General features: G+C 44.1%; 7 protein-coding genes across 13 annotated transcripts in view; 3 read left to right on the top strand and 4 right to left on the bottom strand.

The window, feature by feature from the left end:
- The window catches only part of ddr2a (discoidin domain receptor tyrosine kinase 2a), a 27216-nt gene extending 25213 nt beyond the window's left edge, over window positions 1–2003 (bottom strand). For 2 of the 3 annotated variants that reach the window (XM_056278050.1, XM_056278051.1), the window contains exon 1: window positions 1884–1997. In XM_056278050.1, coding sequence (XP_056134025.1) covers window positions 1884–1965 — 82 coding nt within the window. In that variant the 5' untranslated portion in view covers window positions 1966–1997. Of the gene's footprint in view, window positions 1–1883 lie in introns of all 3 variants that reach the window. The other variant, XM_056278052.1, reaches the window with a different exon arrangement.
- A 28501-nt stretch (window positions 2004–30504) lies between these two features.
- uap1 (UDP-N-acetylglucosamine pyrophosphorylase 1) lies at window positions 30505–47985 on the bottom strand. Of its 2 annotated transcripts, none has more exons than XM_056275973.1 (11): window positions 47901–47985; window positions 46923–47248; window positions 45125–45329; window positions 43924–44099; window positions 43623–43795; window positions 36264–36457; window positions 35614–35754; window positions 34120–34308; window positions 33725–33766; window positions 32107–32173; window positions 30505–31241 (listed from the first exon to the last, which is right to left on the bottom strand). In XM_056275973.1, exons 2-11 carry the CDS (start codon window positions 47200–47202, stop codon window positions 31149–31151), a joined length of 1560 nt encoding a protein of 519 aa, XP_056131948.1. In that variant the 5' UTR covers window positions 47203–47248; window positions 47901–47985; the 3' UTR covers window positions 30505–31148. The 2 variants fall into 2 exon arrangements, with proteins under 2 accessions (XP_056131948.1, XP_056131949.1); XM_056275974.1 differs by lacking the exon at window positions 47901–47985 and adding an exon at window positions 47550–47570.
- A 2542-nt stretch (window positions 47986–50527) lies between these two features.
- Window positions 50528–63167, top strand: ubxn6 (UBX domain protein 6). Its single transcript, XM_056277088.1, has 11 exons — window positions 50528–50683; window positions 51664–51815; window positions 52256–52320; window positions 53932–54060; window positions 54201–54298; window positions 57403–57478; window positions 59042–59126; window positions 59305–59524; window positions 59823–59953; window positions 60115–60263; window positions 60733–63167. The coding sequence occupies exons 1-11, from the start codon at window positions 50601–50603 to the stop codon at window positions 60856–60858; spliced, it is 1314 nt and encodes a 437-aa protein (XP_056133063.1). The 5' UTR covers window positions 50528–50600; the 3' UTR covers window positions 60859–63167.
- A 1167-nt stretch (window positions 63168–64334) lies between these two features.
- Window positions 64335–92911, bottom strand: chaf1a (chromatin assembly factor 1, subunit A (p150)). Its single transcript, XM_056277705.1, has 16 exons — window positions 92684–92911; window positions 90800–90847; window positions 89788–90434; window positions 89438–89497; window positions 87168–87418; window positions 86936–87017; window positions 86290–86358; window positions 82566–82783; window positions 82132–82303; window positions 73674–73754; window positions 73321–73422; window positions 72917–73166; window positions 67994–68156; window positions 67232–67556; window positions 66235–66322; window positions 64335–64682 (listed from the first exon to the last, which is right to left on the bottom strand). Exons 1-16 carry the CDS (start codon window positions 92745–92747, stop codon window positions 64552–64554), a joined length of 2751 nt encoding a protein of 916 aa, XP_056133680.1. The 5' UTR covers window positions 92748–92911; the 3' UTR covers window positions 64335–64551.
- A 1019-nt stretch (window positions 92912–93930) lies between these two features.
- Window positions 93931–103756, top strand: scamp4 (secretory carrier membrane protein 4). Of its 4 annotated transcripts, none has more exons than XM_056276335.1 (7): window positions 93931–93989; window positions 95006–95032; window positions 96909–97037; window positions 97261–97417; window positions 98499–98600; window positions 103325–103412; window positions 103568–103756. In XM_056276335.1, exons 2-7 carry the CDS (start codon window positions 95026–95028, stop codon window positions 103754–103756), a joined length of 672 nt encoding a protein of 223 aa, XP_056132310.1. In that variant the 5' UTR covers window positions 93931–93989; window positions 95006–95025. The 4 variants fall into 4 exon arrangements, with proteins under 4 accessions (XP_056132310.1, XP_056132309.1, XP_056132311.1 ...); XM_056276334.1 differs by having other exon boundaries at window positions 103295–103412; XM_056276337.1 differs by having other exon boundaries at window positions 93946–93989; window positions 96940–97037; window positions 103295–103412.
- Window positions 103757–107921: 4165 nt separating this feature from the next.
- Window positions 107922–123985, bottom strand: si:ch211-129c21.1 (uncharacterized protein LOC563087 homolog). The gene is made up of 14 exons (XM_056276333.1): window positions 123872–123985; window positions 117427–118018; window positions 117030–117172; window positions 116129–116191; window positions 115622–115720; window positions 115202–115301; window positions 114755–114865; window positions 114382–114533; window positions 113271–113443; window positions 112735–112891; window positions 112312–112534; window positions 110210–110325; window positions 108942–109161; window positions 107922–108829 (listed from the first exon to the last, which is right to left on the bottom strand). The coding sequence occupies exons 2-14, from the start codon at window positions 117533–117535 to the stop codon at window positions 108066–108068; spliced, it is 2430 nt and encodes an 809-aa protein (XP_056132308.1). The 5' UTR covers window positions 117536–118018; window positions 123872–123985; the 3' UTR covers window positions 107922–108065.
- A 10275-nt stretch (window positions 123986–134260) lies between these two features.
- fsd1 (fibronectin type III and SPRY domain containing 1) lies at window positions 134261–143965 on the top strand. The gene is made up of 13 exons (XM_056277209.1): window positions 134261–134385; window positions 135359–135454; window positions 135659–135790; window positions 137454–137555; window positions 137902–137924; window positions 139047–139168; window positions 140055–140264; window positions 140357–140455; window positions 140679–140826; window positions 140984–141066; window positions 141744–141995; window positions 142439–142527; window positions 143164–143965. The coding sequence occupies exons 1-13, from the start codon at window positions 134371–134373 to the stop codon at window positions 143272–143274; spliced, it is 1482 nt and encodes a 493-aa protein (XP_056133184.1). The 5' UTR covers window positions 134261–134370; the 3' UTR covers window positions 143275–143965.
- Window positions 143966–144179: the final 214 nt, after the last annotated feature.

Here is a 144179-nt window from a genome sequence, read left to right as displayed (position 1 = left end):
GAAGGCTTTGTCACGTGTGTGTGTGTGTGTGCATGTGTGTGTGTGCATGTGTGTGCAGTGTTGCACGAGTGTTGTGCATATGTAGTTGAAGATGCAAACACAAGTGTGCGACTCCCTCTCTTGTGAATATGGTGGAGATGTTCGGGTTTGAATTTGCGGGCAGGACCTCTGAAAACAAGCACCGTTTCCCACGTTAAGCCACCGAGAGAGGAGTTGAATCAAATCTAATGTGCTATTTGTTTGATTTTAAAAAGTGTCGGATGGGTCTGTGAAGAGGGTATAGCAATGTTCATAATCAACCCCCTATATCTGTCTCAGAGAGGAAGACTGATGGCTACAAAAAGGCCAATCACAAAAAGTCTTATGCCTATTGACATGGCTTGCATGCTTCCTCATTCAATTACAGGGTTTATGATAATGAAATTAACTTTGTACATACGTGACAGAAATAATGGAGCTGAATTCGGTTTAACTGTGCATTGCATGACAACTAGTAATAATACATGATGAAGATGCTGGTCTGGTGTGGTGTGTGTCAAAAACAAACAAGTCGCCTAGCGCAATATAAAGCTTCCCCCAGACAAGTCAACCCCACCTTCTCGAGGTTCAGACTGTTTTCACTAGCGGGGCTCTGACTATGGGCGAATCACCAGCGCCCTATAAAGTAACCGGTATTCCGCTATCTTGCAGGATAAGGCTTTTTAGCCAAAGGCTAAGGGTGGGGCAACCCCGAAAAGAAACCCCCGGAGGAGTAACCCCCCATAGACTCATTATCATGGCCCACTGGCATGTGGACACGCCCTGATAATGAGTCAAGGTTACCCCAGTTATGGGTTAAATAACAAAGCTACAGGGATGCAGCATAGTGGTTGTGATATTTCAGCAGAAGAGCCAATCAATGATCAATGGGGAAACTCACAAGACGCTGAGCGGAAGAACCTTTTTGTGGTCAATGGTCAGCGTCACCAACTCAGTCGAATCTGATACTGCTCACGTCCATAGTTGTGGCGAAACATGGACGTGTTTTAGTAAGACTCGTCTTACTAAACAAGCTATTGAAAGATGAGTATGACTCTTCATCCGAGGATACTTGACCTGATGATGATGAAGATGATGAAGATGCAGAGATTTTTAGTGTTTGCTTTGCAGCTGTGGCTAGCTGTCCAGGAACTAGTAAAGTGGGCCACTTTACTAGTTCCTGGATAGCCTTGCAGAATGTAGTATCTGTATTTACTGTCCAGGAACTAGTAAAGTGGGCCACTTTACTAGTTCCTGGATAGCTACTGTGTGTTAGAGCCTAGCAGAATGCAATAATTATACTTAACTCGAATCAGCTATGTTAAACTTGCATCATCAACAGCAGTCATACGAGCGTTTTGACAGGAAAATATCCAACGTGTCTCCCTGTGTCTGTCCACCAAATGTTGCTACTCTGTTTTCCTTGTAAAACATAATCGGGCCTTTCTCGTTGACATCACACTTTCCTTACAAAAAAGCCCCCACCCATACAGTTGAGGCAGAGCAGGAGAAAGCCTGGCATGCTGCTGCCATGCCGGGATCAAAGAGGCCAAACCAGAACGAGAGAGAGAGGGGGGGGGCAGAGTTCCCACAAACTAGCACTGATCCAAAATCTGAATCTGAACATGGCTGAACCTGCCTGAGAGTACCAAACCATACAACACAAAGTGGTTCCATGAATGCAATTAAATCCTGAATGTGGACTCAAATCCTCTCATAAAGTAAGTAGACTGAGGTAGGTTTGAATTAAAGCAGATAGGCAAGTCCACCGACCCGCAACATACCGATATCCTAGCATGGAAAGTGGGAACATGTTTAGATTGTCTCTTTCTCACGGCTCATCTTCTTGTGGAGGAGGTACAGACCTGGGTTGACCTGCGAGGTGACGTCTCCCGAAAGGTAGAGGAGGATCAGCAGGGGGAAGTGCATCTCCCACAGGCGCTTCATGCCGAACACACACACACACGCACACACAAACGCACTCACACACACACACTCACACACGCACACACACACATACACAGACACAGGCTTCCAACCTGCAAAACAAGGTGAATACAGCAGGTGAGATGAGTGACGATAGTTTTAGATGTGTGAAAGTCTCAAAAAAGTCTTGAAATATGTCATTATGTCATATATATATATATATATATATATATATATACACTACCGTTCAAAAGTTTGGGATCACCCAAACAATTTTGTGTTTTCCATGAAAAGTCACACTTATTCACCACCATATGTTGTGAAATGAATAGAAAATAGAGTCAAGACATTGACAAGGTTAGAAATAATGATTTGTATTTGAAATAAGATTTTTTTTACATCAAACTTTGCTTTCGTCAAAGAATCCTCCATTTGCAGCAATTACAGCATTGCAGACCTTTGGCATTCTAGCTGTTAATTTGTTGAGGTAATCTGGAGAAATTGCACCCCACGCTTCCAGAAGCAGCTCCCACAAGTTGGATTGGTTGGATGGGCACTTCTTTGAGCAGATTGAGTTTCTGGAGCATCACATTTGTGGGGTCAATTAAACGCTCAAAATGGCCAGAAAAAGAGAACTTTCATCTGAAACTCGACAGTCTATTCTTGTTCTTAGAAATGAAGGCTATTCCATGCGAGAAATTGCTAAGAAATTGAAGATTTCCTACACCGGTGTGTACTACTCCCTTCAGAGGACAGCACAAACAGGCTCTAACCAGAGTAGAAAAAGAAGTGGGAGGCCGCGTTGCACAACTGAGCAAGAAGATAAGTACATTAGAGTCTCTAGTTTGAGAAACAGACGCCTCACAGGTCCCCAACTGGCATCTTCATTAAATAGTACCTGTTAGAGCCTGTTTGTGCTGTCCTCTGAAGGGAGTAGTACACACCGGTGTAGGAAATCTTCAATTTCTTAGCAATTTCTCGCATGGAATAGCCTTCATTTCTAAGAACAAGAATAGACTGTCGAGTTTCAGATGAAAGTTCTCTTTTTCTGGCCATTTTGAGCGTTTAATTGACCCCACAAATGTGATGCTCCAGAAACTCAATCTGCTCAAAGAAGTGCCCATCCAACCAATCCAACTTGTGGGAGCTGCTTCTGGAAGCGTGGGGTGCAATTTCTCCAGATTACCTCAACAAATTAACAGCTAGAATGCCAAAGGTCTGCAATGCTGTAGTTGCTGCAAATGGAGGATTCTTTGACGAAAGCAAAGTTTGATGTAAAAAAAATCTTATTTCAAATACAAATCATTATTTCTAACCTTGTCAATGTCTTGACTCTATTTTCTATTCATTTCACAACATATGGTGGTGAATAAGTGTGACTTTTCATGGAAAACACGAAATTGTTTGGGTGATCCCAAACTTTTGAACGGTAGTGTATATACACACACACACACACACACACACACACATATATATATATATATATATATATATAAATGATGAAGAAGACTTTAGATTCAATCAACAAAGTTTATTTACTATTTGGTACTCATGGGAACATATGAGGGGGGAAAAGTGGCTTTTAATGGAAGCATATTTTTGATTCACTCCATAAAAGACATAATAACTGCCACCTAATTGTGGAATTTCCATTAATTTAGTACTTTATCACTTTGTGAAGGGACAGGGCAGGGCTATTAAACGGGAATTGTAGAGATAGTTGAAGATTGGCTCCACCGCTGAGGCTTTGAATTACACGTGCAGAGAAAATTCCAATCACGTTTTCATGTAATGTTGTTTTTAATGGGATTTTTTTCCCCCTACTGAAATGTCAACACAGCCTTAACAGACGTAAACGAAGAACAAATGAGGGAAGGAGAGAGAGAAAGAGTGAGAGGGGGAGCAAGAGAGAGAGCAAGAGAGAGAGAGGGGGTGAGAGGAAGTGAGAAAGAGGGGCAAGAGAGAGGGAGTGAGAGAAAGAGACAGGAGTGAGAGGATGTGTGAGAGCAAGGGAGCAAGAAAGAGAGAGAGAGAGAGCAAGAGAGAGGCAGTGAGAGGAAGTGAGAGAGAGCGAGGGGGTGAGAGAGAGAAAGAGGGAGGGAGTGAGAGGAGATGAGAGAGCGCAAGGGAGCAAGAGAGAGCGAGAGAGAGGGGGGGTGAAAGGAAGTGAGAGCGAGAGACCAAGAGACAGAGAGAGAAAGAGAGGGAGTGAGAGGATGAATGAGAGCAAGGGAGCAAGAAAGAGAGAGAGAGAGAGAGAGAGAGAGAGGAACTGGAACATGTGATTCCAGAGTAGCAGGAAATGGACGACGCAGGTAAGCTGCGGGTGGTCCTGGGAGGGGGGCCAGCGGCAAGCATTGCAGCAAGATTTATATTATCTTGCCACAACCTGAGAGACAGTGGGTGATGGCACCTATTGCTACTGTTGTTGTTTAATATCATAATCATTGTTGTTGTTGCTGTTATTATTATAATCATTGTTGTATTGTGTTGTTGTTGTTTTACATGCTTTGGCAATATGTACACAAATGTATGTCATGCCAATAAAGCACATATTGAATTGAGAGAGAGAGAGAGAGAGAGAGAGAGAGAGAGAGAGAGAGAGAGAGAGAGAGAGAGAGAGAGAGAGAGAGAGAGTCTTTTCTGTCACTGGGTAATGTTAAATCAAAAGACAGCAGTGCAGTATTAAGCACTGTGAATGTGTGGTACCTTGTGAAATATGCCAGATCAACTTTGTTTAATAAGCACACTAATCAAAACAGTCATATGTTAAAGTCAGCTTGGCACACTGTGGGATTCATGACTCCTCATGATGTATTATGGTTTTTGTCTTCCACAGGGCAGAGGGAGGGAGCCACATTTAGTTTAAAACAAGATATAAAGATTTGGAAACAAAAACCCTGCTTGTCAACAGCCAGTGCGCCTAATGTATGGGGAATTCAACAACCATCCTGATCAAGGAAGTGAAATAATATTCGATACCTATAGTTACAGTTAATCTTTTCTTCTCCCTTGTTGGAAACAAGATGAAGTGAAGTGAAATGGATACCAAAACTAGAGTTCCTCATAGCAAAGTGTACCGTCTTTTTACAGAAACCAGCCTGTTTGAGGAAGATTCTCCTCCAGCAGACCACATGGACGTCAGGAAGACAGTTCGTGGGTTTCAGTAATGAAATGCCAAAAACCTATACAGGATACAGACCAAAGTCTGGCTGTAACATCAGGCATATAAGGACAAAAGCCTATTTGGTTTTAAAAGCATAAAATTGCGATGCTCAGATGGGAAAAACAACTGAATCATCTACTTGCATGAGGTCTTTTGCAGAATAATACAAATGTGTCTTTTATTTCAAGCATTATGTAATATTTATTGTAGTCTGTCCCCTCAGGAATACATTTTATATTTGGTAACATTTCAAGGAAATATTCATTCAAGAGGCAAAGGTATGTTTCAATAAGCCCTGAGTAATAACTCTGCTCTTTGGTCTCAAAGAGCAACTATGTCATGTTTTATGTTCTGAGAGAGCCAAGGGGATTGATTGTGTTTGAATATGTGAGTTTGCATGTGTAGAGGAGGGTGCTGGCTGTAAGTAACTACTGAATACCTGTCAGTAAATACTTATAAATACTACCAGTTTGAGTCAATGTTTAAGTTTGCCGACCTGTCGGTCTGTACGCAATACAGGAAAAGCAGCATGTCTGAAGAGATTGCAAATGAAAATGAAGAGATTGCAAATGAAAAGCCTGAGGATTGCTTGATATTGTATGAAATGAGCTTTTGAAGGCAAAGTTATGGAATCTCACTAGTCTCTAATATTTGTAAATAGCCAAACTTTCAGGACTTCCATGTGCAGTATGTTAATGCCCACTTTAGTCATTAGAAAAAGTAGATGGTACTGCAAGAGATCACTCCCACCAAATAATTTAGTCTGGATGTGATTCTGTTTTCCTTAAATGAAGAAAATCTGCAGATGGGGTCAGAGAAATATGTAGTTTTGTTTCTTTCTAAACCGATCTCATCTGAATATTCTTGAAACAAGTGAAATATTCTGGACATAAAGCAGAGCCATCCACTCACGCAATAAACAATATCACTTGATTTGGGAAAATTCATTAAATGTTCCAATTGTTTTGGAAACAAGTAAGTTTGATCTCACCACAGTTTCCAGTTCAGTCGCTTAATTGGAAGGAAAACATTTCAGATTTCAAGAATCATTTTGAGACTAGATGATACCTAGATGGACATTTAGATAGGTGAGATGGGAGCCAAACAATTTCAGTTTAAATCATACAAATAAACTGTATGAGCACATCCATTTCTGATGAAATGCCTTGGCAGGCCCAAGAAGGACTATTTATAAAACAGATCTAGTTGGCATTTCTATCAGTTTCTATTTGAATGGTTTGGTTCCCCATTAACCAGAGAAGCATTCTTAACAGGTTACCACAGAAGGACATGTCAGTTCCTCTCAGACTGCAATGCGACTTTAAAAGCTTTTAATCATCCCATTGATCAAGACCTTCATACATCCCAAAGCTTTACTTCAGGATAGTGGTGCCCCACCAGGAACCACATTGGGCCATGTGAATGCAAGCTTTTATTAACAAAAAAAAGAAGAAGAAAAGAATCCACCAGCTAAATCTGAGTTGCGATCAGAAAAATAGGGAATCTGACTACCGAGATGAGAAGATGGAGGATTTGGTTAAAATGAAAAACATGATTACACATGTCTTTATGCATGCTCAATAATTCAGGTAAGACAATCACAGAAAGTTGAATCGGTTCATCTAGACACAACATTTATAGAGAGAAACATTTCATCACTCATCTAAGTGACCTCTTCAGTCTAAACTGACTGCAAACTCCAGTTAATGCTCATGGCAATTTGCATATGAAACCGACCATTGGTTTCAGTCATTACACCGCTGTATTATTTATAAGGGCGGGGATGTCTGCGGTCACTTGAGAGTGTAGAGGTCACTCAGATGAATAATGAAACGTTTCTCTCTCAATAAACGTTGTGTCCGGGGGCATCCAGGTAGCGTAGCGGTCTATTCCGTTGCCTACCAACACTGGGATCTCCGGTTCAGATCCCCGTGTTACCTCCGGCTTGGTCGGGCATCCCTACAGACACAATTGGCCGTGTCTGCGGGTGGGAAGCCGGAAGTGGATATGTGTCCTGGTTGCTGCACTAGCACCTCCTCTGGTTGGTCAGGGCACCTGTTTGGGGGGGCTGGGGGGAATAGCGTGATCCTCCCACGTGCTACATCCCCCTGGTGAAACTCCTCACTGTCAGGTGAAAAGAAGCGGCTGGCGAGGCGACTCCACATGTATCAGAGGAGGCATGTGGTAGTCTGCAGCCCTACACGGATCGGCAGAGGGGGTGGCGCAGGGACCGGGGTGGCTCGGAAGAGTGGGGTAATTGGCCGGGTATAATTGGGGAGAAAAACAGGCAAAGAAATCCGAAAAAATAAAATAGAAAAAATAAACGTTGTGTGTCCAGATGAACCGATTCACCTCTCTGTGATGATTACACATGGTTTCCCACACCCTGGGGTTGGAGACCACTACTTTAGGAGATGTGCTTCTTTACTTATCCCGATGGGCAAACTATTGTTCCTATTTCGTGATACAGCCTCCAGTGCAAGGTTTTGGGATTGTGATTTTTCTAGGATCCTCCGCACACTGCCGCCCACACCAAACACACAGGGCTGGTTCGTAAGTTTTTCATCGTCTTCTGCAGGGCTTATCAGCTAAACTGATCCTGTACGACTCTATGGCACATCTGGATGTGTGATTATGGGTAATGCCTGTGCATGAAAAACCTTCTTATTGTAAAAGCTTATCCTATACACAAGGGAACAACTGAAAAAGAAGAAAAAAAGCTAAAGCGTGCATCGATTTAGAGAAAAAAGAAGCCAAGAGTCTTAAGATGGTGCTGGAACAATGGATGATACAATTGTGTAGGTAGGAGGATCTATGAGGGGACCCTGTAAGAACGAAACAATGTACCGAGAACAACATACCAATATCAGCCAGCTTATTGTGGTTGAAGGCACTAACGTGAAATACTCGGGGAGTTCACAGACGAGCATGTGCTGTTTCAAAAGGAACTGAAAGGAAGTGTAGTTTTGTTTTTTTTTTCTGAGCAGAAAAGAAGAAATATCCGAAGCCAAAAGGGATAGAGCTGTTGAGTGACTTGTCACATCCAGGAGTTTGAATTTATTTTGAAGAGGAAGTGACATGACCTCAGCTGGACAGAGGACGGGCCGGCAAGCCGCCTCCCACTGACCACTTGAACCAGCAGAGAAACAATAAAAATTAACAAGCCACGTTGCGATTCCTGCCCACGTTTTATTCATGGTGTCTGTTAACTACGCTCCTGTGTCGTGGGCCGGGACAAATAAGGTGAAGCGAGCCCAGCGCCTCACATGAGCGTCTTCCTGCTCCATACACAAGACGGACACTGAGAAAGTGATGACACAGACAACAACACCATCGAACAAAACATTCACCAAACACAAACATAAGCAAATAAACGAACAAACAAACAGAGGCAAATGATGGTCTCATCATAGTGCAAGTACAAGCCCCGTTGTTTTGTTTTGTTTTGTTTTGTTTTTCTGCTGTATTTTTATTTGGTCTGTCAAAGAGGTCTTAAAATCCGTTCCCATGAAATATTCCCTGGGAAACTGGTAAGTTAAAAATGAGTGGGAAGAAGGAGGAAGGAAAATGTGCTGACACAAATAGCATCACGTGTTACAACTTAGGTGACAGGTTTAACGAGAGCCCCTAGAAGGCTCTCATACACATCCTCACACACCAGTGGAGAAGCAGCGATGCACGGCTTCTGCCCATCACTGGCATAGATGTGAGTTTTACATTCAAGCTTTGTTTTTTTTCCAAGATTATTTTTGGCATTTTCTGCCTTTATTTGATAGCGACAGCAGAGAGGGAGACAGGAAAGGCAGGGGGGAGAGAGAGGGGATGACATGCAGCAAAAGGCCCGGGCCAGATTCAAACCCAGGCCGCTGCAGTGAGGACCCAGCCTTATGTGGTCTACCAGGTGAACCACCGGGGTGCCCCAAGCGTTTCTTTTTTTCCTTAATCCATCATATTGTCTTGAAACTGAGAGAAAAGATTATTTTATGACACATGACGTAGAATAAGCATGTCCTGCCGCCGGTGTCCTAATAAGATTCACGGTCCACCTCCGGTAACAAACAGCAGCTCCAGCAAACGAGACAAAGCAACTTAGGTGTGAAGCCTCCATCTTAGTTTGGACACAAAATGGATTACAGTGTGTTGAAAACATGCATTTACGAAGCAAAGGTGAGAGGCAGTCGGGGACTGGAGACAACACACGTCAATCCACTGTGACTGAACTGAGAACTTCTCAGAGAGTGGAACAAAACAAAAAATTTTTTTTAAGTTGTGGGTTTTTATTGTTGTTTTTCTGCATGCTAGAGGAGGTGTCGCTCGCTCTTATGTTAAGCACGTTACAGCAAAAAAAAACAACAACACACATTTGTGTTGTGTATTCAACATCTAAAGACTAACCAGAATACTCTTTGTCATTTTGTACATACATACAAATGTAATGTACTCTCTGCATTTAACCCATCCTAGCTGTGTAGCTGGGACCAGTGGGCAGCTGCAGCACCCGGGGACCAACTCCAGTTCTTCTTTCCATTGCCTTGCTCAGGGGCACAGGCAGGAGTATTAACCCTAACATGCATGTTTTGTTGATGGTGGGAGGAAACCGGAGCACCCGGAGAAAACCCCAGCAGACATGGGGAGAACATGCAAACTCCAGACAGAAAGGACCTGGGATGGCCTGGGGTTCGAACCCAGGACCTTCTTGCTGTGAGGCAACAGTGCTAACCACTGGGCCACTGTGCCGCCCAACTATAACTATATAACTAAATATTTACAGTATTTCACAGAGACATGTTCAGTTTTAGGCAGATTTTATGTTTTCATCCGAGTGGAAGTAAAGCCCTTGCAATGCACTCCAGCCCTCAAACAGCAAGAAAACACAGAAGAAGCCTCCACCTCTGGTCAGTACACACATGGCTTTGCCTCAGTTTAGTGGCTGTGCAATCTCATGCATGCACATCATGATGGTCTGAAAAAGTCCTCAGATGGAGAAAGAGCAAACACTTTACTGATCCTCTACATCATTGTTATGTAACCGGGGGGGGGGAGAGTTTTGTTTTTATTGTCCACGGTGTTAATCACGCATTATGTAAGAAAATGATGTTATGTACGTCATTTTATTCAAGTTTCCGGAGCCGTGGTTTTTAACTCTGTTTTCGGTCTTTTTTCCAGTCTTTTTTCCTTTAATAAATGTTTTGGCACCTTTAAGATTTGTAAAATAGCATTGAACACAAGACGCCAATGACTGTGCAAGAGCACTTCACCCAAACAGATATATACTTAAACAAATATACACACACTAAAAGCATACAAGCAGCATTCAACACTATACTGTAGGGCGTTTCACGACAATCTCTGCATTTGAATGTGTGTGTGAGATGGCAATTATTTAATTCCACTCAGACATTAAATGAGGAGTGAGACATAAATCTCTTCCAGTATTGTCACACTTTAACATATGTTCATGAACATGACACACAAGCCTAGATGCCTGGATGCGTGCCATTATCTGTTCTCCTTCTCTCATGTCTTCCAGCTCTCATCCCACTAAGACCATTTCTCCAATTAATGTGTACAGACTTGCTACACTCACTGAGTTTCTCACACATTCCTCTGCTATCAGCCAACCATTAACAACAGGCCTTTATTTGTGCACCTGGAGAAGACGCATGATAACACTACCTTTGTTCTGTTACACATGCGCATTAAGCAGCCGTCTAAGCAATGGAAAATAAAGTTAAATATGGTATAGCTCATACATGGTCAAAGATGACAAGTAAACAAACATCTAATATGAATTGCCCTCACAGTGTGTGTCTTTGTATTTGTGTGTGAGAGAGAAACAGAGAGAGGGAGCGACAGAGAGAGAGAGTGAGAGAGAGGGGGAGTGAGAGAGAGAGTGAGAGTGAGAGAGAACGCGACAGAGAGCGAGAGAGGGGGGAGTGAGAGAGAAACAGAGAGAGGGAGCGACAGAGAGAGAGTGACAGAGAGAGGGGGGGGAGTGAGAGAGCGAGTGAGAGTGAGAGAGCGTGACAGAGAGCGAGAGAGGGGGGAGTGAGAGAGAGAGTGAGAGTGAGAGAGCGTGACAGAGAGCGAGAGAGGGGGGAGTGAGAGAGAGCGAGAGGGGGGGGGAGTGAGAGAGAGCGAGAGGGGGGGAGTGAGAGAGAGAGTGAGAGAGAAGATGCACATGCACTGTATGGCAGAAGACACTATTTGCGGCCCAACTACAATGTTTTCTGAATATATTCTCACGGTGTTATCGCCACGGCTACCAGCGCTGATACCTGTCATGTGACAACTCTGTGCAGCTAAGAACCACAATAATCCTGTCAATGCATCTACGGTATGGTACTGAAATCAACTATCTTGTACCTCCAACACTACTTATATGTCTGTTTCTCTTCGGGAATCTCCCCAGAAAGAGACTCTGATTGAGGTTTCTTCATCCGATTTCCATTTTCTACCTCCTTCCAAGCTTCCCAGCATATAGTATGAAGTGTGGGTTCATATGTGCTGTTCCTCTGGCTATGGGAAACAAATCCAGATCTGTTGATCTTGAGCTGGTGCCCAAAGTGACTTTCTTTCTGCACAGCAGGCTGGGGTTTTTATGATACCTGATATCAAAGAGTGATTTCCCCTACGCTCAGCATTGCCTGGCCACCAGGAATGGACATTTCTCCACTTTTAGAAATATGTAAAAGTCCATGTAAACAACAACCTTGACAGTTGCGACAGCGTGACGGCCACAGCTGCTTTTTCCATATCCAAGTTGCACGTGGATCGATTCTCGCTCTCGGACTGACTCACCAGACCTTCAAGAAAGGTCCCAGAGCAATAACAACACGAACCGATCCTAGTGTGACCAGCCTTAATGGTCCTTGCATAGAAATCCTTGTCACTAATCACCAAACTGACACGCCTCATTCAACGTGCGTCCAACGCGTAATCTCTCTGCTTTTCCTGGCTTCGTTTCCTATGGTGTTGGGTTACAGCCACTTCCCACTGAGACACCAGCTCTTTTACTAAAACCTCACTCCTCCTGGCTTTGCAAAGTTAATGAAACGCAAACATCTGATGGCGTGTGTATTCCAAAGTCACACATGTGTTCGCCTTGTGCTGGGAAACGTTTATGTGAAGGCCAACTGTTCTGTGCATTGCTCCATGTTTCTATGTATGGAAGCCCGCCGTAAAAGTGGATCTGGTAAAAGCAGACTGGCTGTCTCAATACTGAGAGACCAGCAGCAGTTTACAAACTCATTACTTTAATTTTTTTATCTTTTCATTTTCAGTTTTAATGTGGTGGTGTGTGTGTGTGTGGGGGGGGGTGACCCTTTAACAATTGACTATTTGCATAATGATAATCTAATGAATGACACGAGAATCCAACAATCCACCAATTAATATTGAGCAATTGGGGCATCCGGGTAGCATAGCGGTCTATTCCATTGTCTACCAACACAGGGATCGCCGGTTCGAATCCCCGTGTTACCTCTGGCTTGGTCCGGCATCCCTACAGACACAATTGGTCGTGTCTGTGGGTGGGAAGCCGGATGTGGGTATGTGTCCTGGTCACTGCACTAGCGCCCAGGGGCATAACTACCATATATGCAGTGTATGCAGCTGCATAGGGGCCCGCGATGATTTGGGGGCCCACCCTGCACGGCCGAATGTGGCCAAAGCAGGCAGTGCGGTTGCACTGGGCCCCGCCCACAGAGGTGAATGGGCCCGTGGAGCGAGCCATATATACCCGCAAAAAGGCATTCTCCGTTATGGTTTTTACATAAAGTAGTCTTCAGCAATCTATATGAATTGAGAATGCTCGTGCCCACCAGCTGGATCTTAATGGCAAGCAGAACTTATTTATTATTTATTTGACTGGTAAATGTGCGGTGCTTATAGACGTGTTGGTACACTGTCACCGTTATGTTTTCATCTGTGTTTAGAGGCGCGCGTTATGGCGATCCGACCTATTACTATAGGGCCCACTTTGACCATCTTGCATTAGGGCCCGGTGCTGATTCGTTATGCCCCTGCTAGCGCCTCCTCTGGTCGGTCGGGGCACCTGTTCGGGGGGGAGGGGGAACTGGGGGGAATAGCGTGATCCTTCCATGCACTACGCCCCCCTGGTGAAACTCCTCAATGTCAGGTGAAAAGAAGCGGCTGGTGACTCCACATGTATCGGAGGAGGCATGTGGTAGTCTGCAGCCCTCCCCAAATCGGCAGAGGGGGTGGAGCAGTGACTGGGACGGCTCGGAAGAGTGGCGTAATTGGACAGGTACAATTGGGGAGAAAAAAGGGGGGTTAATATACACTCACTGGCCACTTTATTAGGTACACCTTGCTAGTACCGGGTTGGACCCCCTTTTGCCTTCAGAACTGCCTTAATCCTTCGTGGCATAGATTCAACAAGGTACTGGAAACATTCCTCAGAGAGTTTGGTCCATATTGACATGATAGCATCACGCAGTTGCTGCAGATTTGTCGGCTGCACATCCATGATGCGACTCTCCCGGTCCACCACATCCCAAAGGTGCTCTATTGGATTGAGATCTGGTGACTGTGGAGGCCATTTGAGTACAGTGAACTCATTGTCATGTTCAAGAAACCAGTCTGAGATGATTCGAGCTTTATGACATGGCGCGTTATCCTGCTGGAAGTAGCCATCAGAAGATGGGAACACTGTGGTCATAAAGGGATGGACATGGTCAGCAACAATACTCAGGTAGGCTGTGGCGTTGACACGATGCTCAATTGGTACTAAGGGGCCCAAAGTGTGCCAAGAAAATATCCCCCACACCATTACACCACCACCACCAGCCTGAACCGTTGATACAAGGCAGGATGGATCCATGCTTTCATGTTGTTGACGCCAAATTCTGACCCTACCATCCGAATGTCGCAGCAGAAATCGAGACTCATCAGACCAGGCAACGTTTTTCCAATCTTCTATTGTCCAATTTTGGTGAGCCTGTGCGAATTGTAGCCTCAGTTTCCTGTTCTTAGCTGACAGGAGTGGCACCCGGTGTGGTCTTCTGCTGCTGTAGCCCATCTGCCTCAAGGTTCGACGTGTTGTGCGTTCAGAGATGCTCTTCTGCATACCTCGGTTGTTATGAGTGGTTATTTGAGTTACTGTTGCCTTTCTATCAGCTCGAACCAGTCTGGCCATTTTCCTCTGACCTCTGGCATCAACAAGGCATTTTCGCCCACAGAACTGCCGCTCACTGGATATTTTCTCTTTATCGGACCATTCTCTGTAAACCCTAGAGATGGTTGTGCGTGAAAATCCCAGTAGATCAGCAGTTTCTGAAATACTCAGACCAGCCCGTCTGGCACCAACAACCATGCCACGTTCAAAGTCACTTAAATCACCTTTCTTCCCCATTCTGATGCTCGGTTTGAACTGCAGCAGATCATCTTGACCATGTCTACATGCCTAAATGCATTGAGTTGCTGCCATGTGATTGGCTGATTAGAAATTTGCGTTAACGAGCAGTTGGACAGGTGTGCCTAATAAAGTGGCCGGTGAGTGTGTATATATATATATATATATATATATATATATATATTTATATTGAGTGAGCAATTGTCTCTACTTCTTCCGACACCCCACTAAGGAGCCCCACAGAGACTGGCCTGGATGCAGGGTTCCATAGCTAGATCAGTAAAAAGACACTGCAAATAGAAAGGGAAATGGTGAAAAGGTGTTGCTGGGGAAACATGTTAAACAGACTCTGGATGCAACAGCAACTGGACGGAAATGTTTTTTTTTTTATTATCATTCTTTTCCCCAAACCCCAATATGATCTTCTTAACTGCTTTCTGTGGCTTAAACTCTCTGGAAGACCACATTGTCCAGTTAATGCAAAAACCATCAACAGGGACAAAAGTTAGGTGCAGTCGGCTCGGTCTATTTATGGTGTTGGTATGACGTCGGGGTCATAACAGTGGAGCTTATCTTGAAAGTGCATCAGACGTTGAAACGGCAACTGCAGAAGACGGGATTTGAAGAAAGCTTGCAAACTCTCACTTGGTGCAAAGGTTCAAGATTAACCTCGGCCTTGGTTTCAAATTTGTAATTCTAATACCAAAGTTACTATTAAGGACATTCTCTAACTTGAGCTATTCCAATTTTGTTTATTTATTCATTTTTCTATTCCCCCCTTTTCTCCCCAACTGTATCCGGCCAATTACCCCACCCCACTCTTCCGAGCCGTCCCGGTCGCTGCGCCACCTCCTCTGCTGATCCAGGGAAGGCTGCAGACTATCACATGCCTGCTCCGATACATGTGGAGTCGCCAGCCGCTTCTTTTCACCTGACAGTGAGGTGTTTCACCAGGGGGACGTAGCACGTGGGAAGATCACGCTATTCCCCCCCAGTTCCCCCTCCCCCTTGAACAGGCGCCCCGACCGACCAAAGGAGGTGCTAGTGCAGCAACCAGGACACATACCCACATCCAACTTCCCACCCGCAGACAGTTGTGTCTGTAGGAACGCCCGACTAAGCCGTCGGTACTTGATCTACTCTCCCTGCTTGGGGTCCTGCGACTACAGATGACATCACTTCATGCATTATGATTGGGTAGGGGCTAGTTCAGTTTAGGAACAGCGGGAAACAGTAGATTGACGTTAGACGCAGCTCGGGCCTTTGGCCCTTGCACGTGTTCACTCGTCCAGGACCACCTTCGCAGGGGTCCTGAGCCTGCGGCCTCGCTCCTTAGACGCAGCTCGGGCCTTCAGTCCTCACACCTTTACTAACCAACTCTATGTTAACGTGGATTGTAAAAAACACACAGCTAAATAACTATAAAGCAACGCTAGCTAGCAACATAATCCGTGACGTCATATTAGTTGAAGGACCCCGAGTCGATATTGCACCCAAGCAGAAATGGAACCCACACCGGAGGTAACACAGGGATTGGAACCGCCGATCCCCATGTTGGTAGGTAATGGAATAGACCGCCACGCTACCCGGACACCTGAGCTATTCCAAATTATTTTTTTTTTAAAAAGACACCCTTCAGCAACTGCAAAATATTTCAACGGGTTGCTGGTGTATCAGCTATGTTACTATATCCTGTTCATATGACAGCTGTTTTCCTCATACCTGTATAGGCAGGCAGCTGGTCATAAAAGGTCTTTTAATCTATTCTGGTGTCCATACTAGCTCTGAAAAGACATCATGGAGACCCAGTACTATGTAAAGATGAACGGTATCTGGACACACTACGCATCTGTGTTTCACTCTGCTGCTGCTGTTCACTGAAATATCCACACAGGAACAAATGTGGTATTTTTTTGTATTGCATCACATCACATCAATCAGTTGGAGGCTCAGGTTTGCAGCTCGGGAGAAACTTCAGCCAAATTCATTTTGCAGAAACACAGCATAAAAAAAAACAGCATCCACGTTTTTTGTTTTTTTGTGTGTATCCACATTTGATACGGGAAGAAATTAAACATTTTTTTCCTTTCAACTTTAACGTCAAGTCCCATATGCAACCTTTTCAGAAATACCACATTACTGCAGCATTGTATGAGCATCTGAAAACTGCAAAGTTTTCTTTCAAAAAAAGAAAAAAAAATGTTCAAAAAATTTTGCAAACTTTTGCAAAGTTTTCACCCGTTATCCACTATGCATTTGGTCATCTTACCATCCCTAGCTGTCTTAACAAGGCGACATGAGAGTTACAACAACCACACAGACACAGACACACACACAAAGGCAAAAAAGATGAGATGTAAATATCTCCTCAAATGAATGTCAGATATTTTACAGCTGATTAAACAAAACTCTACAGAAGCAAGCACAGGTCAAATGTCAGCGTTTAGTTTGGACATTATTGGTCTTGAGGTGAAGCCTGCTCTCTCCTGCTCCTACAACCATGACGCTCAGGTAAACTGGCTCTATGTACTTTTCTCAGGAGAGTCAATACCAACGGTTTGTCACAAGCCCCCAGCCAGCGAACCACAGCAGGCCAGCCAACATAAACAGGGTACGAGGAGGGTCGAGAGGGAAAACGGGTGGGGGGGAGGGGGGGAGAGATGGCGGAGGGGGTGTGTGTGAGGGATGGATAAAATGGGACTGCGGATGAGTGGGAGTTTGCGGCGCAGAGGAGGGCCTCGTCCAGGCTCCATGTGGGGGACCTTTTGGGCTGTGGTGGTGGTGGGGGGGGGGGGGTCAGGTTGGATAGAGACAAGGCCTGTGTCCCAGACTGTACCACATTTATGCTCACACAGCCCACGCGTTGGGGCCAAGGGCCCACTGTAAGGCTGTCTTTTGCTCAGCGGGGAATTTTGGTAGATTTCATGATTTCATGTAGACTCATCTAACCCAGTTCTCAAAGTGAGGTCCCGCGACACCGAGAGATCTTTGACAGCATGTATGATGTGTATGCATAATATGCATACACATATGCATTGCATATGTATATAGCGTATGTGCATACATATGCACTACATATGCAATACATATGCACACACATACAGGGTGGCAAAACCCTCAACACTGAGTGTACGTATAAAAAACACTGCAGAGTACTGGAATTTTGCATGTCTGGCCAACAGAAAGCCTCTAATGGATGTCAGCTTGAATTAGTGTCACATTTACAAAAACAAACCAAAGTCAGGTCCACTGATATTTCTCAGAGCTTAGTCTTAGCCAGCATGGCGTGTTAGAAATGTGTAAAGAAATCAAACAAAGCCCACAGAAGAAGAAACATACTTGACACTTTGAGGCCCTAAGGATCAAGTGCGAAAAATCACAGAGCACAGAGCTGAAGACAAAACAACAATTCCCCGGGGAGCATTTCTATCTTCTTTTTTTTCAATCGTATACATAAACCCACATCCCAAGTGTCACTGGTTTCTCTATAAGAGCTGATTCAATTTCATGCACTGCAATGTACCGACTATAGGATTAGGAATTAAAAAAAAAAACATCGCTGCAGCGCAGAAATGAAGAGAGGCCTGAGATTTGATTCAGGGCTTTTTGAGTTACCAGCAAGTCCCATCTGCACTGGTGCTGCTGCAGCCGTCCTGCACTTCCAGACTTATAAGTTCTCTGACTGTCTGGAGGAAGACTCATAAAAGAGAGTTAGCCGCATATAATTTCTCCCTAAGAAACACTGTCCTGTCCCCAGATGAAATACACAGCTATTTCCATCAATGGCTCTTTGTTAACAACGACACAGCTGGTTAATTAAAGGAGGGCAAAACATGTGGGAGGCTCGGTATGCGTGTGTGTGTGTGCGTGCGTGTGTGTGTGTGTGTCCTCACATCTCCCTGTGATTGACACAGATCTGACAGATAAGCTGGCTTAATGAATGGGCCGCTGTGAAGAAAAGGAGTCGTTTTCAGGTGTCGCTGATCAGTGATTTACTGCCTGGCCTATAAGTAAAACTCACAGAAGTAGGAACCCCCCCCCCCCTTTTTTTTTCCTCCACTAAACCAACTTATCTACATAGCCCGCAGCATTACTTAGCTCTCCTGACTGTGGGACATTTTCCCCTCTATCTGGAGATGTTTTCATACTGTGTAGTACGTATGCATTTTGACAGCCGTTTTCCACAAAATGCTATTTTCTCACAGAAAGAAAATGAAATGAAAATGAAAACATACCGACTATGGTGGAAAAATACCTCATACCTCCTATAATCGGAGGAATTTCTCCATGATAATGCTTATTCACCTAGGCCTATCTCTGACTCCATGTGTACATATGAATACATTAGGTCAGAGAGGTGTATCAAAGCCTTTATATCAGCTCTCACTGGTCCTTTGTTACATTTTATATCAGCTCTCACTGGTCCTTTGTTACATTTCCAACCGTTCTGCATAAACACTAAACGCATGTTGATAGACAGCAAGTACAGTTTATTGTATCAGCCGAGAGCCGACCGTTCCTGAAAGGACGACTATTGACTTGGATTTCTGCTGCTGGGAAAAAGTCGGCTCCCCATAAATATTAGTTCCCTCTTGGCTAGTTCAGGAAGTGGTGAAGGACAGATACTCCCTTCAGAAAACCACCGGGCCATAACCCCCTTGACCCAGCTTCAGATTACACCAAAACAGGCCTATCGCACCGTAGACCGTCGAACCGGTCCAGGGTCATGACAATCAGAATCAAGGTTTTTTTTGGCAGAGTAGGTTTTCACATACCAGAAATATGACTTGATTCATTGCTCAGTATGATACTAAAATATGACACCAGATAATTCAAATCACAGGTCAGATCAATGCCGAAGATGCAAACTTTGGGTGTCTTCCAATGTTTTCGATGCTATCCTCTTTCATTGGTATAAAGACTTAAAGACACTAGTAAACACACACTTCTATTGCCGTTACAGTTTTACAAGCCAAGGAGAGCAATAGTCGGAAGACAACAGCAAATAAAACACCCACTTTCATTCATGCGTGGCCCCTTGCCATGTTATTCCTCCAAAGCTCTCATATTGCAAAGGAAAACAGTATTGCGACCTTATTTTGTTTTTCCAGGCTTGCTTGTTTGCAGAAACAATCATTTTTTTCTTGGAAGGACTTCCTCCCCTCCAGGTCCAGAGTACAGAGAAACGATGGTGTACCGCGAGGCCATGCACCCTGGGAGACCCCATAAAGTCAACACACACACACACACACACACACACACACACACACACACACACACACACACACACACACACACACACACACACACACACACACACACACACACACACACACACACACACACACACACACACACACACGCGGGTTTACCAGACTCGGTTCTCTGTCTCGGTTTCTCTCATAAACATACACAAACACATGCAGCGGTCACCCTTGGAGTTTTACCTGGACTTCCTGAAAATACTGGTCAACTAGTGGAGGTTTGGAGTGCACTCCAAACCTCCACTAGTTGGGGTAGTGAAGTGTTGGACTGTTCTCTTCATGAAGAGAACAGTCCAACACTTCACTACACGGTTACCCAAACCTGAGCTGGATCTACAGTCAAAAGGCCTCACATGCAAATGTGAGAGGAGATGGAGGCATGTAGGTCTGACAACGAAGACCCTCTCTTGAATCATGACCACACCATTCAAACACTGCTGTCACTCGGGATGGCCCCCTAAATACTGTTACTGCAAGATTTTAGTTAAAAGTTTAAAATGTTAAAAGTTAAATGTGAAGATCAATGTAATTCGACTTTGTACTTCTGTTTAATCAAGAAACAGCAAAAAACTGTAGTGGACTGGTGGCCTGTCCAGGGTGTTTCCCTGCCTTCCGCCATATGACTGCTGGGATTTGCTCCAGCATCCCTGCGACCCTGATTAGGATAAGCAACTTGGAAAATGGAAGGATGGATGGAAGAAATAGCAAAAAATAAATTTGAACCCTCAGTGTGTCGTCTAACTGTCACATTCTTAATTTGTTCTTGTTAATTCATTTACATGAGTCTTGTTTTAATTTTGATCATTATCGGGACAATATAACAAGTACAAAAAATGCCTGATTGCTGTCACATCTGTGGTCTGACAGCAATAAATTTGTGTTTTAGTAAAATCAATCCAAGTCTGACCTGGCAACACCCAGCTCAAAATCATAATCATTTCAAATCCAAACCACATGCACATGTAGTGGCTGCAGTGCAGGATATTTAAATGCACAGCAGTGGCGGCTGGTGCTAAAAATTTGGGGGGGGGGGCACAATTTACCTTGGTGCAGCACACCTGACAGCTGCTTTAATGTCCACACAGTCACAGAGTTATTAAGAAGGACAATGTAGCCTATAGATTTTATCAGGGTTCCTAGATGGTGGGTGATTGACAGTCGAGACGAGGCGGCGTGGTGGGTGTGAACATGATTGACAGCCACGAGAATTATCCAATCACATTAGATCAAAAAACATTAAAACAATACCAATTCGCTGCCATTAAAGTGGGAGTGTCTGGGGCACACAGAACTGCGCCCCATGGAAAATCTGAAGACACCAGCTTTGGGTCACCTGCTCGCCAAACGTTTGAGGGCTTACATAAGGTATCGTTTGACCGGTGCCCTTCACCCAGGAAGTATATGTATTCAGGCAGAAATCAACCAAATACCATTTGGAACCAAAATTTAATGTCTGCTGACAGGCACTCACAGACTGAAAAACACTTTTATTTCATAATTATTTGCATTATACAACTACATTATATTTAACATGTTTAAGTAGACTTTCACCTCTTGATATTTGAAGGGGGCAGCGCCCCGGCGCCCTGTACTTGCCAGCCGCCATGGTGTACAGTACTGAAAATGTAAACCTCCAAAACCAACCAAAGAAAAAAATAAAAAATTTAAAGTCTTATTCCATGATTTCAAAATGTTCACTAGTTGACCATCGTCAACGTGGCTTCTACAAAAGGTAGAAAAGTGTGCCACATGGTTGCTAGCATCTCTGCGCTACATGAACAATGCAGCCTTGGTATATGGGCTGTTAAAAACAGGGCAGGTCCAATTAGTAGAGAGTCAAACAATGCCGAGAGCATTTAATGGCCTGCATCTACTACTTAAGCACAGTGCACATACCTCAGGCTGAGGAGTCATAAACTAGATAAGTGTGTGCATGTGTGTGTGAGAGAGAAAGTGTGTGGGTGTGGGTGTGTGTGCCGTATGCGCCGCCATACGCCTGCATGCATGCGGGCTTCTGGGAGCTGGTCCTGATTGCAATATAGTGCATCCATGTGCTTTACACCACAACTAGCCACACTTGCTTTCCATAAAAACCTCTCGTTTCTCCCCTCAAGGCTGTAACATAGCATCAGAGATATTTTATTTTTTACGGGAATGCATGAAATCCGAATCAAATTTCCAAACCAGAACCAGGTGCAAGTGTGTACATGGAAAGCAGTAAAGTCTCAGCATGTGACACACTCACCTTACGTGTACACCTACGATACTTTCTAGTACACATATGCAAGCAAACGTGTGGGATTTAATCAACTCAGCTGGAAGAAAAATCCCCAACGACAACAATTCCCCATTGTTGGAGTAAAATACTGCACATATGTAGTATGGACTGTTCACTCATGAGATTTTGCTGTAACTTATATTATGATTGTACATATTATACATTGTTTCGCCATAGCCTGTGTAATCTTTAAATGCCTCATTGAGTGGTTATTGTAAATTTGAAACACCGGGCTTGACTTGACTTGGCTTGGCTTGACTTGGTGTGTAAACTGACAGGTGACCTGCTTGATATAGGTTTGAAGTGTATACAGTGTAGAATATACGAGTACTTTTACTAATACTAATGCTTATAGTAAAATTAGTTGATCCTAATAGGAAATTTCTCTTCCCCCTTCCAAATAAGTTAGGCTCAATGTCGGTTGCAGAGGGCTGGATCCAAGGTTTTCTATCTTCGACGGATTCGGGGTTTGTCTCATGGACACAAACAAAGCACAGGCTTGCTAATGTAGCGCGAATTCAGGGGGCAGGCGGGAATCGAACTTGGGTTCCCCGCACCACAGGTGACTACACTAACCAGTCAACTCTAAAGGGTCCAACCCGTTAGTCAAGGGCTAGCGAACTAAAGGGTCCAACCCGTTAGCCAAGGGCTAGCGAGTCGACACATCCATGGTCGTTACACTACTACCCTCCTTCAGGAAGCGTGTCCCTGCACTTCTGCATACCAGCTCCCCCTCACGCCTCTGAGCGCATATGCATCCCTCTGCTGCCACCAAATGTGACGTGAATTCAGGGAGCAGGCGGGAATCGAACCTGGGTTCCCCGCACCATAGGCGACTGCGCTAACCAGCCAACTAAAGGGTCTGACCCGTTAGCCAAGGGCTAGCAAGTCTACACATCCGTGGTCATACACTGTTACACTAACACAGGGGTCTAAACCCGCTTCCTGGTGTTTAGGGGCCAAACTCTCTGATGGCTCAGTCTCAGCATCGTGTCAGATACCTCGTAATGATGCAGAGCGAATGGTCTGGGCTGTGTGTTGGACAATGGGCCTGCTCATATACAGTGGGAGAGCCCCGAGGTGGCGCACAGCTGCTACAGCACTTCCACCAGTACAGCCTAACAACGTCTGCCAGCTGATCTTAACTGGCCATGGACAAGAGAGATGAAGGGAGAGAACACACGAGAGGCAGCAAACCTGCTGAAAGTCCATCTGTAGACTCATATTGCTGGACTAAAGGCTGGTATTCAGCAACCCATTTCACCCACTTGCAGAAATGTACCACATATTTCAAGGAAGTTTCCTAACTGTTGAATATAGGTGCAGGGTAAAGGATTTTGACTAAATTCATCACTTTCTTATGTAAGGCGTGTAGCCTGCAATCTTTTGACTGGAAATCCATCTTGATTGAATATCCAGGGCAGAAACTTTACAGCTACACTGTTTGAGTTAAATCAAGCACCACAGCTTTACCCACTGGAAACACAGCAGCCCAGGCCAATATTTTTTTTTTCCTATTTCCCCCATTAAAGCAGCAGTCCATCCCCAGCATGCTGCTTAAATCAAGAGCATGCACCTCTCAGACACAGTCAATGGAGACCAAGCTCACTTCCTTAAATTTCAACTCAGTGCAACTCAAGGGCATGTCTAAGACGGAAAAACCAGTCATATCAATGTTTCCACAAATACCAGTAAGGAATTATTCAATCTTATCGTATTACTATCGATGTGTCAATATCGATGTGTATTACTATCGATGTGTCGATATCGATGTGTATTACTACCGATGTATCGATATATCGGTGTATTACTATCGATGTATCGATATATCGATGTGTATTACTATCTATGTGTCGTTATCGATGTGTATTACTATCAATGTATTGATATCGATGTGTATTACTATCGATGTGTCGATATCAATGTGTATTACTATCAATGTATCAATATCGATGTATCGATGTGTATTACTATGGATGTGTCGATATCGGTGTATTACTATCAATATCGTGCATGCTACTATCAATACTTCTTCAAATACAACTGCTTTTACTCACACTTGTGCATGCTATCAATACACCATTATCAGAGGGCACTTAGAAGTATTGGAGGGATGTGAGAAAACCATTTTTGCTATTGTTGTTGAAAAATAAGCTGTTCATTACATGCGTAACGGAAGAGAAACAGTTAAGGAGATTGTGTTGAGCTGTCCAAGTGAAAGACCCCAAGCTCCTCAGATATTCAACATTAACCTAAATAACGGAGGACGACCAACAGACTATGGATACGCAACACAGATGTTGGTACAAGAAAACAATGGGCCGATGCTTTGCTGAGGACGGTGTGTCATCAATGGCGAGATGATGAGGTCTTCTGATATTCTGGTGGGCAGTATACACATGGACAGACAGAAAAATCGAGGAGGAGGGAATAAATAGCATAAAAGTGCCCAGTAAAAAGAGTTCCACAGCTAAACAGGATGGAAAGATGAAAGATGTGATAAAACAAGGATGAAAGTCCCCTAGTGGTGATTATAACTGATAGCCAAGGCTCAGCATTTTCGTTTTTACCGATTTTCACCGAAAAATACCCAGATTTTTTAAAAGGAGCAGATCGCTTTAAACTTATTTTCACCCGGATTTTATGTTTCCACAGATCCAAAAGTTGTTCCTGTTCATGTGAGGTTATGTAACAGTGTCCTCTTGTGCCGAAATTCGGCATGCTGGATGGCTTTGAAAAATAAAAACCGAAAACGCTGAGCCTTGCAGGTGGCTGATAACTGACTCTGTGTGTGCGTGTGTGTGTGTGTGTGTGTGTGTGTGTGTGTGAATACTTTGGTCTGTCCCTATTCGGATCAGGACTGCTGATCATATGCTGGCTCCAGTCTATGTCAAAGCATCACCACATCATTATTGCCATTTATCATTTCAGATTAATAAAAAAAAAAAATCACAGGAGATTCGGGTGTTTTTTTATATTCAGACTAGACCTCTGTGATGGTTTTGCTCCTCTCTGGCTGGAAACATCGACTTCGGGACTAAATGGTTGGAACGAGGCACCCAGTTCAAGTTTAGGATAAAATGAGATAAATGCATACTCTCGTTTAGGCACCATGTAACCTTGTCTCCCTCAAAGTGGAGGTGAAGGGAGGGGTTCTGGTTAGGGCAGGGTTGAAGTTCGAATACGTGTGGGATGCAAAACCAACAGGGCAGTATTTTAGGGATGAGGGTCTCCGAAATGATGCTATTTATACTAGATTACAGCATGCACCTAAGGCTGCAAGTGGGCTCCTCTGGTTTTCCCTTGCCAGAAGCATTGATTTGAAAACACGTCCAATCAAAAACAAAAACACCAACATAGAGTTACTGTAAACCTATGTAAGCACCGGGTGCCTCCGCTGCAGTGTTTTGAATATGGGGTTGGAATTACAGCCCTTGCTGTGGTGTGTGATTAGGGCCTTTACGTTAGCATGTTAGTCGGGAACCAAGCTCTGGATGGCATGGCTGCTAATTGAAATGACATGTCTGCAAGAAGCAGTGTTAACACAGTCCTGAAGTGGTTTTCCACCAGCCACTGATGACACTTTCTCTCTCTCTCTCTCTCTCTCTCTCTCTCTCTGTCTCTCCTTCTGTCTCTCTCGCCCTCTCATTATCACTTTCTCTTCATCTGTTGGTCAGTCTTCATCTATTCTCTCCCTTTCCTATGTGTTATTTTCACCATATATATGGGCAGCATGGCTCAGGAGGTAGAGCGGGTGGTCTAGTAATCAGAAGGTTGCTGGTTCGATCCTAACCGCTCCTGATGAGCAGGTTGGCACCTTGCCTCTACCATCAGTGTGTGAATGGGTGAATGTGAGGTGTACAATGTAAAGCACTTTGAGTAGTCGATAGACTAGAAAAGCGCTGCATAAGTGCAGTCCATTTATTTACATATCAAATATCCAAAGTTCCTCGCAGTATTTTATGCATATTTTTTTTAAATTTTCATATAATTAGTGATACTTACTTCAATCAGATATGGCAATGAGAGCTTATTTATGGTCCTACATCAGCACTGGAATGACTTCAGTGTCAGCGGTACAAGACCGACCCATCCATAGGTGCAGGTGGTCTATCTGTGCCGGAGTCCCTTCTCTGTTTTAACACAGATAGCAAAACTGCTGTTGGTGAACAACAATCTGACACAGTCACAACTGAGGTTCAGGAAGTGTTAGTTAAAAGTACCTGCCATAATGTCCCCTGATAGCATCAAGTGCACGTCGCAGTGTCATGAATGCCAGGGTTGATAAATTAAGGCAATTACATTTTGACAGTAAGAGTGCAAAGTTTGGACAAAGGAAAGTATAGATCCGACATCACATCTGCAGGCCTGTGTGAGCTATTTTGCATGCATGCTCACGTGCATTCACATGTGCACGTGCAAACATATGCACACACACACACACACACACAAACACTTCCCAGAATGACATTTACGTCACATAGCTGATTGATGGCCTCGCCCTGTCTCGTAACTACTATTCTATTGCCCGAGCACCGTTTTCCATGAGAGCACTGTCTAGTCGAGTGCTGCTGCAGAAGTCAGTACTGTAAGTCCACATATACTCCTAAACTGCACTGATGCATGCACTTTGGTTCAAGTTGTCAGCTGAGTGACCACATTGTCAGTGTCCCCACTTCAGCGGTTGAGAGAAAAGTTAAAAGAGTCCTCTGTGTGGATATGTATCACCCAAATACCACGGGGGGGGGGGGGGGGATACTTGCATACCACCTACATACCACCTACATGACACCTACATAACAGTGGAGCACCTATATACCACCTCCATGGCACTAGAGCACATGTATTGCAGGGACTGGAATATGCTCATCGAAAGTTTTTAAAGCCAAACAGCAAGTTGCCATCCTCCATCGGAAACCAGTCCGGGTTTACTTTTCAGCAGTTGTGCAGCTTTTCCACAACAGACTAGCGACCGACTACCCCACGACAACAGACCAAGCAAAACCCGTCTCTCTCTCCACTTGAAGCAAGTCCCTTCAGACGGACTCAACGTTTTGCACATCAGCTACACTTCATTTGCAGACGATAAAAAGAAAGACCACCGGGCACGACACTCTTATAACAAAGACCACGTTCAGAGGTGGGTCGTATCAGCCATTTCCCCCCCATAACTCCGCTAAGATTATCATTTGAATTTGGTAAAGACGACATTATATTCCTGCAAAAAGGAAAAGTAAACAGCCGTGGTGATTGGGGGTGGAAGATGGTGAGTTCTGACGTAATTCTAAAATAACTGCATTTTCATGTCGAATAAGAAAGTTGTTTTTTTTTAACATCTGAAGTCATGGTCATCGGTGTAAAGTTATCTTAAGACGACCTCAACAAAGGAAACAGCACATACGGGACACAGAGGACCACTGCGGAGTCTGGATGTGGAAAGTCACCGCGCCGCTCTGTAATCTGCAACCCTGCCTGCCATGCAGGCACGCGCGCGCGCACACACACACACACTGCAGCCTGCCATGCATGCACGCGCACGCGCGCGCACACAGACACACACACTGCAGCACCCTTTACAACAAACCATAGGCACAATACAAACGTATAAATATCCGCAACGCGGTGGAAACCTGACAGAAAACACAGGACACGGACACGAGTTTTATGAGAGTCTGAGCATTTGGTCCGGAAGATGTCGAAACTTTACGCTCCAAAAACACTTTGAGACAAACTTGACAGGAGAGGCTAAAAGGTGTCATTGTTCATGAAGTCAGAAAACATCCACTTACCAGCGAGACGCTTCCTCACACCATTTGTTTGGAGGCGGCTACAGAATATTCCAGTGAGAGTCCTTCTTTTCTTTTGTTGTTGTCACAAAGGTGGACGACCGAATCCAAACCTTTCTCTTTCTCTCTCACTCTTGTACTGTCCGTCAGTTGCCTTCACCAGCTCTCACTGGGCTGATGTAAGACACCCTTGCAAATAGGAAAAAAGAGAGGGAGAGGAGTGAGAGAGAGAGCAAGAGAGAGAGAGAGAGAGAGAGAGAGCAACAGAGAGCGAGTGAGAGAGCGAGCAACAGAGAGGAAGAGAGAGAGCGAGAGCAAGTGAGAGAGAGAGAGAGAGAGCAAGTGAGAGAGAGAAAGAGAGAGAGAGCAAGAGAGCGAGAGACAGAGTAAAAGAGAGCGAGAGAGAGAAAACTTCACATTCTGGGGATTCTTGGGCGCATGCCAAAGTCCCAGAATTCCACACATAAGGTTTCAATTAAGGCAGAATCCAGCGCCCAATCAGAAAGCTTTTTTCTCCCCCTTGAAAGAAACCTTTCTTTTGACAGCTGAAGGCTGAAGCGAACACTATTCAAGATAAAGTTTCCATTGTTTCGTTATGGATGTGTAGGTGGCTGTTTTGCCTACATTTCTCGGACTCAAATAACCAGAAAAAGAAAAACCGTGCATGATAAACAATGTGAACCAGTACCGGAACGTGATTAAAAAAAAAAATCACTCATCCAAAGGTTGTGGTTGCACGTTTAAAAAGTTGACCTGTGTGTTAAAAGTCGTCCACACTAACTCGTGTGTGTGTGTGTGTGTGTGTGTGACAACAGCCTTGATGGCCAAAGCAGATGCATGTACAGTATGAGTCAAGTGTAAGAGAGGTCATCTTCTCATGACATCACCATCCAACCAGCGTTGTACTGCTGATGTGGACCAAATCATTTTACCAGACAAAGGGAATCAAGGAAGGATCGTGAAAGTCTGGTTCATCGTGTGACATTATGATCGGACTTTCAATTGCTTTTCGAATCCCCCCCCCCAACTTGGAAAAATGTAGCATTGCCAAATGAGGAAAACATACCGTCCTGAACGTCCCGTGTGATGTCCTCATGCTTTACACAGGAGATTGCCCCAAAGGAATGTATTGCATATGAATGGAATACAACTTCATTGTCCACCTGCCTGGAAACGTTGCCTTAAGCTGCCTGATGTCAATATCGGGTTCAAAATATTTCCAACTTCGAATCTGTAGCATCAGTCTGTTGTGGTTATTATTCGAAAATGGAAATTGGACAGTGGACATTCATTGTGCATCACAATATGAAGTATCTAGAACATCCATCCATCCATTATCCAAGCTGCTTGTCCTGCTCTCAGGGTCCCGGGGGGATGCTGGAGCCTATCCCAGCAGTCACTGGGTGGCAGGCTGGGAGATACCATGGACAGGCCGCCAGTCCATCACAGGACTGAATTGTTTTAAATTTTTCTATTGTAGGGGCACCCGGGTGGCATGGCAGTCTATTCCATTGCTTACCAACACGGGGCTCGCCGGTTTGAATCCCCATGTTGTGTCGGGTGTCCCTACAGACACAATTGGCTGTGTCTGCGGGTGGGAAGCCGGATGTGGGTATGTGTCCTGGCCAGTGCACTAGCACCTCCTCTAGTCGGTCGGGGCGCCTGTTCGGGGACGGGGAGGGAACAGCGTGATCCTCCTACGCGCTACGTCCCCCTGGTGAAACTCCTCATTGTCAGGTGAAAAGAAGCGGCTGGCGACTCCACATGTATCAGAGGAGGCATGTGGTAGTCTGCAGCCCTCCCCGGATCGGAGGAGGGGGTGGAGCAGTGACCAGGATGGCTCGGAAGAGTGGGGTAATTGGCCAAGTACAATTGGAAGAAAAAAAGGGGGGGGTTCTATTGTAGTGAAATTGCTACGTTGTTGCTTTTTTTGATTGTGTCACACAAGTTCATGTTTATTTTACTAATGTTTACGGTTTATTGAAAAGGTAACATTAAACTAATAAGAGAGAAAAGTTGCTGCTTAGCCATGGCTCTGGGTGACGGTGGGAATGGGGGGGGGGATGCGGCATGAAATCAAAAAATAAGAACTGGACATTCAATGAATCCATTAGCCTTTGACTCAGACAGTAGATACAGGCTTTGAAAAACTGAGCTCAGCTAATTTGACTAATTAACTGTATCTAGAACAATGAAAAAATAATAATGTCCGGGCTATAAAAGTCCCGTTTGTTAGGTGAATACACACATTTTGTTTTCCCGCACCAAGTTGACTACTCTGCAGTCTCTCGCACCATAATGCAATTATGGAGGAGGAGAGAGAGACATAGCAGCGAGTCACATGAAGACTCTGCGGAGCCACAAGGCAGATTTCCTGAATAGTTGCAGCAGTGCAGCATGCTCTGGCTGGCCCATCTTAAACATAAACCATGTGCCGGAAACTCTGATTCAAGCCACCGGGAGCTCGAAAGCAAAAAAAAAAACAAAAACCACCACGTAGGCACGCGCCAGTTAAACTCATATACATACACACCAAAATGTAATCGGTCAGAAAAACACCGTTACTCTTCCCCAGAGACAAGTGTTTGTACACACATGACCCAACTAATAACACAAATATCTATTTGGCATGCATGTACAAATGTACACTTGTGTGCAGAGACAGATGACTCGGACAGCAGCCATTCCAAATCGGAAATTTCTTTAATAAAAGACAATAGAAAAGAAATCATAGTTTGTCTTAAAGCTGAACAGTAGCTTGTTGTAAATGATTACAAGCAGAAAGAAGCATATACCATAAATATCCCCTGCCCAAAGTATATCATGTATCTCCATTACATTAGAAAAAAAAAACCACTTTCCTGATAATTTGATGAGAGTTTGCATGTTGTTCCTACATTATATCTACAAATCACTTGGCAAAATGAATCTCTGCCTAAACTGCATCCATCGGTCCATTTAAAAAATAAGTCTTGTGAGCAAAATGAGTAGCTGCATATGAAGACTTCTTCATCCAATCAATTTAACAGGGATTTCGTCCTTCATCTCATGCTGTGTTCATGTGCTCTTCAAAACAAATTTGAAGTATTGAATACAAGCAAGCGAGCCAAAATGTAAACAGTAAACTTCAGCTCATTCATCGATTGATTGACTGATTCATTCATTCAGGCTGGACATAAGAGCCTCCGCTCCATCGAACATAGAGAACAAGTGGACACGACATTATTGCACAGCGATGATATCACAGTTTGGAGAGAGAGAGACAAAAAGGAGGATGAACTTTGGACTGTTTCTGTCTCTCTCTCCGTCTTCCTCTTTTTACCTTCCTTCCTTTCTACACTCCGTTCTTCACTAACTCGTGAACTCCGTTCTGGTCAATCATCAGAGTGGGCCGAAACTCTCGTCCCTTCACCATCTCGTCAAGACCCTTAAAGAAAAAAAAAAGGGAAACAAAGGAATATAAACTTTGCACAGCTTTTATTTGTGCATTATCATTTTTTGAGGGGGTAGGGGTCACATTGTTTTTTGCATTATATATATCCGAACCGCTTATCCTGCGCTCTCTCTCTCTCTCTCTCTCTCTCTCTCTCTCTCTCTCTCTCTCTCTCTCTCTCTCTCTCTCTCTCTCTCTCTCTCTCTCTCTCTCTCTCTCTCTCTCTCTCTCTCTCTCTCTCTCTCTCTCTCTCTCTCTCTCTCTCTCTCTCTCTCTCTCTCTCTCTCTCTCTCTCTCTCTCTCTCTCTCTCTCTCTCTCTCTCTATATATATATATAAAAAATTTTTAACCCCCTTCTTTCTCCCAATTGTACCCGTCCAATTACACCACTCTTTCGAGCCATCCCGGTCGCTGCTCCACCCCCTCTGCCAATCCGGGGAGGGCTGCAGACTACCTAACATGTCTCCTCCGATACATGTGCATTTGCCAGCCGCTTTTCACCTGACAGTGAGGAGTTTCACCAGGGGAACATGGCACATGGGAGGATCATGCTATTCCCCCTCCCCACTGAACCGGCGCCCCAACCAACCAGAGGCGGCGCTAGTGCAGCGACCAGGACACATACCCACATCCAGCTTCCCACCCACAGACACAACCAATTGCATCTGTAGGGATGCCTGACCAAGCCGGAGGTAACACGGGAATTCGAACCGGCGATCCTCATTATTATATATCTTTAATGCACATCCAGCTACTTATTTCCACCTGACGAGGCTCTATTGAGCCAAATATAGACATGCGGGGTGAGAAAAAAAACATCTGGAACTTCCATTCCAGAGGTGAAGCACCATCTGCATACCTCTCCTCCGTAGGACACCAGTGGGGAGATCTCACATTTGATTGGCAGGTCAGTTCCATCCTTCAAGCTGTGGGGGGAAGAGACACAAGCTCAGGGAAGGAATAGGGAAAGAGACGCCAGGATGAGTAATTCTCTCTGACGGAAAGACGTTGGGGGAGAACAGTTGAGAGAAGCAGCTGTAAATCCTTGAACCAGCTGTTCTTCCACTGTCGCTAGTGATTAGAAGTCAACAGCGAAGCATTAGGGCATCATCATTCCCAGACATGACATGTGATTAGCCTCCCCATTATCTGACCCACAGAGACTTTAAAGAAGACAACAGGTGAATGAGAGGTAATTTGGCCATGGCTTCCCCTAGTTCTTTGACAAAACTAGGAGCCTTTTTACACCATATTGTCATCGCTCGCCAAGTAAATTGTTTCTACATACTGATTTCAGACAACGTTAAAAATCCATCAACTGACTGCCAGATGTACGGCTGAACAAATGAGCCAGCACACAACTCTTTTATATTAATAGTTGAGAGTGAAAGAAATCTTTTTTTTTTTTGGATTTTTTTCCCCCCTTTTTCTCCCCAATAGTACTTGGCCAATTACCCCACTCTTCTGAGCCATCCCAATCAGTGCTCCACCTCCTCTGCCGATCCAGAGAGGGCTGCAGACTACCACATGCCTCTTCCGATACATGTGGAGTCGCCAACTGCTTCTTTTCACCCGACAGTGAGCAGTTTCACCAGGGGGACGTAGCGTGTGGGAGGATCATGCTATTCCCCCCCAGTCCCCCCCCCCGAACAGGCGCCCCGACCAACCAGAGGAGGCGCTAGTGCAGTGACCAGGACACATACCCACATCCGGCTTCCCACCCGCAGACACAGCCAATTGTGTCTGTAGGGATGCCCGACCAAGCCGGAGGTAACACAGGGATTTGAACCAGCGATCCCCGTGTTGGTAGGCAACGGAATAGACCGCTACGCTACTCGGATGCGCGAAAGAAATCTTGAGGAACTGAGGCAGAGAATGATGAGATTTAGTAGATGTTATTGTGCCTTTTAAAGGGTATTGACAACAGGCTCATTTTAAGTCTCTTAGACAAGTCTTGATACATAGGTGAATTTAAATTAGAATCAAAAGTGAACAGGCAAGAAATAGATCTGTAAAGATGAGTTGTCGTCCTCGTCGTCACTATTGCGCAGACAAAATCAACAACAACGCATCATCATCCTTTTGCAAAGCTGTCATTGATCGCAAAAAAAGCATGTCTTGTGCCCATTACCTAGCATGCAATACATTCCGTGGATTAGTAGAAACCGTCTGGGGAGGAGGTGGTTGGCCAACAGGTCAGCACTGTAGGACCTCTGACCTGGACTCGGAACAGTTATCAGGACTATATCTCCCAATAGTCTAAAACCGCGATCCTCGATGGCATTTCCCTTATTTGCACCGACTGAAAACTAGAAAAGGCCTGGCGTTTGCCATTTGGCCATTGGGACTCCTCAGTCCAGCGCCAATAAAGAGGAAGGGGAAGAGAGGAAAGGAGGCAGCAGTAGACTATTGGTGCAAGTGAGCAACAGCGAGAGAAAGCCAAATCCCCATCACCATGCACTCAGAGGGATAGTTACTTTATGTTGACATCATCTGTGACACTGCCTGCTGCTCCGTCTCTGGAAACATTACAGAGGGACACACAGGGGCAAAACCAAAGTGTGAGAGAGGGGAAAGTGAGAGTGTGTGATGCTAAAAAAGTACATTATCCATTATATATTTACATATATCTAAAGTAAAGCCACAAAAGGTGTGCAGACAAAGTGTGAAGTGTTGGAAGGCCATGATAGTGTGGAACCAGTATGAACAAAAACACCCCCCACCCAAAAAAGGTACACCATTTTGCACGTCTTAGGTGTGCGTGCGTGCGTGTGTGTGTGTTTGTTCATGCTACAGCAATGTGTGCCTGTTGCATCGCATTGTATTACAAACAAAATAATGCCTTTTAGTCTACTGGCTGTGGACAGCTCACCTGGGTATGGCAGGCACATGTGTCCCATTCTCGTCGACGAAGTGGCCCCCTGCGTTGAGGACCCAGCGGTGGTGCAGTGACATGAGGGCATGTTTGGCTGTGGTGGGCGTGTCCTTGCCATCTTGGCTGTCTGCATTCTTGAGCGGGGAGAACTCGTCTTCCCTCAGCACCTCATACACAACAAATGTCCTGTTGGACACACACACACACACACACACACACACACACACACACACACACACACACACACACACACACACACACACACACACAGCCCGATGAGTGTGTGCAACCCACAAATAGACAAAAACACTTTTTGGGGGGGGGGGATCCCCCTCCCCCTTTTTCTGCCCAATTGTATTCCGCCAATTAATTACCCCACTCTTCCGAGCTGTCCCGGTTGCTGCTCCACCCCCTCTGCCGATCCGGGGAGGGCTGCAGACAACCGCATGCTTCCTCCGATACATGTGGAGTCACCAGCCGCTTCTTTTCACCTGACAGTGAGGAGTTTTGCCAGCGGAACGTAGCACGTGGGAGGATCACACTATTCCCCCCAGTTCTCCCTCCCCCCGATCAGGTGCCCTGACCAACCAGAGGAGGCGCTAGTGCGGCGACCAGGACACATACCCACATCCAGCTCCCCACTTGCAGACACAGCCAATTGTGTCCGCAGGGACACCCCATCAAGCTGGAGGTAACACAGGGATTCGAACCGACGATCCCCGTGTTGGTAGGCAACGGAATAGACCGCCAGGCCACCCGGACGCCCCCACACCCCAAAAAAACACTTTTTGTACTAGCAAAACACTGATGTTGGTAGAGGGGTTGGTATGACGACATTGTTTTCACTGTAATCTGCTTTTTTAGGAATAGCAGTGTGCATACATCATCCTCCGCCAGTTTAAAATGCACTGAATAAACCCTGACAGGAGCTGGCCATGTCTGCTGTGTTTCTAACATCGTTCAGAACAGGAATCCTTTCATTCGATGTCAAGTTCAAATAGCGGCAGCCTGACAGAGCTGATGTCACAGTCACAGCTGATGTCACAGTCCACCTCTGAACGAGGTGGACTGAAGGAACAGCTCATAAACCTCCGTCCACCTGCAGAGAACTTGGCGTGACCCATGGATCCATGGTAGGGCTGGCTCTGGTAGAAATAAGGCTAAGACAAAGACTTGGGTATAGCTGTGAAAATATGTCAGATCCCCACAAGAGAGCCCTGTCAGTAGGAATCTACACGAACCAATTGCCTTTCAAAAAGGGGAAACAAATATAAATTCATCCTCCACAATTGTGCAAGCACCTCTAAGGGAATTGGAGGAAGGATTTTTTTTCCCACCCATTTCTATAGCCTTTGTTGTTTTATTGTTGAGATCCCACACTGAAGAAAATTTTCTATCTATGTGAGACATAATTTTTTTTTCTGATCTAGAGGCTGTCTGCTTAATGCAGTTAAGCGGGAGGCCCTGCATGGAAAAATCACTGCAGCTCACTTGGCAAACTGGAAGATGTCAAAGACAAATTTTTCCATTTTAATTCCGTTGGGTTTGTCTGGTTTGATCAGCTGTCCCTGTGAGTCCACATGAGGGATCTTCTTCCGGGCCACATGGTGCTGCAGCTCAGGCTCATGTTTCCTGAGAGAGAGACAGAGACAGAGAGACAGACACAGAGAGTGAGAGAGAGAGACAGACAGACAGACAGAGGGCGAGAGACAGACAGATGGATACCGTGAGATACAGAGAGACACTGACAAAGACAGAGTGAGAGAGAGACAGACAGTGACACAGAGAGACTGACAGAGAGTGAGAGAGACAGAGAGAGAGTGAGAGATAGAGGGCAAGAGAGAGAGACAGAGCGTGAGAGAGAGAGACAGACAGAGCAAGAGCGAGAGAGAGAGAGACAGACAGACAGAGAGCAAGAAAGAAACACAGGCAGAGAGAGAGAGAGACAGAGAGAGAGAGAGAGAGAGAGAGAGAGAGAGAGAGATGTACATTTCGGGTACATTTATAATCACTCATCCCTTTACAGTTAACTGGAAACATAAAGCAACATAAAAAGCTTTCAGAAGGATTTCGAGGGGAAAAGAAGCAAAGAGTGTGTTGAAGGCTAAAGAGTTTGTAGATGAGTTGTGTGCTGGACGTACTGCACTATGTCTTTGAGGAAGGGCAGGGTGAAGAAGTGATTGGCCACATTTCCTGCATTGAACATCAGTCGTCCATCAGCGCTGCGTTTTTCGGCAGTCGGCAGAGTGATCTCACTGTACTCAACCACCTGGTAACGCCCGTCCACCTTGCAAACAACACCCACTGCCTCCGTCGGGTTGGTTTTCTCCACCACCTGAAACAGATGTAATACATAAGAAGAGTTTTGGTACAATGAAACTACAACACCTGTTGAACCAGGCCCCTAGCTACCATGAAAAAGGTGCTCAAATGTTTGAAAAAATAAAAAATAATTGAAAGTTACAATACCAAAGATGTACATGCAAACAATTCCTTTTGATGCTTTTCCATCCATCCATTACCTGAACCGCTTTTCCTGCTCTCAGGGTCGCGGGGATGCTGGAGCCTATCCCAGCAGTCATTGGGCGACAGGCGGGGAGACACCCTGGACAGGCCGCCAGGCCATCACACAGGGCCCACACACACACACATTCATACCTAGGGGCAATTTGGTATGGCCGATTCACCTGACCAAACGTCTTTGGACTGTGGAAGGAAACTGGAGCACCTGGAGGAAACCCACGCAGACACGGGGAGAACATGCAAATTCCACACAGAGGACGACCCGGAACGACCCCCAAGGTTGGACTACCCTGGGGCTCGAACCCGGGACCTTCTTGCTGTGAGGTAACCACTGTGCCACTATGCCGCCACACTTTTCCATTGCTGGCCTATTTAAGACAATAGGCACCCCATGAAGATCCAAACCATGAATGCATTTGTAACCATGTTTTGTTATTAGGTGTTAGGCAAGTTGCTGGCATAATGGCGCTGGTGAGGTTTAATTTCAACTGGATCCAAAAACGCAACTGCAATAACAAATTACCACCATAGATGTCAGTATTTCAACAAAACACCAAGATTGTAACTTTAAACAATTTTGATACAATATCTGTGTACCATGCATCAATATGATACACAGAAGAGATTCCTAACATCTGAGTTTCACATCGCTTTCTGGCTCACAGAGGCACTACATCGAGCACCACTTGTATGTGACATACACTCACCGGCCACTTTATTAGGCACACCTGACCAAATGCTCGTTAACGCAAATTTCTAATCAGCCAATCACATGGCAGCAACTCAATGCATTTAGGCATGTAGACATGGTCAAGACGATCTGCTGCAGTTCAAACCGAGCATCAGAATGGGGAAGAAAGGTGATTCAAGTGACTTTGAACGTGGCATGGTTGTTGGTGCCAGACGGGCTGGTCTGAGTATTTCAGAAACTGCTGATCTACTGGGATTTTCACGCACAACCATCTCTAGGGTTTACAGAGAATGGTCCGAAAAAGAGAAAATATCCAGTGAGCGGCAGTTCTGTGGGCGAAAATGCCTTGTTGATGCCAGAGGTCAGAGGAGAATGGCCAGACTGGTTCGAGCTGATAGAAAGGCAACAGTAACTCAAATAACCACTCATTACAACTGAGGTATGCAGAAGAGCATCTCTGAACGCACAACACGTTGAACCTTGAGGCAGATGGGCTACAGCAGCAGAAGACCACACCGGGTGCCACTCCTGTCAGCTAAGAACAGGAAACTGAGGCTACAATTCGCACAGGCTCACCAAAATTGGACAATAGAAGATTGGAAAAACGTTGCCTGGTCTGATGAGTCTCGATTTCTGCTGCGACATTCGGATGGTAGGGTCAGAATTTGGCGTCAACAACATGAAAGCATGGATCCATCCTGCCTTGTATCAACGGTTCAGGCTGCTGGTGGTGGTGTAATGGTGTGGGGGATATTTTCTTGGCACACTTTGGGCCCCTTAGTACCAATTGAGCATCATGTCAACGCCACAGCCTACCTGAGTATTGTTGCTGACCATGTCCATCCCTTTATGACCACAGTGTTCCCATCTTGTGATGGCTACTTCCAGCAGGATAACGCGCCATGTCATAAGGCTCGAATCATCTCAGACTGGTTTCTTGAACATGACAATGAGTTCACTGTACTCAAATGGCCTCCACAGTCACCAGATCTCAATCCAATAGAGCACCTTTGGGATGTGGTGGACCGGGAGATTCGCATCATGGATGTGCAGCCGACAAATCTGCAGCAACTGCGTGATGCTATCATGTCAATATGGACCAAACTCTCTGAGGAATGTTTCCAGTACCTTGTTGAATCTATGCCACGAAGGATTAAGGCAGTTCTGAAGGCAAAAGGGGGTCCAACCCGGTACTAGCAAGGTGTACCTAATAAAGTGGCCGGTGAGTGTACATTAGTAAAGGACTTTTTTTGAAGAAAAAATTTTTTCCTTAAACTTGTGTTTATACCTTTAGACAGTTATTTCTGTGACAATGTGTATGACAAATATCTTTTTATGATTCAGGGAAGCATGACGACAATGATTTTGCAAAAACTGTGAAATAGCACCAGTATCCTGTGACTGTCCAACATGGAGAGACACAAAGAAAGTAATGGACCTTTCCAAGTAAACACTGCTGACACATAAGAAAAGCTGAAATTCATTCTTTTTTTTTGGGGGGGGGGGATTTTTTCCCCCTTTTTCTCCCCAGTTGTATCCATCCAATCACCCCATCTTTCCGAGCCATCCCGGTCGCTGCTCCAACCCCTCTGCCGATCCGGGGAGGGCTGCAGACTACCACGTGCCTCCTCCGATACATGTGGAGTCGCCATAATTTTTTCTACATACTAATTTCAAACGTTAAAAAAATCCATCAACAGACAATGTCAGATGTACAGCTGAACAAATGAGCCAGCACGCAACTCTTTTCTATTAACAGTTGAGAGTGAAAGAAACCCCTCCCCCCCCCCTTTTTCTCCCCGATTGTACTTGGCCCATTACCCCTCTCTTCCAAGCCGTCCCGGTTGCTGCTCCACCCCCTCTGCCGAGCCGGGGAGGGCTGCAGTCTACCACATGCCTCCTCAGATACATGTGGAGTCGCCAGCCGCTTCTTTTCATCTGACAATGAGGAGTTTCGCCAGGGGGACGTAGCACGTGGGAGGATCACGCTATTCCCCCAAGCCCCCCACCCCCAAAAAGGCACCCCGACCAACCAGAGGAGGCGCTAGTGCAGCAACCAGGACACATACCTACATCTGGCTTCCCACCCGCAGACACAGCCGATTGGGTCTGTATGGACGCCAGACCAAGCCGGAGGTAACACGGGGATTTGAACTGGTGATCCCCGTGTTGGTAGGCAACGGAATAGACCACCACGCCATCCAGACGCCCTTGATTCATTCTTTAAAAAAGGCTTCTGGCAATGGCCCCCAATTCTTAATAAAGAAAATCGACCGTGAAATGTTCTGAATGTTTGAATGAGGGGGCACCGAGTCAGAACGATAACCACGTGGTCCACCTGTTATTCATTACCACAATACATGAATGTAGGTGCATTTAAAAGGGCTTTACAACCGAACAAACATATTTCTAATCAGATCATACTCGTTATGTGGAAGCATAAAAATTAGCTAATAAAAGATGTTCTTGCGTTTACTGCACTTTAAATATCCAGCAAGTAAAGTCTGCAACAAATGAAGAAAAAAAACCCTCTCCCCATCTGTTGGTTGCTAATGATAGAGTAGTCGTGATGAAGGGGTTGGTGGGGGGGGGGGAATGGGAAAGTGGCTTGGGGGAAGAAGCCACATGAACTGCAGAGAGGCTCAGTAATTTATGATGGGAGGGCGGGTCTCGGCTCTCCTCTGATCCTACCATGCCATCTCTGCTCCACCAGACCACTCGTGATGTCGAGTGGGTTGTAGAATGTTTTTCAGTTCCATGCAGTTAAATACTTAATTTCACTTTAACTCTGTAGCAGCTGGAAAATATAACATATACGGTGTGCTAATATTTGCTTCAGTGCGGTAGGGGCAAAGAACTGGGCACGCCTTTTCAAGGTTATTCTGGAGATGCTTTGTCACTTCAGGTTCATGTCCATATTGCACAAGCTTCAAATTGTGTGCGGGCGTCCGGGTTAGCGTGGTGGTCTATTCCGTTGCCTACCAACACGGGGATCGCTAGTTCGAATCCCCTTGTTACCTCCAGCTTGGTCGGATGTCCCTAAAGGCACAATTGGCCATGTCTGTAGGTGGGAAGCCAGATGTAGGTATGTGTCCTGGTCGCTGCACTTGCGCCTCCTCTGGTCAGTCGGGGAATAGTGTGATCCTCCCACGTGCTACGTCCTCCTGGTGAAACTCCTCACTGTCAGGTGAAAAGAAGTGGCTGGCGACTCCACATGTATCGGAGGAGGCATGTGGTAGTCTGCAGCCCTCCCCGGATCAGCAGAGGGGGTGGAGCAGCGACCGGGATGGCTCGGATGAGTGGGGTAATTGGCCGGATTCAATTGGGGAGAAAAAGGGGCAAAAATCACCTCATGTTGATGGACCATCTGTGTCATGCAGAGTCACTGGAACTGTATGTGTTGTCATTAACTTTATTCTATCAACTAATATTGTTATTCACATTATTTTTTTTAATCTCATTCCTTAACATTGTCTTTCATCATCATAACTGTGCTTTAACAACACGTCAAATGTCATGCCAATAAAGCCTACTGAAATCGAAAAATGAAATTGTGTGTGTGTGTGTGCGCGTGTGTGTGTGTGTGCTTGTGTAGAGACCCAAAACAGTCTCCATGCTATTCTGAAGCGTATTTAAAAAAAAAAATCCGCCCTCAAATTGGAGGCTTTAATTAAAATGGAAAACTAGCTTAATTGTTAAATATCTGCCTTGCCACAGGAGTTTAAGATGTGTCAGAAATGCAATTTATTTGCTGCGAGGAACCAGTTCAGTTTCCTGTTTAACCACACTATAATGTACATACACTGTATAATACTCTGTTTATATTTTTACCTCATTTGTATTTACTCATTCCCACTCCCATAGCTTTGTCTTATATACATTTATTATAAGCATTTATTATATACATTTATTTATTATATACGTTTATTTATCTATTATATATGCTTGTTTGTTTGTTATATACATTGTCATTCTATACATTTATTTATTATATACATTTGCATTATGGTATGGATTTACATACTTATATATCCATCCATCCATTTGCTGAACCGCTTATCCTGTTCTCAGGGTCGCATTATTCATTACATACTTCATTTATCGACGTTCCATATGACCTCTGTACACTCGTATACATTACACCTTGCACTTTACTGTACGATTCTGCACTTTCTGGTTAGATGCCAAACTGCATTTCATTGTCTTAGCGCTTGTACTCTGTGCAGTGACAATAAAATTGAATCTAATCTAATCTTCTTTTGTCCCTGAATTAATAGTTCACTCTGTCCAAAGCAACTGTCTGAAACCAGAGGGAAACTATACATCAGGCACATGCTATGTGATACCGCAGGGGAAAGTGCGCCTACATTCTCTGGTCGATGTGTGGTTGTCCACACATCGACCAGGCCACAACAGGCCGAAGAAAAAGATTCCTTGCAGGGATTTTAAGTGGCAAACAAAACACACACATCCTGTGTCTCATACAGCCAAGTCTCTGCTTCTCACAGTATGTCAAAAAGTATGTCAAGTATGTCAAAATAAAGTATAAAAATATGTCGGGATAAAATCGTTTAAAGGGTGAATACTTAAAATCATGCCACTCTTGAAGGGAAACCATCTTTAAACGCTACATGCAGTAAGGAACTGAGCACAGCGCCGGGAAACTTCAGAAAAACAGCCTACATCCCCATCCAGTGGTGTATTGTAGAAAGCATAGTTGTCTGAAATGTGAGAGCCAACTGACCCCACCTTTTAAACACCCAGTTATCAAAAACAAGATCCGTCATTCTTAAGGACCTCGTGGAACTTTAAAAAAGTACACAGAACAGACCAGATCAGACTCAGTAGGCATGGCTAGACTGACTGTGTTTCAGTCACTTGTACATACTGCATATATATATATAATCCAGTGATTCAAGAGACATGTCTCATAAAAAAATTACTTGAAACACTGGATTATTTTGCTCCTTATTTGTTGAGCACTGGGATCATACTCTTTTTTTGCACTTTCATAATTTAAAATGATGGGGAACGGAAAGCCCCTTATCCAGTCCCCCCCCCCCCCAATTGTACTTGGCCAATTACCCCACTTTTCCAAGCCATCCCGGTCGCTGCTATGGAACCCTGCATCCAGACCAGTCTCTGTGGGGCTCTTTAGTGGGTGTCGGAAGAAGTGGAGACAATTGCTCACTCAATATATATATATATATATATATTAACCCCCCTTTTTTTCTCCCCAATTGTACCCGTCCAATTACACCACTCTTCTGAGCCGTCCCGGTCGCTGCTCCACCCCCTCTGCCGATCCGGGGAGGGCTGCAGACTACCACATGCCTCCTCCAATACATGTGGAGCCGCCAGCCACTTCTTTTCACCTGACAGTGGGGAGTTTCATCAGGGGATGTAGCACATGGGAGGATCACGCTATTCCCCCCAGTCCCCCCTCCCCCCTGAACAGGTGCCCCGACTGACCAGAGGAGGCGCTACTGCAGCGACCAGGAAACACACCCGCATCCGGCTACCCACCCGGGGACGCCTAACCAAGCCGGAGGTAACACGGGGATTTGAACTGGTGAGCCCCGTGTTGGTAGGCAATGGAATAGACCGCTACGCCAACTGGACGCCCAACCCCTTACTCTGTTTAATAAATGTCAATCTTTTTGCACGTTCACATTCTTGCAAAAAAACCCAAAACATCATTACTTCCTGGTCTGGTGAAATACAGCTCTGGGTGTCGACATTACATGTGAACAAGATTAAGATATCATCGCCAAATCAATTTATGACCCAACCGCTAGGCCAGGCCCTTTTACTGCAGCTGAAACCACTGATTAATTTCAGGTTAATAAAATGTGGCATGCAGTGGGGAAGAAGGTGGGGGGTTTCTGCACATTCATGGAAGTGATTCTTAAACTTCAAGACACCAAAGAAATTTAACAATAATTAAGTCTCAAAAAGTAAAATATGAATTGTCCTACAAGTATATTGGTCTTTTAGGCTCGTATGGTTGATTACTCACCACTAGGGCAGCACAATAAAAGAAAACAAAATCTATTTTGAAAACAGTTTAAAAATTGAAGCCTAAAGTTGGCTGCCTGGCACATAAAAGTCTTCAAAGTAAGGCAATTAGACCTGTGGCAACCTTAATTTGCTTAAAATTATTAACTTTTCCTGGCATGATCTTAGAACATTTTCCAAGGGTGCTGGAAGTCCCCTTAAGCAGAGAAGAAAGAGAGAAGAGGGGCAAAATAAGAAGCAAAGGAGAAGAGTTGCGAGACTGGCTAACCTTAGCTCCACAATCCGCTCCCTTCTGCACACAGAAACCAATAAAGGCTGGGTCAGCTACTTTCACCAGGACATTGTCAACACAGTAGACATGGATGAACTTGATCCCCCTCTTCTCCATGTCATCCACAATCCCCTCGTTCCCCAGCGCCCTGTACAGGCCCCCATTACCGTCTGTTAAACACGCACACAGACAGACACACGAACACACAAGCAATTGTGCACACAGACAAACAAAATGAATCCATGAATTCAACAATGCAAGAAAGGTGGAAAAACTCAAATGTCCTGAGCAAACTTACCAGGCGCCATGGAGAGTTTGCCTTTGCCCTCCAGAATGATTTTGCCGCTGAAGTCCATGGCAGGTAGCATGCCTTGCTGAAAGAAGATGACGTTGTTCTTGTCCAAGCCAAAATAGTTATGACGTGAGAAGAACTCCTTAGTCATGCCCATTGTCCTACCACTGGTCATGATATACCTACAGGGAATTCAGGAGGACTTTGTTAACAATTCATCCATTTCCGTTGTCTACCAACACAGGGACCGACGGTTCGAATCCCTGTGTTACCTCCGACTTGGTCGGGTGTCCCTTCAGACACAATTGGCCGTGTCTGCGGGTGGGAAGGCGGATGTGGGTGTGTCGTGGTTGCTGCACTAGCACCTCCTCTGGCCAGTCAGGGCGCCTGTTCAGGTGGAGGGGGGACCGAGGGGAATAGCGTGATCCTCCCAAACGCTACGTCCCCCTGGCGAAACTCCTCACTGTCTGGTGAAAAGAAGCAGCAGTGACTCCACATGTATCGGAGGAGACATGTGGTAGTCTGCTGTGGTCTGAATAATACATGCCAGCATGCAGTAATGACATCACCAAACCCACTGAGATATGAAAAACAATCAGACATAAAATAAACAACTATTTCCTTATGTAATCTGGCATCTAATATTCTAGTTATTATTACATACATTTGTTTTGTTTGTTTGTTGTGTTTTGATATTTTTGTGAGTGATATATGCAAGTACTAGAAGCTGCTGTAAACTGGAGTCAAATTCCTTGTACGCATAAGCACACTTGGACAATAAAGTTGATTCTGATCATCAGTTTGACTTTTGCAACAATTATATCTCCAGAAAATGTCAGCACCACTCCTCTGCCTTCCTGGCACCTGTTATCACGTATGTCTTTAAATGGTTTTAACAGGCCCTTAGATCTTCTCCATGGAGAACTTTAATCCCCTTCAAGGTGAACAACTTCCTTGATGGATAATTTTCTGATAGTGAAAACAATTTGAACCGGCTAATAATCACAAAGACAAAACTGGGACACAGCAATTATATGGCTCATTAAAAATCAGTGAAGGTTCGATGGATTTGATCCCTTTACTCCACCCCCATCCCCACCCCCCAATAAAGTATGCCAACAGATTCTGCTGACGAGTATTTCTACTTAAAATATTTTAGCGAAGGCTACCTGAGCTACCCTCCCCAAAGTAACGTGGAAAACCTCACCAGGGAATGAGGCACTTGGTTGTGTGCGTCTGCTCAGCCAGCTGTTCCAGCTTCAGAATTCGCTCAGCCTGGATCTGAAAGAGGGTTTTATGTGACGGTAGTCCCACGTCGTACATGCCTTTGGGGTAAGAGACCCCCAATCTAGTTCCCTGTCCCCCTGCCAACAGCAGGACCGCCACTTTACTCTGACCAATGCAGTGCAGACCTAAGGGGGCACACAGCAAGAGACTGGATTACAACAAGCATTAACGTCATGATTTGACTGTTTTAAAATGCATGTTGTGACATACTACTTTTTATGAATATAGAAATGAGATAGAGATCTACATATGATTAAGTTAAATTCTTCTGCTGACACTAACGTCATCAGAAGAAACCATCATGTAAACCTAATAGCACATTATCTAACCCTAACCACAATATATTCTAATTGTTCTCACAAAGATAATCAAAAACGAACCTCAGCAACATATTTATAAAATAGCATCACCACAGTATCCATGACTTTTCCTACACGAGTTTGACAATACAGCATGATAAATTATCATGAGTAATGATGACTTTGTGTAATGAAATCTAATAGTCCAGCTGTTTAACTACCTGATTATAGTGTATCGTGGTTTATCTTACATTAACTGCTGCTACGTGACTCAAAGCACAACATTTTCTCTGTGTGAAAAAGCCTTCAGACATGTCAGTGGCCATGGGTGTGTCTGCCAGACTTTGACTGGCCCCCAATCCCAGTCACTCAAATGCACTCACACAGGGCTGAGTGACCTCATGAATGAGGGTCATGCAAAGCCCCCATTTACATCAGGCCCAAACCAGAACCAGATGCTCTCTTGCCTCACTCTACACGGCCATCTTCCCTCGGGGTAGAACTTCTCGAGTGGACTCACTAAATAGACAGAGGTCCCACTGCAGGGGGGATTGTGCAAAGCATAATGAGTACCAATAGTTGAGTTACTCATACTGCAAAACTGGTGTAGGAGGAGAAGTCTGAATCGCTTGTGTGTTTGTGCAACACATAGCAGGCAAAATTGGAAACTCTCAGTAGTCTATAACTACGATACATATATCATTAACATGCTCAATAACCCATTGCATAAGGTTTTGTTGGATACGTGCTTTTGCCTTGGTTACTTCTTGAAATCAAATTCTTTAAGAAAAAAAAATACTAAACAGATTGCCAGTAGTATTGTAGCCCCCTTGACTGGGGCGTCAATCATATCTTATGTTTCATGTCTGTAGACACAGAGACAAAACCTGGGGTTAGTTTTCAAAAGGCTAGAGGAAATTGTCTTGGACAGTGTTGCTTATCAACTGGTTAACAGTGTATAACATAAAATTATAATTAATACGATTAGAAAGAAGAAAGCCACTTTATTTTTGTCATTGTACAGGTTACAGCGAAATGTGTTCTCTGCATTCAACCCATCCTATTGTATAGGAGCAGGGGGCAGCTGCACCGCCCGGGGACCAACTCCAGTTCTTCTTTCCATTGCCTTGCTCAGAGGCACAGACAATTAACTCTAACATGCATGTCTTTTTGATGGTGGGAGGAAACCGGAGCACCCAGAGGAAACCCACATAGACACGGGGAGAACATGCAAACTCCACACAGAAAGGACCTGGGACGGCCTGGGGTTCGAACCCAGGACCTTCTTGCTGTGAGGCAACAGTGTTGACCCAATGGCGGTTTACACCCAAGAGTGCAAAAAAAACCAAACACCTGGCCTTTCTGTGTAACTTCTTTTTGGCATCTAGTACACTGGTCAAACAAGTTTTTAGAACTCACCCTTGACCTCCCAGTCTTTGAGGTTGTCCCTGTCTCTCGTCACGCTGCCCAAAACTTCTCTGGGTACCGGCTCCATACGGGCGTCCATCTTCTCCTTACTGTTGCTGGACATCTCCATGGCATTCTTGAAAAATCCATTGATCTCCTTGAAGTCCATTGCTTCCAGGTCAAGGGTCAAACTTGCCTGCTCCTCAGGGCTCAGCGCTGTCCAGAACTGCAGGAGGTGAGATTGGCCGGCTTCGGCTAACCTCTGGGCAAGTTTGCTGGTTTTGGGATCCATGATTACACTTCCGGGTGTTATGGTATCGCAAAGAAAACCAAATACACTTTATAAAAGCACAAATAAAAAAAATCCGATTAGTGTTAGCTCATCTGGTGAGTCAATAATAGCTTTGCAACATGACAGCATTCGCAGTATCAATGGGAATTTCTAGCAGACACATTGAGAGCCTGAGATGTGTGTAAGGCTTACACAGCCACCGAAATACAAACCAGTAACTAAAGGGCAAATTAACCTACGACCATCGGTTTGCTCACGGAGTTGCACAGACTGATGTGCTGTCAAACGTCACTGGGACATCTGATAATAGCCCATTGTTTAAATCAATCAGAATGTTTAGGACTTGCCTTTACTGGCTGACTTTTGAGACTAGCCAACAAAATATCCGCTGCGGTCCATTACCAGGAAACGCGACCGGATTCGGATGACACGGGACGCAGGTTTACTATCACGGGATGCCATTACTATTAAGCCCCTGTCGATTCTCAAAAAATAAAATCGTACAATCTATTATAAAACGTGTATGTTTGGCGATGCCGCTAACTACTATCTTCTTGCAAAAGCAGGGCATGGGTTGCACTCGGTACTAACGACCAAGGCCGATATACCCACTTTATGTCCCTAGCTAACGCCGGAAGGAATAGGTTTAAACTCCGTGGCTTTCTCAACGCATATAAACGCAGCGGATCGGGGCTCACCTGGGGAACAGACGGCTCCTTTGACCATTTAACACTGGCGTTACGTGGAAGTAACTTGCGGGGCGTTACGACTCCACCGCCCATCCGCTCAGCTGACCGCACGTCACGTTGACGTGCGTGGCTTGGGGGACGGCCCACCACTAGGAGACTTCTGTCCACAACCCCCCCTTTGCCAAATCACTCCGGAACTCTAAATGTGATATTGGTTGGAAGTCAGTCTGGAATTTCAGTAAGAAATATTATGTCATCAACAAAGTCAGAGAAGTTTCATTTAAGGTTATACATCGGATTTATCCTGTAAACTAGATGTTTTCAAGATTCAGAGACGACATTGATAGAAGGTGTGTTCTTTGCAAGAACGACATTGAGACTATTTGTCATTTATTTTATGAATGCATGTGTATGAAGTTATTTTGGTTAGACAGAGTACTTCTTTAAGAGATTGCCTGGTTCAACTACTCGATTGGAAAAACGAGATATGTTCATCTCGAATCTCATTTTGTTGTATGGAAACTATTATATTCACAAGTGCAAGTGGTCCAAAAGAAATCCACACATAGAACAATTTAAAATAGAATTTAGATATTATATGGACGCATTACATGGTTTGAAGAATAGTAAAGCAATAAAAACTGTAGACGTTTGTAAAGCCTTAAATGTATGTTTAGTGCCTTGTTGATTGTTGTATGATACCCCGTGTTGTTGTCTTGTTATTTTTTTCATGTTCTGTTTCTTTTTGTGAAATTGATCTGTACATGAATGAAAAATGCAATAAAAAGGCCCCCCACTGCGACATTCTCTCTGTAACCACGTGACTTGCCGGGACTTCCGTCACGTGGTTTCTGAGAAAACGTCTAAGGCGACTGGCGTCCGTGAGACTGAACGTTGACTTTTTTTCCCGCTTCCGTGTCAGTAACTTACGGAGCCCCTAAGGGGACATGGGCGAATTTTCCTTTTGTTAACTATCTCGTGATGAGATAGTTAACAAAAGGAAAATCCGCCCATGTCCCCCTAGGGGCTCTGTATATACCAAAGCAATGGGGAAATAAAACATTTCACAAACCCATCGAACTCTACATACTCAAAGAGGACAAGAATCAAAAATGACAACACAGGTAGACAAAACAGAAAATAATGAGGTAACCTGTAGGCCTTGGCATGGCTTCCAGCCTCTGGCCCCCCACCAAATCAAAGAAATCAAACAATAAAATACAGATATACCACACACAGTACACTGTTTAACCAGAATCCAACATTACCCTCCCTCCTTCCCCAATTACAACAAAAGTGCTCCCCTCTACAAATCCACCAACAACCTCTTTGTCTCTAACATAATCATACAACATATTAACATCTCTTTCCATTGCACTCCTAAAAATATTCCACACCTCAGCGTTCCTCTTTTCATAATGGGCTATATTCCTCCTTAGCTTGACAGCAAGCCTTGCATGGCTTAAACATAGAATGCTTTCTTTAAAGAGTATTTTCTATAACCAACACATCAAGTCGAGAATAAAATAAAGCTTTGGCCGATTCATACACTCAAACCATCCTTCAAATTGTTTGTGGTTGACATAGCCTACACTTTTTTGTTCACATACACTTTTGGAGAATCTAAGAAAACCATAGTGACAATTACAGAAGATGGTTTTGTTGGTCATTTGTGATGTGAGTTAATTGTTTTTCGTCGGTGGATTTGCTTTCTGAATTCTCTGTGCACTTGTTGGCATTGGAGGAGCTGCTTTTGTTTTAAATTTTAGCTCACGTACATGATGAAATGGTTATGGGTAAAAAATTATGATGGAGAAGATGGAGGTGGGAGAGTGGGAGGACGGCGGAATGGTGAGGATGCAAGGAGTAGCAGTGGCAAAGATGGATGAGTTTAAATACTCGGGGTCAACTGTCCAAAGTAACAGGGAGTGCGGAAGAGAGGTGAAGAAAAGAATGCGGGCAGGGTGGAGTGGGTGGAGAAGAGTGTCAGGAATGATTTGTGACAGAAGGGTACCAGCAAGAGTTAAAGAGAAGGTTTACAAGATGTTAGTGAGACCAGCTATGTTGTATGATTTGGAGATGGTGGCACTGATGAAAAGACAGGAGGGGGAGCTGGAGGTGGCAGAGTTGAAGATGCTGAGATTTTCGTTGGAAGTGATGAAGAAGGACAGGATTAGGAACGAGTATATTAAAGGGACAGTTCAGGTTGGACGGTTGGAGACAAAGCAAGAAAGGTGAGATTGAGATGGTTTGGGGATGTATGTCAGAGAGATACTGGGTATATGTTAGGGTTAATACTCCTGCCTGTGCCCCTGATCAAGGCAATGGAAAGAAGAACTGGAGTTGGCCCGCGGGCTCTGCAGCTGCCCGCTGCTCCAGAAGACAAATTTAATGGTACGTTGTCCAATGACGACACGAAGTGGTTTTCTTTTTCTTTTGCTGCTTCTTCTAGTAGTAGTAGTAGTAGTAGTAGTAGTAGTAGTAGTAGTAGTAGTAGTAGTAGTAGTAGTAGTAGTAGTAGTTCTGATAGTGTCCACTAGCTGGCAGTGTAATAATTTAACAAGGCGGAAGTAGATTGCCGTGGCTCACGCTGCACAGTCAACTGGAGTATTTATGTTTTGGCCCTTCTAGCTGGCGTTAGCTAGTCGCGTTTGTCCCCCCTTCCCATTCGTGATTTTGCAGGATACATTCCTGTAAAAGTTCACAGCCATGAAGAAGTTTTTTGACGACATTAAGAAAGACATGAAATTCAAATCCGCGGGACCTGGGAAGAAACTTACGGACGAAACCAGGCAAATAAACTTTTCTTCAACGCTACAGACATACACTGCTTTGCAGCGTTTGCTACCTTAGCGTAAGGTTAACTGGTGTGCAATGTTAATTGACTGCCTGTCGGCATGGAAAGTAGTTAATCAGGACAGTACAGATAGTGCCATGTTTTACAAGGTAGCGGTTTGCTAACGTTAACAGCTAGGTTATGTAATACCACGTACCGGGATGCGGGAAGAGCTCTTGTAATGTAATCCCTAAAGAAGCTAACGCTTCAAAGCAAAGCGATTCTACCGTTAATCGGTAATCGCCGGAAAAATAGCGCTGTCATCCTATTTGACGTTAGCCAGACAGTTGGTCTTGTTTTAGGCAACTTTATCCTTCTTTTTGCACTGTTTTGCTACCGTGCCGTACCAAAACAGTTACCGCCAACATCGTTGCGTGGCAGTAAGTATCTATCCATCTGTTTGGAAGAGGAAACCCCACCATGGGAAAAATTTTACAGTAGAAAATGCGAGAAAGGGGTTTTATGACAATTAAAGTCATTAGTTATGGAATACATTTCCATTGCTATGCTGATGATGCTCAGCTGTATGTGCCTATAAGGGCTGATGATCATACTGAAATTACTAATTTAGAGGCCTGCTTGGCTACTGTGAAAGATTGGATGTTACTTCACTTTCTGCTTTTAAATTCGCATAACACCGAGATGACGCTACAGTCACTCCGCCCTGTGATGGCCTGGCGGCCTGTCCAGGGTGTCTCCCTGCCTGCCGCCCATTGACTGCTGGGATAGGCTCCAGCATCCCCGCGAACCTGACAGCAGGATAAGCGGTTTCGATAGTGGATGGAATGGATGGATATCCTTACATACGGAGTCGGCACCCTCTCCCGCTAACTACGGGAGGAGAAGCTTTGACGCGTTTGTGTTTTTGTACCTTGGAGTTAGTCTGAGAACTACTCTTAACATCTCGATCGCCTGTTCAACTGCAACGCGTTATAGCTCCACGCCTCAAGTTGGTCCGGCCGTCAGTGACAAGCCTCGCCATGCACCCACAGAAGGCGTCCAGAGGGCAGGAGCTGCAGCACTCGCCAGGATTGAACAGAAGCAACGCCCGAAGGTCCAAACTTCACAGGACGCCATCAGGAACAAGGGTAACATGTCCAGTAATGCTGCTGTTGATCACATGCTTCGTGGGCATATTTATTCTAAAGTGAAATCCCCCTCACTTGGCAGGTCAAAGGGGGCATTGTTTATTGGCTAAACACGCATGCTTCATTTGCTGAATTGCCAAACGTAGCGCTAAGGATGTTTTGTGGTCAAGGAGGAACAGCCATGTCATGATAGAGAGGTTCAAAATGCTTAACGGCAAATTGCACATCTGGACGTCAGATACTTTTGTGCACCATTCTGCTACAAAAGCTGAGATTTTATGCTTTTCTTGTTTTCAATGAGCCATGTCGGTGTTGTTTGCATTTTTGTTCTTTTAATGTTTCTCTGCTCACTTAAGACTAGATAGTCCAGGTTACCTTGAAAATAAAATAAATTGATTTTCTGAATGTCTTTTTTTTTCCCTCTCATATTGCCTTTGTAGTGAAAAGAGAGCTTGAAGCAGAGGCTGCTGCATTGGCTGAAAAGGAAAAGGCCACTGTGGCAGAGGTAAGTTGCAACAGGTTATCCAAGCAGGTAAAGGCACTGCAGACAACCCACTTATACCCTTTTTTCCCCCCCATTATCAGTCTGAGGCCTTAATGATGTCTCTGTGTGCACTGCCATGTCAGTGACGAATCAGTCAGGACTACGAAGCCCCACAGAATAAACACAACCACTTTGACTACAAAAAATGATGCTGTGCATTATTTACATGCATATTTCACATGCCGTGCAACATTTCGACTCATCTCCTCCACTGACCACAACACTTATTCTGACATTTTCATTTTGTTTTCTGATCGAAAAAGACCAATGCATGCTCCCTGCGATTTCACATGTGCTGTAGGATCAGTGCAGAATTTAATGATGACGCCATAGGCTGTCAGCACAAATCAGATGTAGCATCATTGGATGTGACGTGAATGTGACTGAAACAAATCATTGAATACCGACTTGATTAAGCCCTCCCATTGGCACAATTTGGCCATGTTGAATACAGTTATCAAAGGGTGCCAGGTCCGCGGTGGTGTAGCGGTCTAAGCATCGGCTTTGCATCGATGCAGTTGCCCACTGGGGACCGGGGTTCGCGCCCCAGTCTCGTCAGATCCGACTATGGCCGGACTCGATGAAGCAGCAATAATTGGCACCGCTGTCTTCGGGAGGGGGGCAGAGTCAGCTTGTGTTCATCTCATGAATGCGTCTCTGTGTGTGTCGGAAAAAGCAGTGGTTCGGCCTGGAGTCGCCTTGTCACGAAAGTGGCGAGGCGTCTCCTTTGAGACTGCTGGCCGGAGAGATGCAGTTGGCGAACGCACACAGTACGAGGGTGGTGTTTGAACTAAAATAGGGATCGATTGGTCACTAAATTGGGAGGAAAAAAGGGAAAAATCAGAAATAAATGTAAAAAAAAAAGGGTGCCAAAAATTCAGAAATGAGCATGGTTTGGAACCATTCCATGCTAATCCGTAAGATAATAGAAATGCCATTGGAATGGTTTTCTTCTATGTCAGAACCGTTCCGCCTTGCTATGAAAAATTCCATTTGCATTTAGCAGACAATCCATGTGAACATTGAGTTGTTAACGATAATCTGGACAAAAAGTGCCATTTTCAAATTTTAGATATGCAGGGTTCATATTCAGCTGGCCCTCAACTTGACCCAAACCTTACGGTGGGTTTGAATTCACCCACCCAATATGCACACATGCATTTGCACTCTGAAGGTATTTATTGCCAGATGCTTTCCTCCACATTCTCCTTAAGGTTGCTTTTGTGTAAAGTGCATTACATTTTTATATCTGAAATTGGCTAGGAAAGTACTTGTTTGCTTGAGTTATAGTATAGAATACTAGGTTGCTGTTTACAGTTATAGCAGTTGGGTGGTGGGTTAGAGGGGTTTTAGGGATAAAACACCCATTGTTTCAAAAATTATGTGCTTACTAGTAAATGACATCATAGAAAGGTTAAACTGCTTTATCATTGTGGTTGCTCTGGAAATAGACCATTGAGTGTCCCAGCTCCTGACTGATATATTACACTACATAGACTGTGCAGCAAAGAAAGTGTTCAGACTAACAATATTGGTCAACCTTTTTTTCTTCTTTTTTTTTCCTTTCCCTAGGGATTCCAAGTACCAGTGAAGGACCCAACCTGTCTCTCAGTGTCAGGTGTTTATTTCACCTGTCCACTAACTGGAGCTACATTAACAAAGAGTGAGAGGGAAGCACACATCAAAGAGGCAATTTTCATGGTAGGAAAGATGGCAAAGATATTGTTGCATTATCTAATTTTAGCTGAAATTAGATTTTGTCTGCAAGTTATAACCATTCAGTAATGTGCCATGCCATTTTAATCATGATATGAAATAAAATGTGTTGATGTTCCTGTCAGCGGTTTGAGGAGGATGCAGTGGAGGCCTCTGTTATGATGATGCACACCTTCAATAAGGACCGAGAGAAGGTCAAAGCTGCTGTGGACATCATAAGCAAGTAAGACTGAAGGGGAAGGAGGAAGAGTATGATGATGATCCTTGAAAGTTTACCTAATCCTAAACCTGCCATTGAAATTAACTGTTTGCAAAATTTCTGTAAATCCCATCTTCTTTAATTACTGTTATGTCCAACAAACTATTAAAATGAACTCTGCTCACTACCGACCCCTGCCAATTACCATAAGAAGCAGTTGATCACTTAGGGTAGCTAGTTTTGTAAATACTTTTGTGTATTTTCCCAGCAACTCCTTTTTACAATTTTCTTCAGCTTTAGCTATCTCTAAGAACTAATCTAGTCTAGAATTATAGTATGTTAGCTAAAAGCTACTCTTTTGCTCATTTTAGGTTGTTAGAGCCCAATGTCAGTATGTCAGCCCAAGTGTTGATGTTGCTAAGAAGTGATAATTGTGTCAGTCATCATTCTGCAAATGGTGAATAGGGATTATAACCCAGACACACGTAGTGGTGTCTTTAACATTAGAAAAGTCAGACAAGTGAAACTTGCACAGCCAAGCAACACTGTGTTGCCATATCTCATATCACCAGCCACAACAATATCTGACTGCACATGCCACACGTATGAAGCCTAATGAGTATCTAAATGATAAATGGTAATAAAGTTTAATCTCCAAAACATAAGCGCTAAAATACAAGTTTTTTTTCGTCAGTCATTACGAATGTAGTGTGAAATTCTTGGAATCCACTTTAATACACATATCTCTCCTCATGCATTGACACAGCACACGTGACTTTTTTTGAGCCAAGTCTGGCTTTGCAGTTGTCCTTAGTCCTATTCCTATTGCCACCTGACATTGTGTTTTCTTCCCAGGCGTGATGGGTGTGTGATGAAAAGATTAGTGCTGCTGCAGTTTTCTATTTTATCCCGTATTATCTTTATCATCATGTGATGTAAAGCGAAGAGCGAGGTGGTGAAGGCAAAGGAAAAAGTGTATGGTGAGTTGTACAAGAGGTTAGACACTAAGGAAGGAGAAAAGAACTTGTACCGATTGGCTAGACAGAGGAACCAAGCTGGGAAGGATCTGCAGCAGGTTAGGGTGATGAAGGATAGAGATGGAAATGTGCTGACAAGTGAGGAGAGTGTGTTGAGAAGGTGGAAAGAGTACTTTGAGGGGCTGATGAATGAAGAAAATCAGAGAGAGGGGAAGGTTGGATGATGTGGGGATAGTGAATCAGGAAGTGCGGTGGAATAGCAAGGAGGAAGTGGGGGCAGCTATGAAGAGGATGAAGAGTGGAAAGGCGTTTGGTCCAGATGACATACCTGTGGAGGTATGGAGGTGTTTAGGAGAGATGGCAGTGGGGTTTTTAACTAGGTTGTTCAACACAATCTTGGAAAGTGAGAGGATGCTTGAAGAGTGGAGAGAGGAAGCATACTGGTACCGATTTTCAAGAATAAGGGTGATATGCAGAGCTGTAGTAACTACAGAGGTATAAAGTTGATCAGCCACAGCATGAAGATATGAGAAAGAGTAATAGAAGCTAGATTAATAGGAGAGGTGATGATTAGCGAGCAGCAGTATGGTTTCATGCCACGAAAGAGCACTACAGATGCGGTGTTTGCTTTGAGAATGTTGATTGAGAAGTATAGAGAAGGCCAGAAAGAGTTACATTGTGTCTTTGTGGATTTAGAGAAAGCATATGGCAGGGTGCGGAGAGAGGTGTGGTATTGTATGATGAAGTCGGGAGTTGCAGAGAAGTATGTAGGAGTGGTGCAGGATATGTATGAGGGCAGTGTGATAGTAGTGAGGTGTGCAGTTGGAATGATGGATGGGTTCAAGGTGGAGGTGGGATTACATCAAGGATCAACTCTGAGCCCTTTCTTGTTTGCAATGGTGATGGACAGGTTGACGGACAAGATCAGGCAGGAGTCTCCGTGGACGATGATGTTCGCTGAAGACGCTGTGAGCTGTCGTGAGAATAGGGTGCAGGTTGAGGAGAGCCTGGAGGTATGCACTGGAGAAAAGAGGAATGAAAGTGAGTAGGAGCAAGACAGAATGCATATGTGTGAACGAGAGGGAGGACAGTGGAATGGTGAGGATGCAAGAAGTAGAGGTGATGAAGGTAGATGAGTTTAAATACTAGGGGTCAACTGTTCAGCGTAACGGGGAGTGTGGAAGAGAGGTGAAGAAGAGAGTGCATGCAGGGTGGAGTGGGTGGAGAAGAGTGTCAGGAGTTATTTGTGACAGAAGGGTACCAGCAAGAGTTAAAGGGAAGGTTTACAAGATGGTAGTGAGACCAGCTATGTTATATGGTTTGGAGACAGTGGCACTGATGAAAAGACAGGAGGCAGAGCTGGAGGTGGCAGAGTGGAAGATGCTAAGATTTTCATTGGGAGTGACGAAGGACAGGATTAGGAACAAATATTTTAAAGGGACCGCTCAGGTTGGACGGTTGGAGACAAAGCAAGAGAGGCAAGATTGAGATGATTTGGACATGTGCGGAGGAGATGCTGGGTATGTTGAGGGAAGAATGCTGACGATGGAGCTGCCAGGGAAGAGGAAGACCAAAGAGGAGGTTTATGGATGTGGTGAGGGAGGAGATGCAGGTGGCTGGTGTGACAAGAGGAAGATGCAGAGGACAGGAAGCGATGGAAACGAATGATCCGCTGTGGCGACCCCTAACGGGCGCAGCCAAAAGTAGTTGTAATATTTATCTTTATCATGCTGTTGTATGATGGTGTGCAACTTATACAGTTGCAACACCCATAATTATTCATCAGCTGATGAAAGTAGTCATCATCCTCATCACACTATTATTCTAATGGTATCTGAGTAATCGTAAGTATGTGTGAAATGAGTTTCAATGGCGCATACCCAGTTGTTGGCTTGTGGTAGTCATTCATGCTTTGAATAGTGCACTAGAGGACAGGGACCACTGCTAAAGAGCAGATTATCAAGCAAAAAATTGTTTGTATTTGTATTTGCTTTAAAATAACTTAAAAATTAAATCAGGCTTTTAAAGCTCAAATATGAAGCAAAACTCATGGAAAGATGGAGTGGAATTTACAGTGTTAAAGTTCAAAACCAACACCTTTTTATTATTTTTAGATTTTAAAAGCGACACTTCCCCATTATATTTCCACAGGTATGTCGAAAATATATGCAAGAATCCCACAGAGGAGAAATACAGGAAGATTAAACTGAGTAACAAGGTGTTCCAGGTGTGGCTGTTTTAAGCTTACATTTCTAATCTTTAGTGCCTGATTAATGTCAGTGCATATTTATTCCAGGATTTTGATAAGGATTGCATCTTCTTCATTAATTTTCTAGCATGCAGTTGTATTTAGGAAAATCTTCTGTCTATTATAATAGAGAAAATTGTTGTATGTCATTGTGCCATTTTTAGAGATATTATGAAATCCTGATGAGGAAATGAAATATGGAAAGACCTTTTTACATGACTGGTTCAGTTAGCCCACTGAGCTATCCGTTAGCTGTCATGTAGCTCAGAATATTCTGGTTCAATGTAGCCCACTTTTAGACTAAACTGTTGAATTAACTATTATATAATTATTATTCAGTGCAAGTCCATATAATGTACAAGAACACTTGTAATTGCTTTTGTTTTAGTAGTGGCTATTTAAGTTGAGCTGTAACTGACTCGAAGATACATCCTAGGATGCACTGGGACACATCATCAGTGATGTTTCTTGAGGTCCTCAGATGTTGCGGGTCTTTCACATTCATACACTCTCTCTCAGGCGACCCGGCCAGGATTGATCAGGCCCTGGCTTCTGTCCCAGCAGCATTGGCCCACAGATCACTCCTTCTGATCCAAAGCCATCTGGAGGCCTTCTCTGTAGCCTCCATGGAAGACTTGATGGCTTTCCTTTTAGCAGCCCCAGTGATGCCAAGTAGAGTGTAGACCTTGCACAATGAGCGGCCAGCAAAACCTCTACTTAAATGGGCTCACAACACGCCTTCCAGCCTCTCCTCCAGCACTGATCCACCAGCTCCTGGTACTTGGACCGCTTCTGCTCATTTGCCTCCTCCATCCGGTCCTCCCAGGGAACCGTCAGCTCTATAAGGAGCACCTGTTTTGAAAAGGCTGATGATAGCACTACGTCTGGCCTCAATGAAGTTGTCATAATGTGGTCCGGGAACCTGAGCTGTCCCCCCCAATGTCTACTAAACTTTGACTTTTCAACATCACATCTAGTAGGCTTACACTGTTGGAACTTTCAACAGCAGCTTGAAAAGTGAAAGTTTTGTAGAGGTGTGTGACTCAACCTCAATAGCCACTACTAAAACAAAAGCAATTAAAAGTGTTCTTGCACAATATATGGACTTGCGTTGTGCATCTTAGACAGTTGAAGTTGTTTGGGTGACATAATTATCCATCCATCCATTATCCAAGCCGTTTATCCTACTTAGGGTCACGGGATGTTGGAGCCTATCCCAGCAGTCATTGGGCGGCAGGCGGAAAGACACCCTGGACAGACTGCCAGTCCATCACAGGGCCAACACATTCACACCCAGGGACAATTTAGTATGGCTGATTCACCTGACCTACATGTCTTTGGACTGTGGGAGGAAACTGGTGCACCCAGAGGAAACCCACGCAGACATATAATTATGTAATAGTTAATTAAACAGTTTGGTCTAAAGTTGACTGCATTCAACCATATATAGACTGGGGTAGGTGAACGCTAACATGTAGCTGCCACATTGAAATGGGGTCTATTGCTCAGTGGGGTGATTCCCTTTTCTTCCTCCTCCCTCAGGAGAAAATGCGATGTGTGGAGGGGAGCAGAGAGTTCTTGCAGGCCTTGGGATTTGTGAGCATCGTGTTTCCTGTTGAGGGACAAGGTAAATTCACCAAGATGTGTGTGACAACAGTCATGCTTGCTCGGGTTGATTTCTCTGTCCACATTAGAAGTAGACTGATTTATGTAGAAATCTAATTTAAGATTTTACGTAGGAACCTTGTTGTATCTTGGGTACATGATAACTCCTGCTCACTCCATGTGTCTTTGCTGGGAATCAGAGACGGAAGAGGAGTTCCTGTTGTTGCCCGAGCAGAATGAAGACGCCTTGGAGCTGATGAAGGAGCGGAGGGATCGTCTCCAGAGAGGAGAGCCTGTCAGAGCTCAGCTGGACAGACAGCCCCAGGCCTTCAGACCCTCTCCCAACGCCATACGCTTTGAGCTTCCGCCTGAGTTCTACAACCTGACTGCAGAGGAACTCAAGAAGCAGCAGCAGCAAAGGTTGCAGACTTGTCATAAATTGATGTTTTAACTTGAATTGTAGTGACCACCATAAAGCAGACACATTTGAAGAGGAAAAAAACTGTAATATAGCTTGCACCACGTAAACGCGATGCCAGTTGAAATTGGCATTGTGAGACAGCCCATCATTTAGGTCTCTGAATTGTGTGGAACAGCTTTGAGAGTGAGGTCTAATCTTGGCAAAGCCTGTTAGTGTTTTTTCTGCTTTTACAGGAAATAAAGTTTTAGAAAACCTGGCACCAGAGTAATTGGCATGTCTTGTGTGTGAATTTGGTAGGAGTGAGATAGTGGAGAAAAACGCCATGCTGCGTACTAAGGCCATGAGGGAGAAGGAAGAGCAGAGAGAGAGGAGGAAATACAACTACACTTTACTAAGAATCCGGCTGCCTGATGAAAACCTGCTGCAAGGTCAGAGTTGACTTGTTTTTTAACCCAGTCAGACCATAAACAAAGTAAAATCTCTCTTGGTGTCTGATTCATCTAATCCATTGCATGGGACAACATGGCTTTTGATGAAAACCTGGGTGGAAATGGAACTCAATGAATGAACTCTTGTCTGTGACCCCCAGGAACTTTTTATGCATGGGACCGGCTACCTGTGCTGTTCCAGTTTGTACGGGAATCCCTGGAGGATGGGTGGCAGCCCTTTGAGCTCATTGCTCCTGGCGGACAAAAACTTCAAGACTCAGAAGAAGTAGCGCTTGCAGAATGTAACTTGGTGAGTTGAAGCCAGTCCACTAATGAAATTGGATTAATACAGGGATCGCCCCCCCCACAACAAAATATGACACAACGTGCAATTTTTCAAATTAATTCTTTAGAACCTTTTATTTTGGCAGACATTTGTTATTGAGGTTGGTATTTGCTCATTCCTGATTTATTTGCTAATTCTATTCCTTTGTACCTTTTGCTTTAGACTATTTTTTGTTTGTATTTGTAATTTGTAACTGAAAAGTCAATACAAGTGTAATTTCTTTATTTATCTTAATAGTATTCAGGTTTTTGGAATTGGCTTCTGTGGGATGTGTGAATATCCACAGCATATAGTTGGCTGTTGTAATTTGGTGATTAATGCCCCTAATAGTTGTAAACAAAGTAGTAAGGCAATGCCAGACAGCTTATCTTACAACAGTAAATGGGATTCAGATACTCAAGTATGGAGTTCTAAGTTCTGTTTCTCTCTTTAGGTCCCTGCAGCTCTGCTCACATTTTCCTGGGATGCGGCAGTGCAGGCAGACATTGCAGCCGCTGGTGGCAAAAGCCCTACCCTCCTTAAGCCAGAGCTGCTGGAGACCATTCGGACCCTTAGCTGAGTAGAACCACTTTCCCCAGGTGTCCCTCTGCTACCCTCCTGCTAGCACCGTCGGGGTCGAGGTGCCCTTTGCCACGGGTGAGGGATCTCATCCCCCCCCCCCCCCAAAAAAGACGTTTCTTGGAGTCGTTAGCTGTGATATTTCAAAACAGACAGGGGCAAGTTCACCAGCACAGCCCCTACTCCTTTCCAAGTCAGGTTAAGTCGATTTTATTTGTATATCACAAATTACAAATTTGCCTCAGTGGTAATCTCATTTTAACTTATCCTCTGTCTCCACAGTGGAAATGCACACTAGTCAAAGGAAGCACTTTTTGCAAAGGTTGATTAATTAAACACTACGTTTTTGTTTTTATAACTGCATCCAAAATGTACTTGCTGTATAATAAACTGACTGGATAGAGGCACTCCAATCTTCCCTAGCCTGCAGGTGATCAGTCAGTCATTTGTAGTGAAGATTTTTTTTTTTTAACTGTCATTGCTTTTGCCATTTTTGCAGCTAAATAATACATCTTGCTCACACAACTGTCGGGTTAAAAAAGTGTCATGCACTTATTGATTTACAGTTAGTGAGAAGTAGGATTATTGAGTGTTGGAGGCAAATAAGGTAAGCAGATTGACTTGTCGTGTCATCTTGGCAGAGCAAACTTTGTTGGGACTTTTAAGTTCAATTTAGGCACCTAGTCTCGTATTTTGAAGATCGTGCCTATAGTTTGAATATACTGAGGGGTTTGAGGTTTGAATGGGCATTCCCTGGGGGAAAAGCCAGCATCTCATCATGTCTGTTCTGATTTGGCGTGATGAAAGTCTTGACTGTAAACAAGAGCTCCTATCTGCCAGGAAATCCTCTGCTTGGCAGTGGACTTGTACCCTCTGGGATTGTGCAAAACCTCTGCAGTTTCTGAGTTTGCATGATTACAATCTGCATGTCAGTCGTTGATATGAACAAAAACAAAAGAATAATAACTACCCATCAGTCTGTCAAACAATTGTTGCCTGCTGTTTGGCATTAAGGTGGGACCATTTCAACACAACTTAATTAAAAGAATTATTGAGAATTGGGAATATTCAATTGCAAATTAATGACTAGAGCAATTGTGCTGGGTGTAAGTTTTTCCATTGTATATATTTTAGGCAAGTCCAGACAAGGTAACAATGAAGCTATTTTATTTAAAAATGAAATGTTTTTATTGTATTTTTCCAGTTTTAAGAAGTATTTTCGAGGAGCGAACATCTAAAATATATTCAACACGAGAGGTTTGGAGCCCTCGAATGGAATGGGAAATAGAAGCAGTAGCAGAAAGTTTGACGATCTACAGTATTACATTGACCATACTATTAAAAAAAAACATTATTTAACTATGGAGGCTTTCTGCAGAAGCTTTATGTAACCTCTTTAGCTTTTGTGTGCAAGCAGACATGCAAATAACTCATTTCTTAATGTTTTTTGGCAGAACCGGCAGCATGGTAACTTTTTTTTGAGTCTTAGTTATGCTTCATGTCTCGTAGTTGTAAGTACCAAACACGCTACTTTGTGAAATCAAAAGTTTATATTTCACTATGAGGGTGAATTAATGAACCAGACAAGCTTATTGGATCCAATTAAATCAGTGGAATAAACCGGTCAAAATTGGGACACAATTTTAAGCGTTTTGTCAGCATCCTTAAACCTTTTCCTCTGAAGAGTAGTGGTTCGCAAAGTTGCATTTCTTTTCAAACTACATAGGGTAGGTGTGTCACCGTGTCATTCAGAAATCAAACGTTAGTGAATACATGCCAGGTGTATTAGCACTTCTCAGTGGAGAGGGCAAAGCATTAATCAAATGTTAGAGGTGGGACTAAGAGCTAAGATTCTGTTCATCTCGTTTGTTGGCGGCAAGTGTGACAACAACCTACCTCAGTGCAATTAACATGCATCCCAAGTGTTTGATGCACTAAACCCAATGGCCCTAATGTCCCCGGAGTCAAGCAAAATCGCACCCATTATGTTTGGAAAGTAACAATGGAAGTTAAATGTCTGTCATACAGTCTATGGTACAACTTGAGGGGATACTAAGCCTGGCCAAGCCGGCTGCAACCATCAGCAACGTGACTCCTCAGCCATGACACCAACTACTCTGCATTCATCGATGTTCTTTAGCTTGCCTAGCGGTTGCCTGTAGGATTACTGTAAGATGGTTTATTGGCAACATGTTCTTCAGAATGAGTAGTGAAGAACTGTGGATCGCCATATGTTGAAGTCTCAATTGTGTTGTAATGCTTTTTGACCTGCCTGTAATTAAAGATTCTATTGCATATTAAAAAAATTAAAAAAAGGTTTGTCAGTTTTATGCCTCATATGAACTGTAAAGGAACATGCTGATTTTTGTTTTTTTGCCTTCACATTTACAAAGCCCGGCTGGGATAGGCTCCAGCATCCCCGTGACCCTGAGAGCAGGATAAGCGGTTTGGATAATGGATGGATGGATGGAGTAAAGCCACTGCAACATAATTCATAGAAAGTTCCATATACTAAAAAACCTTTTAATGCTAGTACACTTTTTTTTTAAAATAATGCTTTATTCAAAGACAAACTGAGACCTTGATAACACCTGCAAATCATGACAGTTTATGGGTGTGGAGCATTCATGTCTTTGCCATGTAAAAATTAAACTCACGTAATAATTAAACTAACAGCAATACTTTGATCCTGGACGGCAGTCTGACAACTCCACCTCTAACCAAGACCAAAGAACACACAAAATGGAGATGTGGAGGAGTTGAATAAGTACTTTAGAGCACTACAGCACCGGCCTTGTTCTCTAACAATCCCTCTACCAAAACTGATTCTTGATAATATTAGTGAATGACAAAGGCAACCAAATAGAAAAGGGAAAAATGAAAATATGAAAGTGCAGTACATTTACTCATTTTAATGATTTAACCTGTTCAAGTATTCTTGAAAAACATTACATATTTATATAAACAAAGGGCTTTACTGTACAAGTACAGATCTTAACATACAGCAAACACTCTGGTGGCTTCTCAGCATTAAGTTTTGAAAAGTAAATGCCCACTGAAGTCAGTGAAAAATGAATACATGGACTCAGCCTTCAGTTTCTCTGCTTCAACTGCTGGTCAGTTGTAAACATCCCTCACCTTTGTAAGATGTCAATAACTTTTACAAACAATTGTTGGCAATTCTTTAAGCTTATTCAAAAAGCGAATGCTGGTCCATACATTCATTGGACATATGCTGTTTTTACAGTCTGGTTAACCCAATCTGCTGTTTCCAAAGACAGTGGCAGAGACACTAATCTCCACCCTGGTTAATGATACCCACAGTGAAAAATCCTGACTGAAAATGCCAATATAAAATCAACCAAGGACAGTTAAATACATTTGGTCGAAGACTGTAAAATCAAACACTCTGACTTCACTCTCAATGACATTTTGTTGGCAAGATATCGCCTGTCACTTTAGGAGTGGGTTGGGAGATGTAAGGCATAATACGGTATTGATGCCATGTGGCCAGCGGTGGGCCATCTCAACCAGAGTGCACTGCTTCATCTAAAAACCGGATCCTGTCTTGGACACACTTGAACTCAGGGCCAGGAGGGGAAAGTATGGGGAAGAGAGGAGCCCTTTGGCAGTGGCAAGTGATGGTGCAGGGTTCCAGTGAGGGATAAGGAGGGGAAGAAGGCTTGTCCTTTCCTTAGACAGTGGCAAGTGTAGCAGGGCAAGGCACGTGGAGAGCAGCCATGTCTGAGGGAGTGACTTCCATCTGGTCTGAATCCTGTTCCTCTATGGTGGTGGGGTTGATACAAATGATTTCTGTGGATGGGGCTATGGTGGTAAAAATTTAGTTTTTAATTTACATTTTATTCAACAGTAAAAAACCCGCTTCCATTCATAGACAATGGATTTCCCTGTCCCTCTGTAAGAAACAAATTTGCACTCTTAGGTTGACTTTTTTTGGCTTCATGTCATTTCTGCCAACTTGGCACTTTATGACCTATATACTTTTACTTCAAACCGCAGTACATCCCAACTAACTGTAAACTTCTGTCCTTGAGGGCGGGACATATGGCATCCTGGCTGTCCTGTAGCGTTACCTATAACCATGTACTGCAGCTGTGATAAGTCTGCAATTACTTTTTCCAGTGGAACATATTAACTTATGTCTGACTGAGATTTCTACTACTACTTTCGGCTGTTCCCATTAGGGGTCGCCACAGCGGATCATCCGTTTCCATCTCTTCCTGTCCTCTGCATCTTCCTGTCACACCAGCCATCTGCATGTCCTTCGTCACCACATCCATAAACCTCCTCTTTGGCCTTCCTCTTTTCCTCTTCCTTGGCAGCTCCATAGTCAGCATCCTTCTCCCAAATATACCCAGCATCTCTCCTCCACACATGTCCAAACTATCTCAATCTTGTCTCCCTTGCTTTGTCTCCAAACCCTCCAACCTGAGCTGTCCCTCTAATATACTCGTTCCTAATCCTGTCCTGCTTCGTCACTCCCAATGAAAATCTTAGCATCTTCCAACTCTGCCACCTCCAGCTCCTGTCTTTTTGTCAGTGCCACTGTCTCCAAACCATGTAGCATAGCTGGTCTTACAACCATCTTGTAAACCTTCCATTTAACTCTTGCTAGTAACCTTCAGTCGCAAATCACTCCTGACGTTCTTCTCCGACTCCACCCTGTCTGCATTCTCTTCTTCACCTCTCTTCTGCACTTCCCGTTACTTTGTACAGTTGACCCCAAGTATTTAAACTCATACGCCTTCGTCACCTCTACTCCTTGCACCCTCACCACTCCATTGTCCTCCCTCTCATTCACACATAGGTATTCCATCTTGCTCCTACTGACTTTCATTCCTCTTCTCTCCAGTGCATACCTCCACCTCTCCAGGCTCTCCTCCACCTGCAACCTACTCTCGCTACAGATCACAATGTCATCTGCAAACATCATAGTCCACGGAGACTCCTGCCTGATCTTGTCAATCAACCTGTCCCATCACCACCACAAACAAGAAAGGGCTCAGAGCCGATCCTTGATGTAATCCCACCTCCACCTTCAACCCATCTGTCTTTCCAATATTCCAATCTGACTGTAAGATTTCTGAGTGTGACAAATAGATATATCATGTTTATTAAGGGTTTAAACGATTGTCCCATTGGACTGTGTTGACCCCTCCCCCCACAAGTGAGAAGATTAAACAAAGTGATAAGTATTTAAACATTGAAGTGAACAGTGAATTTTGTACAATTCTAAATTATACTTGACAATTATAGTCAGTTCAAAAAGTGAATATATCCTTTAATAGTAGTCCAATTCCAAACATTCAGCAACTGGACAGGAATAACCTTTGTTTTTCTTATGCTCCTAACTCACCACTCTGTGTAGACATAATGACACAGTCATCGTCCTCCTCATCATCCTCCTCAGTGTCAGCCTGAAACCCATCCATCTCCATTGGCTCCTGGGAAAGAAAGGGAAACATGATCATCTGACACACAGCCACATAAACAATTTGACAGGACTATTAAACAAGCATGTCAAGACACTACAGTCCAGTATAGATAATCCTGACAAAACAAGTGAACATACAATTTGCTAAAAAGGTACCAAAACAATGGAATAAAGAAAAAAAAAATCATTATGCTGGTTGAAGCAACCCCCCCCCCCATGTGTGAATAGCTGGCAAACTGAGCCAAGTAGACAAATAAATGTCTTATAGTTACATCTATTAATAAAAAATAAAAAAAATCTGCCATTTTAGTTGGTAGTTTGGTGGGTACAAGTAGATGTTCTTATGGAGAGCATCTGCCCTCCTTAGGTGTGCCTGAGCATGTACACTCTGTCAGTTACAGAAGCATTGCTCTCTAGTTGACCCTATGGTCTGACCTCCCTATGATGAGGGAGCAAGCCAAAAACAAAGGACCCAACAGGGATAAAAAATTTGTTTTTAAAAAACTATTGCAGCGCAGTTGCATTTGTCCCGATTTAGCCAAACTGGCTAGATAGGTTTGAATACACCTGCACTAAGACACGCACAAGTGCGCGCTATTGAAGGGGCGCAAGACCATGGGAACACAGACCTGCAACGCTCTCTCTCCCCAAAAAACTTTTAACTATGGTGTTTTTATATTAGCTTTTTTAATTTGAATAAATGAGCTGTTGTGTCCTCATCTACCATCTGCGTTCATGTTTATCTCTGTGCTGGAGAGCCCTGGATGTGGCTGAGACTTGCCACAACTATTAATATCATCATCACTATTACCATTACTGTTATTATTTTAACACTCCCCATCTTAATTGTTTTGTTATCTCAAACTAGTAAAGCAATGATCAAAATGTCTTCAAAAGTAGATATGGTTTATCTTCCTACCTGCTCTGGATCAGCACATTTCTTCATGAACCTGGTGATTGACATACTGCCTGTGCTCTTTCTTTTGTTGGATGACGAAAGGTTGGTGGTGGAGGAAGTCTGTGGCGTGGTGGGGGAGTTTCCCTGGGAGCCTGTGGCTGCTTGGGGATCTTCCTTGGGCTCTTCTCTGGCTCCTGTGGTGAGGTAGGCCCACTGGCAGGGTACTGGGAGGGCTTCCTGGCTAAAACGTGACAGGACGTCTGTGTGTACATACCAGCAGCAGCGCCTGTAGGCCTGGCGCTTCTCATAGACAGCATTGCTCTTGATGAGACGCTTCAAACATATTCTGATGAGGAGAGTGGGGTTAGGAGGACATTTTACTTAAGGTCATTTTGCTAAACTGCCCAACAGTATCTGTAACACTTAAAACAAAAAATTTGTGCAAAGTGTAGCTTTGAGCAGTCTGCAAACAGTCAAACCCCCAACAAAAACAAATGGTAAATAGACTACATTTTATATAGCGCTTTTCCAGCTGCAACAGTCAGCCAGAACGCTTTAAAAATCAATGCCATACACTGATGGCAATGTCAACCATCCAAGATAACAAGCAGCTCACCGGGAGCAGTTACGGATTAGGTGTCTTGCTCAGGTAAACCTCAACATTTTTTGCCAGGAGAAGCCGAGGATCAAACCATCAACCCTCCAGTTACCAGATGACCTAATCTTCCGCTACTGCTGCCCTAACATACATACAAACAATAGGAACAAATGCTGTAGTTTCACCTGGTAGGAATATTATCTGCTGAGTTGACAGGGCTGGTTAAACTGGGAGAGGACACTGATGAGGGACAGGGGGTTTGCTGGCGACAGAACTCCAGGAACTCTGTGATGATCACCTTACTGCTGTTGACATTACCATGCAGCAGAGGCAACAGCTTACTGAGCACTAAGGGAGACAAGATAAGAAACACTGTAGTTTGGTGTCTTTATGCATGCTCAATAAGCCAGGTAAGAAAATCAAAGAAAGTTGAATCAGTTCATCTGGATACAACATTTATTGACAGATACGTTTTATCACTCATCTAAGTGACCTCTTCAGTCTAAACTGACTGCAGGTATCCCCACCGTTAAAAACAATAGAGTTGCATAACGACCGAAACCAACGATTAGTTTCATATGCAAATATGGGCGTGATCATTAACTAGAGTTTCAATGGCCATTTGTACTAGTCACAGAGGATTTGGGAATCACAGCATTGCAAGATGTATGGTTGTGCATCTCTGCTCTGAGGCCGATACGTATCTCGACACATAGGCAACGATCCAATACATTAAATATGCAGCAACTACCGATGCGATACAATTCACCCCCAACTCCAATGCAGTGCAATTCAAGTCAAGACAATTTGAATTAACACAATGCGATATGATGTGATTCGACTCGATGCAAAGGAATGATGCTATGCAATTCAATGAGTTTGATTATTTATTAACCAAATAATATTAAGACCTTTCACAAACAGGCCTTTTAACAAGTCCTGTATGAGTGTTCTCTGTCTGTCTCAAGTTTACAAGACAGTTACAGTACACTTTCATAACACCTGGCTCACATAATAGGCTGCTCAAGATTAACAACAATGAAGCATAGTGCAATATGAAATAACTACTGCCAGGCAGCAGACAGATGTGCTTAACATTCTTTCGGCAACAGGTAGGCTAACTCAGCAGTGTGCAGCAGAAAACAGTTTCTATATTATGAACAATAAAAAATAAAATTACCTTTCACAGAGGTCTTTCATAACTGCTGCTTAAAATGTAAAAAATGTAAACTATTATTGGCAGTCACATGCTGCTGTAAACAAACACCAGTCTTGCTGTCATAATCAAAACAGATTTAGTGTGTGTATCATGCATCACAAATGCGGGTCCATCTCTGCACTAGCTCCAGCCAGCATCATATTTTTTGTGCTATCTGTGACAAATGCTGGGTTTTTGTCTTCGATGTTCCACTCATGGCAAACATCCTGCAGTAAAACTGCTAGATTATTTCCCATATGAGCCCCGTTGAACACTGTGATCTGTAGAACATGGTTTTGCAAAACCCACTTGCCATCGATGAAGTGTACTGTGACCATAACATAAAAGAGTCAGTGGTGCAAGATGTCCAGCTGTCAACTGTTATTGCAACCCTTTGTGCATTGCTCAATGACTCAGCTATCTCGTCTCACTTTGTCATACAGAGCAGGTATTTGTCTCTCTGTGAATAGTTTCCTATTTGGCATTTTGTACCTAGCTCCAAGACATGGAGGAGGTATATGAAGCCCTCGTTCTCTGTAACACTGTAAGATTGGATATCTTTACAAGCAGAGAAGGCTACGGCATCAGTTATTGTCTTTGAATGAGTGGAGTTGTTAGCCAGCGAGACCATAAAGAAAGTTGCAATACTTTGCTCACCACTCTTGGGGCTAGTAGCCTGTGATGAATCCGAGCCCGAGGCTGGGGCAAGGGCAGGCATCTCATTCACACCATGCCTCCGCTTCAAGTGAGTAACAAGGTTAGTTTTACTGCTTGTGTACTTTACAGCAGCACGGCATTTTGCAAATTGCATTTGCCTTTTCAAGTTGCCCTTCTTGTAAAATCTGTAGTGTTGCCAAACTTTTGATTTGTAGTTGGTAGCTGGTGTGTATTTGCTCTGCCTCCGCCATGTTTGTTGTGACATGCCTACGGCATCCGTGCGCTAACGTAACATAACGAAACGTAACGTAATGTAACATAGGAGGAAGGCGTAAAACCGCTAATAATTAAATAGATTGGTTTTTACAGATGCAAAGACGTATGAACCGATGCATCTGGATTTCATCCCAAATTGTATCCGGATCACAGCTGTTCTACCGATGCACTCGCATCATGCCCGCGCATGTCTGTGTATCGACACAATTCAGTTAATCTTCCCATTCCTAGTAAGATGGCAACAGATGTACTCTTAGCTCCCCCGGTTCAGGGATGGTCATTCCCTCTTCACATAGATGGCCTCTTTGACACCCCATTCAAACCAGCGTTCCTCCCTATCAAGGATGTGCACATCCTCATCCTTGAAAGAGTGGCCACTGGCCTGTAGATGGGTGTAGACACCCGACGAAAATCTTAGCATCTTCCAACTCTGCCTCCTGTCTCGTCGTCGGTGCCATCTCCAAACCATACAACAGCTGGTCTCACTACCACCTTGTTAACCTTTCCTTTAACTCATGCTGGTATCTTTCTGTCACAAATCACCCCTGACACTCTTCTCCACCCACTCCACCCTGCCTGCACTCTCTTCTTCACCTCTCTTCTGCACTTCCCCTTACTTTGTACAGTTGACCCCAAGTATTTAAACTCATCCTTCGTCACCTCTACTCCTTGCATCCTCACCATTCCGCTGTCCTCGCATATGCATTGTCTTGCTCTACTCACTTTCATCCCTCTTCTCTCCAGTGCATACTTCCACCTCTCCAGGTTCTCCTCAACCTGCACCCTACTCTTGCTATAGATCAATGTCATCCACGAATAAAACAGTCCACGGAGACTCCTGCCTGATCTCATCCGTCAACCTGTCCATCACCATTGCAAACAAGGGCTCAGAGCTGATCCTTGGTGTAATCCCACCTCCACCTTGAACCCATCCGTCATTCCAACTACAAACCTCACCACCGTCACACTGCCCTCATACATATCTTGCACCACCCTTACATAGTACTTCTCTGCCACTCCCGACTTCCTCATACAATACCACACCTCTTCACTGTGTCATATGCTTTCTTTAACACTAGAACGGCCAGGATTTCACGCCTACCTAAAACAACCACGGGCAGTCAAATGACCACCGGTTTTTAAACTCTATATTCTGTCAAGATAAATGCCCAGTCGAGATATTAATGCATTGCATATGCTAGTATGTCTGTTAGGAAACGACTGACACCAAAATTAACATTTTTAACAACTATAATACTATTTCTAAACAATTTAAACTTCAGAGAGACATGGTCGAACTCGAGTAATTGAATAATTATGGTCGAACATGGTCGAACTTGAATAATCGAAAAAGTGAAAATATTACCTGAAAAACAAAACGGAAAACACATATTGCTAATCTAACAAACGTAACAAGGCCTATAAAACGTGGAATGTAAAAAAAAAAGAAGAAAAGAACTGAAAATATTGAAACAGTCCCAAACAACGACTTAACTTAAAAACTACTAGAATGACCGTGGGTTTTTAACTATATTCTGTCAAGATAAATACCCAACAGATATTGAGGCATTACATGTTAGTATGTCTGTTAAGAAACGATTAACACCAAAATTAACATTTTAACAACTTTAATACCATTTTTCAACTATTTAAAATGGCCGCTGTCCAACGCCTGTAAATACTGCAAAGCCTCGGTGGTAGTCATGGTGCGTCTGAAATGGCGTCTGTAACCAGACATGTTGGCAATAATCAAACATCAAGTTTAGACTATTACTCTGCACTGGAGAACGCCATTTTTTTTCTTCCTAGGGCAGAGCAATGAAGTTCGCAAAGGAAATGATGCGACAAACACACCTCGTAAATAGTGACATGACGCGCACGATCATGCGCAAATTACGTGCGGTCATTTTCCCCGGCCATGGTTGTTTTAGGTAGCCGTTATCATAACTTTTTTTTGTGTGTGTATGCAATTGATCTAAAACTGCGGCACATTGGTTGCAAATATTCCCAAATCCTCTGTGAACAGTACAAATGGCCATTGAAACCCTAGTTAACGGTCCCGCCCGTATGAAACTGATCATTGGTTTCGGTCATTATGCAATTGTATTGTTTATAAGGGTGGGGATACCTGCAGTCAGTTTAGACTGAAGAGGTCACTTAGATGAGTGATGAAACGTATCTGTCAATAAACGTTGTATCCAGATGAACTGATTCAACTTTCTTTGACTAGTTTGGATTTTCAATTATCACAAGTTCAATCAAGAGCTTCATAATTAACATTGGTTTTGTTTTAGTCAGACTTTCTAATTTCATATACTATATAGCTGGCCACCTAACATGTTTTACTGGAAGCAGATAAAAACTTGCCTGAATTTATATGCAAACTGATACAGCTATGAAAAGCCATGATACTTAAACAGATTTATAAATATTATTGTATGACTCATTGAACAATTGATCTTACATCAAACAACTTAAACAGCTGATTTAAATTTGTTTTAGATTTAACCTAATCTGAACTTAATTTCGCTTCTTTCAGAACGTTAGCGCTCTGGCAGTAAAAAGATTTAAATAAACCTCCCAATAGATGGCAGATTAGGGGCAAGAGCTATGGCAGTGCTACTAAAGAGCAACAGCCAAAGTATTGCTCTTGAGCCTTGATCCCTAAAAAGGTGTGCTAAGATTAACGACTAAAATGTATTTGCCAATGTTGTATAACTTTTTTAATAAATCACATGTTGCCAAAGTAGCAAATATATATCAGCTTGAACCAGGATAGTGCAAAGTTGTTCTCAACAGACAGACAGACAGACATTATGTGTGAGTTGGTGGAAATGCTGTGAGACTGTGACACGTGACACAACTGGATTGACTGGGATGATGTCTAAATAATAATAATAAAAAAAAACCCAAAACAAACACACACACACACACACAAAACAAAGGCTACCTGAGCCAATGCAACCAAAGCACTCACATTGCTCATCTTCCTGACGTTTCAGTGACAACTGGTCTGGGCTGGGGCTGGTGTCCGCCTTGGGTAAAGGCTCAATCAGGCACACAGCATACTGCTGGAAGAACTCCAGGGTAGGGCCTTCTCCTTCCCAGATACAGCCCCTCACCACAGCCTCCAGCACCCTCACCTTCTTCTTGGTGGACATCAGCTCATCCCATTCCCTTGCTTTCAGCTTCTGACGCACTTTCTGCTTTTCCAGGTCACCACCCTCCTTTGAGGTAGCACACAGGTATAAATGAAGGCAGACAGAAAGCAGAAAATAGAGCATGTGCACTGAGCCCCCCCCCATGTGATCCATCCAGTCCTCTATTTTGGGGGGTAACAAGAGTAAACAAATTAAGTGAGAATGGCAGCATAATTTATACCTCTTCCTCCAATGCCCCCTCCCCATCTGAGAGATAACCATGGGGTACAAAGAAGCCATCATCTTCATCATCTTCGTTATCACCACCATCTTCGTCATCCTCCTGAAAATAAATTCAATCTTTTAGAGTCTGACAATATTTTCTACCAATTCTATAGAAAATGTGTTCTTGCATCCATGATATAAAGCCTAATCTATGACGGAAAATGCAAAACTCAATCAAAAACTGTAAATGCTCTTTTACTGAATCCAAATCTCACCTGTAACTTTTGAAGCTCATCAACATTCTTTCTACTCATGCTGTTGTGTTGTTTTTACAATATCAATAATTTCTCCAACTCCAATGAGACTCACCCCTTCGCTGTGTGAAAGGGACTCCCCAGGTTCCTCCTCTTCCCATTCCTCATCGCTGTCCACCTCATAGTCCAACAGATTCTGTGGTAGAATACAAAGGGATTAATAGCTGTATGCAGTCTGTCTTTAATCCAGGCACATTGTGCATACCAGTAAGATAAAGAGTAGCTGTTTCCATCAACGTCTCTTATGCAAATTTAAAGTTGCATTAAACACTATTTTTGATATTAACAGCGAATTAAATGATACCCAGTAATATCAAAGGGTATCTAGTAGGGGTGGAGGAAAATCGATTCTTAGATGCATCGAGATTCCCTCATAAAGATTATGTCTCAATGCAGACAACTCAATAATCGGAAATCTAAAGCTCAAATTCTTGACTGGGCTGTACGCTCCTTACGGCTGCTACTGAACCAACTGGATGGTGAAACGTAACAAACATAAAACGTGCGTCGTGTTTACGTTCTAAGCCAGGCTACTTTAGTTTTGGTGAGGATGACTGAGCGCGAGCAACTGAAGTTGGATACAATCCGACCGGCACCCTCTGGCTTAAAAGCCAGCGTATGGAAGCATTTTGGCTTCTATGAAGTTGAAGAGAAAAGGGACCTGGACAAGAGCCACACTGTATGCAAGTTGTGTCTAACTAAAATAAAATATTTTGGGAACACAACAAACATGACAAACCACATTTCACATTTTCACCCGGAGTTGGAGGAAAAACAGTTGGTTGTAGTTGTTGCCAACCAGAGAACAATTGAACATGTGATATCAAAGCTTCCACCAAACTCGGAAAGGGCGGAGCGAATCACAAAGCCGATCGCAACTTTTATTGCCAACAATTTGCACCCCTACTCAGTCAAACCAGGGCTTTCGCGCTATGCTGCACACTTTGGAGCCGAGATACAACATCCCATCTCGACATTTTTTCAGACACAGCAATACCCACACTACAACGAAACAGAAACCAAAGTTATGGAATCACTGAGGAAGGTGGGTAGGATAGCAATAACATGTGATGCGTGGCCATCCACTGCTACAGAATCTTATGTCACCGTAACTCGCGTGCTCCAAACAAGAGCAATGTGTGTCAAATAGTCAAGAGCAATCTCAGCCACACAGGTGCAAATGTGGCTGAGCTGTTACAGAATGTAGCAGAAGAATGGCAGGTCACTACCAAAGATGTAGTTTTAGAGACTGATAACGCCCCCAACATGACCATTGCTGCTCGACTGGGTAAATTCCTACATGTGAGATGTTATGCCGACACTAAATCTTGGCATCTCAGCAAGCGCTCAAGTTGCCCACTGTATCAAGGCTACTGGGGAGGGTCAGACATATTACTATGTTTTTCCACCGCAGCACCACCGCAAAACACCAGCTTGAGGAGAAGCAAAAGCTACTTGGTCTGCTGTGTGACAATCTGAAAACAGACAGTCAGCTGCAGGTGAAACAGTGCTTATGAGATGGCTGACAGGTTTCTGGAGCAACAACCTGCGATCTGCGCCACCTTACTCTCTCCTCAAGTGAAGAGAGGAGAGGCTGACCTCTGCACTCTTAGTGAAGCAGATGTCTCAAATGCAGAGGATATTATTAAGGCTCTAAAGCCAATGAAACATGCGACTACCCTCATATCAGAGGAGAGCACCCCCACAAGTGTGTTTGATTGCCCCATTGCATGCTCAACTCATCCAGGACACAAAGGACAGTACTGGAGAGTCATCAATGGTCCGGGACATAAAGCATGCCATCAACGGGGACCTCAGCAAGAGGTATACCAATGAGCAGGAGCGAAACACTCTTCACACAGCCTCTGTTCTTAAACTGCATTTTAAGGGACCGCCTTTCCTTCCTGAGGTAGAGAGAGTGGAGACATATGGAAGAGTGACCACTGAGGCTACATTACTAGAGGTGATTCTGCCATTTTATTTTATGTAAAAATCAATGTAAAACATGTAAAATGTCACTTTGGGCTTAAGACATTTATTTAACTTATCCAATCGACAAAATAACAAATATTCCATAAACAACACAAGAATTTTGAAATCAAATAGAAAAAGTAAGTTTGTGTTTGGTTAATGATCTTGTTCAAATGTGGTTTGGGTTGAAGATATTGACATTGTGTAAGGTTATGTTTATCCCCACTGCCATGAAATGCTGAGAGACTGGTTCTGGCTCACATCAAAAACACTATCCCCCCCAACATTCAACCGACATCAGTTTGTCTACCATCCCAAAAGGTCTACGGAGGACGCCATTGCCACTGCCCTGCACTTTGCTCTGACCCACCTTGAACTTAACAACACATACATCTGAATGCTGTTCATAGATTACAGCTCTGCTTTCAACACTCTCATCCCTGCTAAACTAACCACCAAACTCCTCTCCCTTGGCCTCAACCCCTCCCTCTATAACCCGACCCTGGACTTCCTGACCAACAGACCCCAGTCTATTAGATTAGCTGACCACACCTCCTCCATCCTGACCCCCAGAACAGGTGCCCCCCAAGGCTGTGTTCTGAGCTCCCTCCTTTTCTCCCTCTTTACCCATGACTGCATGCCAACTCATCCTTTAAATATAATAGTTAAGTTTGCGGATGACACCACAGTCGTTGGCCGTATCACCAACAATGACGAGGCGGCATACAGGGACAAGATTCAGCACCTCACATCATGATGCACCACCACCAATCTTGTCCTCAATGTGCAGAAGACGAAGGAGCCGATTGTGGACTTCAGGAGGTCTAGAAGCTGCAGCCACACCCCCATATACATCAATGGGGTGGAACATGTCTCCAACTTTAAATTCCTTGGAGTCCACATCAGCGAGGACCTCTCCTGGACATCAAACACCCAGGCCCTTGTGAAAAGGGCCCAACAATGCCTGCATTTCCTGAGGAGCACCTGTCTAGCCCCCAAAATTCTCACCAACCTCTACCACTGCACCATACAGAGCTCCTGACCAGCTGAATCTGTGTGGTACGACAACTGCACATCAGTAGACCAGAAAGCATTGCAGCAGCTCGCCAAGGTAGCCCAGCATATCACCAGTAGCCAGCTTCCAGCCATAAAAGACATTTACCACAAATGCTGCCTTCAAAAGGGTCTCAGCATCAGCAGAGCTCCCACCCACCTCAACCATGGACTGTTCTCCCCCTGCGCTCTGGGAGGCGCTACAGGAGCCTCAGAGGCTGCACTACCAGACTCAAAAACAGCTTCTTTCCCCAAGCTGTTACCCACCTGAACCTGGCTACCCAATGAATGTCTGTACATATGTTTATACTCATGCTCTTTTTTACTTTAGCTTTTAGTCTTCATCTGTATATATCATAAACCAGTGGTACTCACTAATTTTCTTAGGAGAGCCACTTATGAGTAAGACCATTCCTCAAAGAGCCACAGAGATTGCAGACATAACTCTGGTGTTTTTTTTTTTTTAATATCATCACTCAAGATATTTACCATCTTTGCGTATGTTTAAAAAAAATATAGTACCATGCTTTCCATCCTTACATCTCTTTTTATTCTCAATTAATAATTACATTGCATTATTAAAATATATAATACTTGTGGGTTTGTAAGGCTGGAAGTGGAACCCATCTTATGTATGCATGTACGTATGCAATTATACATAAGCATTATCAACATGATAAAAATGTTTCGCAAATACAAAGCTACACACATAGGCTATACGTCTACCTATGATCCCACACTGTTACGTAGCCTACGTTCTTTGACGTAGCTTCAGTATGCTGCCATCTGCTGGATAATTCATTTCTGTGCTAAAACAGAACACAAACGGAACCTATAGAAGTAAGTTATATCTATGTTCTTATTGTTATCAGTGGATCTATACGAGGTGCAAAACAAAGTCTCGCGAGCCGCATGCCGCTTAAAGAGTAACACTGTCATAAACTATGTTTGTCTATGTCTGTATTGCACTGTTTGGTGAAGCACAACACAGTGAGTGAGGAGGACACCCCTCATCCCAAGACCACTGAGGAGCAACACCAAAGCCCCTCTGCTCCCAAAAGAAAGGCTTCATCTTCTCTGCTAGTGAAATCTGCTGAGGCAGACCTTCACCGATGCTAGAGTTCAGCAGCCCATGTTAGCCTCTGCCAGACCTGAGGAGGATGTGACAAAGTATCATAGTGCTTCACCCCTCACCCTACTCTGAGGACCCCCTCTGTTTGCAGAGTAAGAATGAGGTGATGTTTCCTCTGATTTCCAAGTTGGGCAAGAGATACTTCTGTATTCTGGGAACCAGTGTCTCTGCAGACAGAGTCTTCTCTACTGCAGAGGATATAGTTTACTGCACAGCGGAACACACTTAAACCGGATCATATAGACCAACTCCTGTTCTTACACAAAAACTTACACATTCCAGCATTAACCAGCTAAGCACGTTTGCTATGTTGCACTTCCATGAGTTCATTGTCCCCCCCCCCCCCACACACACACACATATATATACACACACACACACACACGCGCGCGCGCACGCATGCACGGTTCATACCTAGGGACAATTTTAGTACGGCCAATTCCCCTGACTTACATGTCTTTGGACTGTGGGAGGAAACCGGAGCCCCCAGAGAACATCCACGCAGACACGGGGAGAACATGCAAACTCCACACAGAGACTACCTGGGAAAACCCCCAAGGTTGGACTACTCCAGGGCTCGAACCCAGGACCTTCTTGCTGTGAGGCAACTGCGCCACCGTGCCGCCTCTACATAACTACACATTATAAAATAAATAAAATAATGTCCTATGCATAAAACTAATTTAAAGACCATAAACCACTCTCTGCGCCATAGTTGGTGCTAACGTGAGAAATGAGAACACGCTTTCTCTCGGAGCGAGATGATCTATAATTGTTGTTATTTTCGAGACGTGCCCTCAAGTTAATAGTGGTGGAATAGTAAGCTAACTGTAGCTTACATAGCTTGTGGGCGACTATCTCAAGGTTCCACAAATTTCCCATTTTCTGACCAAAATCAGAAGTATTTCCAAACGGGGCTTTTTGGATTGTTCGGAGGGAAAATCACTCTCTGCCGCGGAGTTGGGTTGTGAACTCTCTGCCATCTTCACCACATGGCTGTTAAATTATTTGCTCGTTTCAGCTTGACCTAAATTTCAATTTCAACCAATTAAAGTGATGTTGTGTGACTCATGTCCGTCATGCAGCGTATTCAGTGCAGCGGTCAAGGCTCTTGCGAGAATTGGCGAGGCAGACAGCCGCGGTAGTGCGCCCGCCCCCCAAACTAATATTAACTTTCACATTCGAATGTCTGTTCCGTTATATATTCAAATTTGGAATATTAATTGACAGCTCTACTGAATATCAACACCCAAGTCTACAGTTTTCTTTAATTTTCAGCTTGTTGTTTGGTTTTGCAAGTCCGACAAAGTGCACCTCCCTCCCTGGTTGAGTCCCTTCTTCTAGCACCCATCCCTCACCATTAAAACAGTGGGTAAGCCGCTGACAATTCAGAAATTAAGAATGCTACCACTAACTGTTAAGCACAAAATGGCTGAGAGTCAAACTGAAAGTGACCGGTGAAGAGATTCAAACAGTCTGACACACAGATGTCGGGTTGTTGTGAAGCGTCTAGTGTGTTGGTGTAGTGTTCTGTGCCTGTCACATCTCACTCTCAACCGTCACCGCTGGCTAGCAGAAATGCGAACAGGAGAGCTGAGTACGTAAGTCTCTCCCCGCCAGTATATAGCCTCTCCAACAGCAAGCCCTATGTAGTGCCTCCTCGTGGCGACACACGGTAACTGGGTACACCTTGGACCCTGGCTGAGCTACAAGGGACTCGCAGGAGGTCTGGCCCCTAGACTTGGGGTATGCACGCCCACTGGTGTGTGGATATTCCCTGATGCCCACGAACCAGCCCCCAACTATGGGTTAAATAGTGCCACTGCCTAGTGGATACCTCGGGAGAGGAATAGGCTATGGGAGTAAACCCCTACAGAAAATCAACACCTACAGTCCTGTTGTTTTTTGTTTTTCTTGCCCTTTTGTATCTGTTTAAGTCGGAGAATACTGCTGGCATCGTGTGTGGCTGCCGCTTCTCCCTCTCATAGCGCCCCCCCTCCCATCCACCCCTGTATGTCTGTGTTATGTGTATCTGTTGTCTTGCTTCATCGCCGTTTATTGTTAAGTGACTGAGTGTTAGAAAAGCGCTATATAAGTTTGATTTATCATTATTATTATTATTATCTACCATGCCCAAGTAGTATGCATCTCAAAAGTTGGCAGTCCAAATCAAGGCTAAAAATCAAGTGATTGTCAGACTTGCATTTGTTACAGTTAAGCCACGGTATGTGGGTTTAACTTCTTGGATGAGACAGGAAAAGAGGGGTGAGGAGTGGCTTAACTGTAAGTGTCTGTTTTGGAAGCTCTGTGGTCCTACCATCTGCCCTGTAGTACGTAGAAGTTGCTTAATACAGCTTTAAACCATTAAAGATGAATGGAAATGAGAAAACTTTAGTAAAAATTCCTCATTATCAAAAAGGTTTGCGTTCATTTAAGGTGGAAACGTTAGTGTGTCAATGAAGAGAAGTTGTTATAAAGGGTGACGGAAACAGAATGTCTTGATGCATGCAAATGATGCAAACAACCCAGGTAAGGAAATCCCAGAAAGTTGAATCCGTTCATATCTGGACATATGTTTAGTGGGAGAAATGTTTCATCACTCATCTAAGTGACTTCATCAGTCTCAACTGACTGCAGATGTCCACCCACCTTATAAAACAGCACAGTCGCATAATGACTGAAACCCAACCATCGGTTTCATATGCAACTTGCAGTGACCATTAACTAGAGTTATAATGGCCATGTGTACAATTCACAGAGGATTGGGGAATAGTTGCAATCACAGCATTGTAAGATGGCGACAGACTACCATTAACACTGACCAAGTGTGTCTGCTCTTAAAGCTTTGTCTTCAGTCCACCTACTTCACATACAAGGGGCAGTACTATAGGCAGAAAAATGGGTGTGCTATGGGCTCCCCTAGTTTCACCTATAGCGGCCAACTTGTATATGGAGGAATTGGAAAAGAGGGTTATGATATCCTATCACCACCACCTAGCCATTGGATCAGATTTGTGGATGATACCTGGATTAAAATCAAATCTCAGGATGTACCACATTTCACCGACCACATTGACTCAGTGGACAACCACATCAAGTTCACCAGGGAGATATGAAAATGACAGGTTATCCTTCTTAGACTGTGAAATTGCAATTGGTGATGGGGACACTTGATTGTTGATGTTTACAGTAAACCAACGCATACCGATCAGTACTTAAGGTTTGACTGTCATCATCCACTGGAGCACAAACTAGGAGTCATCAGGACGCTGTACCACCAAGCTGACAACGTCTCCATTGACACAGCGGCCGGGGAAGTGGAGAAATCCCATATTAAGAAGGCCCTGGTTAACTGTGGTTATCCTAACTGGGCGTTTGTCAAAGCCAGGAAGACGCCCAAACGGTGCAACAGCCAACTGAAGAGAGAAGGAAAAGTCGTGATTCCGTATGTGGCGGGAGTGTCGGTACAGTTGAGATGCATATTTTCCAAACACTGCATCTCAGTTGCTTTCAAACCCCAAAACACCCTGCGCCAGAAATAAGTCCACCTCAAGGATCGGGTCCCTGGCACAAACAGAGCAATAAAGTGTATGCTGTTAAGTGCCAGGAGGCTTGCCATGAATTGTACGTTGGGGAAACCAAACAGATGCTGGTGAAGATGATAGCACAACACAGAAGAGCTACCTCATCAGGCCAGGACTCGGTGGTCTACACCCATCTACAGACCAGCGGTCACTCTTTCAAGGATGAGGATATGCACATCCTTGATGGGGAAGAACACTGGTTTGAATGGGGAGTAAAAAAGGCCATCTGTGAAGGAACGACCATCCCCGAACCAAGGGGGCTAAGAGTGCATCTGTTGCCCTTTTACAGTGCTGTGATTGCAACTATTCCCCAATCCTCTGTGAATGTTACACATTGTTATTGTAATTCTAGTTAATGGTCACGGCAATTTGCATATGAAACTGATCATTGTTTCAGTCATTATGCAAATGTGTTGTTTATAAGGTTGGGGGATATCTGCAGTTAGCCGAGACTGACGAAGTCCCTTAGATGAGTGATGAAACGTTTCTCCCAATAAACATTGTGTCCAGATGAACCGATTCAACTTTCTGGGATGATGGAAACAGGATTTTTTTTAATAAATTATGTTGTAAGGGATATAATCGACAGCCATTGCTTCAGCCATTACAATGCCGCTGCATTTCCTTGTCTTAGTCTTCGGACAGCATGGAATATGACCAGTGTGAGTGAATACATTTTGTGATGTACCGAGTCACATCCTGTGAACAGGATCATAAATGTGCATTACTGATGTATGAACACCTATTAATCAACCTGTATTTAGATTGCTTTACCTTGTCCTGCCTCAGCGGGCAACGGGGTGAAATGTGTGAACTCTTCTTACTCCAGGTGCCCCAGTAGGCTGGTCGGTAGTTCTCATGGAACTGCAGCAGCTTCATGGGTCCGTAGCATCTACGGTCTGGTACACTGTCTGGTTTAGGCCCCTCCACTATTGTTACATTTTCCCTAAATAGAAAAACACATAAATACTTGAAAATTCTGACTACTTCACTGCTACTGGATCCCTTAATAAGCTGAATGCCAATTAAATTCGAAACCACGAAGCTAAATGTACACCTATTACTCATCTTTTCAGTGTCTTGTCCATTGATTCATTTCTTCATTTTTATAATACAGTTGGGCATTTCTCAGCTTATCCAAAAACAACTGTAATTAAGCACTATAGGATGGTAATACAGACATCACAACCATTATCCAGCAGTCTCACCTGAGTACATCTGTCTGTCTGCGTTTAGTAGGGCCTGATCTGCGTGGTTTTTTCCTGATCCAGTCTTTGAATCCATTCAGATTTTCACCGGGTTGTAACAAGTACTGGTCCAGCTGTTCCAGAACAGAGTCTTCGCAATGAACCCGGGTTAATGGCGCCAGACACATGTTTTCCTTGATCTCAAATGGGGCAAACTTCCCACAGGGAGCTGCAAGGGTCTGGAGGGAGACATTCATAGTCTTACAACTTTATTTAGCAGACGCTTTTAACCAAAGAGATGTACATCTGAGAGTTAATACGACACAAGCAAGGATCTAGTCAGGAGCTGACGTGTAAAAAAAAAAAAAAAAAAAAAAAACTAGGCTCAAGTCTGATAGGACATAGGTGTCAACAGGCAGTGCATCAAGGCAAAGGAGCATAGAAGCAATTTTTTTTCTTTCTCAAATACCATCAGGTGTGGAGGTGTTCGAGAAAGAGCTTGGTCTTTAGTTTCTTCTTAAAGATGGAGAGGGACTCAGCAGATTCGACGGAGTTTGGCAACTCATTCCACCACCGGGAAACTACAGAAGAGAAGAGTCTGGCTCCTGACTTAGGGCCCCATTGTGACAGAAATGCCAGACACCTTTCATTGGCACAGTGTAGTGAGCGGGACTGAGTGTAGACCTGAATGAGGGCGTTAAGGTAAGCAGGAGCCGTTTTAGTTGTTTTGCAAGCGAGTATTAAGGTTTTGAGTAGGAGCCAGTGAAGGGATATGAACAGCGGAGTGACATGTGCTGTTTTGGGTTGGTTGAAGTCCAGATGCGCTGCTGCATTGTAGATCATTTGCAGAGGTTTGAAAGTGCATGCAGGGAGACCTGCCAGTAAGGTGTTGCAGTAGTCAATGTGTGATATAACAAGAGCCTGTACCAGGAGTTGTGCTGCATGCTCAGACAGGTAGGGTTTAATTTTCCTGATGTTGTACAGGGCAAATCGGCACGACCGAGCAATCGAGGCCACGTGAACCTTAAAGGTTATAGTTGGTCATCAATCATGACACCCAGGTTAAGCTGAAGGTGGCATTCTTTCATCCATGCAGAGATATCAGCAAGGCATGACGATCTCCGTGCCTAGACTGTGAGGTCATCTGGCGGCAATGATAGGAAGAGCTGGGTATCATCAGCGTACCAATGGTATGAGAAACCATGGGTGCGGACGATTGCAGCAGGTGAGATGGTGTATATTGAGAAGAGAGGGGACCGAGCACTGACCTTTGAGGTACCCCTGTGGATAAGTTGCGTGGTTTGGATACTTCTCCCCTCCAAGATAATCTAAAACACCTCCCTGAGATGTAGGACTTGGACCAGCGATGGCAGATCTGAGATACCAAGCCCAGTAAGTATGGAGAGGAGGATTTGGTGGTTAACCGTGTCAAAGGCACCTGACAGATATAGCAGCAATAAAGCTGAGGACTGACCAGCAGCTCTAGCCAAATGCAGTGATTCTCAGCAGAGTGACCCTGCTTAAAGCCAGACTGATTTGGATCATACAGGTTGTTCTCAGAAAGGAATTCAGAGATTTAGTTAAAGACCATGCACTCAAGTACTTTTGAAAGATAAGAGTTGGAGTTAAACCAGTCTGTCGTTTTCAACCTGGGCTAGGTTGACTGTAGGTTTTTTGAGCAACAGAGTGACCCGAGCTTGCTTAAATGCAGTGGGGAACACACCCGTTGTAAGCGAAATGGTCTGTAGGAGGTTGGATGGTATCGGGTCCAGTGGACAGGTAGTAGGACGAGAGTTCAGCAGAAGCTTGGAGGCTTCCTTGCCAGTCAGGAGGGAGAATGAGGTGAGTGAGGCACTATTAGCTGGCAGCAGCAGATGAAGTTGGTCAGGCTCAGAGAACTGGTTACTGATGGCAGAAGCCTTATCAGTAAAGTATGAGTCGAACATGTCCGCAGTGAGCACAGTGGAGGTCGGAGGAGGCGGATTGAGGAGTGAGTTAAAAACAAAAAGCATTTTTCGAGCATCAGTGGCACTAAAGGATCTTGTTCTGATAGCAAGTGGTCTTAGTCACTGAGGTCAATGGACTCGGGTTTTACGCCATTTTCTTTCTGCCGGTCTGAGCCCCGTCCTTTGCTCCCTTATGACCTCAGTGAGCCATAGACTGGGGGGGATTACGAGCAAGTTTGGATGCTAGAGGGCAGAGATTGTTAAGAGAGGAGGCTAGTGAGGAACAGAGTGTGTCTGTGGCCTCATTGACAGGGAGTGAAGAGAATTCATTACGAGGAGGCATGGAATCCAAGACCTCATTGGTGAACTGGGTCAGTGTAAGGGACCAGAAGTTTTAGCAGAGGGAGACTCTGTGGAGGAACGTTAGGATATTCCAGTAAGAAGGCCGTAAATTGAATATTGAAGTGGTCTGACAAATGTAGGAGGTGACAGTCAGATTTGCTGTGGAGCAGTTCTGAATCAAGATCAGATCAAGAGTATTGCCCGTTTTGTGTGTGAGAGGGGTGGGGACCTGTCTGAGGTAAAAGCAGGACAGAAGAGACGGGAAGTCAGTTGTTTGGGTTTTTTTCCAGTAAGGATATTCATGTCTCCCATGACAATCAGTGGTGTGTCATCATCAGGAATTGGCTGAGAGTAACATGTCTAGTTTGACTACAAAGTTCCCCAGTTGACACCCTGATGGGCAGTATATGACAACCACAAATAGATTAACCGGAGCAGTAACCATGATTGCAAGGTATTCAAAGGAGGAGTTGTTGCTTAGCAGAGAAAGTTTATTGAATTTCCAGTCTTTGGAAATGAGGACACCCATACTGTCTCCACGCCCAACAGAACGGGGTGGGTGTGAGAAAGCAGAGTCAACAGAGTGCAGCTGGTGTGACAGTGTTTTGTGGGCGTATCTAGGTTTCGGTCAAGGATAGTACCTGAATGTCTGACAGATTAGCAAGTGCTTGGATAAATTCTGTTTTATTTACAGCCAACTGGCAATTCCATAAGCCAAAAGTGAAGGAGGAGAGAGTAGAGGAGGCTTTCCTGAGGGAATAGAGGTTCTCATGACGGTAATTACACTTTCTACATAGAATGGCTAACCCTACAAAATAAACAGACGTGTTAACAAAACTACTTGGGCTTTTAGGCAACAGAACACTACTGATGAGATCCCAGAAAGTTTAGTGGGGGAAACCTTTCATCACTCATCTAAGTTGACTTCGTCTGTTTCAACTAACTGCAGACATCCCCCAACCTTATAAACACAGTTGCATACTGACTGAAACCAACGATCAGTTTCATATGCAACTTGCTATGATCGCAAGTATTCCCCAATCCTCTGAATTGTACACATGGCCATTGTAACGCTAGTTAATGGTCACAACAAGTTGCATATGAAACCGATTGTTGGTTTCAGTCGTTATGCAACTGTGTTGTTTAAAAGGTTGGGGGATATCTACAGTCAGTTGAGACTGATGAAGTCACTTAGATGAGTGATGAAACGTTTCTTACTAAACGTTGTGTCCAGATGAACTGATTCAACTCTCTGGGATTTCATTACCTGGATTACTGAGCATGCATCAAGACACTACTGACGAGCTAAATGTTCCTGAAGAATTAACAGGAACTTATCTGAACTTTATTAGCCAAAACAAAACACCCATGGAGGGTTAACACTAAATGGAAAAACACTGTGAAGAGGAAAATGGCGATATCAAAAATTTATTCTAATTTCAAATGTGATGTGCTACCTTTGGAGCCTGCTGCGTCTTGGGCTTCTGAAGAAACCGTGTAATCTGTGCTTTCTCAGCTTTCAGCCGCTGTAAATAAGAGAAACAAAAAGACATTCACTAGTGTAATCTTCTGTTGAACACCCGCGGCAAAAATGCTGCACTTTCTGGGGGCATCCAGGTAGCATAGCGGTCTATTCCGTTGCCTACCAACACAGGGATCGGCGGTTCAAATCCCCGTGTTACCTCCGGCTAGGTCGAGCGTCCTTAGAAATACTTGGTTGTGTCTGCGGGTGGGAAGCTGGATGTAGGTGTGTCCTGGTCACTGCACTAGTGCCTCCTCTGGTCGGTTGGGGCGCCTGTTCAGGGGGGAGGGGGAACTGGGGGGGACTAGCGTGATCCTCCCACACGCTATGTCCCCTTGGTGAAACTCTTCACTGTCAGGTGAAAGAAGCAGCTGGCGACTCCACATGTATCGGAGGAGACATGTGGTTGTCTGCAGCCCCCCCCGGATTGGCAGAGGGGGTGGAGCAGCAACCGGGATGGCTCGGAAGAGTGGGGTAATTGGCCAAGTACAATTGGGGAGAAGGGGGGGGGGGGGTAAAAAAAAAAAAGAAAGTTTCGCTTTCTGTACAGAAGTGACCGACAACCTTTCGCATCAGCTTACATCTTTCTTCTCTTTCAACCGTTTCTCCTCTTCTTTCTGTCGTTTCTCCTCTTCTTTCTTTCGTTTTTCTTCTAGTTTAGCCCTGAAATGAGATTTGAAGAAAAACTTGTTACACAACACTTAATATCTTCATTATAATCATAACTGATTTGACAGACAATGACTTGGACAGTGAATGTGAACATGTATCAAAGTAGTCACATGAATGTAATGTAGAGAGAAATTGTATTACTCCTGCTTTGATTTCCGTTGCTCCTCTTTTGCTTTTAACCGCTCAGCCTTTTCCTTCTCATCCTTTTCTTTTTTCTCCCGTTTTTCTCGATCATCTTTCTCCTTTTTCTCTCGTTTTTCCCTTTCTCTGTCCTCTTTCAGCTTGCGGGCCTCCTCTTTTTTTTTCTCTTTTGCAGCTTTAGCCTCTTCCTTCTGTCGGTCCTTCTCCTGGCGCAGGCGTAGCCTCTCGTCCTGTTCTTGTAAATTATGTGGCTTAAAAAAAAAACCAAACACCAATATTTACTTTCTGATCGCCTATTATTTGATAAAAAAAATTAATGAGTGGGAAGAGAAACAGATACTCGAGTATAATTGTGAGATGAGTGTGGTGTAGGGCTGTCAATGAATATTTCAAAATTCGAACACATAACCGTATTGTACAAAAAAAAAAGACATTCGAAATAATTCAATAACCATGTGTTAAAGATGGGAGAGAGTTCATAACATAACTTGGCCGCCGACAGTGATTTTCACTCCGAACAATCTAATAAGCCCCGTTTGGAAATACTTCAGATTTTGGTCAGAAAACAGAAAAATTGTGGCTCCCTGAGATAAAGTCGTATGCAAGCTATGTAAGTTAAAGTTAGCTTATCATTCCACCACTAGTAATCTGAGGACACATCTCTACTGTACTGTCTGAATAGATATTGAATAATGAATACAGAAGCTTCATGCACTGCAGGTGCCCAATGGTTTATCATTTCCAGTTTCATGTAAAGGAAAAGATAATTGTTGTTCCATGTTTATCATAGTACAGTTCACTCAGAGCATTGAATGATCTTTGTATATATCGTAAAACTTCAATTAATATCTCGTACTTTATATACTTCGATCATTGAATACATCCAGCCTATATTTGGGACAGGACTCAGGACCTTTAATTCCTTTTACATAAAACTGTTGCACAGCAAAGATGGAAAAATACTATCAAATTGTTTATTTAAACCAGTATGAATATTACCTAATCTGTACAAAAATTAGGCTATCAAATAACATATCAATTACAAATCATTCATCTCGCTCCCAGAGACAGTACGTTCTCATTCCCCACTCACAGAGTCCTTTTCGACCAAAGTAGCTCTGGTTCAGGCACCAGTTCCGTTCAGGATTCTGAGAACCTTGGTGTTGTGTGGCGAATGGGTCCGCGTTTTTAGCGAAACCGTTGTATGTCATCAATGGGGAACTTTGTGCGTTACACACTGGATGTAAACATTAGCTACATCCCACTAAAACCCACTAGCTAGCAATAATATGGCGTCATATTATTACGTCGTCCAGCTCCACTTTTGGACAACTCTTTTTATCGTCTCGGTAGTCCTTAAGTTTTTTTTAACTTGTTAATTTGTTCTTACGTTCAAGTGAACCCATTCTTTGCCATCTGTTCTACTAATTCGCCATACAGCTTACTCTTTCTCGTGCTACTCTCTGGTTTTTCCTGAAACTCGGGAGATGCCCAGATAACAACCAAACACTGAGTTTCCTCAGCTGATCACTGCGCACCCTTGTTATCTGCCGATTTCGCCATTATCTAACATTAGACTATCTCCTCTCTTCTTCCTCTTGAATGTTACGTGCCCATTGATGTCGTCACGGTTCGCGCTCAAAAACCTATTTTTTGGTGCTGGTTCAGAACTAATTTTTCGGGTTCGCAACCAACCAATTTATTTTTGGTCGAAATGCTCTGAACTGTTCAAAAAAGGGTTTGCAAACCAGCACCGAACCCGTTCCCTGTTGGCGGAAAAGGGCTGAGAGAGAGAGAGAGAGAGAGAGAGAGAGAGAGAGAGAGAGAGAGAGAGAGAGAGAGAGAGAGAGAGAGAGAGAGAGAGAGAGAGAGAGAGAGAGAGAGAGAGAGAGAGAGAGAGAGAGAGAGAGAGAGAGAGAGAGAGAGAGAGAGAGAGATCTACGGTCTTTAAAATGAAGTTCTACAGTATAGGACATCATTTTATTTTTCTTTATTATGAAATGTGTAGGTATGTAGATCTTTTAAAAGACTGTTTACATTGAAATAAATATACCTATACAAGCAGTTATGTCTCTCGTTGTATTGGTTTGCCCGCTTATGGACATAATGCACAAAAATATATTTGGGTTCGAACCCATGTTTTTTTTTGTTTTGTTTTTTTTGAAGGAATAATCGAAAGTCATTTTTGGCCAATTTCCACATCCCTAGTCTGGTGTGACAATGTAAAGATACAGAAATAGCACAGAACATCTACAGAGGCATTACATTACCTTCAATGAGCGTCTTTTTACCTTCTGATCTGCTGCTTTCTTGGGAGTGGTCTTTGGATCCTATAAAGAGAAAGAAAAAAATACATCAAGCTTCAAGAACGCATCCTTATAAATATTGTCAATAAGCTTTTTTCATCTTTATATTGTTGACTGACAAGACTGGCACAAACATGAGTATTAAGATTCACATAATGTTTTAATGCTTCATATTGGAAAGAAACAACTTACATTCACATCTCTTCTGAATAAAGTTTTTTGACAATGGCAAACGCTTGAATACACTGCGCCTTACTGCCCCTTGAAAGTGAGTGTAATCATGAGACAAACCAAGACAGAAGAGCGACACTCACCGTAGGTGTTGTGACATTCTCAGCCTTGTCCTGCTCTGGGGAGCTCTCTGCTGCAGACAGGGAGCTGACTGATGAAGCAGACAGAATGGACTCATTGCCCAGACTGGAGACATCAGCTTTTGACACATCTTGCTTCTCTTCCTCGCTTTCAGAATCCTGTGTCAGATCGAGCTGCGAGACAAATGCAGTCTCATCCCCATCTTTTCCCTCCATCTCATCTATATCTCCATCACTATCTGGTTTGTGGATTATTTTGCAGTCTGAAGCATCTGCCTTAGGAGTGAGGTCACTGCTGCTGGGTTTACCAGTGGAAGACCTTTTGTCTTTGTTCTGATACATGTCTTTTGTTGTGAGGCAGGGGGAGGTAGCAACAGGTATAGTGGCGGGCTTTACAGGAGATGTAGAGTCATCCTTAGTGAGATCTATAATTTTCTGACCTGAAGAAGCATTGCAGCTACGACTCAAGAAATCATCAAGGGGTCCACGCCCATTAACCAAGGTCGGTCCATTATTCACGAGAAGTGGGGAGGTCTCTGTCTCATTCTCCCCATCTGAGGCCCCTGGTTCAGGGCAAGGAAGTGTGCAGGGTCTTTTAGGTTCCTGACACTCTTTAGTTTCAGGGTTTAGACGCTTGAATGGTAGACGAGCTGGAGATAGTTTATAGAGAACTGAGTTATGCATTGTACAATTCCAGATATCAATTCATGGAGCAATACCCAATTTACTCCAACAAAAACCAACTTTTATTCAAGTTTTCAGCAGGTTCAATAAGTTATTTGAGTCAAGACACTTGCATCTTTCAAAAAATACAAATCCAACTCATTTAGAGCACAATAATGGATACATAACTAAATTATATACACTCCTTTATAGGGTAAAAATGTACCCATGCTGAGATTGCTAGATGGTGGTAATACTTCTCAACTTTTGTTATACATCACTAGTTATAATATCATCCTATACGAGCATGGACGCAAATCAAGTATGTAAAGAAATAACATAATTTCCTTACCTTGAACAAGTTTCTTGTTGGTGTTTTTATTGGGTTTACAATCCATGTCTGAAAAGAATAATATCAAGACCACATAAAAGAAATGCACTTTGCACCAAACTAGTTACACTTACACTACTGATGTATGAACTTACAAATCAAAACACGCAGGTGAAAAATCAACTCGAATGACAGTGTGTTTCTTGAAAAAGGATTGGAACTTGAAGACCAACGCTATTCAACAGGTTGACAACCTAACAGCCCTACCAGAGCTTTTGTTTAGGTTGCGCACACACTGGCATGGCAGTAATCACATGCTAGGCTAGCTAACAACATGATAGTGCTGCCGGGTGACCGCGAAAAAAAGAATCCGACAAACTCGCTTTGACAATTATTCACACTGCTGTTAGCGACAGATAATCCGGAATGGTGGCAATTCTGCTTCGTCGTTTATATTGTCAAAGTTTGCAGGATGCGAATGATCGTTTCAATTCTGGATATTGGCTTTTTCTCTCCCGCCAACCTGTGTATCAGTGGGTGCAGAAGGCCCAGTCATGTCCGCACAGCCGACACCTCTAAAGGCTGTCAGACGAGAGGCGCTGGACCGTAAAAGTGAAAACTCGGGCCAGTGTCGAACTATGAGACATCGGTGCTAAACACAATGTTGCTAACTCAGAACTAAACTGAAAAATGGTTATAGGACAAATTTAGGGTTAACAGCGTTATAACGTCGCCAACGAAAACCCATCTCATTTATTCGTGGCACTGACATCTTCGGGGATTTTGCTAAAGCGGCTAGCTTCTCTCCTAGCATAAACCCAAATCTTGTTAAATTACGAGCATATGTGCCAACCTGGTAGAGATTAGTAAATGACTGACATCATGTTGCTGACTCAGAACTTAAACTGGAAAATTGTTATCGTACAAATTTAGGGTTAACAGCGTTATAACATCGCCAATGAAAACCCGTCTCATTTATTCGTGGCACTGACAACTTCGCGATTTTGCTAACACGGCTAGTTTCTCTCCTAGCATAAACCAAGTCTTGTTAAATTAGCGTATTATTTCACCAGCAAATCTGCTAACCTGGTAAGGATTAATAAACGACTGACATCATGTTGCTGACTCAGAATTTAAAACTAGAAAGTTGTTATCGGACAAATTTAGGGTTAACAGCGTTATAACATCGCCAATGAAAACCCATCTCATTTAATCGTGGCACTGACAACTTCGGGGCATTTTGCTAACGCGGCTAGCTTGTCTCCTAGCATGAACCCCAAATCTTGTTAAATTAGCGTATAATATCAATCTGCTAACCTGGTAGAGATTAGCAAACGACTGACATTAGCAAGAGTAGTGCAGAGATTTGCTGGGCTACTTCCCCACCAAACTAGCTACTGCTTGATCCAAGACTCCGTGGATATAACGTTACTCAAGTGCAAGATAGGTTTAAGGTTAACCGAACATTGAATGGTTCCGTAGAATTACAGTTAACCTTTTTGTGCTTTACTGTCGTTAAGATAGTTATTTGGCCCGTTATTAAACCCAAGTTCACATTAACTAACCAAGTGTATTAACCTACGCAAACGCATTAGCAACGTTGGATAACCGCTAACCTTACCACAGGTTACATCGGCAGCAAAGGTCTTAACCCTTACAGTCAGTTGCTGTTTCGGTGCGTTACTGACAACACATCAAATACATAGATACAGCGTGTTAACACGATTGAACGAATTCATTTAGCCGCGGCATCCATTTCGCTGCGGTTGTTTAGATTGTGCTCCGGGTACGTTCACAGAGCCGCAGATGAAAATGTGTTCAATTCAGCTTGCAGTGTCGCGCATTCGAGAAAAATCCCGACAGCTTCGCTTCCCATTAGCCTGTTTACGAGAACGTTTACAATACCTCGTCTACGCGGGGTAGCTGTTACAAAGTCCCCGTCCACCGTTGGGTTTTCCGCCGCCAACATCACCAACGATATCCAGAGGCTCCACTCACTTCGAGTTTCCTTCGGCCAGGCAAAACCAAAGCAATAAAACGTTTCTTACAGACGTTGACAAACTTCTCCCAGCGATGAAGCACACACATATGAATTTGTTGATATATTTCTATTTTGTGTCATTTGTGTGACTCTTTTCCGTATTCCCCGCACGCTCTCACGATGCCCCCGCCGTCTGCCTCGCGCTCCCCAAGTCAGAATTGGCGGGAGTGTGTCAGGTGCAACAATAAGCGTCGCTGATTGGCCAATCCAAAGGAAGAGGTTAAAAACTAGGATACGTTTGTTTTGCAGGGCGGAGTTGCCCGTTTGCGCGGCGAGTTTAAATCACCCTAATGTGTACAATCGTTCAAAGCGAATTTGTTCCGTATTAGTCAAGGCGATGGTCTGGCGGCCTGTCCAGGGTATCTCCCCGCCTGCCGCCCAATGACTGCTGGGATAGGCCCCGGCATCCCCGCGACCCCGAGATAAGCGGTTTGGACGGATAGTCAAAGGCGTTCTATAGTATCTGAACCGCCGCAAGGAAAACCGGTGAATTTCGCCCACGGTGACGCTCCGCACACACACCGTGCAACAAATTTCCGACCCAGCTGAGTTTTAAAATCATGCAATGTAAATTTTTCATCGCGGGCCCCGCCTCCTGCATGATGTTTCGGGTTTCATATTAGGTCACTGTGTTTGTCTCTCATTAGTCTGATAAACAGCTTTTAAGTGGTGGTGGGCCCTCTACATTGGATAGAATCAAACAATGCATTAAAATATACCACCCTGATTTTTTTTTTCGTTTAGCATACCTTACACAACCACTAAATTCCAGCAGCGTACCCAATTGTTGCTTAAAAAATCATGGAATTTCTACCTGAAAAGTTTTTCTCACGACTTTTAATTTTTGAAAAGGAAAAAAAAAATTCCAACCGGTCATAACAACTCTCGAAGGATGCCTTGGTGGTATCAGAGAGGAACAAGGAAAATAGCAAAAACACTGCATACTGACAATTGCCCCCGAGTCCGCTCTCGTGTTGTCACGGGTTTGTCACGATTCCCGCGAATCAAGGGACTTGTAGTTTTCTTGTCAGCCGAACGTGTGATAATCATGAGGCTGGAACCGGCTCGGAACTACAAGTTCTACTATGCAGCGCAACTATCTTCCACTGTACGCCAGGCTCCGGAAAGCGCATCCTCAATGATTCACTAACCCTTGTTTCTGCTGACAAGGTAAGACCAATATATTGTCTAATAGCGTTTTCTATCAGGTTTCTAACAGTGTTTTTTATTGAAGCGAAGACGAATTAGCTTAAATAAGTTTCCGCTACCTGTTAATTGGTGTCATGTTGGTCAATTTAAGCAAATAAAGAGGCTAGCTTCCCATCACTACGGTGCTATCTGACTAGCCTTAGCCACTGTTATAACGACAGTTAACGCTAACCACAGCAGAAACTCGTGCTAAAGTAGTTAAACATTAAATAACATTAGATCGTTTAAATGAAGAAATATTTTGAATTTCACGTTTGTATAACAACTCTTTTAATGATATTCTTAGTATGACCAAACAAGACCCGAATCTCAGAAAAATCCCACAGTAGTGGGAAGTTTTTTTTTTTTAAATACTAAGACTACAATTCCTCATACTTCAGTGATAATGTAAATATGAAGTAAGTCTTGAAACACTCAGTAACAAGTGCGTGTTTGCAATAATGTCTCCAAAGCTGTCCGTGTGCCAAATCCATTGGCGTGTCAAACAAACTAAAGAATCAGAATCGGCGATTCTTTTTTTATTGCCATGTGTATTACATACACTAGGAATTTAACTTGGCGTTGTTGGTACAGAGAATAAACTAAAATTTAAAAAAATAAGCATGTGGAAAAAATACACACGCACAACCGTATTCATAAAACAGATCTAGAAAAAAATAAAAAACAGCAAAAAGTAAGTCTGTCCTTGGAGGCCCTGTTGATGGGGGGGCTGTTGATTTGTCCAACTGCAACAGGGAAGAAACTGTTCTTGTGGCATGAGGTTTTGGTCCTGATGGACCTCCGCCTCTTGCCAGAGGGCGTTCTCAAAAAAGTGGTGTCCAGGTCTATTCTTCAGAGGGATAACATGAGATGAGTTTTCCAGCAGTCATGGAAAATTCAATGGAAACATATTGTTAATGTTGATGTTGTAAAAGTGTTGTAAATATGGAAAATTTTGACTGTTTCACACTAAGGCTTTGTTTTTTGTTATTTTTCAGGAACCAATTAAGAACTCAAAATGACAGGTTTGCAACTTCATTAATTTTTTTTTTCAAATTTGGCATTGACACACAATTTGCTGTGGACTATCTGTTATTCAGTCATTGAAAATTTTGTTTACTTATTGGTTGAAGAAAGGCTCATCACAAACTTTCTAAAAATGCATTTCATATTGTCTTTTGCACTCACATCTTCTCTCCAGGTTAAATGTACACTTCATGTATACTATGTAGTGATTTGTAGAAAGTTGTTTGTTCTTAATTTGACCAGTATCCACTCATAGCCACTCATGTCCAAAGTCACAGCATCACAAGTACAGCCCATATGAATCAGCGTTTTGCAGCAAGGTTTTTAACTGGCACTGTAAGACCATACCACTCCATGTTTTGTCTTTACATTGGTAGAAAAGACACTTTGGTATTGTGCATGTGGTTGTTATTGAAAATCAAAAGGTTGGCTTAGGCGCATTGCTCGAGTTAAACATCATACAAGGATCACGAGAAGAGTATACCTGACACCAGTCAGGTCAGTCACCTTGCACAAAAAAACTGTCATGATACAAATCCATACAATGATTTTAATGCAAAGTCAGTTTGTCTATTCAGAAATGTGTTGTATAGAAAATGAGCTGCAAAGTATCATCAGTCCAATAGACAGTTTTCCATGAGTAAATATTCGTTAGGAGAAAGGTGCAATCAATTATCTACTATTTGATGATGTTTAGTCACCACATTTCACATCACAATAAATATGATAACCCTAAAGCCTTCAATTTGCTGAAAGAAATTATTTTTGGCTTTTAGACAATATTTTGTTCTTTTTTTTAAAGGATTTTACTGATTAGTTTTAAGACCAGGTAAAGTTAATTACTGCACTGTTTCGTTTTGTTTTATTTTTATTTATTTATTTTTCCCCTTTTTTGTTGGATAAATGAAGCACCTCATGGACCAGGCTTGTAACTCATTCACATACTCACACATCATCATGCTTAGCAGGTGGAAGATTCGACACAAGTGGTAGATGACCACATGCACAGCACCAAAGGGGCTATCCGAGAGTGGTGCTTCGTACCAATGACACTGTGTGTACTTGTTTTTCATTTAGGTGTATGTTTGTCATTGGTGATGGGTACTAAATAGTCTCCGTGTTTGGGCTCTACCCCTTTGGTGCAGAGGTCAGCTATTGCACAGTGATCTTGGCGCTTTTGGGGATTCAGTTTTAAATGCTCGCTGACACAGATGCTTAACCTGCTTTCCTTTGGAAAGGCAGTGTATCTATTCCCGTTGCCAACAGTCTATAAACAAAGAACGGGCTAAGATCTTTGGGTAGGGCTGTTTTGGTAATTCCAAAGTCAGAGTAATAGTCAGCAGGTTTTTGCCATCAGGACTTCTTAGGATAGCACCCTCAGCAATTACAATCGGTGTCCTCAAATAAATTGTATATTGTGAGAGTGCAGGAATGAGGAGACGGAGAGGTCGAGTTAATTCCGTTTACTCGCCACACATAACAACACCTATACAGCACAATCCCTCGTGGCAACCAGCTAACCACTAGGCTGCTGCAAACATGGCTCCCTGGAAACCCCAAGCAGTGCCTACATCAGCACTCTGAAATGTCTGCCTCAAAGGAGCAGCAGCCCCTGGTGAATCTACCCTCAAATGTGTATCACCACAATATCACTTTTTATACAGCCTAAAACACTTATACAAACTGGCTCATATTTTGCTTTTCATATTATTTTACTTGTGTAAAATGCTTTGTAAGCACTTTGTTGAAATTGAATAAAAAACAAAAAATTCAGATAAAAAAAATGCTATGATTCACTTTTATTTCTATTCATTTCGATTTTTTTTCAGCTACTTGCAAACAGATTCAACCTGATAGTTTGTTTCCTGTTTTCAGACCGGACAAATAACTTCCCTCCCCTACCTAGTTTCCTGAAAATCAAGCCCTGCTTTTACCAGAACATTGAAGAGGAAATTCCTGCACCCCACCAACAGTTGGTGCGGAAAGTCTACATCCTTTGGATGAGTGAGTACCTTTTTGTGATTTGTCAGTCCACATTTTATCTCTGTCGGTCGCTCTCTCTGTCACTCTCTCTCTCTCTCTCTCTCTCTCTCTCTCTCTCTCTCTCTCTCTCTCTCTCTCTCTCTCTCTCTCTCTCTCTCATTGCAAAGGTTCAGCCGTCATTCCTTATTTCTTCCTTTCACTTTTTAATCACTCTTCCATCCCCTTCCCCCTCTTTCTTCTGCAGTGTACTCTGGCACACTGTGTATGAATGTAATCTCATGCCTTGCCTGGTGGGCTGGTGGTGGCAGCGCCACCAACTTTGGCATCTCCCTGCTTTGGCTCGTGCTCTTCAGCCCCTGCAGCTACACCTGCTGGTTCAGACCTCTGTACAAGGCTTTCAGGTGAGACTCAATCCGAAGAATTTCATGGCCCATTCTCGTTCCAGTACATTCAAAATCAGATATTTAAGGTTCACGGTTGTAGAGTACAGCTGGTTGTCAGATAGCTACTTAGTTGCCGCTGTTGAGAGACAAAATATTCACTGTTAGATCAATTATTTTCATTATCATGAAGCAACTCCAATTTTATAATCAAATTACCTCACACCAGTGTTTTGAATTTAAAGCACATTTAGCCACCTCTCCCTCTGCCATGTTTTTGTTGTTATTTGAAATGTATATGAATTAGTGGACCCCTCTGGTCTGAATTTAGTGTTAGTGCTTTTTTTTTATCCCCCCCTCCTTTTTTTTTTATCCCCAATTGTACTTGGCCAATTACCCCAGTCTTCCGAGCCGTCCCGGTCGCTGCTCCACCCCCTCTGCCAATCCGGGGAGGGCTGCAGACTACCACATGCCTCCTCCGATACATGTGGAGTCACCAGCTGCTTCTTTTCACCTGACAGTGAGGAGTTTCGCCAGGGGGGACGTAGCACGTGGGAGGATCACGCTATTCCCCCCCAGTTCCCCCTCCCCCCCGAACAGGTGCCCTGACTGACCAGAGGAGGCGCTAGTGCAGCGACCAGGACACATACCGACATCCGGCTTCCCACCCACAGACATGGTCAATTGTGTCTGTAGGGATGCCCGACCAAGCCAGAGGTAACACAAGGATTTGAACCACCAATCCCCGTGTTGGTAGGCAACAGAATAGACTGCTTCGCTACCCGGATGCCAGCTGTTAGTGCTTTTAAATGCAACATGCAAACAGTGGAACGCTAATAAAATACCAAATAATAAAATGGATTCCAGGAGTGAAAATTTAATTTGAAATGCAAAATGCTCCCCCAGATGCCCAAGGTGGTTTTGCATTCAGGGACTCCTGGAATCACAACCTTGGCTTGTACCCGTTTTATTTTTCACTAATTGGTAGCTGGTCTCTGACTTCATCACTTGACTACATCATGGTCATTTGTCAGTGTTGCAGATCTAATTTAAATTCCTCTACACTGTTATAAGCTTACGTGACTTTGGTTTTTGTTTACAGGGCTGACAGTTCTTTCAACTTCATGACCTTCTTTTTCATCTTCTTCCTTCAATGTATCTTTGCTCTCATCCAGACCATAGGCATATCTGGTTGGGGTACTAGGTGAGTAGAGGCTTCCTGTAACCTACATTCAGCTGTGAATTTGGGACTAGATCAATTATTATGTTCATTGCAGAGTTGTGGCCAGGGCTTATATTGGGTCATAAAAGAAACTTCAGGAGCAGCCTAGAAGAACAACCATTGCCTCTTTCAGAAAGGAGAGGGCACCAGCCAGGGCCTAAAAGTATGGCTAACGACCTTTGTAACCAAGATTAGGGCCTTTCATTAATCATTAATTCCATAATGGTTGGTGAAGACATTTGAAGGGTTGGCTTGTCGTACAACATCCACGTTCTTCCTGCATATTCAAATCTGTTGTTTGCTGCTGCAGTTTTTGAGCTGGTGAACAAGCGGTTTCAAGTCTGAAGGCTCTGTCGTTCAGTTAGGCTGCTGATGGAAATTACAGTGATAGTTTTGTTACACTTTAATAATACTTAAGCATGACACACACGAAGTCAACCTTACGAGTGCGTGCCCTCCCCTGACAGCTCTCCCCCTTTACACCTCGCTCATGCTACGCAGCACAACAGCTGAGTCATGCTTATTGTAAACAAGCCTGAGTTATGTGGTATGCCACCCGGTACCCAGCTCCCTAATTGATAACAGAGTTTCTGCTCACATGAGCGAATCGTTCAGGCAGTTCATAGGGCAGTTTTCCTCCTTATTTTTCAACTCATAATTCACTAGGGCCGTGTCTCCAATTACCGAGCACAGTCTTCGCTACATCACAGAAAGTTGAATCACTTCATCTGGACAAAATGTTTGTTGACAGATACGTTTCATCACTCATCTAAGTGACCTCTTCAGTCTAAACTGACTGCAGGCATCCTCACCATTATAAACAATACAGTGGCATAACGACTGAAACCAGCGATCAGTTTCATATGCAAATTGCCGTGAGCATTATCTAGAGTTACAATGGTCATGTGTATGATTCACAGAGGATTGGGAATGGTTGCGATCACAGCATTGTAAGAGTGACAGATGTACTCTTAGGCCTGTTTTTTTTGTGGTTTTTTTCCCCTCTTTTTCTCCTCAAGTGTACTTGGCCAATTACCCCACTCTTCCAAGCCGACCCGGTCGCTGCTCCACCCCCTCTGCCGATCCAGGGAGAGCTGCAGACTACCACATGCCTCCTGCGATACATGTGGAGTCGTCAGCCACTTCTTTTCACCTGACAGTGAGGAGTTTGGCCAGGGGGACGTAGCACGTGGAAGAATCACGCTATTCCCCCCAGTCCCAATTTTGTCTATAGGGACGTCCGACTAAGCTGGAGGTAACATGGGGATTCGAACCACCGATCCCCATGTTGGTAGGCAACACAATAGACCACCATGCCACCCGGACGCTCTTAGGTCTGTTAGGAAACATTTCTCTCAGTAAATGTTGTGTCAAGATGAACCGATTCAACTTTCTGTGATTTTCTTGCCTGGATTATTGAGCATGCATAAAGACTTCACTACGCTCGGTGAGTTTCTCATACATTCGTCTGCCATCAGCTAACAGTTAACAACAGACCTTTATTTGTTCATGTGACGACACTTCGTAACACTACCTTTGTTCTGTTACATATGAACTTCAGGCATCTATCTAAGCAATATAGACTAAAGTCATATATGGTTAAAGACTAAAAGTAAACAAACATCATATATGATTATATGGAGGAATAATTGCGCTCAGAGACAAGTCGTGAATACCTCCTTTTACTTTTGGTAATTTGTATGTGTACGTTTTTGAACATTACAGAACAATAACGTTTTTTGTTTTTTTTTGCCCCCTACCGCAATTTTAGATGATTGTAAGTATTGGCAGAAATGGCTTTAACTGTTTTTCTAAGTGCCCAGGTTTTTCTGTCTGCTATGTTGGGCTCACATAAAAAAGATTTGATGGTCCACACGTGGATGAGGTTTTAGAAACTGCTTGTGAAGTCTTGAGTCAGTCGTCATAAACATGAAGGCTAGAGAAGTGTCTCCAGAAAAGAGTGCCATTTTGAAGATGAGGCTAAGGAAAATTACCATCTTAAAAGGTGACAACATGGGGGCATCCGGGTAGTGTGTGCAGTCTATTCTGTTACCTACCAACATGGGGGTCGCCGGTTCGAATCCTCGTGTTACCTCCAGCTTGGTCGGACGTCCCTACAGACACAATTGGCCGTGTCTGCGAGTGGGAAGCCAGATGTGGGTATGTGTCCTGATCGCTGCACTAGCACCTCCTCTGGTCAGTTGGGGGCGCCTGTTCGGGGGGGGGGGGGTAGTGTGATCCTCCAACGTGCTATGTCCCCCTAGCAAAACTCCTCACTGTCAGGTGGAAAGAAGCGGCTGGCGACTCCACATGTATCAGAGGAGGCATGTGGTAGTCTGCAGCCCTCCCCGGATTGGCAGAGGGGGGTGGAGCAGCGACCGGAATGGCTCGGAAGAGTGGGGTAATTGGCCGAATACAGTTGGGGAGAAAAGGGGGGAAATAATCCAAAAAAAAAGGAAAAAGGTGAGGCGTAAAGAACAGTCCTAGAAAACATTGTCAAAATAAGACATAAAAAAAAAAAATCTCTTTTGGTCGTGCAAATATCTTGTGCTGTAATCAGCAGTGGACTTGATCAAGAAAAGTACAGAGGCTGCACTTTCTGGTGTAAGCCCTTGATCAGCAGCATGAACAGACAGCATGGAGAGATATGTCCTGTGTGAATATTGAATGACAATGATACCAGTAATAAACATCTGTTAAAGTTATGGGAAGGTTACAGTGTGGGCAAGAAAAGATAAGACGGTGACCATAAGCACACATCTTCATCTTTAAGAAATCTTAGTGGTGGGACTGTTATTACATCACCAGAACAGGCTCAGGGTCTTAAATGATGAATGTACTGAAGATGACAGTGGTAGGATGAAAACTGAGATTCACAGACACATTTGACCACTAATTTATTTATTTATTTTGGACCCCCCCCCCCCCCCAATCCTTTTTTTTTTTCTTTCTCCCCAATTGTCTTGGCCAACCACCCCGCTCTCTGAGCCGTCCCGGTCGCTGCTCCACCCCCTCTGCCGATCTGGGGAGGGCTGCAGACTACCACATGCTTCCTCCGATACATATGGAGTCGCCAGCCGCTTCTTTTCACCTGACAGTGAGGAGTTTTACCAGAGGAGGATCACGCTTTTCCCCCCAGTTCCCCTCCCCCCTGAACAGGCACCCCGACCGACCAGAGGAGGCACTAGTGCAACGACCAGGACACATACCCACATCCGGCTTCCCACCCGTAGACACAGCCAATTGTTTCTGTAGGGATGCCTGACCAAGCCGAAGGTAACACAGGGATTCGAACCGGCGATCCCTGTGTAGGTAGGCAACGGAATAGACCGCTATGCTACCCGGATGTCCTTTACCACTAATAAAAAAAAAAAAACAATACCCCAAGGTTTGGTGACAGTTCACCCTGCAACAGGAAAATCAGTGACCCAAAAAATAAGTTGCACGCCTACCACAGAGATTTGAGTTCCTCGAACAAAAAGTGGACGTGAAAGTTTAAAAGGCCCAAGCGAAACTTAAATCCTAACAAACGTGCATTTCACTTCTTAAAAGAAATTGAAGGCTCAAAACATAGCCAACTAGCAACAATTTACTGGGGTTATGGTTAAAACCTGGAAATGAGGGTGTCCAGGTGGTGTGGTGGTCTATTCCGTTGCTTACCAACACGGGGATCCCGGTTCGAATCCCCGTGTTACATCCGGCTTGGTCAGGCGTCCCTATAGACACAATTGGCCATGTCTGCGGGTGGAAAGCCGGATGTGGGTATGTGTCCTGGTTGCTGCACTAGCACCTCCTGTGGTCAGTTGGGGCACCTGTTCAGGGTGGAGGGGGAACTGGGGGGGAATAGTGTGAAACTCCCACTAGCTATGTCCCCCTGGTGAAACTCCTCACTGTCAGGGGAAAAGAAGCGGCTGGCGACTGCACATGTATCAGAGGAGGCATGTGGTAGTCTGCAGCCCTCCGGCGGAGGGGGGTGGAGCAGAGACCGGGACGGCTTGGAAAATAGGGTAATTGGCCAAGTACAATTGGGGAGGAAAAGGGGGGGAAAATTCAAAAACAAATAAATTCAGTTTCTTGTATATTTAATAGAAAACATCAATTTGGGGTCTTTTTTTTTTTTTTTTGCTCCATTACATCTGGTGAAAATGTATGTGACAATGTAAACCTCAGTGAAGGTGCAGAACCCTTGTTGTTGTGTCATTGTTGTAAACTGTAGGTCTGAATGGTGCTGAAAGCGGTAGTTACCATGAGGTCCTGCTTACTTTAGTGTTTTCCGCTCAGGAGATATAGTCTGTTACAGCAGGTCAACCATAAAGGAACCGCTATCCCCGCATACACTTTCGATAAATTGATGCACATGCTTACTAATATGTTTACATTTGTGTATGCACACTATTTATACAGCCTTAATTCATGTTGTGCAGTTGGTTTAATTTTGGTCATTGGATCAGTTCTTAACCTCGTCAGCCTTCTTATTGAGCACATACGTTGCACCGTGTTTGATAATACGCCATCATATGCTGTGTCAAAGCATTCTGTCTTTGCATTGATTTCACAAAACTGCCTCATGCCTTCATAAAACGACTGTTTTTTTTTTTATTTAATCCTATTTGCCAATGCCATGTCTTGTACTAACCCCCTGCTACCTCACTTCACTCTTCACCAACACGCAAAAGTGGCTGGATTGCGACAGTGATGTTTTTCAGTTACAACGTGGGCTCCGCTATAGTGATGCTTATCACGGCTGTGCTCTTCACTCTGGTGACCATGCTAATGGGACTGGTTCTCCTCAGGGTGAGTTCAACACGTGCAAAGAGGCACGCACCCACCCAAACACTCCTTCTCACCCTCAAATCGTTTCCCTGCCAGCATGAGCACATGTAAAATCACGCACAGACGAAACACGCAGAGACATTTGCACCCCTCTGGCTTTTCTCTGCACCCCCCAGGTCCACAGACTGTACCGTGGTGGCGGCGGGAGTTTCGAGCGCGCCCAGGAGGAGTGGAGCACTGGAGCGTGGAAGAGTGCACCCGTAAGGGAAGCAGGGTTCAATGCAGTCACTCAAACAGCCCAAGGCCCAAGTTTGCCCCAGTACCCCACCGCTGTGCCCAGCTACCCTGACAACAGTCACTGGTGATACCCATGAACAACCTCTAGATGGAGATGGATAGCTGGCCAATTGTATGGCGTGCACACACATAAAAAAAAAAGCAGTATAGTTTATCTCTGGTCTACATTTCCACCCATATGAGTTGCTTTTTTTTTTTCCTTGTTTGAGACAATTTGTGAAAACGGGTGTACTTCAAACAAGACTTTCTCACTGAAGACATTTTAAGCCTTATTGGTAGGGTAGGAAGTTTTATTTTCAAAATATTCATTACTTTTCAACTATGTTTACATGTTTTCTATCAAATTAAATACGATTCTTTCTTTGACATTTAGAAGAGGCACAGACAGAAATGTGATTTTATGCAAAGAAATTAATATGTTACGGAGAAACTTCTATTTTGTAAATAAGTAACTGACAACATTTATCGGCAGGAGTGGCAGCATTGTCAGGCAGTTTCAGGATATCGGCGTATTGGAGGCCTGTGTGCCTTATGGACATTTAATGAAGGTTAGGGTTGTTCTGTGTGCTGTTGGCACTATACGACAGACACTGTGGCGTGCCAACGGAGCTACAGAAAGGAACAACTTCAAACTGCACGATTTTAATCCAGCAACAATTTTTTTTCGATGTATGATATATAAATATTGCAGCACCTCACTTTGTATGTTACCTGGCGGTTGATCTTAATGCTCGTCTGCTTCAGCTCTAAATCCTTACATCGCACCTTAAATGTTTCAAGCAGATTTTGCATGTGGGGGGAAAAAACTGCCTCGTTCGACTCTTGCTTTAACAAATGCTCTTCTATTATTTAGTGTCGACTGCACTGTGCTTCAGCGAATACAACACGAGGGATCCACAACTTGTGATTTCTCACCCCGTGCACCGATGTATGTGCCAAAGCACTTAAAAACGTTCACATCCAATGTTAAGGGTTGCACAATGCCACATTCAGCTTCACAGGTGCACTTGCTGCTCAGTGACCTGTCGTGTAAGTGACTATTGCTTGTCCTTGTCGTCCTTGTTCTAACAGTTTGTTTGTCCCTGGACAGACTCGGTTGCCTTGTTTATTAACCATGTTTACATGCAGCCCAGCAGTCCCTTCAACAGTATTAATGGGCTCTCATCCCAAGTAAACATGAGGTTTACTTGGGATGAGAGCCTATCTCATCCCAGTAGTAAATAGCCCAGTAGGTTTCCTTACATTTTTCAAAGTAAAGAAACCTACTGGGCTATTTGCTACTGGGCTGAGATTTTTGATGGTACAGTGTGAATCCAGCACATTTCAGGTCATCGCAGCCTTTTTCTGTGGCTAGGTAATCTGATGTAATCTTACATGTAAATATCAGCATTGTCTCAGAAATGTAGTCGTCACACATTTTGCTTAAATGTACAGGGCTAAATTCATTCTTTTCAAATCATCGAGTATAATCGGATTGAAAAAAATTGAATATTTCGGTGCAAGTAGTGCTTCAGTTCAGCTAATTTTATTTGCACTGGCTTGATAATATTAAAACGTGCATGTAAATATAGGCCCTGCAGCTGGGGGGGGGGGGGGGGCGTCCTGCCTCTTGGCTTGACATTTTTTTTCCTCTTCTCGCCACTGAAAGTGTCCTTCTCTATTGTTTACTGCCAATAAGATTTTTTGGTTTTTTTGTTAGTACCCATTAAAGTGTTGATAAATGCCAAACTCACTTCCTGCATTTGACAGTAAACCTTTCAGTAAACTTACTTTTTTCTTAATCACACTTCAAGTGCGTGTGGCTCAAACAGATAGGTAGGCATGAGTGTTTTGTAATGATTCTAGACTGACAGAGAAATAAAAGCCGGAGACATACTCTACAAAAGTTGGTGATGTATTTTACAAAAATTCAAACTCAAAGGGACAACTTTCTTCTTCAGACAAGTCAACATTGTAAGCCAGTTTTACAGCAGCAAGGTCACACACACATGGTGGCTGTAAGATGAGCTTAGACTGGCATGGACTTCAGTGTGCCCTGGAAACTGCATAGGTTTGGTACATGGTTTGTGAACTTTACTAGCCACCAGTCATTGTTTTTTTTTTTTATTTATCCCCAATCGTGTCCGGCCAATTACCCAGCTCCTCTGAGCCATCCTGATTCCTGCTCCACCCCCTCTGCTGATCCGGGGAGGGCTGCAGACTACCACACACTTCCTCCAATACATGTGGCGTCACCAGCCGCTTCTTTTCACCTGACAGTGAGGAGTTTTGCCAGGGGGACGTGGCGCGTGGGAGTATCATACTATTCCCCCCAGTTCCCCCTCCCCCCAAACAGGCACCCCGACTGACCAGAGGAGGCGCTAGTGCAGCAACCAGAACACATACCCACATCCGGCTTCCCACCCGTAGACACGGCCAGTTGTGTCCGTAGGGACGCCCGACTAAGCCACCACCCGGACGCCCCCACCAGTCAATGTTTAACCGTCCAGCCTCCAAACACTAATTAATTAGCTGGTGGTTGACAAATGTTTTGCTGTAAATTTGCCAATTAAAGGTTTTAAACTATGGTTAAAAACCTCAGGAGCTTGAGTTGTAAAAAGCCTATTCTTGGCAGTATAAAATACTATCTTACTGTGCGATACCAAGAAGTTAATGCAGGACCATGTTAAGACCTACTTGGGTCTTCCATCAAATACGTACAAAAGGCAGCACAAGGGCTTTCGGTAGTGACAGAGTCGGTGAAAAACAGGGGATTCGGGCTACATTCCTGTAATTTAGTTTGGTTGGAAGTCGTTAAGATGTTTTTCACAGAAAAACACATCTGAGGTACAGTTGGTGTTTTCGCTGTTGCGTCACCCACACGGCCCACAGGACTATCTGTTCCAGAAAACACAGTAATGAAAGCTTAGCAGCCACACCGTCCCTGCAGAGGACTTCCTAGCTGCCTTGCAGGATCGTGTCATCACCGACACTAGGCTCTGCAAGCTCTCAATAACTGGCCAAGTCAAAACGCAGGACAACACATTTCAATGGCCTTGAAGGGATTGCCATTGTTTTGAGCAAACCTTTTTTCCAAAGTTCAATAGAATTGCCCTTTAAGTTATCTTATTCTTAAAAGCACAATGACCAACCGGTGATAGAGAATATAGCCAAAGACTAAACCATGAAAAAAAACCCATAAACATACACAGTTACTTAACAAAATGAAATGTTCCTGGAGATCAGTGGTAATAAAATTACTTGTACATTGCTGATATCTCACCCCAACAAGATGATGTTGGTTGAAATAAAAATCTCACATTAGGACAAATAAATAGCACTTACAAAATGTCCACACTGTACAGAATATATTACAGGAATACCAGTGTATTTACATCATATCACTATACAAAAGTGTATATCGACCCTGTTTACACTTGGTTTTAAAAATGCGTTTTGGGCGATCGGATCACAAGTGGACAGCGAGACACAGCGCCGTTTACACCTGTGTCTAACATGCGTCTTCAAATGCATCCTGCTGACCACTTGTGATCAGATTTCGTTACTCCGAAGAAGATGATTTCCTGTTATGTCCTTGTCGGGGACGCATTAGCGTTTACAAAAGATATGTGGTCAAATGCGTCCCAGACCACCTCGGTAAGTGGTTTGAGTAACCGGTTCACAAAACGTTTTGGTGGTCATTTACACTTGTATTTAGCACCGTCCACTTGTGATCCGATCGCAAAAAACGCATTTTAAAAACCAAGTGTAAACGGGGTCTGTGTGTGTGTGTGTGTGTGTACAAAAAACTTTTCATAAGTGCTCTTGGAGAGGATTCTACCAGAAATCTCACATGACAGAAGTCGATCAGCTGCCTGGATAGATTGTAAGGGAGATGGGAACAATTTAGAGGAAGTGTTGAGGTCTAATTTAGGAGATTATTATGAAGTCTAGTTTATGAGATTATCATAGTCAAGTGGTCTCCAACCATGTGCTACTGAGAGACATATGTCTCTATTCCATCCTAACACAACGCTAGCTGATCTCAGTAATGAGTTGCCTCCTCCCCTGCTGAAGCTGTATCAGGTGGTGGGGTAAATGGTTCAAATGAGGACCTGCATGCAAACTGCCATCTACAGCTAGACACCACTGAGACTTTAAACTATGAGGTTTATGCATTTCTATGAGGGCAAAAAAAAAAAAGAAGCTTGTACACTATCTCACCAAGGGACTTTTTACCCAGATGCATTGTTCAAACTAAGGGTTTTTTTGACAAAATTCTTTCAGGAGATTTTATGGGATGAGAAATAAGCATGACTTGTGTTAGAATAAAGACCTCTGAAGAAACCCCACAGATAATTTGTCATAGGCTTTAATTTAATAAATGCTTCGGTAGTGTCAAATCTCTGACTCGTCATTGATGAACCCGAGACCATCCAAACTTGAAATGTTGGCCATAGGTGTGAAGTGGTGTTCCCCGTTCCCTCTGAAGTCAAAAGTAGTGTGGTTATTGTTAGCGCTGCAAGGGCTTCCGGATGCAGGGCCAAGTATCTTATTCTCTGAAGTTCTGTTCTGAATGTGCATGTATTCAGCCGACAGCCTTTTCACCTGACTTTCGCTGGAGGTTTGTGAGACCGGGAAACACCGAAAACAGCTCCTGCTCCAGTTCCAGAAGATAATACTGCCCAAGGACAGAGACAGCAGTGACAACAGAGCCACTGCTACTTTCAGACTCACTATCCAGCCAGCCTCTGTCTGGGTCTCTGGGGGCAGGGGCTCCTCAGTGTCCGGTTCTGGGATTTGCACCGGTGGAGTTGTATACAGACTTTGGACTGAATCTGAGGAATCTGTCACCCCGTCGGCTAGAGTAGTTCTATCCTCTTCTCCCACAACAGTATGGGTTCGTAACTGATAAACCGCCATGGTCCTGTTGTATATTCTGCCATTGATGTGCTCTTCCGAATCACAGGTGTAGAGGCCAGTGTCTGATGCCGAGGCATTCAGAATGAGGAGTCCTCCAGTGTAGATGTAGTATTTGCTGTTTGAATAAAGCGTTTGGTATGTGAAACGCCAGTGGATCTGCGCCAGGTTGGTGTTTGGCTGGCACGGCAGCCGAATGTTGTTCCCTGGAGTTAGGATGAAGTCCACAGCTGCTACTGGCTCTGTGCCAACACACACACACACACACACACACAAATTAAGTTGGTCTGAACTGGTTCTGGTAGGTTAGAGGGTTAGCATCTTCTCAGCAATACATCCAAGAAATGAATTTACCTGGCTTAGGACATTTTGAGACATCCCCTTGTTTTAGACTCTGAATGGCAGAATCTGAGGTTGAGTCTAAGCTGTAGACTGGTGAGCACTGATCAGCAGAGAGATCCCAGGCACAGTAAGGGTCTCTGGCCAGGATGCAGTCCATACAAGACTCGTAGCGGCTGCAGTTACTAACCGGCATTTGGACGGCACCAAACTCAGAACCTGCATACAGCTGGCCCTGCGTTTACACACGCACATGTGAAGGTAAACCAAATTCAAATGAACAACATATTCAAAATGACATCAAATACTTGACTAACCGCTAAGAGCGTAAATGTTTCAAGCTCCGAAAATATTTCCATCCATCCATTCTCCAAGCTGCTTATCCTGCTCTCAGGGTCGTGGGGATGCTGCAGCCTATCCCAGCAGTCATTGGGCGGCAGGCGGGGAGACACCCTGGACAGGCCGCCAGACCATTTTTTTATTTCTTATTACTTTATTGAGCCCTGTGGGGAAATTCTTCCTCTGCATTTACCCCATCCTAGCTGTGTAGCTAGGAGCAGTAGGCAGGCGCCGTGCAGCACCCGGGGACCAACTCCAGTTCGTCTTGCCATGCCTCGGTCGGGCACAGACAGGAGTATTAACCCAAACATGCATGTCTTTTTGATGGTGGGGGAAACCGGAGCCCCCGGAGAAAACCCACTGCTGACACGGGGAGAACATGCAAACTCCACACAGAGGACGACCTGGGATGGCCCCCAAGGTTGGACAACCCCGGGGTTCGAACCCAGGACTTTCTTGCTGTGGGGCAACAGCGCTAACCACTGCGCCACCATGCCGCCCTTTATTCATTTGTTTGTTTATTTATTTATTTTTGTTTATCGCCATCCAAGGGCCAACACACACACACACACACATTCACATCTACCGACATTTTAGTACGGCCGATTCACCTGACCTACATGTCTTTGGACTGTGGGAGGAAACCCACGCAGACACGGGGAGAACATGCAAACTCCACACAGAGGACGACCCCCAAGGTTGGACTACCCCGGGGCTCGAACCCAGGACCTTCTTGCTGTGAGGCGACCGTGCTAACCACTGTGTCACCCCCGAAAATATTTGCCACGTAAAACACCAAATTGTGTTTTGACTTTTGAGTCTTGGACAACCATAATGGTGGTGTTGTACGTAAAAGACATTCATCAATTTGATATGGAAATGTCCGACCTAACCGGGCATGAGTGAACAAACCGATGTGATGCACAATATTTATCAATAGTTACCTTTCTGGAGGAGAGGCGCAGGGTCCTGATAGGGTCGGGGTTCACTGACACCTGAAGTTCTTCAATAATGAACATTTCCCCTGCGTAGTTGACAGCCTTCTGAATGTAGCCATTTTCTGTCAGGGGAGAATGAAGCAGCGAGTCAGGTCTAATTACCATAACCATGCCATAAACGTGTAAATGTCTGACCGCATTGACAGAGGCCATGTCATTCAGACGTGAGCTTTAAAAGAAAAAAAAAAGAAAAAAAAATCAGCAAATAAAGAGACGGTATTAAATTTGATCCCGCAACCCTGAATTAGATTAAGCGGGTTTGGATGATGGATGGATGGATCAATTCTAGATGGTGGTGGCCGTTAATAGTTAGGCTTGAATTTACACCACTTGCAATGTCACCTAGGAAATACAGAAAATGAAGCACAGGAAGTTGCTCACTATATGATAACACAACTAAGAGTCACACAGAATGTCTTTTTTTTCTATTTTTTGATTTGGAGATACTTTATTTATTTATCCCCCCCCCCCCTTTTCTCCCCAATTGTACCTGGCCAATTACCTAGTCGCTGCTCCACCCCCTCTGCTGATCCGGGAAGGGCTGCAGACTACCACATGCTTCCTCTGATACATGTGGAGTCGCCAGCTGCTTCTTTTCACCTGACAGTGAGGAGCTCCTCTGCATGGGAGGGTCACGCTATTCCACCCAGTTCCCCCTCCCCCGGAACAGGCCCCCCCGACCGACCAGAGGAGGTGCTAGTGCAGCGACCAGGACACACATCCACATCCGGCTTCCCACCTGCAGACACGGCCAATTGTGTCTGTAGAGACGCCCGACCTAGCCAAAGGTAACACGGGGATTCAAACCGGGATCCCCTGTGTTGGTAGGCAACAGAATAGACCACCATGCCACCCAGACACCCTGAGATACTTTATGATCCCCATAGGAAAATTACACTCTGCATTTACCCCATCCTAGCTGTGTAGGTAGGAGCAGTGGGCAGCCACCGTGCAGCGCCCAGGGACCAACTTCAGTTCATTTTGCCATGCCTCAGTCAAGGGCACAGACAGGAGTATTAACCCTAGAGCATGCATGTCTTTTTTTTTTATGGTGGGGGAAACCGGAGCACCTGGAGAAAACCCATTGCAGATACGGGTAGAACATGTAAACTTCACACAGAGGACGACCTGGGATGACCCCCTAGGTTGGACAACCCCGGGGTTCAAACCCAGGACCTTCTTGCTGTGAGGAGACAACGCTAACCACTACACCACCATGCTGTACCATGTTTTGTTTGTTGTTTTCAAATGAATGGATCGAGACCTTTTCCAAATTCACACCGAAGCTTTTATTATCCCACATGCCAGACTCCATGTTGCCCACTGTGCCCATGCCTTCTTCAACTATTCCAAAATAATCCACTGGTTATAAGAAACAGCAAGAAGAGGGTGTCCGGGTAGCGTAGCGGTCTATTCCGTTGCCTACCAACACGGGGATTGCCGGTTCGAGTCCCCGTGTTACCTCCGGCTTGGTCGGGTGTCCCTGCAGACACAATTGGCCGTGTCTGCGGGTGGGAGGCCAGATGTGGGTATGTGTCCTGGTCGCTGCACTAGCACCTCCCCTGGTTGGTCGGGGGGGGGGGGGTAGCGTGATCCTCCCACGCGCTATGTCCCCCTGGTGAAACTCCTCACTGTCAGGTGAAAAGAAGTGGCTGGTGACTCCACATGTATCAGAGGAGGCATGTGGTAGTCTGCAGCCCTCCCCGGATCAGCAGAGGGGGTGGAGCAGAGACCGGGACAGCTCGGAAGAGTGCGGTAATTGGCCGGATACAATTGTGGAGGAAAAGCGGGGGGGACAGCAAGAAGAAAATCCTGCTTTTTTTGTATTTGATTTTGCATTTGTTAAAAAGCTGATGTCAGCAGCAGCAAGCAGACATATATAGCATAGACATACTGTGCAAGCTGTACGTTGCACCGTGTGGGGGTAAAAATGATCTCTGTACGTGACATGTATGAATAACAAATAATAAACAAGAATCAAAATAAATAAGAAATTTAAAAAGCACTCTATCAGTACTATATCGTGAAATACTATATACAGTAGTTACCAGTGCCAATGAACATGACCGGGTATATTTCTCCATCAAGCGCCATCACACTGTCCACCACGATCCGAGTCAGCGTGGGCCCCTTCTTGACCAGCATTGGACTGCCTGTCAACGGTCGTACAGCTTCATCCATGAGGGGGCGGTCTCGGATGAACTGCAGCGTTTTGTCAGGAAGGTCGAGAGAGCGGGTCATACCGAGCTTTCGGGCTTCGTTGTTGATGCACTGAAATAAGATACGACAAGTTCGAAGCGCGGAGCGGCGTAATGTAAAAGTGTATGAGGTGTAACATACTTTGTGTTTTCATTGACAGTATGTATGCGAGTAGCCATGGGGGCTGTATCTGCCCATAAAGTCTTCACATTTGTCTTTTTTTTTTGTGGTAAAACTGCAGACATTAGTCGGTTGTTGTTACTGGGACTCACAGCTCCTGGTCTGGGGACAGGAGGTTCTCCGCTGTACATCACCCACTTCACATGAGACGTCTCCACTGCAACGGGAGTCTTAAACTTGCCCTCATTAAAAACTTTTCCAATGGCGGACACGCTGTATGCACACACTGCAGAAAGGTCTGACGTGCCCCTGGTAAACAAATCAATCCATCATGCACTTTGTCAAAGTCAAGAGCCAAATTCTCATGCAGTTTTGAATTTTGCATCATACATTTCTGAATTTTTAAAGAATCGCTATTAATCAAAAATCAAACTATTTTACACAAGGAAATTGAAAATAGGCATGTGATTAAGATTTTAAAAAATTGTACAGAATCCTGGCACTATATTTTGTGTTGTTTTTTTTTAACCACTTACTTTTAACATTTACTTTTCTAACCTCAATCTGCAGGCATACATGTTTGAACATAGAAGCCTTAAATTTTTTGAAAACTGACTAGTCAGCATATCTCCTACATGAGCAGTCACCCTGAAATGTCAAACTACAGGATCTCGCTGAAGGCACTTACGACTGCTGAGTGAAAACAGTATAGAAGACGCTCTTCCTCCAGTCCTGGTGCTTAAGCAGGAAGACATCCTGGACAATGGAGGGCAGGCTGGGTTCAGGGAGGGAACAGTCCAGACGAGCCTTCAGGAACGACGTCCATTTCCTCTGCAGCGTCCTCTGGCCTCCCATATCCCCCTGAACCACAGCAAGTATCAGAGACAGACCTCTTAGTTATTTGCATTTCTGCTACTGCCCATTCTGCCGACACCACAACAACCACAATGATAGATATGGATGATGAGGCCAAACACAGCCTTCTATATTCTTGGGTGATATTCTAATCTTAAGGACTCTGCCAGACCAAGACATTCAAACTTGGCATAAAATAACCAGCAAAAATGAAACTTCCCAGAGATGGTATGTTACCTAGCAGTGGCGGCTGGTGCTAAAAATTTGGGGGGTACAGGCCAATTTACCTTGGTGCAGCACACCTGACAGCTGTTTTAATGTCCACACTGTCACAAAGTGATTAAGAAGGACAATGTAGCCTATAGATTTTATCAGGCTTCGTAGACGGTGGATGATTGACAGTCGAGACGAGGCATCGTGGTGGGTGTGAACATGATTGACAGCCACGAGAATTGTCCAATCACATTAGATCAAAAAAACATTAAAACAATACCACTTCGCTGCCAATAAAAGCGGGAGTGTCTGGGATGCACAGAACTGCGCCCCCATGGAAACTCAGAAGAAACCAATCAGACAGCAGCCTCAGGTCACCTGCTTGCCAAAAGTTTGAGGGCTTACGTAAGGTATCATTTGGCCGGCGCCCCTCACCCAGGAAGTATATGTATTCAGACAGAAATCAACCAAATACCATTTGGAACCAGTATTTAATGGCTGCTGATAGGCGCTCACAGACTGAAAAACACTTTTACTTCATAATTATTTGCATTATACAACTAAATTATATTTAACATGTTTAAGTAGATTTTCATCTCTTGATATCTGAACGAGGCAGCACCCCAGCGCCCTGCACTGGCCAGCCGCCACTGTTACCTAGACTATTTCCCCTAGCTAATCTGTACTCCATTTTATCGAACAAGTCAACCATTTTTTTCCGCCACACATACCTTGCAGACACGAGCCACTCTTGACACCACAATTTTGCTGTAGAAGTCATATTCCATAGCATTCTCGCTGAAGAACAGATACACCTTGTCGTCATCCCCATCAGGACTGTCCACACTCTCATTCACAAAGTCCATGTACACAAAGTTGGGCTCTAAAAATCAGACAACATGAAATAAAAATTTCTACAAGCAAAGGAAATACAAAACTCGCCCACAACTTTCCAAATATGCTCCTATATGGTTTTCCATATTAGCACTGTGCTGTATTTCTTGAATGTAAAGAAACATTAATTTTGAATACCGCAACAGAAAATTCATGTCAAATAATGGTTACCGCTCCCACTGCCATTACATTGGAAGGAGAGGCTCTCACCGTTAAGCCAAGAGCTCTTAAACTCAGTGCGGAGAGCTGAGGCCGAGCTGCGGAGAACCACAGGTTCAGAACCCAAGAAGTTGATGGATGTCGCAGAATACAGGTCATTTCCTGTTAGACAGGAAAGAGGAAATAAAAGAAAAAAAGAATATACATTACTCGAAAACCGTCCTTTATATTTTGTAGGGGGATTAACTCATTACTCAATGACTCCTAATGGAGTAAAGCAGTTAGTAGAAGTACTAAATAAATAAGCATAGCAAATATTTTGGTTTCATTTTGGATCTAGTTTGCTCTCTCATCCTGTAGCTGGTGAGATCTGCGTACACAGGCATATTAAATCTTTCCGTTGATGTAATTTGCACATTGAACAGTACTCTGTTCATCCTTTCCTTTTCCCTTTGGTGGAACGAGATAACTAGGATCAGACCAGGATCAGACACTCACCGATCATAAGGGAGGAGTATCTTTGGAATGGATCAAAGGGACACTTCCCCTTGCCCTCCTCCAGTTTTCCCTCCAGACTCAGCTGTCCATCAGAATATGCCTGGCACGACAAAAGTCTGAGTAAGTAAGCGATCCAGACAGACAGACAGAAAACTACTACGAGAATTACACAACACTTCCAATCCAGCACACCTTGTGAACAATACCTCATTTTATGGGCACTAAAGGAAACGATGCCATGTTACTACAGGGGTGTGCCTCAAAACTATTTCATAGTAATTATTCACACAGAGACAACTGCCAGCTGCATGACAGAAATGAAAAACACCACCAACTGCTGCTCCTACAGACAAGAGGTCCTGTCAACAGAAATAGTATTTGACAGCCACCAAAGTAGCCCAGAAGCTATAGCCCACTTACCATATAATCACAGGTGGGACTGAAAGCATTGGTCCCACACACATACATTCTGTTGTCGTTCACTGTGTGCAGAGTCCGAATGTAGTTACGACATTCCACCTGCAACAGGACAACAGCGGGAGAATGCCAAGAACGTCATTTGTCATTTCGGCTTCAATACTAACAGACATGCATAGCTAGAAATACTGCACAATGTCCTTGGATTTGGATTGGCGACTACCGGTCAAGGCTATGTGTACATCTTCTTCCCGTCTATATCTGGGCACTCAGTATGACTCTGTAAGCGAGTCTCTTCAAAGTGGACGCCGAGTGTAAGGACTTACAAAAAGGGGGGAAAACGGAAGGTAAATGGTTAACATGTCTGCAGAGATAAATTGCCTGGGGTGTATGCTTCTTTCAGTAAACAACCATCCTCAGGGGCTGCAGCAATGCTACACGAGTGGGAGTTCTCAGTGTCAGGAGTGTCTGTGCTTAACATTGTTTTTTTAAATGACTTATTTCACAAACCTCTGCATGTTTCCCCTTGTACGTGCACTCCCTCTGTTTCTCTTCGGTGACTCGCCAGTAAGCCTGCATCAACAGAGAAGTGCCCTGTCAAAGCATGCTGAAATACTCTCTCAGTCCAGCGCTGTGGGATAGTCTAGCTGGGGCCTGTTTATGCTCACCCAGCTTGTTGTTTGCCTAATATGTATGGCCGACAACATGACTTGTCAGTATGTTTTCGGAGGAACACGCGCTAGACAGAAGGGAGTTCCAATTTAGTTGAAAACAAACGGCCGAATGAGGCTAGGTTCAGTAATGAATCACAAGACAACCATTTACATTCCAATAGGACCACTATCAATACAAATTCTATGTGCGACATGAACTGGCCAAACAGTTCAGCACTGTTTAACTTGCAGCTGAAGACAGAACAACTCTGAATTTTGCATCGGTGTAAAACACTTTTCACTTAAAATCTACTCTTTGCACTAACTCTGTCTTCTTAGGTCATCTTAAAAGAGGTTTTCGCTGCTGTTTTTTACTGAACTGTCTGCATTTTATTAATACCGACTTAAGACTCTTACGATAGTAAATGATGTTGACGATGATGGTATTTAAGCCATAAGGCACTCAAAGCCTTGCCTAAACGTGATCTTAAACAGTAGGGGTACAGTTAGACATGATGTGGATGGCCTTGAGCTGCCTACTGGTTTTATAAAATGACTGTGAAATAATATCACAATAAAGAGACAGTGCTCATTAAAAAGCTATTCTTCTGCCAGTAAATATAATTTTTTTTGTACTCGTGATTTTTATCAGTTTTCCCATTAACATCTAAAGTAACTACAACAGCACAGGTAGGAGTGAGGACTGGAATTACCTGTTTTGTGAATATTTTGAAATGAGAATCTTGAAGCGCTCTTACCGCAGCCTTTTTGACAGAGATGTTGTCGACGTCCAGGGCATAGATTGCCTCTCTGGCCCCCAGCAGAAGCACACCCAGGTCCTCTCTCATCAGCATGGTGGTATAGTTCCAGATCCCCTCCTCTCTAAACAATTTCAGCCCATCTAAGTAGTACACACATCAAATCTGTATTAGTGCACAGCCAAACAAGAGCTGTTCGTTATTTGCATCACGACCCGGCGCTGACCCTGGAATGGACCCAGGCACAAACCTGTGTCTCGGAAGCAAGATTACTCCATCCCCACCTCAACTAAACGATGCTGCAGGAATCATTAGCACAGTACTGTGTAGCACTGAGTAAGCCATGATGTATTCCCCCCATAAATAAGATGTAAAAAGTGAGCATCAGGCCACCTACTCTGATAGGGTACGGTCTTTCGTGGAACACAGTAGTGAGAGTCGAGAGCACCGTATGCCAAAGAGAGGAACAATCCACAGAGAATGGTCAGGACATAGAGAGGAGACATGGCTTAGAGTCCAGATTCGTCCAGCTGTGGAGGAGCCGCTCAGCCCTGCTCTCCCACCAAATCAGTGTGCTGTCACTCAGAGTCGGAGCATAGCGGAAGAACCTGGTTGATGATTCAGTCCAGAGGTCTCGACTGTTGTTGTATTTTTTTGCACTCTGGTGATTCTGCTGTCCTGAATATGCACTCTGCTGGGCCCAGATGTCTCACATACAAAGATCCTCTAAGACGGTTCCAGATACTTCTAACAGTCATTTAACTAGGCAAGTGCACATCTGGCTCAGTTCAGTTCATTTTGATTTAGTTGAGCTGACAACTGAAAAGACCTTTGGTGTCCTGAATGGCGGATGGCTGTGTTGGTGTTAGCCTCCTACACGGTGCTAACAAGACACTAGCCGTCCTCTCTGGAGGGTGGTCCTGAAGCCATGCTGCCACAGTTGCTAGTCAAGTGACATTGGATAACAGCGTCTTCATGCTGGTCCACCCCTAGAAAGAACATACGAACAAGTAAGGGAGCAAAAAAAAAAGAAGGTGAGATTTTACATGATCATTCTAGAATCACAGATATATTTCATAACATTTACATATAATTGTAATTAAATTTATTTAATTAATTTAAATTGTCCCTCGGTGTGAATGTGTGTGTCGACCCTGTGATGGCCTGGCGGCCTGTCCAGGGTGTCTCCCCGCTGCTGGGATGACTGCTGGGATAGGCTCTAGCATCCCCGCGACCCTGAGAGCAGGATAAGCGGTTTGGATAATGGATGGATGGATTTATAGTCAGGGCACTACAACACTGGGCTTGGCAGTTTGTACAACTGGATTGATAGTAATGCTGGTGATCTAGGACATCCATCTTATCTGCTATTTCATTCACTGCAGGACACTCAGGATGAGGGCATTAGTTAGCGTGCAAGATATACAGCTGGCGCAGAAGAACGAAAGAGGAAAGAGAACAAGAATGACAGGAGAGAAGATACTGGTTTACTAAGAACAGGGAATGAAGTGCAAAGTAAAGAGCCTTGCTTCTTTGGTGAATTTTCAAGCAGAGCTACATGCAAACAATGGGCCAGATCTAGCTCCATAATGACTTCCCCTCAACAGAGAAATCTAGTGACCAATACAATAAGGCCAATTTTAGTTGGTAGCTCCACCATAAACTTCATCCTTTTTTTTTCTTTTTGATTTTTCCCCATTTTTCTCCCCAATTGTACCCGGTCAATTACCCTACTCTTCCGAGCCGTCCCGGTCACTGCTCCACCCCCTCTGCCGATCCGGGGAGGGCTGCAGACTACCACATGCCTCCTCCGATACATGTGGAGTCACCAGCCGCTTCTTTTCACCTGACAGTGAGGAGTTCGCCGAGGGGACGTAGCGCATGGGAGGATCACGCTATTCCCCCCAGTTCCCCCTCCCCCCTGAACAGGCGCCCCGGCCGACCAGAGGAGGCGCTAGTATAGCGACCAGGACACATACCCATATCTGGCTTCCCGCCCACAGACACGGCCAATTGTGTCTGTAGGGACGCCCGACCAAGCCGGAGGTAACATGGGGATTCAAACTGGCGATCCCCACACCATAAATTTCAAAGCGGAAACCAAAGTGGCCTTCAGTGAAACGAAGTGAATAGCACTACGCTGCCCCCATTTCCCACCCTCACTTGCTTTCTCTTTCTTCCTCTTGCACATACTCTCTTCCTGTCCTCCTCTGTGACACGGATTCCCTTCCTTTGGGCTCAGCTGGGCACAAGTAACTAAGGAGATGTGTTCAGGTTTGGGCATGCAGGCCCAGCTCATGTTGACAATACACCGCTTCACTTCTGGACCCTCCCCTGGCGTTCAGGCTGGAGTGATATTTAACACTCATTTTGGCTCATTTCATTATCTTTTGATGACGCAAGTGCTGCAGCACACTTCATTTAATAACACGCCGAGCAGCTCTCGCTCTCTCTCTCTCTCTCTCTCTCACGTGTTAATGGTCAAATTCTCAAGTTCCTGCAATACTCCAACAACACCAACACAGAGACTGCATATGCAGCTGTTGGCCAAATTTTAGTGCGACAAAATACAGCACAACACACTTTGTCTCACCTGCAGACAGGACCCAGGTAGCCACATCCACATTTCGTGAGAGACAGCTGGGTGCTAACTTGTGCATACTGTTCCAGCTGCCTTTAAAAACAACGCCTTTTCAACGTATGTTTTCCATCTACCTGCCAGATTTCCTCCTTGTCATTACTTGACACACAGGGGCAAGCCGCTGCATGTGTGCAGCTACTCATCTGCTGGCAGAGCGGGGATACCTTGCATACTTTACCCAATGGGCTGTGGTGGAGCTATAGGCTGAGCACAGTGACAGGTTGGAGTGACTGCAGGTTGTTATTTACACCGTTTTGACAGATATCTCCAAGCAGTGTAGACAGGAAGGTATGTCTACAATAATAGAACTGAATGCTGCAGTTGTCCCTCTTTTCTCTTCCTGTGTTTTTCTAGGGTCACACTTGTGCACATGTGGTCGGGGTGTGAGGGGGAGTAGCATAGCTGAAGGTTTTAATGCGCACACAGTCCTGTCTGGAGAGAATTACGGATGCTATGCATGTGTGTGTGTGTATGTGTGTGTGTGTATGGGGGGTGTGTTTGAGGGTGCAAAAAAAGGAAATTTAATACTAGGACATTTATTGATACCACAAAATGAAAATTTCATTATTTACATTCGCCTTGACAAAGGTTGCAAACCCAGTTAGCCATCTCAATTGCATGCATTTAGAGGACAGGTTCTCATGCTCTGGGATATGACTCTCGCCGTGTCTTTTTTTTCTCCCATTTTTCCACCTTAGTTCTCATAATATAACAATCCACCATCACGTTAGTTGTGCTTTCCGTCGAGGTGTAAGAGTATCTAACAGAGACAATAGTGTGAAATCTGATGGTGCATTTCTTTTATACGGGACTGATGCCTTCTCCAGTTTGGCCAGCAAAACCTGCTCAAGAATTGATAATTAAGCACAGAACTGTACACTCATTATGCAACTTGTACAAGTTTTTCTTTCCACTTTTACCTTGTAGCGCACGGATCACTGAACACCTGAACTATTCTTACAAATTACAACTTGATTTTTTTTTTCATGAAAATTATGTAGAATTTACATACAGTGGAAAAACTGTTTAAAGGCTTTTCATCAGACTCGCACTTGTTTGAGAAAGGAGTTGTAATGATGTTTAAAAAAATCCATCTTCAGATATAGTACGACAACATCACGTGTGTTAACATCAACAAAGATGAAAAGCCTCCACAAACACAAGACAAAAACAACACTAACCTAATAAGCTTACTATTTCTATGAGCAGCGCATGTAGATTCAGTTGTGGAGTGGAAATGTAAGTCTCTTTCATGGGCACAAATTGAATAAGCATGGTCTACCGTGCCAGATGCATCCTAACAGAGGGCGCATGAGGCAGATCCTCATAAATACTGGCACTCCCTGTTCAAAGGCTGATCATAAAGATACGATCGGTCAAAGAAGTCCACATCGCTAAGCCGCTACAAGAATGATGATGACCCCACTACTTCCTTATATGTCCGCTCCATATATTATGGAGAACCACAACAGCTTTAGCTTCCTCTGATGAGCCAAGGCCCCAAAGAACAGCCTCGAAAACATGCAGGAACAAGCGCTGCTTTGCCGTCTAAGATGAGCAGTAATAATCCAGATATAACAGCCGTGTGAACAGTCACACAGCTGAGCCGAGTCCTGACTGTACAGGTCTAAGATACAACGCACAATTCAAGTTGAATCGGTTCCAAGGCTTGACAGCGCTGCCCTGTGCTGAAGGCCGAGTCCTCTGTAGCTGATTAACCAGTAACCAGCAGGGCTGACTGAGAGGACTGAAGTCAGACTAATAAATAACTACCCGCTGGGTTTGGCTGACACGCCGAGTGGTTGGTCAGGCTGCTTTTTTTTCTGTCTCACAAAAGTGTCTTGCAACTTATAAAAGTGAGAGGTTGACTGTTGACTGAATGTGAAAACTGACTCTTTTTTTTAGTGTGTTGCTGTCTGCCCGTCTTCCTGCCCGTGCTGATAATCAAGCTGACCGGCTCGCCGGCGGGCTGAGCGTAAACCAGACTGACTGGCTGTGATGCGGTGTTCCATCAAGCAGGGGCCTGAACAGGAAACCAGCTGTGGGAGGAGGGCCACCTCTGACACTCCTTGTGTCGCTGACGCTGTTGTGAAACACAAGAGTGGAAAACACACCCCAGTTCAGCGCCAGGTTATGTTTTTGCGAGCTCAGATAGCTCAAATAAAGTATTCTTTTATCGCGAGGACTGCAGCTCCACATCTGCAGTTTTGGGATGCAGGGCAGCTGTGGTTTAACAAAAACACTGCACGATATGCTGGGCTCGTAGTTTTCAAGGCCATAATGGGATGACTAGTAAACTTAATTACTAAACGTATTACAAGTCAATGCAGATGTGAGAATTTAAACACAACAGCATAGAGCTGCAACACTTTTTTTTTTCTAAGAGCACCACAACTCCTGCCCTTTACAATATGAGGATCATACGTGACAGACATGGCTGGCCAAGTGGGAACACGAACACGTGTTTACATGCACCGAGGCAAGCCACAGCAGGAGCTGGGACACAAGAGGGAAATACGAACACCCTCAACTCTCAGACGGGCCCATCTACCGACGGGTCCGTCTGTAATGTGACAAGTTCACTGACAAACACAGCACCCAACTGGAAACAAAGGCACGCATAGAAAGCAAAACGACCATTCAACTTTGCAAAACTGACACAATGTGCATTGGGTACACTGAGGTGGGTTGGTATAGGTGTGGCAACACAGACGTGGAAAAAAAACTGACGATGACAGTGACAGCCATTTATGACATGTTTTACATTTGAGGGCCATAAAACTGACATAACAAAAATATGGCCCATCACCAGGGCTATCAAGTAGTAGTATACATGTGAATTCATAAGCCGATAAGTACCGTGCCAGTCTATATGCGTCATTAAAAAGGCTAAATTAATAAAAGTTAAATCAATTTGTCATGTGTCTTCAAAGACCAAACAGTTTTGTTATGACTGCACAGTTGTTCTGTTTCCTTCTGCCATTCTTTGGACTCATACACTGCCAGTCTTCTCATAGGCCTGATATTCACTTTGTCATGCTAACCCGATAAATAAAACTGCACAGAGCAAGTCAATCATTCCATCACAAGTGTATGGACAAATCAAGGCTTTCTCCTTGTAAACAATACATGACAGATGAAAGTATACATCAACCCATCTTAGACCACAGGGCAGAGAGTGTATTGCTTGTGGACTCTGTTGCTCTCCCTGAGGTTTCTTCCTATTTTTTCTCCCTGTTAAAAGGTTTTTTTTTAGGGAGTTGTTCCTTATCCGATGACAGGGTCTAAGGACAGGATGTTGTGTTGCTGTAAAGCCCACTGAGGCAAATGTGTAATATTGGGCTATACAAATAAAATTGACTTGACTTGACTTGCGCTGTCCAACGTGCCTTGACACTGTGTGACCGACCCCCCTATGAGCAAATGCAGCTTAACTAAAATTGGGCAATTGCACTGACAGACTGAGCCTCCACCCCAAGAGTCACACACACATCATGTGCAATACATTGTTACTCTTACTAGCCAAACTGTAAAATGCTCACCATTATAATACTTAAGCTGGGATATAGATTCAATTCATGTGTGACTTTCTGTAGTTCTTCTTGGGCAGTTTGTGCATATTTTTGACATTTGGGGCAACTTTCACGGAGATGGGCGTTTCATGCTCTATGTAAAGGCACCCACCCCTTCACTGGGTTTCACAAAGATCTGCAGACAGGTTTTAACCTATCGCGTTACATAACGTGTACAGCAAATTCAGGCCTTATAACGGGGGTAAAGTCTAAATTCAGAGTAAATGTAATAATAACTGTAGTAAGTCAAAAGATACTCCAAATGCTCTCTCTTCACTTCTCTACGAGCCCCCCCCCCCCCCCCCCCAAACTACAACTTTTCCACCGCGGCGGCATCAACACTAACTGGCCGCACTTGCTTGCCCAAGCAGCCTCAACACTTAAAGCCTGTCCCGGCACTTGTCTTCTATTATTAGACGTGGGTAGCCTGTAATCTTAGATAAGACTCGAGTATTGACAGCGTGCTGTCTGTGCACCTTTCCAACCCCGTTAAGATTCTCAGTCCAGTTCTGCGCAGCCCGGCTGAGCTTCGAGGGAAAGCCTCGGGGGGACCCACGATCGCGCTTTGTAAAAAACAAAAACAAACACACAGCACAAGCGGCAACGTTTCGTTTAAAGATCAGACTTACCAAGCGACCTTAAGCGTCAATCTGCGATACACCGGATGATGTTTTATTTTTAAAAAGTTTTTTTTTGTTGCCTTGTCTGAATCCCGCTTTTAGTCCTTCGGGCTCCTCCACCTGTAGCGTCGGCGGCAGAGCTTACTCCTGCAGGGGTGATTAGAATAACGCGCTCGGCTGCACCGGCGTGGGCGGGGCGGGCGGGGCGGCGGCGGCGCCTGGTCACATGTTGTTTGGCGGTCCACTTTTACGGTCGTCAGAAAAGTTGTTATTTTTTTTTAATAGCAACATTAATAAACTTACAAACATTATAGAACAATCAAGAACATAAATGCCAGGGCGTGAAAAATAGATACAATAAAATAAGTAAAGGAAAGAAAAATAAATGTAATATACCCAGCAGGGCTATCGATCTGTCCCCACAACAAAAAGTCATTAAATAAAGTCATTGTTTTTATTGTAACTTAAACATATTCTGTCAATGTAATGTTTCAAGTCTTTTGTGAAAACACTGCACAGAGGAGAGTCAGAAAAGAGGAGGTGTGGTAAACACTCCCTGGATCGGTGGAAAAGAGGAGGTGTGGTAAACGCTCCCTGCATCGGTGGAAAAGAGGAGGTGTGGTAAACGCTCCCTGGATCGGTGGAAAAGAGGAGGTGTGGTAAACGCTCCCTGCATCGGTGGAAAAGAGGAGGTGTGGTAAACGCTCCCTGGATCGGTGGAAAAGAGGAGGTGTGGTAAACGCTCCCTGCATCGGTGGAAAAGAGGAGGTGTGGTAAACGCTCCCTGGATCGGTGACGTTGCGATGCGCCGAAGAAGAGAAAAAAGGGAGAACCTGTCCAGGTAATAAAACTGCCCCCGCGGTGTGGTCACTTTATAGGACAAAAATCAGAATTAGACGACCAATCCCGAATCCTCATCAAATTTTCCAATTAAAAAAAAACAAAACAAAAACAACCCCGCCCCCGAAAAAAAACAACAAACCAAGTAAATCTCTCCAAAGAAAAGCTGTGTTTTCACATGGGGTTAAGTCACCGACCTATTTTGTTACGCGAATCAAACGCTGCCCTATGTTGGACTCGTATGAACTTTGAAGCTGTGATTCACCCACAAGAGCAACGGGAGTTTATAAAATCTCCGGCGGGGCCACTTGCCCTTCGGAAAGTCGCAGGGCACCACACGCCATTCGCGTCTCCCCCATTGTTCCTTTGTTTGCCGGCGCCCTCTACCGCTAGTAAGTATGAACAGCATCCAAGTATGATTAGTCCGATAAGAACACCGGCATTTTATTTATTCGAAAAAAAATTTTTTTACACAAATAAAAAAATGACTGTTTTCATTATATCTATATAGATACACGAACACTTACTCGAAAAAAATAATTTTAAACGAGCAAAAATACATTTAAAAAAAAATATTTGTATATATCACGGGGATGCTGGATCCTATCCCAGCAGTCACTATGTGGTAGGCGGGGATAGGCTCCCACATCCCCGCGACCCTGAGAGCAGGATAAGCGGTTAAGATAACAGATGGATGGGTATATTTAACTCTTACTTAATGTATTAGTTATATTTTGTATTCTGCCAACAAATCAGATTTATTCTTTCATATCTTGTATTTGAGCTTACAACTATTTCACTTTTTACTGCTTTTTTTCCTATTTAAAATTCTTTAGAAATATTCTGATAGGAAAAAATATTACAAATAGCGTGCCTTATGCAGTCAGGTAGTCAGCAGTGAGAAAGGGTCTATGAGGGAAAAGGCGTTAACACATGGGAACTTCCCTCTGAACAATCATTAAAATGGGGTGAGGGCTGTGGACTGGGACCCAACAGGATGTAGACTACTTCTCTGTTGGAATTTTACAGTGTAACTGCAAGGCATGGATTTACCAACTGGCCAAAATTAATTAAAAAAAATATATATATATATTTTCAACTTTTCACTGACACACCCATCAATATTTAATCCACCAAATGCCCTTAAAATTATATTTTCAAAAGTGTCGCAAAGGAAACAGATTAATTCAGTTTATCTGGGCAGACATACAATTGATGTAGGATTTCAAATTCTATGAACAACTTATTGACGCACCTCTACTATAATAAAAGTATACAAAAAGGGCATATTAACCGGGCCCTAAAAAAATATTGAAAACAACATTTTTTCTAACTTTTTTTTTAACAATGCATGCCAACAAGTAGAGGAAAGCGGATGCCAGAGAACTCACAACTGCGTAACTGATTGCAAATATAAGGAAAGGAATACCGGTTCCAAATTCATGGACACAACTGTAACATAGTACCAGTGTGCAATTTCCTACATTTTTACATCATAAAGTAATTAAATGAAGTTTGTTTTTAATCCGAGCAAGTCTATCTCAACTGTTCCCATATGGAGATGAATTCTTGAAGTTATGGGATCTGTAATCTTTCGAGGGTTTCTCCCCCGATATGCCCTCTTGTTTCCTGGCAGTGTTGGGGGTCCGAAGATGTTTAGATGGAGGAAGAGGCTGCATCCCGGGACGAGGGGAAGGCTGTCTGTTAGCACACCCCACGGGACGCGTATTCGCGTAGACAGGACTCTCTGAAGCTACAAAGAAAGAAATGAGGAAGCAATGAAAGAAAAAAATAAAATTATGCCGGAAGTCAGTTTCACATCAAATGCCCGGCAACTACATCTTACAGTGATCCCAACTATCTAAGTGGTTTTCTGTGGTGTGTGGATCATCTCTTCAGGGTCTGTTGTACATAAGTTCTGAAGCACTTTGACTCTGCATACACCCACAGATGTATCAAACTTCTCATCTGCTCCCCCACATTCTTGTCAAACCACACCATTCGCTTTCCGTCAACGTGCATCTGTGGGCCCTGAGATGGGCAGTATTTAGAAATTAGTAAATAATGCTTCCTTCCTATTCTGTGTGTGTGTGTGTGTGTGTGTGTGCTTAAGGCTTCGGCCATGTTTAATTTGAGGTCTAACCTGGCCGAGCTAGAAAAGGAAGGTCATTACCGTAGCTCCGACGTCGTCGTCTTCTCACTGAGATACAGAGAGCAATCACGATGACACCCAGTAAAACGACACCTGATCCTCCTAATGCCACCATAAACCTCCAGTCCTGAAGCATTATGTCCATAGCGGGCACGGTAACTGGAAGAGAAAGAAAATAATTATTTGGGATCCCTTTTTACAACGGTGTTTATTTTTGTATTTTACAATAGCCTTGTTCTAATGAACTGCCAATGTAATATACACATACAAATGAATACTCAGTTCAACTTTATACCAGGTTTCTACTAAGTATGTTAGCAGAACAGGTTGTATATTACAAAAAAAAGTCAAATCTTTACTTAATTTTATTCCATTTTATGTACATTTATTGCATCATGTGTGTAGTATTGATATGGTTAGTGTGTGTGATTGTAGAGTTGGATGAGACCATTGTAAAGTGTGTCCAGTATTATCTGTGTTCACTTAACACAGATAAGATATGATAACCGGATTATAGCCTTCCGCTTCAGATTGCACTGTCCTAAAATTGCATGGTGCAGGCTTGCAGACGAGCATTGATCATGTGCATGCATGCACACACTCACACACACACACACACACGCACACACACCTTGTTTAGCTGTCACTAAAGCATTGGTCGTAACTTCCATTTTGCTCTTTGCTGTCATGGAAGGGAAGATGGCATTTCAATAACTAGTTCTGTGTGTGTAGCAAGCCAAAAAATATGCCGCGTTCACGTGGACATTTATTCACGTGTACTTTATAATCAGCTTCTCGGATATAACGGATACTTACTAACAACTACTTCTGTTGCATTGCTATAATACTTGGTAGGAAAGGGGATCTCATCGGTCACTTGGCAAATGTACCATCCAGTGTGATTTTCGTCAACACTTGGTCGACTAAAATTGGACCAAGTTTTATTAGCTCCAGTGGTATTGATATGCAGTTTGGTAGACAGTTCTTCAGAGCAGTGGTTCGAGGGCTGAGCCGATGCAAAACACCACTTCACTATAACCCTGCTGCCAGAATGTACTGTAAAACCACAGCTCAGATTAAGAGAGCCGCCGAAAGGAACCTCCAGTCTTCCAGACGGGTCACTCAGAATCAGAGTGTGTGGAGCTGACATCACCATGGCTGCCACTGCCACTGTGGAGAAGGAAGGAAGACAGGAAGACAGGAAGACAGACAGACAGACGGACGGACGGACAGACAGACAGACAGACAGACAGACAGACAGACAGACAGACAGACAGACAGACAGACAGACAGACAGACAGACAGACATAGTTGGATAGATAGATAGACAGACAGACAGACAGACAGACAGACAGACAGACAGACAGACAGACAGACAGACAGACAGATAGATAGATAGATAGATAGATAGATAGATAGATAGATAGATAGATAGATAGATAGATAGATAGATAGACAGACAGACAGACAGACAGACAGACAGACAGACAGACAGACAGACAGACAGACAGACAGACAGACATAGTTTGATAGATAGATAGATAGATAGATAGACAGACAGACAGACAGACAGACAGACAGACAGACAGACAGACAGACAGACAGACAGACAGACAGACAGACAGAGATAGATAGATAGATAGATAGATAGATAGATAGATAGATAGATAGATAGATAGATAGATAGATAGATAGATAGATAGACAGACAGACAGACAGACAGACAGACAGACAGACAGACAGACAGACAGACAGACAGACAGACAGACAGACAGACAGACAGTTAGATAGATAGATAGATAGATAGATAGATAGATAGATAGATAGATAGATAGATAGATAGATAGATTACGTTACATTACAGTCATTTAGCCGACGCTTTTATCCAAAGCGACTTACAATAAGTGCATCATTTAACGTAGGATATCAGGAGAACTACTATTCATCAGAGGTCATAAATGCATCTAAACAAGCATCTAAGAGCAAAACCAGTGCTAAAGTAAAAGCGCAAGAGATTGTTTTTTTTTTTAAATGAGTGAATACAATAAGTGTTAAGAACAAGTAACAGGGTAGTAGTTCTTGAAGAGGTAAGTTTTAGATAGATAGATAATCAGAATACTTTAAGTACTTAATAGGGACATAGTAAATATTAGAAAAACTCAAAACATTGCCATATAATTAAATGATCAAAACAAATGATAGTATACGTATTCGAATTAAAAAGACAAATAGTATTAGATAGAGATAATAATACAATAATAGATAAATAATTAGAGTATAAATTCAGGGTTTTGAGATATATCTATGACATGTTACGTGTCCTCATCATTTTCCTTTCGCTGTTCTTGTCTTTGAACTTTGACAGCCTTGAAATTCCAGTGTCCTCATTCATCACATTTCACACAGTTACTCGTCATATCTTATTTCCAAACAAGCGGCTGGCTCGTTGCTGTCGCGTTTTTGCGCCGTTTAACATCAAGGTACAAAATTTCCTACCTGTCAGTAAATACAGAGTCACCCCTCTCTGCAAGGTGTCCATTCCACTGTTTCAAATGTGGTCTACTTCTCACACTCACCCCGTCTCTGCTGCCTTCCTATCTGTAGCTGTGACAGAGCTAGAGGAAAGTCTGTGCGGGGGTGGGAGCACTTTTGTTCTTTTTCATTTACTGCACTGTGAGAACAGGTGTACAGAGACAGACAGGCAGGCTGAAAGGGCACAGAGATTGGAAATTAGTATGCTATCAAAAAACAAAGAATACTGTGCTTTATCCCGCACCCTCACCCCCCCCCCAACCCTCACCCTATCCCCTCACGTGCAAGAGAGCCGTACAAAAAAAGCCCAGCCACAAAGAAACGTCCGTATGTGTGTGTACAGTACATGCTGCACCAGCTAAAGAGTTTGGAGCATGAACGTGAGTTTATTCGCTGCTAATGTCTGCAAACAAATAAAGGTCTTTAAACCTGTGCATGCTGTTGTAGACAGTTGATGTCATTTGAAGGCAGACTGTAACCCCCTGAAAGACTGTCAGGTTTTTTTTTCTTTTCTATGGCAGCACGTTGAATGTAACTTTGGTCAGGTAAACACAAGGTGCACAAGCACAAGAGGGGTTTATAAGCACCTTGTGGTTCTTTGGTGCAAGAGTGCTAAAAACCCACTTTGTCAAGACCACACATATGGCTGTTTGGCTTCCTGTGTCAAAACACAACTACATCTACATGAACATGTCAGCTTTCAAATTACAATCTCCACCAACCACTTTTTTTTTGTGGAAATGTCTGCGCTAGAGAAATAACGCTTTTTATCAGAGAAGGCAAAGCGAAGGTAAAGTTGTGAGAGATCGATGAGGTGTTTGCTGACATGCTTCAACTTCTCCCCCCCCCCCCCCCCAAGTTCCTGCCATTGCACGGCATCATTTGGGGAATGTGACTATTTTTTTGGAATCTGGATTCAAGGCAGTATCAGCAGTTCCCCCTGTTGAGATCATGACAGTTTGCAGAGTCTGAATCTGGAGTCTTGGTAGAAAGGGGATTATTCTGCTGCGTTGATGGTGTCAGCTAAAGTGAGGCCTACATCTTGCATCAGCGAGTCAACAGAAAATAGATTACCAAGACCCATAAGTGTGCTTTACAGGCCTTTGCGTTCTGAAACCTCAACCTATATTGTGGCCTCGGAGAGACTGAAAGTAAGCTTCTTCTGTGAGGTGCAAGTATATGGAAGTGTATAGCTTAACTACATTTGTTAGACACCGTTTACACTTGGTTTTAAAATGTGGTTTTTCTTGCGACTGGCTCACAAGAACGAAATAGAAGTGTAAACGACCACCAAAATGTTTTGTGAACCGGTCAAAGTCAAAGTCAAAGTATCTTTATTGTCCATTGCAGGTAAATTAGTTTGCAGCCAGTATAGAAACTCTCACACAAAGACAAAACATACAAACACCAAGGCGGAATTGACAACAGGACATAGTTGGCAAGGAGAACCAAAGTAGATCAAATATAAAATATGAAATATAAAATATAAAAAAATATAAAATATATACAGACCAAGGAAACTAGCAAACTGCAGACAACAGATGAATACTATCTACTATTTAATAATTGGATGGCAGTGGGGACAAAGGAAGCCCTGTTTCTCTTAGTCCTAATACAGGGCTTCCTCAACCGAAGACCTGAGGGTAACAGCTCAAACTCTGGCCGAAGGGGGTGACCATGGCACTCCAGAAGGGAAGTAGCCTTCCTGAACACCCTCCTATTATAAAGGTCAGTAAGCTGGGCTTGGCTTTTCCCTGAAATCTTGCTAGACCACTTGACAAGTCTATCAGGCTGTTTTTTATTGGCCAGAGTCAAGTTAGCAAACCAAGCAACAATACAGCACATTAAAACTGTTTCAATAAAACTTGTATAAAAGAGAGTCATCATCTGGGAGGAGGCATTAAATGTCCACATGTTCCTCAGGGGAAAAAGTCTTTGCTGGACCTTCTCTGATATGGAAGCAACGTGAGTTTCAAAGGACAACTTGTTGTCGAGAACAACCCCCAGATATTTGCAGCTGTCCACAAGCTCAATGTCAGCACCTTCAGTGCTGGTTGGTACAGGACTAGGAGGAGTCTTTCTAAAGCGGATCATCACGTCTTTGGTTTTAGACACATTTAAGTGGAGAAAGGACTCATCACACCAAGACACAAAATCATCGTTCCTCCTCCCCTTCAAGAAGACTTACAATCACTGAATCATCCGCAAATTTGAACATGTGTCTGTTGGTATGGTTGCTGCCACAGTCATTAGTGTACAAGATGTAGCGTAACGGGGAGAGATAACAGCCCTGAGGGGAACCAGTTGAAGAGTACAGCTGATTGGAAAAGCAGCCATTAACCCTCACACACTGGGACGTATCAGTCAAGAAGTCCAGTATCCAGCGAACTAGATTAAGATCCAGTTTGAAAAGATTAATTATCTTATCTGCTAACAGATGTGGCTGGATTGTGTTAAAGGCTGAGGAGAAATCTATAAACCAGCCGGGCATGAGCATTTGTCCCCTCAAGGTGGCGGTACAGAAAATGTAAAAGTGTTATCATGGCATCTTGTACACCCCTGTCGGGCCTGTATGCAAATTGCAGTGGATCAAGGGATTTCTCCACCTGCGACAAAACCTCGTTTTTAATGAGCTTATCAAATATCTTCATGATTAGAGGAGTCAGCGCTACTGGTCTATAGTCATTTAATGTCACAGGGGTTCTGGTCTTGGCAACTGGTACAATTGTGGAATGTTTCCATAATTTAGGGACCCTCTGTTGCTGAAGGGATAGTGTGAAATATTCCACACAACTGTTCAGCACAGGTTTTAAGAACCTGGCCACAGATATGATCAGGTCCAGGGCTTTTGCTAGACTTGGTGACTTTGAGGTGTTTTTCCACACTTTTGACATCAACAGTCCAAGCTGGGGGAGCTCTAGCGCTGTTCAGTTTGTCTGTGAAATCATAATTATCAAATCTCAAGTAAAATTTGCTTAACTCATCAGCCAACTGTTTATCTGAATTAAAACCAGCCAGAGCATCGTCCCTGTTGCCTTTGTCTTTACATCCAGTGGTAGATTTCATACCGTTCCAGGCTATCCTTAAATTGTTACTGCTCAGCTCAGCTTCTATTTTACCTCTGTACCTGAGTTTAGCCTTTTTGATTTCTGACCTGATCTCCTTCTTTGTTTCCTTATCTACAGTATCATTGCCCTCTTTAAAAGCATTTTTCCTTTTATGAATCAGACCCTTAAGGGCTGATGAAGCCCATGGTTTGGTGTTAGGGAAAATCTTGACAGCCTTGGTCGGAATAAAAGGAGCTATAGCTACACACAACGTCCGTCAGCTCATCAATATTGTTTGAGGATTCAGTATGCGGGATTTATACTATTACGTCGTGGCAATTTATACCCGAGCGTTCACCCATTACGTCCTTGCGGCCCCCCCTTACGTCCACCGCAAAGGCCTGACGTGTGCCTCCCCGAAATCCTAGACGCACGTCGAGGGGACGTAGCCCGAGCGCAGCAGCATTGGTTGTGATTGGTCCACTAACCACATCCGCTGGAGGCCGCTTTTCCGGTTTCTGCTCGAGAAACACCGCCATTTTTAAACGTCTTCGAGTCAGCTGGATTTTCTTTGTAGCACATTGTTTGAGTTGTATTCAGTGTAGAGTTATCTTCTGCATTTGTAGCACATTCTTTCATTCAGCTATCAAGTCGGTAGAATCCAGAGTGTAGAATGAACAACTTGGAAGAGCGTCTGGCGGAGGAAGTTCGCAAGCACGCGAACCTGTACGAGGTGTCCGCGAGAAATTATAAGGACCATCAGATGTCCACCAACTCGTGGGAGCAGATCTCTCGGAACACCGGGTTGTCGGTCGGTGAATGCAAGCTGAAGTGGAATTGCATCTCGACACGTAAACCCCACGCAGAACCATCACGGTCTCATGACGGCGTCCAAGCAACGGCGTGGTTCGTACGTGGCCATTACGTGATCACCACGGACGACCATAAAACAAGCTTAAACGCCGACCACTCTGTACAGTCGAAGCACCCCTGCAGAGGAGAGGAGTCAGTATTCCTGACCTTCGCCTGTCTTACGTGTACTTTATCCTCCTCCGGTTACTCAAACCACTTGCCAAGGTGGTCTGGGACGCATTTGACCACACAGCTTTTGTCGTGTAAACGCTAATGCGTCCTGATGCGTCCCCGACAAGGACGTAACAGAAATTCTTCTCTGCTGCTTCTTCTTCTTCTGCTTCTGCTGCTTCTTCTTCTTCGGAGTAACGAAATCTGATCACAAGTGGTCAGCAGGACGCATTTGGAGACGCATGATAGACACAGGTGTAAACGGCGACGTGTCTCGCTGTCCACTTGTGATCCGATCGCTGAAAACGCATTTTAAAGCCACGTGTAAACAGGGTCTTAGTCTTGACAGAGGTTTGCAAACACTTGGAAGTCAATATGAGGAAAACATCCCTTGTCTGCAGTTTTCCTTGACAGATGTAGATCTTTCATTTTCTTTTCCTGAAAGAAAAACGAAAGAACAGGTAATAATTGAAACTGTTTGAAACATTTCAATTATGCACAACTATGAGGAGGAAAGGAAGACATTTAACATAATAAATTAAATATGTTCATTTAGACAGTTAACATATTCAAATAAACTTTTTTTGCCAGAGCAGAAATGATTTATATACAGGACGTTAATCGAAATAAAACATGCTATAAACGTTTTTGGCGTATTTCTTATCACGCCTTGCTTAACTTGAGTTGACGTATTTCGTTCACGAATTAAACAAAAAAACTTCAACACCCAGAATTCATCTCGTGCCGCATGCGCACAACGCCCTACGGCCCAAGGCGTTGGAGTAGGAAGATGCAGTACACTTCAACAGCATCAGTACCAGCTCGGCGGTGCAAATAAACCGAAACTAGGAGGACGTTGGAAAATACCCACCTTAACCCCTCTTATTCCGGTACCAGCACATCGGACCGGCACGATGGTCGACCAGAAGGTAAGACTGGTTCAGGGGAACAGGTGTTTCTGATGGTTATTGCCGTCCGGGGCGTAGCTATACAAAGAAAGGCGGCAGTAGTGGGACAGGAAGACTGTGGGTTTTGTGACCACTCGCGTTTGCAAAGTCATTTTTAACAAAACGCGCGTCTTACCGCGGATGAGGAACTGGGTGGAAATTCGCGAAAAGTCTCCGTCTTATTCTGAGAGGATATGAAAGAAAATAAAGTACCTGCCATTTTGGTAGCTGTCCAGGTTACAACAGCGTGAGGACCTGAGCGTGCCTGGCCTTTCGCTGGTCCGTAATGATATCGATGTTTCCTATCGAGGTCATTCGTCTACGTAGTTGTTTAATTTCCAGCAGACAGTCTGGACCCTGTCTAACGCGGACTTAGAGATCGGCTATGGACAGTTGCCCCCCCCCCCCGCCGCCGGGGGCCATGGCCTTGCACAGCCCTTCTCTCGCATGGAGGTGCATAATGCCTCCGTTATGAACTCGTGGGATTTCACTGTTTTATACAAGTGATGCGGGGAAAGGTGGGATCGCTTTCATGCACACGGTTTTAGTTCGTGTGATGGATCTGGGGAGCAAAGAGGACCCCGGACGGTGATTCAGACCCGTCGTGGTGGAGCCGCATTATTAAATTATGAATGCGCACCCTTCCGCTCGAGACGTGTCATATCTCCCTTCACAGAGGCTTGGCGCGTGTCTTCGATGGAAGACCAGTTTGTGTCCTATCACAGATCATTCAGTCCAGCACAGTACAGAGCAGAGAAATACCAAAGGATGTTGCATTGCTCCTTGTTTTGTCTCTGACACTATGAAAGGGGCCGGTGTTTTTTTTTTAAATCCTCATCCACTAAGCAGATATTGAGTAAAGGAAATACCGTGTGTGTGTGTGTGTGTGTGTGTTTGTGTGTGTGTGTGTGTGTGCGCGCGCGCGCGCGCGTGTATGTGGGTGTGCGTGCTCCAGGAATCTCTTCGTAAGATCATCACCACACTGGCCTTGAAGAATGAGGAGATCACTAACTTCATCTGTAGTCTCAAACAAAGCCTGGAGAATTTAGAGGTACACATTGTATGCGAGGCTAAGCTGCCTGCAGCCTGACATGTGGAGCACTCTTAGTTTTTATTTATTTTATTTTTTTTGCTTTACTCAAGAGTTCAAACGAGTTGGCCGTTTAATCGGTATCCTCAGTGTACTTAAACATCTAACCAAGTTGTCGTGTCGTTGACACTCACCGCCTTAGCTTATGTTTGTGTGTGTCACTAGGTAAACTCCAGCCGTGTCCAGGAAGACTTAGAGTCTGAATTTAATTCCCTCCATGCTGTTCTTGATGAGTTGAAGGAGGGCATGGTGACACGAATCAAACAAGAGAGGGCCGGTCGTACATATGAGCTACAGGTACTTAACGTTTCAACTCTTTTTTTTCATGCAATTGTGTGTTGTTGCAAAATCACGCACACAAAAAAGAATGTCGTAGCATGGACTGCTGAGTCATTTAAGATTAGATTTTTGCACCTAGAAAGCTTATTCAGCACAAACAGCCATTTGAGTTTGCTAAGTTTTGCATGTGTCTGCCAATTACTCTTCCAAGTTTCAACTTAAATCACTGCAAAATCCTGCCAGGGTGGGTATTTAAAGTCCAGTCATTTGGCAAATTTCATCTCTCATAGCCAGTACATTACACAGAAAAGTTGGATCAGTTCATCTGAACACAAGATTTAGTGGGAGAAATTTGTCAGTCTCAGCTGACTCCCAATCCTCTGTGAATAGTACATGCGAATTGTACATGTGGATAGTACATGTGGCCATTGTAATTAATGGACACAGTTATTTGCATATGAGGCTGGCATTAGATTGCCTGTTTCAGTCGTTATCTCGCTGCATTTGTAAGGGTGGGGGTATCCGCAGTCAGCTAAGACTGAAGAGGTCACTTAGATGAGTGATGAAACGTTTCTCTCAATACAACTTGTGTCCAGATGACCTGATTCAACTTTCTGGGATTCTACACCTGGGTTATTGAGCATGCATCAAGACAACCAGTATATTATTTCATGTAGTAGTGTAGCTGGTCAGGCTTTATATTATTATCGACAATATCTTTCTCAGTGAATGAATGATCTTGATATTTCTACACCATGTATTATTGGCAGTGTTTGCTGTGGCTTTTTTTTTACTGATTGAATTATTTAGAAGTGTTTAGAAGCTCTTTAGGCGGCATGGTGGCGCAGTGGTTAGCGCAGTCGCCTCACAGCAAGAAGGTCCTGGGTTCGAGCCCCGGGGTAGTCCAACTTTAGGGGTCATCCTGGGTCGTCCTCTGTGTAGAGTTGGCATGTTCTCCCCGTGCCTGTGTGGGTTTCTTCTGGGGGCTCCCGTTTCCTCCCACAGTCCAAAGACATGTAGGTCAGGTGAATTGGCCATACTAAATTGTCTCTAGGTATGAATGTTTGTGTGTGTGTGTGTGAGGGGGGGGCCTGTGATAGCCTGGCGGCCTGTCCAGGATGTCTCCCCGCCTGCCGCCCAATGACTGCTGGCATAGGCTCCAGCATCCTCGCGACCCCGAGAGCAGGATAAGTGGTTCAGATAATGGATAGATGGATTGAAGCTCTGCTTAACCTTAAAGAGTGCTCACTGACTGTGTTTCATCAGGGCTCTTTCCAAAGCTGTCGCACAGAATCTGCTGTGTCTGCATGACTTTTTTAAGTTTTGTCATACAATAACGTTTCAGGTCATTTTTGTTACTTGACTATTTCAGTCATTCCCAATATTGGCTGGATCAGCAAAACATTTTTTTTTCTTACTGTTCCAGTTAAATTCTAATGACCTGTGTTTTTTTATCCTCGGGATAGGTTAATGTAATCTACTTTTGTTTATGACTGTCTTGCTGTGTGGTGTGTGCACTAAAGGATTCTGGAGCCTCAGGACCAAGCCATGACTCTCAAATGATGCTGCTAGTTTCATAGACAGTGCAGAGAAGATAATAGTTCCATTATATGACAGTGCGCGAGAGGTTACACACTTTTCGGGTTGACTGCTTCTCATCCTGGTGTATTTTCTTCTCCAGAGTCAGCTGAGTGCATGTTCCAAAGCCTTAGAGAGTTCAGAGGAGTTACTGGAGCTGGCCAACCAGACGCTCTGCTCCTCTGAGACCGATGGCTTCACGCAGGTAACGGGATGGAAACAATCTTGTTGTAACCCAGCACACACACACACACACACACACACACACACACACACACACACACACACACACACACACACATACCCTGCTCACTTCTGGTAACTGAATTTGCAACTGAAGACAACGGTGGATGAACGTTTCGCTCCGTCCATGCATATGACCGGATGGCCGCCTTCATTGATGTTGTACCTCTCGCACTTTTGGTGTTGTGTGTTTTTTAAGTGTTGAATTACTACTTGACGGGCCACAAGTCAGTTTTCGCCTCTTTCCGTAACGCCTTTCTCCTCCTTCTTTTCTCTGTTTCCTTTCCTCCTCTGCTTCTTCGTTCCAGGCGGCCAAAGACATTAAGGATAGGTATAGTACTCAGCTATCCATTGCTTCCCTCTCTTGTAGCATCCTTAAATCCATGATCCATCTCTTAACCTGGTGTGCATGCGTTCCAGTTAGTAGGTATAGCAAGCACGCTGTGGTAGGGTAGGAGAGGTGAAAAGCACCCTAGTCGGCAAAGACATCAGCTTGTTGTATGTTTTGTTAAAGGACTTGAAGTAGGGGTATCCAGGTAGCGTAGCGGTCTATTCCGTTGCCTACCAACACGCGGATCACCGGTTTGAATCCCTGTGTTACCGCTGGCTTGGTCGGGCGTCCGTACAGACACAATTGGCCGTGTCTGCGGGTGGGAAGCCGGATGTGGGTATGTGTCCTGGTCGCTGCACTAGCGCCTCCTCTGGTCGGTCACGGTACCTTTTCGGGGCGGGGGGACTGGGGGGAATAGTGTGATCCTCCCACACGCTATGCCCCCCTGGTGAAACACCTCACTGTCAGGTGAAAAGAAGTGGCTGGTGACTCCACATGTATCGGAGGAGGCATGTGGTAGTCTGCAGCCCTCCCTGGATTGGCAGAGGGGGTGGAGCAGTGACCGGAATGGCTTGGGAGAGTGGGGTAATTGGCCAAGTACAATTGGGAGAAAAAGGGGGGAAAAGCCAAAAAAAAAAGGGGGACTTGGAAGTAGTTGAATGAGAATTTAAATGATAAATCTGTACTGCAGCTTATTATTTTAAACTGTTGCACAGTAGGAGGGAAAAACCCACAAACAGGGCATTTTTGCCTGTCCTACCCTACTCATGTTTTATACAAGTGTCAGAAAAAAAACAACTTTTCCACTTAAGCCTTTTTTTTTTTTTTTCTTTCCCATTGACCTGGCAAGTCTGTACCCTCACGTGTCAACCTCTCCCAGTATGAATGCTGTTCCCTCTCCTGCCCAGCTTTTACGTGTTCAGCAGGGTCATGTGTATAGCGGTAGTGACGTGAGTGCACTTAGCGGACTCTAGTGGCCTTTACTTAGCAGACAGTGTTAGATTGACCAAGTGTGTTTTCACAGCCCCGATTCTGGTCGACTTGAATAATGAGATGTGCTTGTTTTCACTCTCTGTGGGCCTGTGTGTCTCTGTGCGTCTCTTTGTGACTCTTTGTTAACAGCGTGACAATGGCCCCAGCCTTTCGTCTGTCCCTGAAGGCCAAAGCCAGTGACAACATGAGTCACATGATGGTGGATTTCAGCCAGGAGAGAGAGATGCTGCGGGGAATCAAGTTCCTCCCAGGTCTGGTTGGCTGTCTGTCTGCGTGACGATAGTAAAATTTGCGAAAGTTGGGTCCTAGGACCCCCAGCGATCCTCAAGGGTTTTGCATATTTCCTCAAAAACTTGAAAATTTAATTTCACCATGATTTAATCAATACCAGTTAGGGCATGTGTAACAATTACTATTGGAATTATGGGTTTGGCGTGACACTCGAGTGACACTTGTTCCTCCACGTACAATGTAAGCAATTATACAATAACCCAATTAACTACTAACTCAGCAACAACACAGGTGTTCTTATATGGTGGTTTGGGGAGCAAAATGCTATCTAGTAAGTATCCTTAGTTAAATAGTGTGTTTTTAGGGTGTCTGGGCAGCGTAGCAGTCTATTCCGTTGCCTATCAACACGGGGATTGCCGGTTCGAATCCCCGTGTTACTTCCGGCTTGGTCGGGCATCCCTACAGACACAATTGGCCGTGCCTGCGGGTGGGAAGCCGGATGTGGGTATGTGTCCTGGTCGCTGAACTAGCGCCTCCTCTGGTCAGTCGAGGTGCCTGTTAGGGGGGGGAGGGGGAACTGGGAATAGCGTGATCCTCCCACACGTTACGTCCTCCTGGTGAAACTCCTCACTGTCAGGTGAAAAAGAAGCAGCTGGCAACTCCATATGTATCGGAGGAGGCATGTGGTAGTCTGCAGCCCTCCCCGGATCAGCAGAGGGGGTGGAGCAGCAACTGGGACGGCTCGGGAAATAGGGTAATTGGCCAAGTACAATTGGGGAGAAAAAGAAAGTAAAAAAGACAACAACAAAAAAATAGTATGTTTTTGCAGCTGAGTGAAGGACCGCTGTGACAGTAACGTGCACATCACCGTGGTATTGACAAACCATCTGTTCCTGTCACCACCAGTGCCAGCCACTCCTGAGATCCAGATTTCAGAGTGCCAGGTGCTTGACAACACAGTGGCCGTAGTCTGGACTCTACCAGAGCCTGACAACAAGATAGACCACTACATACTGGAGCACCGGCGCACCAATCACGAGGGGCCGCCACGCATCAGGGACGATTACCCCTGGATGGTGGTGGAGGGGATCCGGGAAATGGAGCATACACTCACCGGTAGGAGGAGAGTTGTCAGGAGAGTTGTCAAACTTGGTACAACCATGGCTGATTAATCAACTCTCAGTGGATTCTGATGTTTTTCCATTTAGGGCTGCGCTTTGACACCCGCTACATGACGTTTCGAGTGAAAGCGTGCAACAAGGCTGTGGCAGGAGACTTCTCTGAGCCAGTTACATTAGAGACGCACGGTGAGAACACTGCACGCAGACCACTAACACATTTAGAGGGAAAGTAATTAGTGAGGATGTCTGGTTAGAAAATTAGTTGGCTGTATTATCATTATTTACAGTTTCCTGGGATCAGTACTGCATGAGTTTGTATCCTTGCTCCTGTTCACGTGACTTATTCCAAATAGATCTCTGTCTGTTTTCAGTGAGTTCATGTAAAGCCTATTGCCATTTGTACCCATAGCTTTCCTTTTCAAACTGGATGCTGGCTCAGCACACCAGAACCTGAAGGTGGAGGACTTGACTGTGGAGTGGGACAGCAGTGGAGGGAAGATACAGGACATCCGCAAGGACAAAAACAGAACCAACTCCCCAATGCACTCCCCAGCCAGGTCCGAATGAACATAGACTGGAGTGTCCCTCTTCCTGAGCTCTTAGATACAGCAGAGGTTTATGTGCTCACTATAGTCAGTTTATAAGTCTCAGAAGCATGGAAATATGTGGAGTCAGACATTGATGTTCACCCCTTTTTCTCTTGTCTGGTCTCAGGTCAGCCCTGATGTCACCCAAGAGAACTTCCACCACTCGGGCTGGCAGAGACAGGTTCACCGCTGAATCCTACACAGTGTTGGGTGAGTAAACACATGGTATAACTAAACACAAGGCACTGCAAGAGTCTCCTTTTTGATATTTTACGAACACACACACTTGACTCATCGTAATAAGGGTTTGCATGGGGGTCCCATCTCCACCCTCATGACGATGCGTTTGTTTTTACAAATGTCCTTTTCTTGCGACACCGTAGGTCTGTGTCTTTTGTTGTCTCAATTCTGAAACAGTTTATTAACAATTTGTTATAGAAAAGTGCTATGCAAATAAATTGGCTATCATTAATATTATAATGGAACATAAATACAGGGAGTCTGTGTATAAGTATCTCCACTAAAACAATGAATCCCAACCATTCCAAAAAAACAATGTACTGCAGATGGCTGGGAAAGTTAGCTAGAATGAAGAATAAAGGTCTGCACAATAAATTTCTCCCAAGAGCTATTTTATTTGGCAACGTTTCGATCAGCAAGATCTAACTGATCAAAATGTTGCCAAATACTCCTTTGCTCTAGTTTTGCTGTTTTTGTCTTGCAGCTTAATATTTTCTGGATGTGCGCATACTTGGTTCCTTTTCTGAGAGACAGTCTTAACCCCGCAGAAATCATTTGACTGTACATATTGTATGCAGGCATATTCCTGCCAAAAAATTTTTTTTTTTAAATAAATAAAAAATGCATTCTTCCTTGTGAAACTGTAGCCGACACCATGATCGATGCTGGCCAGCAATACTGGGAGGTTTGCTTTGACAAGGAGAGCAAAGCCTTCGCGGTGGGTGTGGCCCTGAGGAGCCTTGGTCGATTTGACCAGCTAGGGAAGAGCGGCGCTTCCTGGTGCATCCACCTGAACAACTGGCTCCAGCAGAGCCTCACCGCCAAGCACAACAATAAGTCACGGACCTTGGACTGCCCAATCCCCGACCGTATAGGAGTCTACTGCAACTATGAGGAAGGTAGGATAGATGCATAGACACATGGGAGCAATGGTTAAATTATCACATAGTGTGTGTGTGTGTGGGGGGGGGGGGCTCTGTGATGGATTGGCGGCCTGTCCAGGGTATCTCCCCGCCTGCTGCCCAATGACTGCTGGGATCCCTGTGACCCTGAGAGCTGGACAAACGGTTTGGATAATGAATGAATGAATGAGTGAATGATCCCCTTGAGGTAAAGCAGAAATCAAAAGGTAAACCGCCTGCCAAAAAAAACAAAAACAATTAAAGAACAGACGGATGTTAAAACAAATCCATCTGAGAAGGTCTTTGACAGATGAAAATTAAGGGTGAATTGTAGTTTTTCTCCCTGTGATAGATCGCCGCGGAGCAATAATACTTTGTTTAAACCCGCCTTTGAAAAGTGTGCCTTTAGTACAAAGTCTGGCTTCTTTTTGTTTTTCCAGGTGCCCTCTCTTTCTATAATGCCAGAACCAAGCAGCTGATGCACACCTTCAGAACCAAGTTCCAGCAGCCTGTCATACCGGCCTTCATGGTGAGGGAGTCATTATCTCATCTTCTCTCTTCTTAAGGAATTCCCTGAGGAGTTCCCTGTCCCACTAAGACTGCTGGCCGAGAGAGTTAGATTTGGGCTTTTTCACTTGTTTCCCCTCTCACAGCGGGGTATATTATCACGGTGGCTTTGGTCTCATGCCTAACCCATTATTCAACCTATTATAGCCATGCCGTCCTTACAGGGCAGGGATAAACCTATTTACTTATTTATTCACATGCGTCCTTATTGCAGTTTTACCACTCTTTCTCCAGCCTTTTTCTCTGACCAGAGCAGCAGCAACATTCCTACTTTTTTGCTCTTATACTGTTTTTTGTGTTGCATATACTTATGTATAATGATATGCCTTTCTGGATCTGTCCATGTTGCATGTTGTTGGATGTTTTTAGAAACACATTCCCTTATATGTGACTACAGTAAGGGCTTGATTAGAAAACAACAGCTTTCACAAGACCGTTTGGTCATGATTGCATTTGTTCAGATTTGCCCAGTCGTCTGTATCAAATAAGAGCTGAATATGAATGTCCTTTGTGAGACAGGCCCTCCGGTGTTGCATTACTGCTGTAGCTCTTTACGCAATGCAGCTGTGGTTGACTGCTAATCTGCTGCCTCCTGCAGGTGTGGAACGGTAGTTTCTCAGTCAAGACGGGCCTACAGGTCCCCAGCGTGGTGCAGAGCGGCCAGCGGAAGAACAGTGGCACCAGCAGCTCAAATGCCAGCCTCACTTAGTGAGGTCATCCAGCCAAGCCAGCCAGCTCAACTCCAGCACAGCTCGGCCCAGCCGGAGAAACCTGCTGCAGAACTTTACCTCTGCTTTGGCTGCGGTCAAGGCCATATCATGGAAGAGTTATATCACTGAAGTATGGAGGTTTCAGTTTCTCTGTTATTGTCTGTGTAGCATGACAAGAAAAAAAAAATGAAATGAGAATTTACCGTCAGTGACAGAACTCTTTAGTTTTATGACTCTGGCTGTGGAGATGCCTGAGGTGCAGTAAAAGTAGTCTGACTAGTTATCTGCTCTCTACACATTTGTTTCGCACAGTTTCACTGTAACTTAGAGCAATGACATAGCGCTGGCCGCTGCCCTCCCATACCATCACCATTGCTGTCAACATAGTATCATGCAGCCAGCTGCATATGTGAGGGCCATGCCCTTCATTTCAATTTGCTCACTCCCTGTGCCTTCCTAATTGCGTATCCAAACCGAAAGGCCAAAATAGGGTGGCCCACAGCATTGTGCTGTCTTTCAGTGCAGAAGATGGTCTATCGCCTTATTTCACCTTTAAAACAGTATATTGTTATCTGTGTGTCCATGTAACTTGGTTATAACATAGCTTAGGCATCACCATTGCATACTGAATCTCAAAAATCCTCTGCTTTTAACTTTTCTATTGTGGCCTCAACGTAGAGAGTCCACTCACTTATGTAACTAAATTGTTGCCTACTTCTAGGCGATGCTACTATTATAAACTGTAGTTCACAACTATTAGGAATATATATATAAAACGCCACTTTGCCTGCAAATAGTGTATTATGATTTCACAAAATATGAGGATAACTATAACAACACATACCGAAAATGTAGAATTGCGTCTCTTGCTGAGGTCTCATTTAGGCCTGCATTGTTTGCTGCA

This window comes from Lampris incognitus, chromosome 3, assembly GCF_029633865.1.
Source record: "Lampris incognitus isolate fLamInc1 chromosome 3, fLamInc1.hap2, whole genome shotgun sequence".
Taxonomy (NCBI): Eukaryota; Metazoa; Chordata; class Actinopteri; order Lampriformes; family Lampridae; genus Lampris; species Lampris incognitus.
Note: the sequence above shows the minus strand (reverse complement) of the source record. Positions and strands in the feature narration are given on the sequence as shown.

Bases quoted from the DNA above. Each gene is read 5' to 3' on its own strand.
- uap1 (XM_056275973.1), bottom strand. From the start codon at position 47,202: ATGGATCCCAAAACCAGCAAACTTGCCCAGAGGTTAGCCGAAGCCGGC. The intron at 34,309-35,613 runs GTGAGCTGCAGT...TGTGTCCAACAG, and splicing joins GACATCTTCCAGTTTGCCAA to GACATTTGTTGTGTATGAGG. The intron at 33,767-34,119 runs GTGAGCTGTCCA...TAATGTTTCCAG, and splicing joins CATGTGCCTGCCATACCCAG to AGACGGAGCAGCAGGCAGTG.
- ubxn6 (XM_056277088.1), top strand. From the start codon at position 50,601: ATGAAGAAGTTTTTTGACGACATTAAGAAAGACATGAAATTCAAATCC. The intron at 52,321-53,931 runs GTAAGTTGCAAC...TCCTTTCCCTAG, and splicing joins AAAAGGCCACTGTGGCAGAG to GGATTCCAAGTACCAGTGAA. The intron at 54,061-54,200 runs GTAGGAAAGATG...TGTTCCTGTCAG, and splicing joins TCAAAGAGGCAATTTTCATG to CGGTTTGAGGAGGATGCAGT.
- chaf1a (XM_056277705.1), bottom strand. From the start codon at position 92,747: ATGTTGGCGGCGGAAAACCCAACGGTGGACGGGGACTTTGTAACAGCT. The intron at 90,435-90,799 runs GTAAGGAAATTA...AACTATCTCCAG, and splicing joins CAACAAGAAACTTGTTCAAG to CTCGTCTACCATTCAAGCGT. The intron at 64,683-66,234 runs GTGAGTTAGGAG...TTACCACCATAG, and splicing joins CATTATGTCTACACAGAGTG to CCCCATCCACAGAAATCATT.
- scamp4 (XM_056276334.1), top strand. The intron at 97,038-97,260 runs GTGAGTACCTTT...TTTCTTCTGCAG, and splicing joins AGTCTACATCCTTTGGATGA to TGTACTCTGGCACACTGTGT. The intron at 103,413-103,567 runs GTGAGTTCAACA...TGCACCCCCCAG, and splicing joins TGGGACTGGTTCTCCTCAGG to GTCCACAGACTGTACCGTGG.
- si:ch211-129c21.1 (XM_056276333.1), bottom strand. From the start codon at position 117,535: ATGTCTCCTCTCTATGTCCTGACCATTCTCTGTGGATTGTTCCTCTCT. The intron at 115,721-116,128 runs GTTTGTGAAATA...GTCCTGTTGCAG, and splicing joins ACAAGGGGAAACATGCAGAG to GTGGAATGTCGTAACTACAT. The intron at 112,535-112,734 runs GTGAGTCCCAGT...ATCTTATTTCAG, and splicing joins CTGTCCCCAGACCAGGAGCT to TGCATCAACAACGAAGCCCG.
- fsd1 (XM_056277209.1), top strand. The intron at 140,456-140,678 runs GTGAGAACACTG...TTGTACCCATAG, and splicing joins AGTTACATTAGAGACGCACG to CTTTCCTTTTCAAACTGGAT. The intron at 140,827-140,983 runs GTCCGAATGAAC...GTCTGGTCTCAG, and splicing joins CCAATGCACTCCCCAGCCAG to GTCAGCCCTGATGTCACCCA.